The 142,386-nt window shown below is 47.7% G+C and overlaps 1 protein-coding gene across 2 annotated transcripts; it reads left to right on the forward strand.

Moving 5' to 3' along the window:
• The first annotated feature begins 1,259 nt into the window (after positions 1-1,259).
• On the forward strand, positions 1,260-45,966 carry SORL1 (sortilin-related receptor, L(DLR class) A repeats containing). 2 transcript variants are annotated; one of them, XM_014939976.1, is made up of 47 exons: positions 1,260-1,400; positions 1,709-1,834; positions 2,341-2,502; positions 3,874-3,941; positions 4,240-4,420; positions 7,188-7,289; positions 8,189-8,358; positions 9,048-9,240; positions 9,874-9,991; positions 10,519-10,592; positions 13,578-13,666; positions 13,772-13,950; positions 15,303-15,489; positions 16,518-16,646; positions 16,884-16,969; positions 18,563-18,735; positions 18,930-19,061; positions 19,979-20,070; positions 20,776-21,022; positions 21,640-21,778; positions 22,446-22,619; positions 22,803-22,916; positions 24,027-24,149; positions 24,793-24,912; positions 26,935-27,057; positions 27,642-27,749; positions 28,136-28,267; positions 28,526-28,657; positions 29,348-29,482; positions 30,395-30,550; positions 31,515-31,664; positions 32,075-32,203; positions 33,605-33,731; positions 34,278-34,447; positions 35,018-35,130; positions 35,476-35,580; positions 36,613-36,685; positions 37,878-37,960; positions 38,249-38,345; positions 38,916-39,100; positions 39,572-39,691; positions 39,794-39,958; positions 41,842-42,016; positions 43,264-43,370; positions 44,044-44,236; positions 44,353-44,565; positions 45,280-45,966. In XM_014939976.1, exons 1-47 carry the CDS (start codon positions 1,311-1,313, stop codon positions 45,345-45,347), a joined length of 6,327 nt encoding a protein of 2,108 aa, XP_014795462.1. In that variant the 5' UTR covers positions 1,260-1,310; the 3' UTR covers positions 45,348-45,966. The 2 variants fall into 2 exon arrangements, with proteins under 2 accessions (XP_014795462.1, XP_014795461.1); XM_014939975.1 differs by having other exon boundaries at positions 1,286-1,400; positions 26,932-27,057.
• Positions 45,967-142,386: the final 96,420 nt, after the last annotated feature.

Below are 142,386 nucleotides of genomic sequence, written 5' to 3' on the forward strand. Positions count from 1 at the left end.
GATCTAGTTTTTCAAAGTATTTGACTTGCCAGTCACTGGTGGAGGCTAAACTGTCTCCTTGCTGATCCCAGGGAGCCTCAGGGTATCAGGCTTAAGAAAAGCTTAGCCCTGTATTATTCCTATGCGACCTGCTGTGGGTGGAGTGGACCTGTGGGTTGGACTAGATGATCTCCAGAGGTCCCTTCCAGCCCCATAGCATTCTGTGATTATTACAGCTTCCCAGGGCCACGAGCTTTGGGGTTACCAGCCGTGGGCTGAGCACACGTCTTCTGCTTCTGCAGCCATCAGGGCACCCCATCCGTGTCCAAGCAGCTTCGCCAGACCTCCCTGGAGATGCTGGTTGTTCCCCTGGCAGGCAGTAGTTGCTTTGGGTACTGAGTTTGCCCAGAGGCTCCTGACCCTTCAGGTCCCACCACTGTGATGCTGTGTTTGCTTCCACATGGAATCCATCCTTTCTCATCTGGGGCTGTTACAATGCTCCCAGACACAACGCACACGTGGGGAATAATGGGATGGTGTACAGTGTGTGCGTGTTGGAAACCTGCACGTCCTTCAGGGCACAGAGGTTGCTGAAGGAAGGTGACTCTTTCCCATGGCTCTTCACCTGTTCAGCCTGGGTTTGAAATCACTTCTTGCTCCTTGGTTTTAGGTTTCTTGCTTCGCGTTCCTCGAACCCTGTTTCTCTGAGGATGAATAAAGGGAAAACTAACCCCTTTAGGCACATGCTTTTTGCAAATATGATCGTGGGAGATGCTGCTTTACCGTGCTTTTAACATCGCTCCCCCAGGGGAGCCTTCTCTATAACTCTTGGTGGCTTGCAGCAAGGGCTTGAATACATAGCTGAGGTGGCCTTGGTATAACTGATGGCAGTCCAGGCTTGGTGGCACTGTCTGTGTAACCCCTGTTGGGCTGAGTGGCAACCACTTCGCTTGGGCGTGCTTTAAATGAGACTGCAGAGGGAGGTGGAAGTGGGATGATGGCACAGCAAGCTCAGAAAACGGTGATGGAAAGGTAAAGGCCTTAGTGTCGTTGCCTTTTAGCACTCCAGGCGGGAGCTGAGCTGGCCCCAAGACATCCCTTGCATCTCGAAGGTCTGCAGAGCTGGACACCCGGTGCCCCTCTGCTATTGCCTCCTGGCCTGTTTTATTTCTGCCCCTGGTTTGAATGAGTTCCCCAAAAGTCTGCGTTTTTCCGAGGAGGAGTGGTACGAGCGGGTGCTTGCTCTCCGACAGTCCCTGTGGACGTCGCTGTGGCTCAGGGTGCCCCTCTCCTTGGCATTGCAGGTCAGCCTCAACGATTCCCACAATCAGATGGTCGTCCACTGGGCAGGAGAGAAGAGCAACGTGATCGTGGCCTTGGCCAGAGACAGCCTGTCCTTGCTGGGTCCCAAAAACAGCGACGTAAGTACTGCAACCTGGCTCTGCCCTGGGCTGCCATCCTGGTTTCTGTACTGACAGCTGCTGAGATACAGCCTTCCTTTCTTTCCTGGCCTGGGAGGATGAAAAAAAAGCCTGTGTTTGAGTTCAGAAGCACAACAAAACCCCATTTACTATGCTCTGTTTTGCCCCAAAGGCTTGAGCCCTGAAAGGCTGGCACGGGCAATCTCTAAGGCTTCCCCCGCTTTTAGTTTTCTCCATTTTTAACCACATCTGTCAGAAGGGGAACCAGAGCTTTGCCCTCCTCACCCTGGGGCTTCTCTCCTCGGCAGGTTTATGTCTCGTACGACTACGGCAAGAGTTTTAAGAAGATCTCGGAGAGGTTCAGCTTCAGCGGGGGGAATGGCAGTGAGGTGGCCATCGCCCAGTTCTACCACAGCCCGGCTGACAACAAGAGGGTGAGGATGTGGCAGTGGCCCCAGCGGGGCTCACACATGGTTTATCACAGCCTGGTGATACACCAGGGGACCTGGGTGTGTGGCCGCCCCAACCCATGTCTCTGGATCATACTGAGAACCTACTTTTGCACAAAGAAAGTGCTCACAGGGGCCTTTCTGTTGTGGCAGTGGGGAGGGATGGACCCCCATGCCTCAAGTGGGGACCAAAAGCAATTATTGTGTGGGCCTCTTGCTTCCCAAGAGAGCCCCTCTGATGATGCCAGGGGTCCCCGAGGCAGAGGTGGGACATGCCACCATGCTGCCATACTGCCTCTGCAGCTCTGCTCTGCTCAGGAGCATTGGAGTGTGGCACGAGAGGGGCTGGCAAAGTCCTCTCCTCCAGAGTTTGGCCTCCCAAAGGCTCCCCTGGGACATGAACCTTTCTTACTGCTCCCTGAGCTCAGCTTTGACCTCCCGGAGACTGACCACCTGCTTTCCTTCTTCCTTCTCACTTCCTCTCTTCCCAGTATATCTTCGTGGATGCCTTCGTCCCGTACCTCTGGATCACCACCGACTTCTGCAACAACATTCAGGGCTTCTCGATTCCCTTCAGAGCAGCAGACCTCCTCCTGCACGCCAGGAACCCAAATCTCCTCTTGGGCTTCGACAGGTCGCATCCTAAAAAACAGGTAAGTGCTTCTGTTCAGACGGGAAGGCCAGCATCCTACCTCTACCCTGCTGGGGCATTCCCCTGGTCAGTTATGTGCCCCACAGCCCTTACGGAGTGCCAAAAGCCCCCCTGCCTCGTGCCATCACCATGTGTTTTTGTGCTTCGACCCTCCAAGGTGTCTAATTTTGGGTCACTGTATGCGGAGCTGTCCCAAATTGGCCAGGACGCCTCTTCCCTAACGGCTAACCTAACCCTCAGGCTGGGTTCTGCCCTCTGGGGTGGTGAGGATGTGGTACCTGCGGGATGGCTGCCTTAAACGTTTGATTTCCCTCCTCCTTCATTTATGCTGGTGCTTCCTCCATGCCTCTCCTGACCGTATCGATCTCCCCGACTATTGCGGTCGTAACTCACCGCCGAGCGCTGGCAGCCGAGGCAGGACTGACCTCTGCAGTATTTCATGTGGGCACGTGCTTCGGCTTTGGCTTTTGCATAACAAATTGCTGCTTGAAAACAAACCCTGATGGGTTTTTTTTCCCCGCCCCCCACCCTGGAGCAACCAGCTACAGTTTGTAAATAATTACAGCACCCTCAGGTAGATACAGGCAGCGTAAGCCAAACCTGGAGGTGAAACAACCATCCCCCAACATGAGAATTGGGGATGGTTGAGCAGGGTATATGGACAGTCTGTGTTGTTTTGAGGCTGGATGAAGCAGGGTGTGTGCTGCATCCGATGCCGATGCCTTCCCAGAGCTGGCCCAGAGTGGTCCCTTCCCTGGGTGGACTGTGGAGGCTGGAGGCTGGCTGGCCATACCCACAAACCTGCAAAAAAAAAGAGGCAAAAAATTGTAGCTCAGATGCCACTGTAGCACTTGGGAAAAAAACAGACAGGATTCAGGGACCTTGCAAAGATGGGACCCGCAGAGGGGCTGATGTGCTGGTGTGTTTATTGCTGCTACTGTTGTTGGCAAAACAAGACACACTGTTTCTCCTCTAGACCTTTTCCTCCCCGATTCCTGCAGATCTGCCACACCAGCCTGTTGCTGTGCTCGGGGTCGTTACCGCCTCCGAGGGGGTGACAGCTCTGCCCAGATATTTACCCTGGCTAATGCACCCCATGAGTACATTATAATGACTTCCTTTTATTCCTGAGATAGTGTAAAACCAAGCGGATCAACAGACAGAGAAATCCTTCTGGTAGGAGACCAAAGTGCAATTTTTTCCTCTTTGGGTTATTCCCCTGCAGCTATAAAGAGAAGTCATCCAAGTAATTCATAGTTTTGCAATAGATACACATTCATCCTGACTTTGCTACCCGAGGTTGGGTCTCTTAAAGAACTGGGTCCATATGGTTGCCCGGTCCCACTGGCATCTTTCCCCTTTGTCGTTGCAGCTCTGGAAATCAGATGATTTTGGCCAGACCTGGATAATGATTCAGGAACACGTGAAGTCTTTTTCTTGGTACGTGTAGCCCCTGTGTGTTACAACCAGCTCCTGCCTTCTCTCGCTCCTTACCTCTCTCCTCCGTTCCTGCCCTGCACAAACCAAGGACCTGGGTACCCAAATGTCCTCTGGCCCTGCTCCCCTCGCCCAGAGGATGTGGCATGGTGGGGTGACAAGACACAGCCACCGACACGGGGTCCCTGAGATGCTCCACGTTCCCCTGGTTCTTGCATCTTGGTCCTTGGTACCCGCTGCCTTCTGCTTTGCTCTGCGGGCACAGAAATGACACCACTGTCACCTTTTTTGTTCTTCCCAGGGGAGTTGAGCCCTACGATAAGCCAAACACGGTGTACATCGAGCGGCACGAGCCTTCTGGGGCTTCGACTGTCCTTCGCAGCACCGATTTCTTCCAGAGCCGAGAAAATAAAGAAATAATCCTGGAAGACGTGGAGGACTTCCAGCTCAGGGATAAATACATGTTTGCAACCAAGTCCGTGGTGAGTATCACGTGAGCAAATCATGGCGGTGGGTGACGGTTGATGTTTTGGGACAGCACCGTGGTCACAGTGAGGAATCGCTCTGCTGGGGACGATGCTTCTCCTTGGTGTACCTCCCAGCCCTCGGACCTCATGTTTAGGTCAGAGGGATGGGATGTCATCCAAAAGGACCTGGACAGGCTGGAGAGGTGGGCCCAGGTGAACCTCATGAGGTTCAACAAGAGCAAATGCAAGGTTCTGCACCTGGGCTGGAACAATCCTCACCATCAGTACAGGCTGGGGGGTGAGGTATTGGAAAGCAGCCCTGAGGAAAGGGACTTGGGGGTGCTGGTGGGTGAGAAGCTGGACATGAGCAGGCAGTGGGCACTTGCAGCCCAGAAGGCCAATCGCGTCCTGGGCTGCATCAAAAGATGCGTTGCCAGCAGGTCCAGAGAGGTAATTCTTCAGCTTTACTCTGCTCTGGTGAGACCTCACCTGGAGTATTGTGTGCCCTCAATATAAGAAGGACATGGACCTGATGGAGAGGGTCCAGAGGAGGGCCACGAGGATGATCAGGGGGATGGAGCACCTCTGCTATGAGGACAGGCTGAGGGAGCTGGGGTTGTTCAGCCTGAAGAAGAGGAGGCTCCGGGGAGACCTAATAGCAGTCTTCCAGTACCTGAAGGGAGCCTACAGGAAGGCTGGGGAGAGCCTGTTTACAAAGGCCTGCAGTGACAGGACGAGGGGCAATGGCTTCAAGCTGGAGGGGAACAGATTTAGACTGGAGATGAGGAGAGGGTTCTTCACTGTGAGGGTGGTGGAGCACTGGAACAGGTTGCCCAGGGAGGTGGTTGAGGCCCCTTCCCTGGAGATATTCAAGGAGAGGCTCGACGAGGCCCTGGGCAACCTGGTCTAGTTGGGGGTGTCCCTGCTGACTGCGGGGAGGTCGGACTAGATGGCCTTTGGAGGTCCCTTCCGGCCTGGGCAATTCTATGATTCTATGATTTAGCTTGTTGGGGAGGTGTTGCTCTGACTGCCCGTGGCTGCCTTCCCTTCTTCACCTGGTGCCACCGTGGACACAGCAACACCTACCCCAGCAGCTCTCCTGGTGGGGCTGGGAGCAGCGGCGTGTCCCTGTGCCTGCCTTCACTGGGCTGGGCAGAAGTAGGTCAGGCTGGGAAATGCTGGGACCAGGGAAAAAGGGGAAGCGGGGATGTGGCTCAGCAGCTCGGTGGTTGCTTGTCAGAGAGGATTACCATCAAACGTGGAGAAGGTCCAAGCTGCCTACCGTGCTCCAGCCTGGTGAGAGAGCTGGACTTTCTCTTTGCTTTCCTATGGAAGGAGGAGGCGGGTGAGGGATGGTGGTCTTTGTGGTCCCTCCTGCAGCCCAGGCCCCCCTATACTTTTTGAAGTTGTTGGCTGGTTTCGGGCAAACCTGGAAGAAAGCACAGCTATTGCCTGTGCTTTGTCTGAGGGCAAGTCCTTTACAGATGATCAGAGGCACGACGGGGGAGAGGTGGAGTCCTGCTCCTTCTAGAAGGCACGGAGCATTTTTCTTTGTGGAGAAATGCGAGCGTTGCTTTCCTCCCCCGCTGCCCCCGCCGAGTCTGTCTTAACGAGCAACCTTTGCCATTTAGGGGTGACTCCTTGCTAAACCCCGTGGCATTTCCTAGGCGGCGAGCAGCCAGCGTGTCACCTCTGTCACCTCTGCCCGCCCGAGAGGCTGCGGAGTTGCCCGACGCTGGCGGGGGATGTGTTTTCGGCGCAGTTTCAGCTTCTCGGCAGCTTTTCTCGCAGGTGGTGGAGCCTGCAGCTCCTGGGGCCTGTCCCCTTGGCGCTCTGCCTGCTCTGCAGCCTGCTGTGGTTTGCAGGAGATTTTATCTGGGCTCGCTGGAGGCGTAGAGGGAAACGTGGGGGATGGTGTCCGCGTCTCTGCCGAGAAGTCACCGGGCGCGGGGAGCGGCTCTCTGAAAGCACGGGGCTGCTTGGAGGTGGCATCTTTCAAAGCGTGACCTCCGTTTGGGGGGGGTCCTTCGGAGCTGTTCCACCTTCTGGAGGGCTCAGGGGTCACAGGGGCTGCCCTCACGCTTTCTCCTGCAGCTCTAATGACTGGTGTTAGACTTCCCAACATTAACATCACCCATGTTCCATGCTGAGGCAAAGACTGGTGGGAAACGCAGAGGATGCTCGGCCTGGTTGCAGACCCCTGGTGTGGAAATGATATCCCCGGGTCTGGGATGTGGCACTCCACGTCAGACCTGCTGGGGAGGGGACAGGCTGGGTGGCAGAGGCGCCCAGGACTCCGGCTTCGGCTCCTCTCCGTGGGAGGCACGGTTGCTTAGCGATACGGAGCCTGGGAATAACGAGGCCGCTTATTTTTGGAGCCTAGATCTGGGTTTAGGTTCTTACCACTGGCATCCCGTATGAAATAGGTTGCCCCCAGCTTTTTTACCTTTTTGGCTTCGCCCCGGTGCCTTTCATTTAGTGCAAATCATTAAAAATAGGAAGGAGGGGACGCAGTGCTCTGCAGAAAGAGGAGGAATTAAAAGCAGCCTCCTTACCTCCGTTTGACCAGACAGAAAGGGCAGTTCCTCTCCTCGCTGAGCGCTGCCCGCATGGATTTAAACCAGGAGTTGGGTAGTGCTGCTTCCCATGGCCGTTCCCAGGGCAGGCAGCTGGGAAGGTGATGTCCCAGGCACACGTTTTTTGGGTTGGCCCCAGCCTGTGGGTGGGTGGGTGATTTCGGGTGCGAGAGCTAGCCCTAACGTGTCCCTCTGCTCTGCCGCAGCGTTTGCAGGGCAGCTCGCAGCCGCCTTCGGTCCAGCTCTGGGTTTCCTTCAACCGCAAGCCCATGCGCGCGGCGCAGTTCGACACCAAGCATCCAATTAAGGTAAGTGGCCATTTCCGAGATGACCTCCTCGCTGCCTCCTTGGCCGAGGATGCCCTCAGATGTCACCAGCAGTTTTTCCTGCGTTTCACCAGACACTGTGGGAGTTGGAGCTGGGAAGGGACCTCGTATGACCTCATTCGGGGGATTAGCTGAGCAAAAGTTCGGATGATCTTGTGGCTTCCAGGGTTGTTCTTTAATCTAATGATTGACGCCTCTGGAGAAAGAGTGGAGTGTCCAGAGCACTGTGCAGGGCTGGCACTGTCCTGGGTGCGAGGCCGTCTGGAAAGACACAGTCACTCCTCCAGCACTGCTGGTGGAGGCTGGCCACAAAGCCCAGATACCCAGAGAGGGGCTGAACTAGGTGCTTTGGCTCAGCTTTTGGGGACCTCACCTCTTCCCATGGTATGGGTTGGTAGGTCGCCGAGCACATGCTGGTTCCACCATCGTGGCCCAGAGCATCCATCTTCTCCGCAGGCAGAGGAAGCCCAAGGGGACAGCCAAGGTTTACAAAGAGTCTGCAATCCATGAACCAGACGTGCTGTGGTGTCCCCAGGCTGGTGGGGAGGAAGGAGAGCGTGAGGGGCTTGGCTGCAAGACACCCCCAGCTTCAGTGGGGTCCAGGCAGAGAGAGGTCTGGCACCGATGGGGCTTGGCACCCTACGCTGCTCCTGGGTGGGTTGTGCAGGTTGGAGGGGAGACAATAGCAATCGTGGGAGGAGAAAAGCCAAAGGAAAAGCAGAGTGGAAAATACCTGCTTGCCAAGTAGGAAAAATACAAACGGGTGGAGGAAAGATTTAACTTACAGCTAAATAAAAGGAAATGTGAAACCAGCCTCGTTGTTAATCCTGCTTGTATACCCACACGCATGAAGCCTGCTTGCCTGTCATTCCCATCCACAGGAATATTACGTTGCCGACGCCTCAGAGGACCAGGTGTTTGTCTGCGTCAGCCACGATAACAACCGTACCAACCTCTACATCTCGGAGGCAGAAGGCCTGAAGTTCTCCCTGTCTTTAGAAAATGTGCTCTACTACAGCCCGGGAGGAGCTGGCAGCGACACCTTGGTCAGGTAATGTGGGACATGCCTGATAGGATCCATTTCTCTCTGATGCAGTTCCCTCTAATGAGAACATTGGCCAAAGTCTGTGTAGTTTTTGGCTGCGTTTGACCAAAGCATCACCCTGATCCCCAGGCTTGGTTCACAGAATCCCATGAGGTTGGAAGGGACCTCTGGAGATCATCTAGTCCAACCCTCTGCCAAAGCAGGTCCACCCAGAGTAGGTTGCACAGGAACATGTCCAGGTGGAGTTTGAATGTCTCCAGAGAAGGAGACTCCACCACAGCCTCTTTCAGGGCTCTGCCACCCTCACAGGAAAGAAGTTCCTCCTCACGTTCAGATGGAACTTATGTTCAAGTTTGTACCCATTTCCTCTTGTCATGTTCCTGGGCACCACTGAAAAAAGATCGGTCCTGTCCTCTTGACACCCTCCCTTTAAGTATTTATAGGTGTTGATCAGATTCCCTCTCATCCTTCTCTTCTCCAGACTAAAAAGACCCAAGTCCCTCAGCCTCTCCTCATAAGGGAGATGGCTCCAGTCCCCTCATCATCTTTGTAGCCTCTGCTGTCCCCTCTCCAGCAGTTCCCTGTCTTTCTTGAACTGGGCAGCCCAGAACTGGACCCAATGCTCCAGATGGGGCCTCCCCAGGGCAGAGTAGCAGGCTGTGATTCCTAGATCTCACCTTTGTGCTTCCTCGCAGGTATTTCGCCAACGAGCCCTTTGCGGACTTCCATCGCGTCGAAGGCGTGCGGGGCGTCTACATCGCCACCCTGATCAACGGCTCCTTCAGCGAGGAGAACATGCGCTCCGTCATCACCTTCGACAAGGGGGGCACCTGGGAGCTGCTGCAGCCCCCGGCGCAGACGCGCTATGGGGAGCAGATAGACTGTGAGGTAGCGCGGGGCGAGAAGGGGCAGGGGGGCACGTGGGGGAGAAGCTCCCCCGTGAAATGATTCAAGGATTGGAGCATCTCCCTTATTGAAGAAAGACTGAGAGAGCTGGGACTCTTTAGTCTGGAGAAGAGAAGGCTGAGGGGAGACCTTATTAATGCTGACAAGGGTCTCAAGGGTGGGTTGAAGGAGGAGGGAGCCAGACTCTTTTCAGTGGTTCCCAGTAAGAGGACGAGGGGCAACGGGCACAAGTTGGAACAGAAGAGGTTCCACTCAAATATGAGGAAAAACTTCTTCACAGTGAGGGTGCCAGAGCCCTGGAACAGGCTGCCCAGGGAGGGTGTGGAGTCCCCTTCTTTGGAGATTTTCAAGACCCGCCTGGATGCTCCTGAGTAACATGCTCTGACAAGCTCTAGGCAATCCTGCTTCATCAGGGGAGTTGGACTAGATGATCTCTATGGTCCCTTCCAACTCTAAAAATTCAGTGAAATTCAGTGAAAGAGGCTGAGATTGCAATCCCGCCACGAGGGAGTCCCCTCCTTGTCTTTCCAAGCGGAGAGGGATGGAATAGGTGGGACGAGGACACAGGCGAGTGCAGGACTGGAGGGCAAACACAGCTGAATTTTGCTTTTCCAGTTCTCTCAGGGCTGCTCTCTCCACCTGGCCCAGCGCCTGAGCCAGCTGCTGAATTTCCAGCTGCGGAGGATGCCCATTCTCTCCAAGGAGTCGGCGCCGGGACTCATCATCGCCACTGGTACCTCTTTCCTTCCCGCAGCCGCGTTGGGGGCTTGGGGCACGTTGTTGTCGGGGTGCGAGGAACTTGGCAGCATCTAGTTCAGCTGCAGAGGTTACAAAAATGCAATTAAACTGTGCATTTTGCTGTCCTTTCTCTGCAGTCCCCGTACAGTAATTACAGCATGTGCTCTCACGGTGACGTGAGGAACCCTGCCCGCTTCATTCTGATCCTCTTTCCTGCCGCTACCCACGTGAAGGGTTTCTTGAACGCGCAGAAATTCCTGTTTGTCTCCCTCCTTTACTGAAAAAAAACCACTTAGATGTTTTGTTTCATCTCCTTTATAGCCGTAGGTTTTTTCCCCAGCTGCTTTTAAAGCTTGGATTAGTCTAAAATGTTGGCTTTTGAAGAGATTAGTTTATAGTGTGAAAAATCAGCTCCTCAATCATCATTTTGCTCACAGACAAAAATAGCGTGGAGGTGTCTGGCTTCCTTTTAAGCGCTCTCTTTGCTTTCCCCAAGAAGAATGATTTCTCCCGTTCTCCTAGGCTCCGTTGGCAAGAACATGGCAAGGAAAACCAACGTCTACGTCTCCAGCAGTGCCGGAGCGCGGTGGAGAGAGGTAAGGCTGCTCTGGTGCTTCCCCAGTTGGCTGATGTGGTGGGCAGGAGGTTGGCAGCGATACAGATCAGCGACGTGCAGCTCCTGGGCATTTTGGGTGACCTCCATATAAATCCAAGAGATGTAGCTGGAAGGTGCTGAATGCCAAATGGCAAATCAATGGCAACAAGGGCTTTAAATGAAGGACAAAGTGTGGGCTGCTGTAGAGATGAACCTCTCGGTCCTCTGGGCAAAGGCAGGGGGTTGAAACGCGGGAGATCTCCCTGCTCTAGTTCTTCTTGGACTTACCCTCAGCACAGGTCCTCTGGCCCCTTTTAGACAGGAGGGACGGCCAGAACTGGTTGTGTGACAGGACTCAGGGGGTTCTAATTAATGGAGCGGGGTCAAGTTGGAGGCCTGTGACCAGTGGTGTCCCTCAGGGGCCAATACTCAGCTCAGTCCTGTTCAACATATTCATCAGTGACCTGGATGAGGGGACAGAGTGTATTCTCAGCAAGTTTGCTGATGATACCAAATTAGGAGGACTGGCTGACACCCCAGAGGGCTGTGCCGCCATCCAGCGCGACCTGAACAGGCTGGAGAGCTGGGCACAGAAGAACCTAATGAGGTTCAACAAGGACAAACATAGGGTCCTTCACCTGGGGAGGAAGAACCCCAGGCACCAGTACATGTTAGGGATGGATCTTCTGGGAAGCTCTACTGAGGAGAAAGATCTGGGAGTCCTGGTAGATAGCATACTTTCCATGAGCCACCAATGTGCCCTTGTTGCCAAGATGGCATCTTGGGCTGCATAGGAAAGAGTGTGGCCAGTAGGTCGAGGGAGGTCATTCTCCCTCTTTACTCTGCACTGGTGAGGCCACAACTGGAATACTGCATCCAGTTCTGGGCTCCCCAGTTCAAGAGAGACAGGGAACTACTGGAGAGAGTCCAGCGAAGGGCTACAGAGATGATGGAGGGATTGGAGCATCTCCCTTATGAGGAAAGGCTCAAGGAGCTGGGACACTTTAGCCTGGACAAGCGAAGACTGAGGGGAGACCTTATTTATGTTTATAAATATCTAAAGGGTGAGTTGAAGGATGTTGGAGCCGGACTCTTTTCAGTGGTTTCCAGCGACAGGACAAGGGGCAACGGGCTCAAGCTGGAACATAGAAAGTTCCATTCAAATGTGAGAAAAAACTTTTTTACTGTGAGGGTGACAGAGCCCTGGAAGAGGGCTGCCCAGGGGGGTCATGGAGTCCCCTTCTCTGGAGATCTTCAAGACCTGCCTGGATGCAGTCCTGAGTAATGTGCTCTGGGCATTCCTGCTTTAGCAGGGGAGTTGGACCAGATGATCTCTAGAGGTCCCTTCCAACTCTGACAATTCCATGAACTCTGTACGTGAGAGTGTCTGGAGAGGCTTTGGCATCTTCCAGAAAACTGGGATGTCGCCCTGGGTTTACGAGGAGTTTGATGCTGTTCACTAAGTGGGTGTTCTGGTCTGCGGCAGCGTTTGTGGTCTGCCTGTGCATTCTGCTGCGAGCGCAGTATGGTATTTCAACATCTGCAAGCTATTTAATCCTGCGAATTAAACGGCCTCCTCCTTCCTCCCGTAAGTGCCGCGCGGTCTGGGTTAAGGTCTGGGCAGCCGCAGCCGTGGTGGGGACGTGCCACCGGTCTGGCCGCTGCCGAAGCCGATGGGCTGAGAGTGGGCACCTCCGAAATTCCACTGGGAAGAGCCACTTTCTCTCCTTTGTGGGAGCCTTGTGGCAAGATAGGAGCGCTCGCGGCCAGGGAAGGGTGTCCCAGAGCCGAGACTTTCAGGTGCCAACCCCCCCGCTGCGTGGCACATTGAAGTGCAATTAAAACATGCCGAGGAAGCCTTGACCCGCGGCAAACAATGCTGGGCTCCTGGCTTCTCTGGGCCCTTTGTGTGACGAGCCGGGGTGCGGAACGCCCCAGCTCCGCAGTTTTTCAGCTGCCGAGGAGCAGCAGCAACACAACTCCTCCTCTCGGCTTTGGCAAGCGGCAGGGCTGGAAGGCTCCTTGCTCTCCAGGTCAGCGGCGCGGTCTCACCGCGCAGGAGAAGAGAGGAACAATGCGCCGAGTGCCCTGCACAAGCACGTCCCCGAGCGCCTTAGCGTGTCCTGCGAGCACAGTCAGGCACGTACACCCGCTCTGTTCTCATCCAGAGCTGTGCTGGGCTCCCCCCCCAGCAAAGCAAAAGGGAGTTTGTGTTGGGGGTCACTAGGCAGAGGTGGAGATGAGCGTGAAACACAAGTTTCTTTTTTCCACGAGATGGATGTGTGGACTGTCTCTGGGGCTTTTTTTTTGCACACCACAGTCCCACTTCTCTGTGAGGACTGAGGAAACCTTACAGCCCCAAACCCGACACTTACCTGCAGTCCTAGGAAGGTGGGAAGCCCCCACAGAGTGTCAGGAAAGCCTCATGGACATGACAAAAGAGCTGCAGACTGAGACAGGGAGCGATGGTCTCCAGCTTTGTGTAGTGGCACTTGGTTAATTCTTTCTTGGAAGGAGCAGGGTCCAGGGATGCTCTTAAACACAGCTGTGCCTCAAGGGAATTTGGTCTGGCTGCTCCCGACAGCAGATACTGGCCCATAAACACTTGAATCTCTGATGCTTCCAGGCGACCTGAAGCATCAGCTCTGGTCAGACACAATTTCTGACAAAGCGCGCTTTCCAGACAAGCATTTCACAGAATGCTATGGGGTTGGAAGGGACCTCTGGAGAGCATCTAGTCTAATCCCCTGCCAAAGCAGGTCCACCCAGAGCAGGTTGTACAGGAACATGTCCAGGTGGGGTTTGAATTTCTCCAGAGAAGGAGACTCCACCACCTCTCTGGGCAGCCTCCTCCAAGGCTCTGCCACCCTCACAGGAAAGAAGTTCCTCCTCATGTTTAGATGGAACTCCTTATGTTTGAGTTTGTGCCCTTTTCCCTTTGTTCAGCACAGCTCTGATACACCCCTCGGCACCGTTTCTCTTCCAGGCGCTGTCTGGACCCCACTATTACACCTGGGGTGACCATGGTGGCATTCTTGTGGCCATTGCGCAGGGCACCGAGACTGACCAGCTCAAGTAAGTGGCAGGGCAGAGACATTGGGCTCAGGCTGGCACCGGGACAGAGTGCCCCATGGCAGGCAGAACCTGCCCCTGGCAGCTCTCCCAACCCTCTTTCTCCAGGTACAGCACAAACGAAGGGGAAACCTGGAAAACGTTCACTTTCTCCGAGAAGCCGGTGTTTGTGTACGGCCTGCTCACCGAGCCCGGGGAGAAAAGCACCATATTCACCATCTTTGGCTCGTACAAAGAGAATGGCCACAGCTGGCTGATACTGCAGATCAACACCACAGACGTGCTGGGTAAGGGGACGGGTGACAGAGCCGTTGCTCACCCTGGTTGTGCCGGTGGGAGAGAAGTCCTCTCTCTGCCGCACAGCCCACCCAATGGGTGCCACTGAGTTTGGACATACCCTCTCTGGGGGGCTGAGGGTGAGCAAGGGGCACGGGAGAGGTTTTCAGAAGCCCAAAGCAACCTTGAGACCCCAGCCTATGAACTAAACTATTTAGCCACCTAAATTTTTATCCTACGTTCCCCCACCAATGTGGGGGAATGAGCGTTGTGGAGGAATGAGTGGTTGGGCACCTAAATACAAATTGAGCACAGAGAAAACTTTTAGTGCTCTTGCCCTCCATCCTATTTCCCAAAAGAAACCCTGGAGAGATGCCCTCAAGTCCCGTTAGCATCAGACCCAGGTTCCCTGGCCACCCCGTGGGAGCCAGGGGGAGAGGACATCCCCTTGGGGGCTTTGGTACCACCATCCACGTTCGTGTGCCCCATCCCCTGTGTCCCATGTCCACATGGACCCGGCTGCTGAAGGCGCTCGTGTCCCCTGTGCTCTCCCCATCCCCCTCCCTCCTCGCCGAGGGATTTGTTGAAAAGGAAAAAGGGGAAAAAAAAAAGAAAAAAACCTTCTGAAGGCTTGTGCCTATGAATGTTTTATAACCCATTTCAGCTTTGATTGCGAGGCAGCATTTTAATCAAAGAGCAGTTAAACCCAGCAGAGGAATTTGCTTGACTAAAATTTATAACCGATTCCCTTGACGTTTTGTTAGAAACGGATCTGTTTGGTAACCAGAACGACTTCATTTAAATGAGGCATCGCAAATTCACTGTCACCACCACGGAGCTGCTTGTTGCCTCCTGTCACCGAGTGCCACCGCACGCTCCGAGCTGAAATACTTTCTGCTCTGCCCTTTCCTTGGGGCCAGGGCTTGAGCCTTGAAACGGGGCAGGGTAAAACTGCTCATTTGTGCCAGAGGAGGTTGGGCAGAGGGACGGGGCAGCGGGCATCTTTGTGGTGCATGAGTGGGTCCCAGCATGCTCGCCCTTGCTCCAAGCACCCTGGCTCTCAACGCCATGATGCCAGTAGCCATGGCAAGAAGCCGAGCTTAATGCAGTCCCCTCGGAGGCTGCTTGGAGCCCGTGGCTCCCTCAAAAGCCCTTTTGCACCCCCTTTGAGACCAAAGGTCTCTGTATCCCCCTGGAGCATGGTGTAGGACACAACACCGTGCTTTGCACAGACTCGATACGTGCTGCCTTGCTGGGCAGTTATCGTCAACAGTGACCATCTGTGACTCTCTCGCTTTTAAACCCTTGGTCTGGGTGGCCAGGACGGCACCTTTCTGTACCCCAACCTTGTCTCTTCTCCTAGGGGTGCCCTGCACGGAGAACGACTACAAGCTGTGGTCGCCCTCCGATGAGCGAGGCAACGAGTGCTTACTGGGGCATAAAACCGTTTTCAAAAGGAGGACTCCTCACGCCACCTGTTTCAACGGGGAAGATTTTGACAGGCCTGTCATGGTCTCCAACTGCTCTTGTACCAGGGAAGACTTTGAATGGTAAAGACCAATTAATTTCTTTTGTAAATCCGAGATATTTATCTGTGACTGATGGCTCAAAGTGAACAAACATCCAATTCCCTTAGCTCTTTGTGTCGCTGCTTGATTTTATGGCAAAGAGGAAACTAAACAGGCTGAAAACATCCTTTCATTAATAACGGGGCATGAGACTTAATTAATGTCTTTAGAGCCTTTTGGTAGCCTTTGAAAGGTTCTATAGAGGAGGAAAGTATTGTTAATGCATCACCTTTCAAATGATGGCAGACCATTTCCCATCGCATATAGAGATCCTCTGCCAAAAAGCAAAGTGACCCTTTAGCCACAGGGATGCAACTGGCCCAGCTATACCCTTTTATCTGCAATTTGCACGTTGCTGACACTGCCCAGCTCTCAGGATTAGGAAACACAATGCAAAGGTCTCGGGTTAGCAAGTGAACTGTTTTTCAGCGACGGGCCTGGCTCGGGTGGCCGGTGCACGTCGTGAAGGACCAGGGTCCAGACCTGCCTGTGCGATGCCCAGACAGAGACTGAGTCTGGCTCCTCATGAGCAGATCAGGAATAGGACTGGAGGGCTCAGATTCCTGCCTCAGAATCACTGCCCTGGCCTCCTTGCAAAATCAGATTGACGTAACCTCTTCCACAACATTTTCCGAAGAACAGACACACTGTCACTCCCATTTTACCAGCAGAAAAAGCCAAGAGACAGCCCGGTGACCTGAGCCAGCTAGAGCAGGAGAACCAGGGCTTGTGGCCAGATTTTCAGGGCACGCTGGCTCAGCTGTGCCTTCTTGCCTCACCTGCTTGATGCCGCTGGGCCACCAGCGAGCTTATTTGCAAAAATGTTCTTGAAATGTCCCGGAGACAGAAGATAATAATATGCAGCTAAATACTGATAATAAATTAACGGACTGCTGAGATACTTGGGGTTCTTAAAGCTTCTATGCAAAAATAGAGCAGAGTAATAGTACAGCATAGCTGCATTTTTTCCTTCTCCCCTGTCCTTCTTTACATCTTTTTCCTCCCTGCAGTGATTTTGGCTTTAAGCTGAGCGACGACTTATCCTTAGAAGTTTGTGTCCCTGACCCTGAATTTGCCGGGAAACCGTACGACCCACCAGTCCCTTGCCCCGTTGGCTCAACTTACAAGAAGACTCGAGGGTATGTGTTGTACTTGGGAGGGGAGCCTGGTCTTCCAAACGCTGGGATTTATTCTGTTGGCGATTAAAAACCCCGAACAACCACAAAACCCACAGACAAACACCCCACGAGCGGCAGTAAACACGTTGTGGGTGTTTGGACATCCATTACAAGTAGACATCGCTGCTGCTTCTAGCTGCACAGGGTGGCACGTTAACAGTTTCCATGAAATAAACTGCCTGGCTGTATCTGTTGCAGCTACCGAAAGATCTCTGGGGACACTTGTACGGGTGGAGACATCGAGTCGCGGCTGGAAGGGGAGCTGGTGCCGTGCCCGCTCGCTGGTGAGTACCTACAGGATTACTCTGGGCACAAGGGCTTCATTCAGAAAAAGCTGTGCCTGGTGCCTGAGGGACTGTGCCCCCAGAGGGCTCTCGGACAAAACCTATGACACAGGAGCTGAAATGCCTCAATCAGTTGTAAATCCATCATCTCCTGTCCAGGGCTTGGACAGCTTTTGAGGGATCTGCTGAGGCACATGCAGAGGCTGAAGCCCTCGGAGCAGGCTGTGGGCAGGAACCCTCTTATCCCCATCACATCCTCGCTGTAGCGGGCTTTAACCCAACCAGAAAGACAGGAGATAGGTCAAAGATACCTCGGTCCTGAGGAAACCCTTGGGAAGGTACCACCCTGAGCCAGGCCACCGCACGATGGCCAACATGGGGCACGCACTGCCCTTTAGTCCTCAGGCACGTCCCCCTCAGACTTTGCCTCCCTCCTTATTTTCTCCTCTCCAACGTACCAGGCACTGGAACGGTCTCATGCTTCTTGTGCTGCCAAAGTTATTTGCATTCTGCTCGTTACAGCTTTAATTTAATCTGCCGTCACGAGCTGCGTGATTAGCATGCTGCCGCGCGGCAGCTCCAGAGCCAGCCCCAGACAGGGAAGAGGCTCATGGAAGGGCTGGGGGCTGAGCTGAGCATTCCCTGCACCGACCCAAGACTTTTTCAGGGTGGAAAAGATATTCCAGGTGCAAAACAGCCCGGTGAGCACCTGGGGAAGCGTTCCCTCTGCTGGGATTCCAGCCAAGGCTGTGCTTAGTTTTCCTCCTCGCTCCGAGCCTGACACGTTGTTCACCCCTCCGAGCCCTCTCGAGCTATTTAGAGAGCGGTGTTAGTCACGCTGAGAAGGGCCCTGCCGCTCGAAAAATAAACCTGCAGTCCCCACCGGGCTGGGCTTTGAAGTGCCGTGTTCCCAGAGTATTTGCTGATCCTCTTCAGATACGTGTTGGCTCGCACCATGGTAACACTTTCATGTGCGGTATCTGTTTCGTATCTCCGCATAATCTCATTAGGGATGCGCAGCCAGAGTTACTTACTGACATCAGCTTTACTCATTAATAGCATTATTGGACCTTACCGGCAGCGTGCTAATGCTCGGGAGACTTGGTCCCGGGCCGGTATCTCATTACATTGGGTTCTGCACAAATTAGAAACAAAACCCACTCTGGGATATTCGCTGCGGTGCCGGCGTCCCCAGGGACTCGCAGATTTACATCACTCCCACCTCTTTTGACGAGATTTTGGAGGATGGGTGTTTGGTTTCTAATTGGCGGCACGCTGACGTGGGAAGGAAGGGGTCGCGACGGCTTTTGCCGCCTTCACCTCCTCCTTCGGCCCCTGGAAGGAACAAGGGCTGCAGTGTGTTCCACCTAAGGCTATTAGTGCCTTCTCATTAACCTAATCCCACTGAGACAAAGGACCTTTGCCTCCCTTATGCCGAGGTGCTAAAATGTGCAGCAGGGTGGGGGGGAAGGAAAAAAAGTATTAAAAAAATATTTAAAAAAATATAAAAAATACCTGGCATTTTCATCTTGCCCCTCGAGTGGCTTCAAATGGCCAAGAGGGGTCTAAACAAGGCGCTGCCTGTTCCTGCAGAGGAGAACGAGTTCATTCTCTACGCCACCCGCTACTCCATCCACCGCTACGACCTGGCCTCGGGCGTCAGCGAGGAGCTGCCCCTGGCCGGGCTGCGAGGGGCCGTCGCCCTGGACTTCGACTACGACCACAACTGCCTGTACTGGGCTGACATCACTCTGGACATCATACAGGTGAGAATGGGGAGGCCACCGCCGCCGGTTGCCGAGTGTCACCGCGTCCTTGCACCTAACACACCCTGAAATACAAATAAATTTACCTGTCTGTTAGGGCTTGCCTCGCACACCTGACCGCGCTCGCCTCCAGGCTGCGGAACTTCCTCATCTTTCATCCTCATTTATTTATCTGTATTTTTTTTTTTTCCCAGCGTCTTTGTCTCAACGGCAGCTCCGGGCAAGAGATAATCATAAGCACCGGGCTGGAAACGGTGGAGGCTTTGGCCTTTGAACCTCTCAGTCAGTTGCTGTACTGGGTCAATGCTGGGATTCCAAAAATTGAGGTACGGCTGTGCCCACCCCTGCTACCAAGAGGTTGTTGCATCATTCCATCTTTCACAGAATCCCATGGGGTTGGAAGGGACCTCTGGAGATCATCTACTCCAACCCCCCTGGCCAAAGCAGGTCCACCCAGAGCAGGTTGCACAGGAACGTGTCCAGGTGGGGTTTGAATGTCTCCAGAGAAGGAGACCCCACCAACTCCCTGGGAAGCCTCTTCCAGGGCTGAAAGTAAAGAAGTTCCTCCTCAAGTTTAGGTGGAAATTCTTATATTCAAGTTTGTTCCCATTTCCTCTTGTCCTGTCCCTGGGCACCACTGAAAAAAGACCGGCCCCATCCTCTTGACACCCACCCTTGAAGTATTTATAGGCGTTGATCAGATCCCCCCTCAGCCTTCTCTTCTCCAGACTAAAAAGACCCGAGTCTCTCAGTCTCAAAGGCTGAGGCCATATTTGAGATGGCCAGGCCCTAAGTTGGCTGCTCCCCAAAACCTCATTGCCAGAGGGGCATTGCTGAGCGCTGACCCTCCTCCCGCATCCCGCTGGATTGGATCTCAAAGCAAAGAGGGTATGATAACACCCAGCCCTGTGCACTCACAATCCAGGCCAGTTTGCAAGGCCGAATCCCGCAGTGGAAATTGGGAGGGGGGGACACAAAGCCACGTCCTTGCCCCGTAGGCACTGCCACACGGGGTGTGGACGGAGCCCTGCCGCAGCTGGCTGCTCGCTCAGTCACACAGAAACGTCCCTAAATACACCCATCTATCCTCTTTATCACCTGCCTCACAGAAACCACTCCCTGCGCCCAGGGCAGCTATTTTATTAGGGAAAAGGAATTACCTGCCCCAGGTTTCATGTAATTTTAACCAGCGCAGTTGCCCGCAGTAAATGCTCCCCCTTCCTGGCTTTGCTTACGACTCCAGGTTGCCAATCCGGACGGAGACCTGCGACTCACCGTCCTCAATTCCTCCATACTGGAACGGCCCCGAGCCCTCGCTCTGGTTCCCCAAGATGGGTAAGAAAGAAAGGAAAAAAGAAAGCATCACAAATAGTGGGCTGCCTCGCTGTTCCCTCCCGGCACCGCCACGCTCCTAAGAGGCAAACACCCTCCTGCACCCCCAGGCTCGGTGAGGCCTCAAAGGGCATGATGGGGACAGGAGCGGTGGCAAAAAGTGCAGCTCCCAGTCCTGCCATCATGTGCCCAACTGTGGTGCCAACCACCTCGGAGCACAGGTCACAAACTGGTTTTGTCTTTCGCTTCAACTGCTGTTTGTCTCCCCGTGTGCATCCACCAGTAAATAACTTTTCCTGCCAGTAAAACTGGTCTGGTCAGTCGGGAAAGCTGCAGGGACACGTGAGAGGCTGAGCCACCCTCAATTTCCAGTGCCAAATGCAAGTGATGTCTTTCAGAGTACGGCTTTGTAAAAATGCAGCACTGCCCATCCCGAGCTGCCTTTAGCCGTATATACTAAAGCAGAGTGGTTTGACGCCACGTAACCCCCAGCTGCACTCACACCACAGGACCTGCAGCTAATTAGGTCTCTCTGCTCCTAGTAGACATGCCAGTGGTGTTCCTCAGAACTGCAAAGAGCTCCCTTTCCAAAGGCACGTCTTGCAAGAGATGCCAGTGTAGAGTACTGGGACCTTGCCTTCATAACCTGTTTCCTCTCCATGACCTGTTTTGTTATTATTTCGCGTAACCCTCCCTGCCTGTTGTCAGGTTGATGTTCTGGACAGACTGGGGAGACTCCAGAGCAGGCATTTACAGAAGCGACATGGACGGGTCGTCGGCCGGCTGCATCGTTTCGGAGGGTGTGCGGTGGCCCAACGGCATCTCCGTGGATGACCACTGGATCTACTGGACCGAGGCTTATATGGACAGGATTGAGAGGGTGGACTTCAACGGGATGCAGAGATCCGTGATCCTGGACAGCCTCCCTCACCCCTATGCTATTGCTGTGTTTAAGGTGTGTATGTGGTGGCTCGTTTCCCACCTCCATCGCAAACGGGCTGGGAGGTCGTTGCACATACGGGACGGGTGGCAGAGGAGCGTTGAGCAGGCTGGGTTGGAAGGGAAGGAGCAGGCATGTTAGGAAACAATTCTTCACAGAGAGAGTGGAAGGGCATTGGAATAGGTTGCCCAGGGAGGTGGTTGAGTCACCATCCCTGGCTGTGTTTAAGAACCGTGTTGGGGGATATGGTGTAGGGGAGTACTTTAGAGTAGGGTGGATGGTTGGACTCGATGATCCCGAGGGTCTCTTCCAGCCTGGATAATTCTGTGATTCTGTGATGATGCTTGCTGCAAGCAGAAAGGTGCAGTAGAAACCTGGACCAACATCCAAAAGACATGTAGCTTTCCCAAGCAGTTGCATTGCAATGTCTTCTCCAGATGGTTTGCCCCTCAGCAGACATGCCTGCTGCTTCCATCCCTCCTCAGGTCTTCCCCTTCTTCTGCCCCCTGGGGTTGGGGATGCTTTGCCCTCTCCATCGCCCAGCGTGCCCAGGTGTTTTGGGTGGCTTAGTGCTGGTGAGCACGGCCCCAGCAGTGCTGCTCCTGGCCCTAAGAGCAAAGCCTGTGTTTCAGAACGAAATCTACTGGAATGACTGGTCACAGCTGAGTATTTTCAGAGCATCCAAAAACAGCGGCTCCCGAATGGAGATCTTAGTCGGCCGATTAAATGGCATCATGGACATGAAGATCTTCTACAGAGGAAAGACAACAGGTAATCGCGTGAGCATGAAGATGGTCTTTCCTGGGATTTAGAAATGCATTCAGCCCCCATTCCCGCAGGTCCCCAGGCCACCGGGCCATCCTGGCTCACATTTTGTGAGCCTGAATACCTTGTCCCCTTCCCTGCTGGATTTGAAGCACACTCAGGAGCTGGTGTGAGGAATGTGTTTCATTAGTGGTGTGCCCAACTTCTTGGCTGCCACAAGAGATACTCCCCATCAGGGAGGGAGCCCACAGGGCACTCGGATGCCGTGGTACCTCATAGTTTAGGTCACAGACCACGGCCTTTCTGTGCAAAGTGCTGTACGAGCCAAAAAAAATACAGCATCTCAGAGCTGCACCAACTTTGTCCTTCAGTTACTTGTCTGTCTGGGCTGCAATCTGGTAGCGGTGGCCCCTGCTCTGAAGGGTCTCAGACCATCAAGGGCTTCACTGGTCAGCAGCCTGCAAGAGACTGGGAGGACCTTTAAGGCCCTTGGTCTCCCCTGAGTAGATAGGTCTGTGCATTTCTAAGGTGAGCCTCAGTGCTCACTGCTGCAGACGGGGGTCTGACCCCAAAGCCTGGGGTGGCAGGTGAAATTGGGCTTCCTGTGGTGTCTCCAGCTCTCCATCCTGACTCTGTCCCCTTCCTCCTCCTCCTCCTCCTCCTCCTGGTGCAGGGGAGAACGCCTGCATCGCCAAGCCCTGCAGCCTGCTCTGCCTGCCCAAGTCCAACAAGGGCAGGAGCTGCAAGTGCCCCGAGGGGGTGTCCAGCACCGTGCTGCCCACGGGGGAGGTGAAGTGCGACTGTCCTCACGGCTACGTCATGAAGAACACCACCTGCATAAAGGAAGGTAAATATCATGCTCGTTTCTTGCTGCTGCTTTGCGTGGAGAGGTGGCTTCTGCCCTCGTGAGAGGGTGGCTCAACCTCTCTGCTGCCCTTTGGGCAAAGAGGAGTACGGCCTGACCTTCTGAAAGCACAGCTTCTGAAAGCCTCCTCACACCAGCTTGTTTTTGTTTTCCCTCTTGCACCAGAAAACACGTGCCTGCCCAACCAGTACAGATGCTCCAATGGGAACTGCATCAACAGCATTTGGCAGTGTGACAACGACAATGACTGCGGGGACATGAGCGATGAGAAGAACTGCCGTAAGTGTCCCTGCGGTGGCCTTGCCCCGTCCCAATTTAGGTGTCTGCTGCGTCGGCATCGCACCCCAGCCGAGGGGCTGCGTTCCCTCAGAGCCACGGAGAGCAAGAGATGCTCTGGGGGTGGGATTCATCTCCTCCTCGGGTAGACAGCCAAAGCTGCTCGGATGAGTTGTGTCCTGCAAGGGCCAATATTTCCCCTTTGACCAGCTCAGGTGTAAACGACTAAAATTTGGTGAGACTGGTGCCAGCTCTCCCCTGAGGGCACGTGTTTGTCTCTTGCAGTAATTGTCTTCTGAGGCTAACTGAGGGCACAGCCAACACTGAGGAAAAAAGTGCAGATAGTGGCTTTCTGTCTTCATCATGCAGATGTGGGGCTCTTGTTGAACTAATAAATCAAGTTCACACATTAAGGATGGAGGTCACCTTTATAAGCAAAGTTAGGGACTACCAGTGCCTGCAGGAGGGGCAGAAGTTACCAGGCTTTGCAGAACCTGAAGGGCACAGTGGAAAAAGGGATGGCTTTAAAGTTAGGAAATCAGGAGGACCAGGTGTTTCTGGAGAGATGCCATTTATGCCTGTTTTGTACTGATGAAGAGCTTATTTCTTGCCAACGTTGAGATACCAGCAAGCAGAGTCCAAGTCTGAGTTCGTTGCCTGGCTCTGGATGAGGGACAGCCTCTGTGGGTACCCGTTCCTCTGCCTGGGTTTGCGGGGGGTCACCAGTTTGGCACAGGGACTGGTTGGCAATGCTCATGCCCAGCTTTTCCCCAACTTTGGCTGCCCTGCCGCGACCCACCACTTGGGCTTTCAAGTCCCCTTTGTGGGGACCCTCAGCTTTCCTGCTCCCTGGCAGGGGAGGCACTGCACTGGCCTAGAGGAGACCTGGTGGGTGACAGTCCTGGTTCCCTGGGAGGCATCTAACCCCCTCTTTGCTCTGTTCCTAATAATGCCCTTAAAATCCCATCCCGGTCACTCGGGCTGCACTGAGCAAAGCTCGCAGGATGCTGTCCCTCTCCCCTCAGTTCCCTGCGCTGAGTCCACGTGCTCAGGCAGGAGGAACATTGTCTAACCATAACCTCCACCTCCTTCTCCTCCTCTCCATGGCATCAGCCACCACCGTGTGTGACGCCGACACCCAGTTCCGCTGCCAGGGTTCAGGGACCTGCATCCCACTGTCCTACAAATGCGACCTGGAGGACGACTGCGGAGACAACAGCGATGAGAGTCACTGCGGTGGGTGCCCTCGCTCAAAAACCTCCTTCCCCGTCCTTCCACAAGGGTGGAAAACCCAGCAGTTGCGGGGCAGGGAGGTGCTCGTAGATGCTGTAAGGCAAGACAGTGCTTCTCCAGAGCTCCCCGTTTGTCCTGGCTGCCAACCTCCACCTCCCATCGCTTAATAAATACTGGGAAATGAGGGACATGAGAGAGTGGGGCCAGGACGTGGTTCTCCCCCTCGCTGTGGTCCAGCAGGGAGGTTTTTGGGCCATTATCATCCAGCTCTCCCGACTCTGCTCCTTGGGTACCTCCTGTGACCCAAAGCCACACATTTGGAAGAGATTACAAGCTGACCCTGGGCAGCTGCCCAGCAAGGCGTTGTCATGTTTGTGGCCATCCACCTCCAGCTCGGCAATTCAGGGGGGTGGGATGCTGAACTGAAGGAGAGAGGAGGCTATTAGAGAGCAAGGCAGTGGCTCTTTGTTGTTCAGGGCTAGGGATGAGGCAGAAAAACATGCTTTCAAGAGGAGGCTGCTTTGCAGGGCTCGTGCAGGCTGTCACCTCTGAGATACCGCCCTCCTCTCCTCGGACAATAGCCCATGTGAAGTTTTCCTTCTCCTCTCCCCTGAGCAGCATCTGAACTGTGTGTGGTTGTTTGCAGAGGCTCACCAGTGCCGAAACGATGAATTCAGCTGCAGCTCAGGGATGTGCATCCGTCTTTCCTGGAAGTGCGATGGTGATAACGACTGCAGGGACTGGTCTGATGAAGTCAACTGCACTGGTAAGCACTTTGATGCCGATCCGTAACCTTCTGTGCCACACACTCATTACTTACAGCCTGAGGTGCTGTAAAAACATTCTGTGCCTCAGTTTCCCTGCTCATTAGCTGGGGTAGCCCACAGCTCAGCTGAGGGTGATATAATGCTCCAAAAGTGAAGGGTTTCACTCCTTTAGTGCCTTCAACAGGCCTTAGGGCTCACTTTGAATTTGCTGACCACTTTGTGATGCGCACACAGCGATCCAACTTTGCCTTTGTCTTGCAAGATTGCACCCACAGGTGTGCATTGCTGCGGTGGCCACAGGCCTTCTGCGGTGGCTCTGCCTTTGAAGCACCACCATTGAATGGGGCAGGGGGTCTGGGCTGCTGGCAAAGGATGCTTCTGTGCAAAAAGGGGCTCCCTTGTGTGGAAATCTAAAGATCCACACTTGGTTTTGCTTACACAGCTCATATGGATGTAACCCGGGTGCCAGAAATAGTATTGTTCCTAGTTTATGCCTCTCGTGCAGCACGTCCCACCCGCTATTTGCAGTTTCAAGTCACAACAGTCAACCGTCGTCAGCACCACGGTGTAAAACTGACATCCCTCAGCAGTCTCCTGACGTTCCCAGCCAGATAGAGCCTTTTCCTCATGAGAAAAGACAACAGATAATAACGTGTTGGTCTTTTCCGTTTAAAAACACACCAAAAACCCCCAAAACGAACCGAGCCCAAACCCTAAGTATCTGCAGAAGAGAGTTCTGAGGGTAGGCAGCGCTTCGGTCCCTCAGTGAAAGGCACAAGATCGTGTCTGTAAAGAGATGCAGGGGATATTTCAAGATAACAGCAGTGGTTTCCATACCACGTGGAAAGAGCAGATGGGCTGATGGGGCCAGGGGAGCCCTGGGGGGGGACCAGGAGACACCCCCCACCCCCAGGATACTGGCAGCAGCTGGGACAGACAGTGGGGCTACCTGCTCTCATGGGGCTCCGACAGGGAATCCAGGGATCCAGAGCTCCGAGCTCCTGCCTGCTCACCCCCTGCGGCATCCTGGTCGTTAGTATTCCGAGTGCATGGCTCTATAAGAAGGTTTAATTTATATTGGTATCACTTATCTCTCGTATGAGTTTCCCCGGAGAGAATTACTACAGGAAAGGAACCTACTTCAGAAAGCGTATCGGGTCTGTAAAGCCTAAAGTTGAAATTATCTAAGAGGATCACAATTATTTGAGAAACATTTCATCTGACTTCACCGGCTGCAATTATTGCTCTTATCTGAAATAATTACATTTCACACTGAATACCTAATAGAATATTACTGCCACAAGATTGTGGTATTTTGAAATATCTGCAAGTGCATGTCACTTGCCAACCTAAAATCCAGTAGCATGCAATTTAATTAAGTCGAACATTGCTTTTCTTCTCAATAACGACGAGTGCTCTCCTGGTTGAAGAGCGGTATTTGTCTCTAAAGTGACAGCATAGACCAGGCTTCAACCAAGATACCCCACAGGCAGATATTTTCGTGACAGGAGCCTAAGGAAAGCCAGGGCCCTACTCCCTTGGAAACCCAGGGAGAATTATAGCTCTAATTTGCTTTAGCAACAGAGAAAAGCCTTGCCTGCCTTAATTAAAGGCTGTCTCTGAGTCTGTCCTGCCCCGCTTGGGGGACCCTGCTGCTCCACCAAGGCTTGCATGCTCGCTGTGATGGTCCTTGCCATCTCCGGCAAGATGCCACCACCATCACTTTTGCCCGCACACACCAAGGACTGAGAAGGGAATGAGGCTCCTGGCTTGGGTAGAGCTTTGGGAGGGCTCACTAGCCTCCAAAAGCCATCCCCGAGGCACGGCATGGAGAAGAAAAAGACCATGGTGGGATCTAAGGAGAACCTGGGGTCCCTGCGGCCTCTTGCCTGGAGCCCACAGGGTGGTCGCTTGGGCTCAGGAGTGGGGCTTTGTGCCAGGACCTGCCAACTGGATGCATCCCACAGCTCAGCCCGGTGCCCCACACTCAGGGTGTCCCCCCCGTGTCTGTGTTCCAGCAGTATATCACACCTGCGAGGCCTCCAGCTTCCAGTGCCACAACGGCCACTGCATCCCCCAGCGCTGGGCCTGCGACGGCGACGCCGACTGCCAGGACGGCTCCGACGAGGACCCCGCCACCTGCGGTAACGCCCCGGGTGTGGGGAGGGGGCTCTGCCGTGGGGTGGGAGGGGGTTTCTACAAACACGCCGAGATCCACCCTGCAGCAGAAAAAAAGGAGACGATTCCCACCCCTCCAAAAGCAGGCAGGCACAGGGAGAGGGCAGCCGGGGCTGTTTGCAGCTAGCTCAAGGCAGCTTTAAAAAAACAGAATCACAGAATCTTCTAGGTTGGAAGGGACCTTAAAGATCATCTTGTCCAACCGTCAACCTAACTGACAAAAATAGTCACCCACACAACAAACAAGGAGCATCATCACTAAACCATACCTTCCCAGCACTTCATCAACCCGTCTTTTGAACACCTCCAGGGATGGTGCCTCAACCACCTCCCTGGGCAGCCCATTCCAATGCCTGAGAACCCTTTCAGTGAAAAATTTTTCCCAATATCCAGCCTGAACCTCCCCTGGCGTAACTTGAGGCCTTTTCCTCTTGTCCTGTCGCCTGTGACTTGAGAAAAGAGACCAACCCCCACCTCTCTACACCCTCAAAACAAAACAAAACAAAACAAAAACCCCGCTGTACAACATCTACCCGATTCTGCATTTCAGAAAAGAAGTGCAACGGCTTCCAGTGCCCCAACGGCACTTGCATCCCGACCAGCAAACACTGCGACGGCGTCAACGACTGCTCCGACGCCTCGGACGAGCAGCACTGCGGTGAGTACCGGGCTGACAGCCTTCCCCGCCTGCCAGAGCCTGTCTCCCTGGGAGAAAAACCCTGGTGAGATAATGGCAAAGCTTCTTTAGCATTCCCGAGCCCCCCTGAGGCCTGCAGCAGGCAGGGCTGTGATGGGCAGGGAGGGCGCGCTGTCAGGGCCTGTATTCAGGGAGGTGACCAAATCCTTCCTGACGCCTCTGCCAACCCCCTGCTACCCCAGTGTGTTCCCAGCCCGTGCGGGGACAGAGCTCGAGCAATTTGTCTCCGAAACTTCCTGTAACTCCCCGAACTCCAGGTCTGGGCAGCTCGCAGCGGGTTGGCATTGCGGCTGCCCAGCACTGCGGGGGTGCCATCCCTTCTCCTCCTCACTCCCCATCTTCTCCAGAACCCCTGTGCACCCGCTACATGGATTTTGTGTGCAAGAACCGGCAGCAGTGCTTGTTCCACTCCATGGTGTGCGACGGCATCATCCAGTGTCGAGACGGCTCAGATGAAGATGCCAACTACGCTGGCTGCTGTAAGTGGGGTATTGTGCCTCTTTGCAAAAGGGGGGGATGGGATAGAGAATGAAACCAGATGCATGGAGAGGAGAACGTGTTCCCCTGGGGACCAGAAAGCTGCCAGTTCTCCTAAGAGGTGGCTCTGGACTGTAATGCTCTGCTTATAAATCCACGATTTCCTGAGCGTGCTTCTTCCCTCCTCCTCAATGACGAGCTTCCCTCAAGCCTTGGGTCTTTACACTAAATCTCTGCTGTCTCTCCGTGCCACCCCGCAGCCCAGGACCCCGAGTTCCACCGGACCTGCGACCAGTTCAGCTTCCAGTGCCAGAACGGGGTGTGCATCAGCCTGGTGTGGAAGTGTGATGGGATGGACGACTGCGGCGATTACTCTGACGAAGCAAACTGCGGTGAGCAAGACCTCAGGGTCTCTTCTCCTCCTTTGAATTTTAGAAGCATGAAGTGCTGGCTTCTTCATGTTTGACATAGGCACTCGTGTGTGTACGTACACGTGTACGTGTGTAGCATTCCACTTGCACATCGCAGATGGTCTTACGTGGAGATCAGTATCACTTTCCTCATATGGCAGGAAGGTACAGTGAAGCACGCTGAAAATCCAACAGGGCTGGCACGTCTTGTGGTTGACTAAGTCATATGTGACCGTATTTACTCCACAGATTCCCAGCCCAAAGCAGACAGGCAGTTTTCAGCCAAACTCAATATTTACCACTGTTCCCCGGGTAGCTGTCGGAGCTGTACCCAGCCAGACGAAGCAGCTGCCTCTTCATCTCAGAGTTGCAGGGTTTGCTTCTCCATTTCTGCTGTGTTCTGTCTGAATTTCACTGTCAGCTCTGGTTCTGAGATCAGAGGTGGTGTCTGGCCATGACGTACTCAGCACACAAGACATAATAGTGGTGGCAATGGGCTAGTGAGGGCTGTGAGGAACGGGGATGCTGGAGGAGAAGAGAAAGGACCCCTGCTCATGCTGCTCAGGGGAATAGATAGGTGTAGCCTGACTTGAGATGCTTCAACACCTCAGCCATACTGCAGACTGGTGAGATATAACACTGGGACTCACAAGACTCTCCTCTCGTTGCCAGAAAACCCAACAGAGGCCCCGAACTGCTCCCGGTACTACCAGTTCCAGTGTGGGAACGGGCACTGCATCCCCAGGCGGTGGAAGTGCGACGAGGAGAACGACTGTGGGGACTGGTCTGACGAGAAGGACTGTGAGGGTAAGGGGACAAGGCTCTGCTCTGCTCGCAGGAGCCCTGACCGAGGCTGGGCTGTGCTGAAGGACCACTGTCACCATCAGCTGCCTTCCTGCAGGGCTGCTTGGGACTGCCCCTGTGCCTCCGAAAATCATAGAAATCATAGAATGGTTTGGGTTGGAAGGGACCTTAAAGATCACCTAGTTCCAATCCCCCTGCCATGGGCAGGGACACCTCCCACCAGACCAGGTTGCTCAAATAGCCATCCAGCCTGGCCTTGAACACCTCCAGTGATGGGGCATCCACGACCTCCCTGGGCAACCTGTTCCAGTGCATCACCACCCTCACTGTAAAGAATTTCTTCCTAGTATCTAACCTAAATCTCCCCTCCACCAGCTTAAAACCATTGCCCCTTGTCCTGTCGCTACTCTTCTTTGTAAAGAGTCCCTCTCGGGTTCTTCTGTAGGCTCCTTTCAGGTACTGAAAGGCCGTTATGAGGTCTTCCCGGAGCCTTCTCTTCTCCAGGCTGAACAACCCCAGCTCCCTCAGCCTGTCTTCATAGGAGAGGTGCTCCATCCCTCTGATCATCCTCGTGGCCCTCCGCTGGACCCGTTCCAACAGATCCATGTCCTTCCTGTGTTGAGGACTCCAAAGCTGGACACAGTACTCCAAGTGGGGTCTCACGAGTGCAGAGTAGAGAGGCAGAATCACCCAGGAGTGGGCTGTGTGTGCGCTCTTATGCATCTTTTTACTCTGTGCTTTTAAAAAATCATCATTAGGAGCCGTGCAGATAGAATGCAGGTGAAAACACTGATCTTGTAACGTCCTTGCTTCCCTCCACTGAGAGTGACTTTCAGTCTGGTGGGAACAGGCACAGCTTACAGCCCGGACGCAGGAGCGGGCCTCTTGGATCAGCTCTGCACGGTGTATTTTCAGGTTCTCCGGTCCATCCCGTGACCACCTCCATCCCACCGACCTGTTTGCCTAATCACTTCCGCTGCAACAGCGGCGCCTGCATCACCAACAGCTGGGTCTGCGATGGCTACAAGGACTGCACCGACGGCTCCGACGAGGAAGCCTGCCCCACTTCCCGTAAGCTCTTCTCTTCCTCACCCATTTTTCTGTAGGAACACGTCTGCCAGGACTGTCAGTCTCCGAGCCTTGCCAGATAACAGGGCTAAACTACACTGTGGTGGAAAAGCTCCCCAACTCCTCTGTCCCTGGGGTCAGAGCCCCTGCCACCAGCTGGGACACTGCTCCAGCCCCACGGGCGGCAGGAATTCCTGTTGCAGCCAGTCCCTGCTCAGATGAGGTTGTTCCAACCCGATGCTGTTGAGTCTCAGGTTGGCGTAGAGACATGGAGATCATAGAATCATAGAATCATAGAATTGCCCAGGCCGGAAGGGACCTCCAAAGGTCATCTAGTCCCACCCCCCCGCAGTCAGCAGGGACACCCCCAACTAGACCAGGTTGCCCAGGGCCTCGTCGAGCCTCTCCTTGAATATCTCCAGGGATGGGGCCTCAACCACCTCCCTGGGCAACTTGTTCCAGTGCTCCACTACCCTCACAGTAAAGAACCCCCTCCTAATCTCCAATCTAAATCTGTTCCCCTCCAGCTTGAAGCCATTTCCCCTCGTCCTGTCACTGCAGGCCTTTCTAAACAGGTTCTCCCCAGCCTTCCTGTAGGCCCCCTTCAGGTACTGGAAGGCTGCTATTAGGTCTCCCCGGACTGCAGGGTGGGTTCCCACCTCACACCTACACTGAAGGTAAAAGAGGGTTTTTCTTTCCTCGCTGTGGTCCTTGCTAAGGCTTGCTGAGCCCTGAGTCCATGCAGGACATCCCCTGCAAACCAGTTGCTTTCCCAGCCCTCTGCAGTCAGGAGAGAGGATGGCTTAGGCGTCATCCCAGCAGAAGCCATCTACCTGCTAGATGGGAAGAGATTGCCATCTAGTGGAGTCGGGACCTGGGGACAGGTTTTGGTGTCCCTCCTGGTGGCAGCAGCAGCCTGGCCGGTGGCTGTTGGGTGGTTTCCTCACTCCTTGGCCGCTGTGTGCAGGACCCAACGTGACGGCCACCTCCCCGGTGCTCCCGGGACGCTGCAGCAGGTTCGAGTTCGAGTGCCAGCAGCTCCACAAGTGCATCCCCAACTGGAAGAGGTGCGACGGGCTGCGGGACTGCCAGGACGGCACGGACGAGAGGAACTGCCGTAAGTGTGGGGCAAGGAGAACATCTCACCTGGCTCTTTCCCTTGGGCAACTCTTCGTGAGGATGGGGCAGCCACCAAGGAGTTTTCTTCCTGGTGACATCCTAGCAGTAAATGCGGTATTACAGTAAAAAAGGAGTAAAAACACCAAACAACCGGTGCCATTCCCATTAGAAGTCCAGTGGTTGTTTTCAGTGGGATAAGCTCCAGGTTCTTGTGATGCCACCATGCCAGGAGATGGAGCCAAAACGGGATAGCCCTGTTTCTGACACTGGCACTGCCCTGACATGCAGCCACCCCAGCATCACGCCTGCTTTTGAAGCAGCGTGTGCCAGCCCTGGCATTGCAAACAGCCCAGGGCTGGTGAGGGAACTTTTCTTCCCCGAGTTCTGAAACTTTTTTGCCTCTTTCAGCTACTCACAGCACCCTGTCGTGCCCTAATGGTTATAAATGCGAGGACGGAGAGGCCTGCATCATGGTGACGGAGCGGTGTGATGGATACCTGGACTGCTCCGACAGCAGCGACGAGAGGAACTGTACTGGTAAGGAGCAGCTCCCTCCCATTTCTCATTGCCTGCTCTGTATTAGCACACTGAGGTGCTGGTCTGGATACATTCACAGCATCCTAGACGTATCTGCCTCTGTTTGGTTGTCCAAGCTACCTCCTCACCCATTTATTACCATCTGGGACAAACTTTCCAGACAGTTTCTGCACTGACAATTTGACTTCCATCAGTCTCAGACACAGAAAAAAACCAACTTTAGGACGGCTAGAAGCAAAGCTGTCTATTTTACATGGCCCACAGGTGGAGCAGTAGGCTCTGGCTCTGTCCTCCTTTGCAAGGTGACCCGGGGAGCCATGGTGCATGCCTGGACACCATCACTGGTCCTCCCACCCTGGCCTTCGGTGGCCTCAGCCCGCCCTGGGCAGATAACGGCGATCGATCGCTGTTTCTGGCCAGCTGTGAGATTCAGCCGCTTTTCTGCTGAACTGCTTGGGGGGCTGAGCATCAATCAGGTTTTAGTTCTTTAATTAAATATTGATTGGGAGGAGGCTAGCAGGTTCAGGGGAGGGGGAAGGAGCTGCTGAGCTGCACGGCTTGCTACGCCAAGGGGAAGCCATCTCTTTTCCCTCGGATGGCTTGCCTTGCCGTGCCTGTCCACGGACCCGCAATGCCTGCTGGCTTTCATTTCCAGTTCGTTAGGGAAAGCGAAGCGGTTTGGCACTGGGAATGAAGCTGAGCACCCGAGCAGGGCCAGGCCATGGGGTTTGGATGTGGGCTCCAGCTCCCCAGAGGGATAGAATGGGGAAAGGATTTGGGCTGTTTCAGATGAGCCCCCCCAAATCCCCACTGCTGGGTCTCACAGTCCTGTTACCCCCTAAACGCCTCTCCCAAGGTCGGGCGACGATTCAGATACAGTTCACATTCAAGGCAACCCCCTTAATTATCACCCTTCACCTGGGTCCTTCTGCTGAAGGCGAGATGTGGTAAAGAAAACCACACAAAGAGAGGCCCTGGATGGCCACAGTGACGGCACAGATTTGTCACATGAGTAGAAGAGTGACTTAGCCTGTCCCCAGCAGTTTGCACTCATACACTTCTAAAATTAAAGAGTATTTCATCAACAGCCACGCTTTATCTTTCCTCGGGGGAAAGGGGACGTTTGTGTGATGCTGCATAAGGATAACCAAGATGTTTTGGGGAGAACTAAGAGCACCAGGGGTACGTTCCTGCTCTGAACAGCCTTCTGAAGAGCCCGCTCTTCTCCACTGAGAACACCCACCTGAACTACACGTAAAATTTGAAGGCTGCAAATACTCCCTCTCTCATACCACTGTTTCTACCTCCCCGTGGTTGTGCTATGAACATAACTCCTGCTTCTGTTCTGGGCAAAAGTCTTGTTTCCCTCCGACAGACTAACTTTTCCCCTTGCCTGCTCAGATGACACAATCGTGTACAAAGTCCAGAACCTCCAGTGGACGGCCGATTTCTCCGGTGATGTCACTCTGACGTGGGCTCGGCCAAAGAGAATGTCCTCGTCCTCCTGTGTCTACAACGTCTACTACAGGTACTCTGCGCGTTGCTACATGACCCGTTGCTATTGTATCAGGTAAAAGATAGGAGAAACACAGGCATGGGATCAGTGTGCACATGTTTACAGCCAAGAACTGATCAGAATTGGGCTTTAAAGGCTGAGGACTGTGCAATCTGCTTGGAAAGTCTCTGTACTTCCTTGCGAAGGAGACCCAAAATAGCTGTAACCAGCGGGCATCTGTAAAAAGCTGTATTTATTTCCTCCAGATTGTTTACACAGACAGTAAAGTGGCTATATTCAAGCTTTTCTTTCCTGCTCGGGTCTTGTCTTTGTGGAACGGGTAACAACGAGAGCAAAGTCAAGAAATGAGAGCACAGCAGTTATAGAAAACCTCAGAGGACGGCGCTTATAAGTCACTAAGCTATGTTTAGTTCAGGCTTTCAAAGAGCGTCCTTCCAAGCAGGTGGTTTGGCTTTACTTGAAAAGGAAACCCAGCAGCAAGTTCTTAACATACAGCTGGATGGTTTCACCCTTTGTAAAACGCTGTCCTGACTGGAGGGGTGTGACTCTGTCACGCAGGATGGTCGGTGAAAGCATTTGGAAGATTTTGGAAACCCACAGCAACAAAACCAACAGCGTTTTGAAGGTCCTCAAGCCTGACTGTACCTATCAGGTGAAAGTCCAAGTGCAGTGTCTCAGCCGAGTCTACAACACCAACGACTTCATCACCCTCCGGACACCCGAAGGATGTAAGTGGACCTGTGTGGCTCATGTCCGTGACCCAATTTGGCCAATTTGGCCTAGAAAGTAGATACCACAGAGGCCTCCCAGTTAGGAACAAAAGGAGTCTTTCCACAGGCCTGGTAATTGTGCTGGACTGGGAAAAAGGGCTGTGCATGGAGTCAGTCTTGCACTGAGTCACCGACCTACCCTCTTTCCTCCCTGTCACTTGGTGGTTTAGTATCACTGGGAAGTTTATATTTTCTTACACTGAGCCTGTGGGACTCTTCAGTACTGCAGGCAAGGAGCAAGATCTTTCTGGATGCAGAGTTGAGGCCAGGTTAAGAAAGGGATGCAAAATACAGTGAAGAGCTTAGCAAAATCCTAGCTTCACCCCAGGTACAAAAAAAAGCTTCATTGCTCCACAGCGGAATTGAAAGGGACCTGCAGGAAGAAGACATCTCCCATGAGGCAGGACCACTTGGCCATTCCCTCTCTGTCCCAACCTTTTAGGGAGACCCTGGCCAAATCCTGCTTTTCCCCGTGTGATCCAGCAACACAACTGTGACCATCACCAACACCTCTGTTTCTCTCCCCAGTACCAGATGCTCCCTTTAACCTGCAGCTGTCCCTGAAAAAAGAAGCTGAAGGAGTGGTGCTGGGCTGCTGGAGTCCCCCCGTCCTTGCCCATGGCCTCATCCGGGAATTCATCGTGAGTCCTGCTGCCAAGTCTGGGTTGACGGTGGGATGGAGAATGCTGCTGGGGGCTTGCAGCAGCACGGGCTGGCCTGTCTGAACACAGCTATCTCTGCAGAGCTGGGGTGGGACAGGAATAGGACAGTTTGTAGACAAAATCTGCTAAGAGCCTCAGGCAAGTTGGGAGGAGAAATGCTGCAGTGCTGTAGGTAGCGACACAGCCCTCAAGTTCATCATTTCATTTCTGGCTCCCTTTCTAAGCTTTCATACTTCATTCTCCTGACCTTTTGACACAAAGAGACCTGTCACCCCATGGTAATGTTGGCTGTGAAGCCCTCATCCCTTGTTTTGGTGCCCCTAGGTGGAATACAGCAGGAGTGGATCCAAGGAGTGGTCATCCCTTAGAACGACCAAGAACTACACTGAGATCCAGGACTTGCAGGTCAACACGTTATACACCGTTAGGGTGAGTGTTTTCTCAGCTCTGTCTATGCATGTTCTCCTTTTCACTAAATGGTCTAAGTCCTTGCCAAAAAAGTATGTTGTTAAAATCCTGCCCTTTAATGACAACCCTCAATGGGGGCTTGGCGTTTGCACTGCTAATGTATATAGCTTCAAGGCCTGAATTTAGGCCCTTGATTTGCACCTTCTCCCAGGAGGCCCGGCTGTATTATGAAATTGGCACCGCTAATTGCCCATCCCAATGTCACTGCAATTGCACTGGATCTGGGCCAGAGATAAATTTGGTCCTGACTGCATCACTGGGGAAAAGAAGCAGATCCGCCTGTGGGGAATGTATGCACATGGGAGAAGCTGGGTAATTATAGACACAAGTAATAATAATAGGGAGTGGAAAGTCTGCCCAGTGAGCCCTGGGAAATGTATCCATCCTCCCTGGGCTGAATCATAGAATCCTTCAGGTTGGTAAAGACCTTGGGGATCATCGAGTCCAACCATCAACCCTACTCTTCAAAGTTCCCCCCTACACCAATGAGCATGGGTTCTTGGGGAAGTTCACTGGGAGTTGGGATAAACGCCTCTCCCTGACCATGACTCAGTGTTATTCTTATACTCAGCTGGAGAAAGTCTTTCCTTCCTTGGTGTTCCTTCCTGTACGAATCTGTTCCCAATACCTCTTTGGAACTGGATTTGGCGCTTGCGTGGACTTCACCAGCGCGGTTCTTACCTACGCTATGGCTGACAGAGTCCAAAGCTCCTTATCTTGATGGACTCCTCAAAGATCTCATATGACAGTGGTTATCTGCAAAGAGGATGCACCTCCCTCCTCTTAGATTCCTTTAATTGACTTAAAGTAGTCTGCTTTATCTCTGTAATAAGCATTTTATTGCCAAGTAATTAAGCTATTGTTTGCCTCAAAGTCCTTTTCCCATGAGCTCTGCCACGTCCGTAACCTTGCTCTAACCTCGATCTCTGTTTGCATTATACAATGTTGGCAGGGTACATTTGTTCATATTAACTAACCCTCTTATTTGAAAAGGTTGCTGCGGTAACTAGTCGAGGAGTGGGAAATTGGAGTGATTCCAAATCCATAACCACCGTAAAAGGCAAAGGTAAATGTTGTTGTTTCAGTCAACTCGGACCACTTAGCAAAAAGGCAGAATATAAGCCCGAAGCGTTAGCATCACCATGCATAACCCCCTCCTCGTCCTTCATGCTTCACTATTGAGCATTTTATACTAATTTAACAACTTTGCTCTACTATTTCGCTTAACTTGAGCTGCCTCAAAGTTCAGTGGTGCCTACTCTTCCTCTCAACTCTGTGCCACATAGGATGGACATCCTGCCCTGGAAGCGGGCAAGAAGCCTGTCCAGAAGGTGTTTCTCTCTCCTGGCCTCCTGGCAGACAGATTCCCTCTGACTTGTGTAGGCTAAATCCTGCCTTCAGAGAGGAGAGACACGTTACCACTAAACTCTTCCACTTTCATTGCCTTAAAGGCTGCTTTCTACTCCCTCTTAGGTTATAATTATGATGGTTTCTGCATCTCACGTAGGTTAGACCACTGAGACGCCGCTAAGGCTCCCAGAAACTGTCACATCATTACTGTCTGATAGTTGATAAATTCAAACAACACAGTAAATCATTTCCTTCCAAACTGTGTTTAGAAAAGCCTTTTGAAATCATTTGTATTCATGCCAAGTTTTCCTTCCAAACCTATACTCTGATGTCAAAATTGTCTGCTAATTTGTTAGATAAAAGCGCATCCTCACTATGTTGACAAAGGAGGGAAAGAAAACACCACGCTACTAAAGTTGCAGGATTCAGATAATCTGAAGTACATGAGTACCTGATGGTTAGAAAAAAAAAAAAAAAAAAGAGGTAGAGAGAACCATAATAACTTTCCCTTCAGGTTTTGCATGAGCGTTTGGCAGCTGCCTCCACCGATAGCTCCCGACCTCCCCCAGCAGTTCTCGGGCAGCCAGAAGCCATTAACTGTGATATGAGCTTGTCCCATGGAGTTCAGAAGTAAATACCTGTCTCCAGAGCTCCCTGTGTCCCTCCTGCACCGAGCCAGGCACAGATAAGGCAGCTTTTAGGTGGTTGACTGAAAAAATGACAGAGGTACAGCATGTCGGTGCCTTCTCTTAGGGACCTGTGTCTTAGAGATGGATGAGGTTGGGTCTGGAAGATGGGGGGATGAAGTGATTGTGATAATGAAAGCCTATATTTCACCTGTCCCCTCTCAATAAGTATTTATATTTCTTTGAGCCACAGTTAACAGCTGTTTCTCTCTTTCCTTCCAGTCATTCCTCCGCCTGTCATACACATTGAGAGCTACAGCGAGGACTCCATCAGTTTCAGCCTAAAAATGACTACGAGTATCAAGGTAAAATTTTTACCTTTACTTCTGAAACCAGAATAAAGAAACAAAAGCCTGTGTTGGGTAAATGCTAAATACTGGATGGGATAAGCTGCCACCCATTTGAATATTGCAATTACTTTTCGAAGCTAGTTATTTCATGCCAAATCGTTTCTTTCTACTCATAAACCGCCCCAGCGCTCTTAAAAAAAAGATGGAAAACACAACACAAAGACTTTCAGCGGCGAGTTTTTCACTGCCTGGAAAAACCAGCTGAACTGATAGTCCCTATTGTGTGTCCTTGCTGCCTGACAGGTCAGTGGCTACGTCGTGAACATCTACTGGACATTCGATACGCACAGGCAGGAAAAAAGGACTCTGATCATAGAAGGAGAAAAGTCTGTCCAAAAAGGTAAATTCAGTGCAAAGAGTAAAATTCTGCTTTAGTCAACACCAAGTGGAAGGTTTTGCAGAAGGCTGTGGGATTCTCATTTTTTGCAGCTGAGCAGTTTCTCTTTAGGAAAGTGTAAATCATGGGAGGACAAACCAGCAAATCCTTGGCCTCTGGTTCTTAGGACTCGGAGATTTCAATCGGATTTGGGATTTATCCCCCAGAGCTGCACTAGCCTTTTCTCATCACATGGGATTTTGTTTGTGGTTCCTTATCTACTCTGTAAAAGGTCAACAATTTCTAGGGCTTGTGTATAGTACGTGTCTCTATTAATCAAATTTCTGGTTTAAAAAAATCTCTGGTGTGCACCGTCTAGATATGGGAAAGCATCGCGATAAAGAAAAGGTTAGATACCAGAGTCCCAGGTGCTTCTGTATGAAGGAAATGACTGAAAATTAATGAAAACACAAACCAAGAGAGGCAGGCTCCCCTCAACAACTTTGTGACGACACTGACCATTTCCTAGTGCCCTCCCCCTGCCATTGCAGTCCTTTGCCTCACCTAATAGTGCACGTTTCTCTTCTTGCTCAGTGGCAAATTTGACAGCACACACCCCCTATGAAATTTCTGCTTGGGCTAGGACGGAGCTGGGTGACAGCCCTCTGTCTTTTGTCCATGTGGTGACCAGTGGGACAAGACCTGCGTCGCCAAGTCTCAAAGCCAAGGCCGTCAACCAGACCGCGGTGGAGTGCAGCTGGACCGGACCGAGGAACGTCGTAAGGCACCGACTCCCTTTTCTCACCAGCTGGGAGGGGGGTCTAGCTCAGAGCCTCCAAACACAAGCAAAATCTTAAAACAGGGCTATTTGTTGGTGTTGGATTGTGAGACCCTGAAAATTTTGTGCTCAAAAAATGAGGGAAAGCACCTGCTGCCCCTTCAGCTGAAGCAAAGAAAGCCGCCTTCTTGTTGTCTGTTTGTTCAGCCACTGATCCAGTGGGGAAGTGGCTGAAATACAGATAACATGATGCTCCAGTGGTCTTTGTTCTCTGAGCTGAGCCCAGGATTTTGGGGTGGGGAGCGCAGAGGCAAGTGGACAGACTGAACCTCAACGTGGGCAGGAGAGAGTGCCCAGGGGAAAACTGATCATTGCATCACGTCCCCAAAAAGCCACAGCCAGTGACAGTTTGGGTGGGAGCCTTGGCCCTTGCCACGCTCTGTACCGTCCCTGTCGTGCTCTCCCTCTGCAGGTCTACGGCATCTTCTACGCCACATCCTTCCTGGAGCTGTACAGGAGCCCTCACAACACCACCACGACCTCCCACAACGTGACGGTGCTGGTGCAGCGGGACGAGCAGTACCTGTTTCTGGTAGGCTCCTTTTCTCATCCCCCCCTCCTACCCGCCCTGCGGGCTGTAGCTTGCTACCGAAGGGTGCAGGCACAGTCTTAACCGCTGCCTCATCCCTTCAAGGTCCGTGTGATGTCTCCCTACCAAGGGCCACCGTCCGACTACGTTGTGGTGAAGATGATCCCCGACAACCGGCTTCCCCCTCGGCACCTCCACTCGGTGCACACCGGAAAAACCTTCGCCGTCATTAAGTGGGAATCGCCCTACGATTCGCCCGATCAAGACATGGTAATGTCTCACAGCACCTTCTCCCTTCCCTTTGCACTCAAAACCCTCCCTCACAGATAGATCCCTGCCCTGCTGCCGATGGAGAACCGAGTCTGGGGTCAGGTCTTCACTCCATCTAAATAGTTGTCAAGATGCTGACACCTCTGGGACACGCATTTCCTCTCTTTGTGTTACTGGCTCAGGGGTATTAACATTCACGCTGCCTTTAAAAAGAGTCAGATCTGGGATATCTACTGCTGACTGTCTACGATCTGCTGGATCAAGCACTGGCTGACTGGAAGGTCCCAAAGAGTGGTGCTCAATGGATTCAAATCCAGCTGGCGGCCGGTCACTAGTGGTGTGCCTCGGGGCTCAGTGTTAGGACCATTTCTATTTAACGTCTTTATTGACGATCTCGATAAGGACATAGGGTGTATCATCAGCAAGTTCGCAGATGACACCAAGTTAAGCAGGGGTGTTCATTCCCAGGAGGATAGGGAAGCCCTACAGAGGGACCTGGATAGATTGGATCACTGAGCCAATATCATTGGCATGAGTTTCAACAAGGGCAAGTGCCAGGTTCTGCACTTGGGCCACAATAACCCCCTGCAGCGCTACAGGCTGGGGGAAGTGTGGCTGGAGCTGCCTGGAGGAAAGAGACCTGGGGGTTCCAGTTGACAAGCGGCTGAGTATGAGCCGGCCGTGTGCCCAGGGGGGCAAGAAAGCCAATGGCATCCTGGCTTGTATTAGAAATACTGTGACCAGCAGAAGTAGGGAGGTGATTGTGCCCCTGTACTCAGCACTGGTGAGGCCACACCTGGAGTATTGTGTCCAGTTCTGGGCACCTCAATACAAGAGAGATATCGAGGTGCTGGAGTGAGTGCAGAGGAGGGCAACGGAACTAGTGAAGGGCCTGGAAGACAAATCATATGAGGAATGGCTGAGGGAGCTGGGAATGTTTAGTATGAGGAAGAGGAGGCTGAGGGGAGACCTCATCACTCTCTACAACTACTTGAAAGGACAGTGTAGAGAAGTTGGTGCTGGTCTCTTCTCACAGGTAATTAACGACAGAACGAGAGGGAATGGCTTCAAGCTCCAACAGGATGGGTTTAGACTGAACATTAGGAAGGAATTTTTCACTGAAAGAGTGGTCGGACATTGGAATAGGTTGAGTCACCATCCCTGGATGTGTTTAAGGGGCATTCAGATGTGGTACTGAGGGATATGGTGTAGGGGAGGACTATGTAGAGTAGGGTAGATGGTTGGACTCGATGATCCCAAGGGTCTCTTCCAACCTGAACGATTCTATGACTCTATGAAAGCGAACTTGGGCATGTGCTCAAAGCTCAAAGCCCATGGGCTTCAGCTTTGCCCCGGAGCCTGAGCAGAGCCCGCAGGTCAGCAGGACCGGTGTGGGGCCGGCCAGGCTGTGGGCTCTGCCTCCCGCCCCAGCGCAGCCCCAACAAAGCCCAGTCCTGTTCTCTGGCACACTAGCATACCGTGGGGTCTCGCTCCGTTGAAGGCGAGTCATTTTCTCAGCAAGCTTTCCCCTCCTACCCTGGTCCAGAGAATTTAACGGCAAAGGCATAAATCTTCCTGGCAAAGGCTTTGACAGGGCAGGAGTTTGCATTGCATCCTCGTGATTCAGTAAGAAATACAACCTGAGGTTTTCCTCCTCTGTTCCAGTAACTGCATTGTCTCTCTCTGTGAATGGTGATCTCGGGCAGGGATCCAGCGAGTGCAGCAAGAGGCTTGAAATCTTGCTTTCTATAGAGCACGGGCATGGTTTAATTCAAATTTTGTCGACCCTCTTCCCATCTAATGTCCTATCATTGTACAAAATTGCTAGCAAGTCTGCAGGAAAGTAAGATCTTTCACCCTGTGTGCTTTTCCTCCCCCTCCAGTTATACGCCGTCGCAGTTAAAGACTTAGTAAGAAAAACAGATAAAATCTACAAAGTGAAAACGCGGAACAGCACGGTGGAGTACACCATTAAGAAACTTGAACCGGGAGGCAAATACCACGTGATTGTTCAACTGGGGAACATGAGCAAAGAATCCAGCGTGAAGATCAGCACAGGTAACGGCAAGAGCTCTGCTGGGTGGGTGCTGGGCTGAGTCCTTGCAGCAGTGTCCACTAGAGGGAATCCAGCACCGTCCCTCACGCCGTCCATCCCACCCCTGCCCTGGCTGGTTCTCCATCGCTTAGTCCTCTCCCCCAGCCAGAGCCCAGCTTCCAGAGGCCTCCCTGCAGCTCCCGGGGAGAGCTCCCAATTAAACCCCCCAAACATTGAGGAATTTCACTGAATTTCACTGAATTTCTAGAGTTGGAAGGGACCATAGAGATCATCTAGTCCAACTCCCCTGATGAAGCAGGATTGCCTAGAGCTTGTCAGAGCATGTTACTCAGGAGCATCCAGGCGGGGCTTGAAAATCTCCAAGGAAGGGGACTCCACACCCTCCCTGGGCAGCCTGTTCCAGGGCTCTGTCACCCTCACCGTGAAGAAGTTTCTCCTCATATTTGAGTGGAACCTCTTATGTTCCAACTTGTGCCCGTTGCCCCTCGTCCTCTCAGTGGGAACCACTGAAAAGAGTCTGGCTCCCTCCTCCTTCAACCCTCCCTTGAGATACTTGTAGGCATTGATAAGGTCTCCCCTCAGCCTTCTCTTCTCCAGACTAAAGAGTCCCAGCTCTCTCAGTCTCTCCTCATAAGGGAGATGCTCCAATCCTTGAATCATCTTTGTTGCCCTTCGCTGGACTCTTTCTAGTAGTTCCCTGTCCCTCTTGAACTGGGGAGCCCAGAACTGGACACAGTACTCCAGTTGTGGCCTCCCCAGTGCAGAGTAGAGGGGGAGAATGACTTCCCTTGACCTGCTGGCCACACTCTTCCCTACGCAACCCAAGATACCATTGGCCTTCCTGGCCGCAAGAGCACACTGTTTACTCATTGTCATTTTACTGTCCACCAGGACCCCTAGATCTTTCTCTTCAGTAGTTGACTGAGTAGTTGTAGGAAGCCTCTCAAAAGATAGCCAGGGAGCTTTTTTCCTGCCCAGATGGAGATGGGAAAGACACCCATTTGGCTCAGCAGGCACCATCTAGTACCGTTACGGTCCTACCATAAAAACCCACTGAAAACCTCCTACTGGATTATATACCACAGTATCCCATCCTCCAGTACAGCCCTTTTCTAAGCAGAGGAGAGGATTGTGCTGGTCCCTAAAAAATACCAAGTTTCACAAGTGGCCCCGTTGCTGTTTCTCAACCAAAAGAACATTGTCTCCAGAGTTAAAACCTGACCCACCTGCTATTTCTTCTCATTTGCAGTGCCGCTGTCTGCACCGGACGCCTTAAAAATCATAACAGAAAATGACCACATTCTGCTTTTTTGGAAGAGTTTGGCATTAAAGGAAAGTAATTTCAACGAAAGCCGGGTAAGTTGCGTTTCTCTCCTCTCCTACAAGCAGCGTTTCAGAAAAACCTCCTTTGACAGACTCTTTAAAAATACACCAGTACACTCTGCTCCTCTGAACGTCCTCAATGAGCCCTCTAGGTAGAGCTCACTTCAATTCCTATCACGACTAAGCCACTAAAGCTGATAGATCCAGCCGGTCACCTTTTAGGAACATAATTATCTTCTTGGAAAAGGTCAACTGTAACGTGCAAAAGGACTGGGAATAGGACACCACCCCGCTGTGCCGGGACGCACATCGGTAGTGTCTGGGAATTGTCATTATTTTGACTTTGATAGAAAATCTGTGACACGTTCTCTGTCAGGGCCTGGGCAGGTAGCAAAGTAACGCCAAAAAAAAAAGCCAACACGGGTCCTAGACTCTGTGTTTTGGGTGGTCTCGGGTGGATGCTAAGAACAGAGTGAACCAGACAGAGCAAAAGCATCTCTCCTCCCTGAACTGGCCAAGGTCAGTGCACGCTGACAGATGCCTGGAGGAGGCTCCACGTTGCTCTCTCCCAGCTGATAGCCCAGCACATGGCATCAGAGCTGGATGCAGGAGGAAAAACAAGTTTCCAAGCCCTATCAGAAGGAGCAAACCTGACCTCTGCAGCCGAGTGACTCGGGGTTTGTGTCTTTGTTTTCCCAACTCTCAGGGTTACGAGGTGCACATGTTTGACAGCTTGCTCAACATGACGGCTTATCTCGGGAACACCACGGAAAACTTCTTCAAAGTTTCCAACCTGAAGATAGGTCACAACTATTCGTTCACCGTTCAGGCCAGGTGCCTGTACAGCGGGCAGATGTGCGGCGAGCCGGCCACGCTCCTCTACGATGAACTAGGAACTGGTAAGCCCCTGGCATTTTCCCCATCCTCCTTCTCAAAGACTAACGAAAGCCTCACAAACTCCTAGAGAACTGTGCTAGCTGCTGCTAATGGCACTTCTTGCCCTCCCTCGTCTCAGGTGAAGACTCCTCTGCCTCAAAAACTGGTAGATCCACGGATGTTGCTGCCATCGTGGTACCGGTCCTGTTCCTGCTGCTGGTGACCCTCGGGATCGGGTTCGTGGTGCTCTACATGAGGCACCGACGGCTGCAGAACAGCTTCAGCGCCTTTGCCAACAGCCACTACAGCTCCCGCCTGGGCTCGGCCATCTTCTCCTCGGGAGATGATTTAGGTAGGTAGCCCTTGATTTCACCCACAGCCTTAAGGACATGAAATGAGTATAAGACCTAACTTTTCCATCATGCTTTGGGCCACTGTTGGCGTCAAAATCTCCATGGATTTGTTCCAAGAGTACAAAACTGGCCCAGGAGAAATGTTTAAGTAGCTTCACTTAAACCACTCCATCCCTGGAGGTGTTCAAGGCCAGGCTGGATGGGGCTTCGAGCAACCTGGTCTGGTGGGAGGTGTCCTTGTCCATGGCAGGGGGTTGGAACATAATGATCTTTAAGGTCCCTTCCAACCCAAACCATTCCATGAATGCAAATCAGTTAAAACCTGAATATAACATTTGAACATTAGGAAGGAATTTTTCACTGAAAGAGGGGTCGGGCATTGGAACAGGCTGCCCAGGGAGGGGGTGGAGTCACCATCCCTGGCTGTGTTTAAGGGACGTTTAGATGGGGTACTGAGGGATATGGTGTAGGGGAGGACTTTGTAGAGTAGGGTAAATGGTTGGACTCGATGATCCCAAGGGTCTCTTCCAATCTCAATGATTCTATGATTCTATGATTCTATGATAACAGATACGACAACCAGGTAAGAGCATGAGTGAGACCATAATATACTGATTTTAAGGGCAGTTTTGTGGCCAGCATTGGTAGCTGGTTGCCTCGTGCCCCATGAAACACCGAGGGCAGCGTAACAGAGCTCTGGGTTTATCTTTCAGGAGATGAGGATGACGAAGCCCCAATGATAACTGGATTTTCAGATGATGTTCCCATGGTCATCGCATGAAGCGCATTTCTTGACTGTACAAACCAAATGGTGTAAATATTTTATTTGATAAAAATAGTTGATTGTTTATTTTAAAAATGCACTTTGAGTTGCAATATGTTATTTTTATATGGGCCAAAAAAAAAAAAATTTAAAAAATACACTTTGTAGTAATCAACTGTGAATTGCAGACTAGGTTGGTTTAGTAACAAATTGCTTTGATTTAACATTAATTTAGTCTTACAAGGCTATGCTTGCTGGGCATGCTTTTAAGTCTGTGAGATATTTTCCGTTGACTAAATTGGCTACTCATTTTATTTTTCTAAGACGAGAATAAATTTATTTAAAAAAAAATTCAGGAGATTATATATGTAGAGAGAGATAAGTAATATAGTCCCTGAAGGTTTTGCTTTTACTTTAAAAAAGAAAAAAAAAAATTCCTTTGGACTTTGTTTTATATGAAAGTATTTTTGTTGTGTTAATTTATTGGGAAATCTGCTTGAGAACAGATTTCCAAAGTCGTCAGACATTGTACACATTATTGTGTAGAACATGTGCCACTTTATCTTGCAAGGCAGTAGTCTCTTGGCATCCCCATCATTGTTCTTGCCACGATAATAAAAATCCTTATTTTTACATATTTCTCCCCCCTTACTGAAAGACACAATCTTTTGGCAATCTCAGAGTCAAGGTACCGCAGCAGGTATTTTACGTGTGAGTTTAGCTTTCCTGCTGCTGTACCTAGAAGCCAAAAACATCCCCACTAAGCCAAGGGGCACGCAAACCCTTGCCCTAGGGGTGTTAGATGCCACGGGCAGGAGGGATTTGGGGGTCTGCTGGCAGGAGAATGGTTACCCTAAGGTTATCCTAAGGCAGTTTTGACCCTGACCTTCAGGTGTGTGGTGACACCACATCATTCCCTGCCCAAACCCCTTTGGAGGGCACCTGCAGCTACCAAGCTGCTGACCATGCCCGTCACACATGGCCTGATTAATCTCTAGTTTACATCAGTAAAGTCACTAAAAAAAACCTGCCCCAACACCTTAAAACACACTTCCCAGCTAATCAGGACACTTTTCCTCCCTGGAGCTTCTTCAAGATGCTACTGTGTCGGGGGGACAGGAGAGGGAGCCTCCACTGTGCACAACTAGGAGACGGCTTCGCATACAGATTTTCCACAGTCATACAGAGCTGTAATTACTAAAATTACTAAAAAATCTAAACTCATTAGGTTTACAGCAGGGATTCGATCCTCTTTCATTAGCATTTCCTAAAAGTAGCTGCAGTCGTACCTTCGGCTTTAGAAATAACATATATATCTACACATATATATATTATTTCCCCATCGCTAGTCATCTCACGTTCCCAGTAGACATAATACTGGCCACCGAGCTGAGCAGTAGAAATGTCTGTTACCACTGTCGAGCTTTATTTTTTTGTTGTGATAGCAAAAATGTGAATCTCACCACGAATCCAACTACTTGCCAACCCAAGAGAGCGACGACACGAGCGGCGGTTCCCGGGTCACGCCTGTCCGTGCTCTTATATATGCAAAGCTCCTCACCAGTAAAACACAGCACACTGTCTCGTCACACTGTTCTCTTTGTATAAACCAAAAGTATTTTTGCTGCGTAAATTCAGTTCTAATTGCAGTCTTCCTACAGATGAAACGAGAGAGAGAGGCCAACTATGTTTTGATACATGACCGATCCGTTTAATTTCACATACAGAAAATGTATAGAAAGTTGAAGTTGTCTACGGTTTGATACTCTATAGAAATACTAACTCTATTTTCAATTACTGGCGTTACCATTCCCGGTGACAGTTTTTTTTTCCCCCAGAGCTGGGACCAAACTATAACCAGATTTTATAAGTAGCAGCAAGCTTGCAGAGTTGCAATATTTTTACTTTCTTAGTGGCTCAGGTGCTGTTCAGGAGTAAAAGTTTTGAGTGCATCAACCCAGCACGTAGAGTTCAATTTGTCTAGAATTCCAGGAGTAAAAATTTTGAGTGCATCAACCCAGCACGTGGAGTTCAATTTGTCTAGAATTACAGCTAGACAGAGAGACCAGAATCTGACCTGGAAGCTAAACTATTCTGAAGACATAAATCAAAGGATTTGATATAGGGGGGAAAAAAAAAGCTTAAAAGCAGAGATAGAGAGTACTGAACCCCTTCATCATTAGGCAAATATTTCTGGCATGGGTAATGGAAAACTATGGTACAGTGTCCCAGAAGATGGTACCTCTCTGGTGAGAATTACCATTGGTTAAATACTGCAGCTTTACACCCCCCAGGCTAAATCCTGCTCTGGTATGGTGAGTCGAACTTAGCCCATCTTGTGTCTGTATCTGGGAGGGTGATGCCAAGGAGGACCCTGGTAACCACTTTGTATTCTGCAGAAATCCCGTGGTTGGGCCCTTTTCAAGCGTCAGCTGGGGGACAGGTCACTTCTGGCCACTCTGAAAGGCTCCTTTGTACCCGTGGCTCAGCCAGGCTCCTACCGGAGCTCAGCCTGGTGCCAGCCAAGCGTGTTGCTGTAATTCTGGACCCAAAAACAATGCTCCTGGTTACCTGTGCCTCAACACGGAGCCCTCTGCGCTCCGTCTGCAGGCTGATTTTACCTTCCGTGGACAGTACTGTCACACACAGCCACCCCCCAACCCTCTGAGACTTCCCCTTCATCCCAGCAATCACCACTGTGCTCTCAGCAAAGCGACTTCACAGGGCTAGTGTATTTTATATAGAGATAGAGCAGTCTAAGCCCCAGGCAGGGAGTGAGCAGGACAGATGCCATTCTGGGTAAATTGTATATTTTTTATGAACTTTTGAAGCACGGAATCTTGTTCACAGAGATGTATATGGGGTGGGAGGGTTCTGGTGTAAATATACGGTACCTGGATGTGGACGCAGATTTTGTTCTGGTTTCGTTTCCGTAGCCTTATGCAACCCCACATGAATCCCTACCCTAACTTTTGGGAGGTGAGTTGGGTTTACCTCAGGGGAACCCAGAGAAATGTTTGGATCCATAAGAAGAAGGAGGGGTATGGGATGTACCCTGGTTAGGAGGAACTTCTAACTAATTTGTCTTTACATCCATTTCAGACTTCACTGCAGATGCCCACTGGTACTCTCAAGTCCATTTGAACAAAAGACTTAAGTCAAACACTAAATTCTGGTGGGATTTTGGACCATGAGGCTTGTTTTGCTTTGACTTGGGGAGGGGGTGTTGAGGGTTTTTTGGGGGCGGGGGTTTTGCTTTTTACAAGGAGGTGGCATTTGCGCCAGGGGAGGTTTAGATTGGATATTAGGAAAAATTTCTTCACGGAAAGGGTTATCCAGCATTGGAATGGGCTGCCCAGGGAAGTGGTTGAGGCACCATCCCTGGAGGTGTTCAAAAGACAGGTTGTCATGGCCCTCAGGAATATGGTTTAGTGGTGTGTGTAAATTTTTATTTTATTTTTTTTTTGTCAGAGTTAGGTTGATGGTTGGACTAGATGATCTTTAAGGTCCCTTCCAACCTAGACGATTCTATTTCCCAGGCTTGGGATCTGAACACCCGTTCAAGGTCCAAAAATTGGTCCCTCCCAGCCTGAATAAATCACGTCGCTCCTCTGCGACCTGCAGAAGTGGCCACCTCCTCTCCGGGCACGCAGGAGTTTACAGCTCCTGTGCTGCTCGGCCGACGGCCCGTGGCTCCAGGTAAAGGCTCAGAGGAATTTCAGAGAGGGGGTGAAGCCCATGGTGTTGACCACAGGGGAAAACTCCTCATGCAGATATTTAATGCGGGGAATAGCACGCGCTGCCTAACCCTGCCGTGACTTGTTCCATCTGCTCCCACCTTGACGCAGCATTAGCAGGAGAGAGCAGCAGATTTAGGACTGGGGGGAAAGGCTATTTTCCTTGGATGGAGATCAAGTCACATATAGATGTATACGAGAGCGTTCCCAGCCAAAATGGGGAGGAGCGAGCGTAGGAGCGCGAGGGAGCACGTGGTGGGACAATGCTGGCTGCCAACATCCACACCGTCGCCTTTTGGCCCCGTGACCAAAGGACCATTGTGTCTGCAGGTCACCATGGTGGTCACAAAGCAGTGTGGCTTCCTGCAGGTTTCTAGAAACCCTAGGAGAAGTCACCTGCAAGCTCCTGTCGGGGTGGAGAGGGATCCGCCTCGCCCAGACAACCCATGGGCAGGATTATTTCTTAATCCTCTTTCCAGAGTCACCAAAAGCAGCCCCAAAACTCGTAGCCACCAGGGAAGCCTCCTCTGAGCCAGGGACTCTCACCGAGCAGGGCACGTTTCAGTCTTAGGATCTGCATATCCTTGAAATCCTTTTGCAGGGACAGATAAGTCTTTAATGACAAACCTCACTAATTTGCCGATGGAAATGTAAAACTGTGTTCAGGAAAAACCAAAATAACATTTTCCAAAACAACTTTCAAGTCTCCTTCAAATGGACTTCAGAAGGGAAACGGTGCAATTGAGTTAGTTACTCTTGGACCCAGAGAGCATCTTCGTTACTGGAACTAGTGAAAACATTTATAATTAATCCTGCAAAACGTGCAGCAGTCAACAAGCAGCCAGTCTCTAATGAGTTTAGAGCTAATGTCAACTTCTAATCTGATTCCTTAAGTGAAGTTTAAGACTATACCATTTGAATTGCTACTCTGTGTCTTTTTTTCCCCCCCTCATTCACTGATTTCTGCTATGTTACTATTGCACAATTTTGAAGGAATTTTTGTCTGTCAATTTTTTTTCCCCACTTAATGATAATAATAAAAACGGACTGGGTAAACAAAACAAATTCTGGCTTCCAAAATTATTATCTAGCCTCTGTGTGTCGAGCGCAATAAAAAGGAGACTTTTTTCTGACCCATATTTGATTTGTGTTTCACATTAGAAGGACGCATCCTGTAAGCTACCGGGATGCTCAGATACAGGAAAATTGAGCTTTCTGCAGAAGGAGCAGCTGAGTCCTACCAGAAAAGTGCCACTAACATTCATAACGCGGTCACGTATCTGGCTGGTTCTCGGTCCCTTCCTTCAAGGTCAGCACCAACCAGGGAGCAACACCCTCAAGACTCCAGATGACATCTCGAGCCTTCCCCAGCTTCACCCCCATGTTTACGGAGCCCCATCCCCGGCGCCGACCCCAGGGCTTGCCCCGATTTAATTTTCCCTGATTAAAACCCACTTCCACAGCAATCCCGTCCCCGCGTTGGGGCTGTTTGGCTGTCGCTGTTCCAAACCCTGTGTGTGCAGGTAACACCTGACGCCTGAGCTGCTGGAAGAAAGCAGAATTACTGCTGGCGGGGAGAGGTAATGAGCAGGCAGCAGGCTCTTCACACGTACCTCGTTTTGTAGCCTGCATAATTGGAACGGCAACATGTGAGCTTGGTGGACATAATTGAGGCGTGCAAGCATCTCGAGTGTTGCACTTCATTAATGTTTAGCTTAAGGCAACATTAACAAACAGTCATTCCTTCCTCCCCGTTTCCCCCTTCTTCATGAATGAAGCTGATTTTTCCCTATTGTTGCTGAAATAGGCAGCTCCCCCCAGGAGGCACAAGGAGTTTACACCTCATTCCCATGCACCTACTTTCTGCTAAAGTAGTCAGCGTGACTGAGAAAATCTCAACAGAGTAAAGGCTTGACAGAAAAAAAGATCTGTTTATGCCTCCCCTCCTACCAAAACTTGCAGATCTTTAAATGGATGGGGAAGATTTTCCCCCTAATCCTTTCCTGCCTTCATCAGAACTGTGTTTATCGAGTTACCTTGTGATTAACCAAAGAAATACTGCTCTGAGAGACCTGGACTCTCCTGCCCACCATCCCACTCACAAACCTTTCCATGGCCTGCCCCTGGACTTTTTATATCAAGACCCCATGGCCCTCTCTTGACAGACAAGAGATTTTTTCATAGAGTCTCTGTAGTACCCGTGCAATCCGTATACCCTGCTCTCAAACACTTTAGTTAATGCGATTAGGCAATGACTCCTAATGAAGAAAGATCTTAAATATTGCTGATCATGTTGGCAGTTCCCAAATAAACGTGCCAGCTTTGCTCACTACCCGACTTCATTTTCTCTTTGAGACCCCCCACTGTCTCTTGTTTTACATCTGAACCTGAAACGTGCCACAGGAAGCATCCAGCTCTCTTTCCCCGCTGTTTTTGGGATGAAAAGTCAGAGTTTCATGAAGAAACACGGCTAGGCATCATCATGTTGGTCATGTCTGTTTCTCTGAGCACCCCCCTTCCCCATAGCACCCTCCAGATCCAGCCCATCTGACAAAGGGGGAGAGGTATCAAAAGATGCCACTATCCTATGTGTTCTTCTCACAGGTAATTAGTGACAGAACGAGAGGGAATGGCTTCAAGCTCCAACAGGGTAGGTTTAGACTGAACATTAGGAAAGAATTTTTCACTGAAAAGTGATAGGGCATTGGAACAGGCTGCCCAGAGAGGTGGTGGAGTCACCATCCCTGGCTGTGTTTAAGGGCCATTTAGATGCAGTGCTGAGGGACATGGTGTAGGGGAGGACTTTGTAGAGTAGGGGAGATGGTTGGACTCGATGATCCCAAGGGTCTCTTCCAACCTAGACCATTCTATGATTCTATGATTCCTTGAAAACAGGGGGCTATGCAGGAGAAGGAGATCCAAGTGAGCATTCCCACTGCAAAACATTTTCCCCTGCTACAATACGCATGAGAACAGGTTAAGGAGGAAGATTCCAACCACCAGAGGAGCTTCGGTTGGAGCACACGGTGCAAAGCCAGCCAGGAGGCCTGGATCCAGGCTCCCTTTGCTCTGCTGCTCCTGAAACTACATCCCTCCTTCCCACAATTAACGTCAGGGGGTGCTTCCAGCAGACAGCCCCCAGCCACAGGGGAGGGGAGGATGAGGATCCACCGATTTCGGACTCAATGAGCTGCCTGCCAGGTGGAAACACTGGAACATCAACGCCAAGACTGCCAAAGCCCTCCCCAGCATGGGTTAAGTATTTCACAAAGTAGGTGCGCTCTGATCTCGAGAGCAGCTGAAGTTCTGGCTCGCTGCTCCTCTTTTGAGTAAGCAATCCCGAGTTCCTTCTGCCAGACTCCTGAACGTTTGTGTTTAACCTTTCTCGGCAGGAACGACGAAATAACTGAGGATATTTCGCAGCAGAACTCAAGCTGGAATTTGGGATGGAGGAGCCAAGAGCTCCCAGATAGACGAGCCGCTGCTCTAAGGAGGGAAGAGGGGCTCTGTGGGAAGGAAAGATTCATGCTAACCACCAACATCTTGGCTCCTGCCACGAACCTCTCAACCTGCCAAATGTGGGACGCAAGAAAAATGGCAGTTCAGGGCTCTTCCAGGATGTGTGGTTTAGTTCTTCCCTGTAAATTATAGGCATCCAGAAGCCCACATCCCCCAGATTCTCAGAGCTGGGCTCACACGATGCCCTGGCAGATCTGCTCTCCCAGGGCCCTGCAGAGCCAAGCAGGCAACGAAGCTGACCAAGGGCACCTGCGTGGGGTTGAGCTGGAAAAAAGCCCACTGCTTTGGAGGGCGATGAAAAAGGAACCAGACAGTGATTTGGGAAGGAAAGCCAGGAAGACAGACAGTGAACAGGGCACTGGGGGTGTGAACTGAGCAGGAGTTATTTAGATACGTCCTGAGGCTTGCTAGGACCTCACACTGGCTGTACAGGAGGGGAACGTATTTTAGAGACTGAGGATCTGGGGCAGAGCTGGACAAAGTGTGACATTCGCATCACCAAGGGTGATCATCACACCAGGGTGGCTCAGCCAAACGAGAAGACTGGTTTTCCCTGGATCTTTCTGCAGCCAGCGGAGGAAGCAGATGTCTTCTCCAAGGAGGATTTCAGAACCTGAATGAGCCATTCTCAAACATTTTCCTGCACTTTTTCATTTCCCTCCCACTGTGAGAATAGTTGCCTGGGCATTTTCTATTTCCCCAAGCCCGAGATCCCAAAGGGTAATGGCAGGGAGATACAGAAGAGGTTGGAGGTTCCTCCTGGCCTGGCTTCTGTGTAAAGTCAGGCAGGATTCATCCTTGTCTCCCTGAAAGAAGGTCACTCCAGTCCCCCTCCGTAGCCAAGGAGGAGGGCTCAGCAGTTCAGAGAGTGCTTCCCCTTGTCTTAAAGTAGGTCAGATCCTCTTTGCTATAAAGGGAATTCAAGGTGACTAGCTCACACTGAGGCGTGTGACTGCAAGACTGTACAGCCTACGTGAAATGAATCCCCAAACCCATGATTTGGGTGAGAATGTTCCCGTGCCCAGGGGCTGCCCTTGCTGCTCCCGAAGCACGTGCGCTGCCTTCGGTGCCCCCCATGCCACAGCCTGGAGAAGACACCTCGCCAAATACCTCCAGCTTTTTAGCACCCCGTTCCCGAGAGGCTTCCCGAGCCTCCCGAGACCCTGGTGGGTCCTCTCCTGACACCCATCCCTGCTCCTCCTTTGAGGGCAGCCAGCCTGGCAGTGGGGTTAGGATGGCTTTCTGAAAATCACACCGCTTTCCTTTCCCCTTGCTGTGGCTTGCTTGAGATCCCTCTAGCAGGCCAGAAACAGAAGCCCAGAGGCCAATTCCCACTTGGGTGTTTAGTCACAAGACCAGCTTTCATTTTTCAATCTGGTTCCACTCCTCTATACGTAGCTATATGTAACTTGCAGCCAACACATCTACGTACCCAGGAAATTACCATGGCGGACTCGGACAAGACAATAGGGCCTTTGGCTCATTCATTTGGATCGGCACCATTTCGAACACCCTTCTCCTCCCAAACTTATTTAACCTCACAACCCAGCGCCACGAGGATGGCGGGCTATTTGTTTCGAGACCAGCTCTCCGGGGAGAGCAGGCAGAAAGAACGGGGAGGGCAGGCGGGAGAGGTGGAAGAGAGAAAAACCGAGAAAGGGATTGGAAGGCATCGCCCTTGGAGACCATGCCAATGACCTGCTCGAGTCCCAGCCATCATAAATAAATAGACTCCGTTTATTGTCTCGCCAGGCCGGCAAGCACGGTAATGCTTAAGCCCCTTCCAGCGGGGTGGGGCCACTGGCCAGCATCCCTCCTTCTGAGACAAAACACATGTCGCCCACCGAGCCCCCCGGTTCGGTCGTGGGCTTTGCGAGGCGGCCGGGTTGGATGTAATCGAGGAGGGCTTTGTTAACGGCACACCACCCCTCCCCTTCCTCCCCCCCATCCTCCACACCCCCAAAAACAGAGCCAAAAACTTCCTCCGTGGTGGTGAATCCTAAAGGAAGGGGCAACAATGCAAAGGGAGCGGCGGCTCGAAACCTGCCGCAATCAAAGCCCCGCGTTCCTCTCCCTTTTGTAGCAGGACCCACCGGATGCTCCACAGAGGGTCGAGAGAAGCCCCAGCCAGACCCCAGCTACACCCCATGCCAAGGGCCGAGCTGGGAACCCGCTCCTTCCACCCCACAACCCGTGATTCACACACTCTTTAACCTGTTTTGTGGCCGATTGGGTCCGAAGCGAGCTGTTCCAGCTGGCCCCACTGCCAGCCATGTGCAGTAGATGGCAGCAGCAGCTTTAGTCACTGGCCACCAAACTCACCAGGATTCCTTCCCCCCTCCCTTCTCTTTTTTCTTTTTTTTTTTTTTTTTACTTTTTACTTTTGGTGGCCTCAAAAATTATTAGTTCCAGATGAGCTCCTGCCATTGTAATAGTCCATTTAACCCGATCCACTCTGAGCAGAGTCAGTGCAAGTTCAACTGCAGCATTTTCACATGTAAACTATACATCAGAGACATATTTCTGCCCGGCTTTGGGCATTCCTTGTGCAGCCGAAAAGGGGAAATGCAGAAGGTTAAACCTCACACACACACACAGACACACACACACGCACAGGCCCGGCCGTGGGCAACAATGGCACTTTGTCAAGCCCGCGCTGCCAGAGCGGAGCTGAACTTCTGAATTGAACCAGGAACCTCAGGACTGCTTCTCCCTTTGAAGATTAGCGCTAATAAGCCAAACCAGTGGGTATTTTGTTTTATAAGGAAAGAGCATTTCAAGTCACGTACGCTGCTATTGTTGGACACAAAACATGTACTGTCTCTGCCTGCGGTGACTCTAGTAACCGCTCCACGCCTGTCTTTTGCTGGGATTACCTTTATTTTTATACTATATTAAATTTACCTCCCACCATCTTTCAAGGCCTATTAGAACGGATGACGTTTCCCATGGCTAATTACACACACGTATATAGTTAAAAAACCCATTTGTGCGATTTTACCGCTGTATTCAGATGTTTTATGCCTTATGTGGATTACGTATTCAGAAACGATCACCAAAACTACCAGATTTCCCTCCTACTGGAATAATAAGCACATCTTATATAAACAAGTTACATATAAGAGGTACGTTAAATGATTTGTTTCTGGTACATGAAGACAGCTATAGCACAACACACGGAAATTTTCATGTTGTTTGCTTTTGTAATTCATGGTACACACAGCCTTTAATCTGAGGATCTCCGAGCACTCTGCACAGTTTAATTAAGCCCCACAACTGCCATGTTGGGAAGTATATTAAGTGTTGTTATGCTGATTCTTTGCAGATGGGTAGGCTCAGGGACCAAGCTGTGTGCGCCGAACTCCCCTCTCCCCATTCAGGATGGGTCCTTAAAGCTCTTCCATGTGGCCTTCCCAATGACAACCAGAGGAGATAAATGAGCTTTAAGTCCCAACCAGACAAGAAAACCCTACTTTCGTGGAAGGCTGAGCTTTCCGACAGCATCCCTGGAAGTGTTTAAGGCCAGGCTGGATGGGCCTTTGAGCAATCTGCTCTAGTGGGAGGTGTGCCCGTGGCAGGGGGGTTGGAACTTGATGATCTTTAAGGTCCCTTCCAACTCTAACCATTCTATGATCCCATGGTTGTGCCTGCGAAGCATCTGATTGCCTTCCCACTTCACCAGTGCTGGTGGAAACCTGTGCTTCTGTCAGGCAGACCAGCATGGTGCCCTGAGCTGGGCTATCCTAAATAACCCTTTCACCAACCTGTATGCAATGGTTAAACCCCAAACCCATGCATCAACATGACCTCAATGCGGGGTCAGGAGCCAAACCTCATCCTAGACTGAAACCTGCCGGGCTCTTCCCCTGCAGTGCTGGGAAGAAGGAAGTCCCAGCATCTTGGCTCCCAAAAACCCATTTTTCCACACTCTTCTCTCCTGCGGGATCCGCATGGAAACCGCTCGCACTGCTGAAGCCACAGGACAAATGAATGGGAATTCACCCTGCCAGTGATATCCATCACCAGAGACAACTCTTTACAGGGGAGGGGCAGGCTCAGCCCTAACCAGCTGCACATGTACAGCGTCTGCCTCATCCAGCCCCTCGGCTCGGCGTTAAACAGTCACCAAACCTTGGGAGAGAATCGTGCTCCCAGCCAGTGGCCCCGGGGCTACCAGGCACAGAAGCCACCGAGCCACCCCAGCAACTCCTGGCTCTCGCCCTCACACCTCATCCCCCCGAGGCCACGACTTCCTCGACGGCCTTGGGAATGGGCGAGGGACCAGCTTTGGCCCCGGGTATGAATAGGTGCTGGAGTAATTCAGCTTTTCCCAACATTGTTCTAGCGCAGCAGCAGAGCTCCTTCTCTCCCTTTTCCTCTGTTCCTTCCCCCTCTCTCCTCCGGCGAGCTCCTTTGTTCTCGTGTTTACAGCAGCATCGATTTGCTGTCAGAAAGCAACATGGCCTTGGAGTTTCTGTACACACGGTCGAAATCCAGCCGCCGGCAACCTGCCCCTCTCCCGTCCCGACTCCCCATGACTTTGGGTGCCAGTGCCCTTTCCTGCTCCCCTCAAACTCCCACAGCACTGTGGGGGACATGCTGCTCCTCTTTTTGGTTCCTGGGGAAGCCAGGGGGGACACAAGCCACAGCCCCGAGCCATGCTGGCCCTTACCAGGGGAGCAACTCCCTGGTAGGGGCTGAGGGAAAGGGCCAACAGCTCATGGTCCCTCCGCGCCCTTTGAGAAAGCACATCTCCTCCTCCCCAGGGCTTGAGTCCATTCCTCACACCCCAAAACACTTGTCAGGGTAGGAGTGAGCTCTGCTCCCGCTCTTCCCAATGTGGCCCCAGCTTTCCAAACCATCAAACCATCAACGACATGAAATCTGTGCAACTGCAGAGCAACCTTCCCTCTCTGGACCTCGTAGGGTTTTGCTAAACCCCAGGCATCCCAGATGTCCAAAGAGGTAGGACTCTGCTCACCAGCAGAGAAACCGAGGCAGAGAGAGGTTACACAACCTGGCCGAGGTCACAAGGAATCCCGAAAAAGGAAGCAGCCTCAAGGAAATCTGGTTCTCAAGACTCTTACAGTCACACCACGGTCCTCCTGCTCCTCTGGCTCCTCTTTGCACGAGCTGAGAGACCTCCAGGGCTTTGGTCATGTTTCCCCATTATGACCTCATAAAGTTTCCTCCCTGCTGCCTGGGTGACATTTGCAGAGCCATCTGATTTGTCCCCAGTTGCTTCAGATACCCAAGGAGCTGCTTTCAGACACATCATCCTTAGGTAAAGGGAATCCAGGCACAACCCTGCAAACCCATGTCGCATTTGAAAGCCCCAGGTTTGCACCCCTCCATGTATTTGCAAAATATAATACATGTGAGGTCAGGCCAAAGCTCCCCCTTCTGAACCCATCTCCCTCCAGGTCTACCAGGACGTGATCCAGCTTCTGGGTCTCCTCAGTGCGTCTGTCCAAGAGAAGGGGTGATCACCCTCAGTCCTGCTGATGCTTTAAACGGGGCCGTGGGCTCCATTTCATCTCCCAGCCCTCCCAATAAGGGCAACAGGGGGGAAAAAATGCCAGTGGTGCCCATGCGGGATGCTGTGGCCATTTCCATGAACAAGTCCCAGCCCCACTTGGCTTGCGGCAAGCATTGAACCCAGCCTACACCTCCCAGGTTTGAGAGTCCCAGGCCCCTGCTCAACTCTATTAATTGCCAGCACACACCCCTCCAGCCCACAGCAAACCCCCTGATGTGTGTGGTAACTCAAGTCCCCTTAATGGCTTCTTGGGGGGCTGAAGCCCTCCTTTTCATTTGGTTCCAGTTTCCAGATCCCCCTTTTCCCAGTTCCATTGCTTTCGCCGGCTTTTGTTCAGCTCTCCTCTGAAAGGAGGGGTTTGAAGGGGTGACAGGTCCGTAAATATATCGTATTGTCTACTGAAAAAAAAAGGTAGAGCAGAAAGAGTGATGGATATACTCTTCCCCTCCCTGCACTTGGGACAGATGAAGGAAGATGGCAGATAATTGCTCTTTATTGTGCCCCGGGTTCACCTTAAGATGAAGGAAGTGATAAGATTTCAATTAATGTCATTTAAGATTCCCTGCAAGCTGTCCTGTTCCTTTCTTGGCTTCTTTCCTTCTCTGAAATCGTGGTCCTCAATGCTGCTTTTGTAACCCCACGGGAACTCCCTAAATGGGCCACATCCTCACCTGGTGAGCACTGTCAAGGCGCCATCAACATCAGTGGAGCAATGCTAATTTAGACCAGATGACAATCCCCCTCCAACCCCGCTCTCGATTTATTATAGGGCAGGATAGATAACATACTTCATTATACAAAGCAGGGATCGTTTTCCAGCTTGCCCAAGAATGAACCGAGAAGCTTTTCTAATCAGCTTAAACCGATCAAGATATCCAGGCAGGGAAACCACGATATCCAGGTTTCTGTGCAGGACACCTTACGCTGAGCTTTCTTACTTTCCTGAGTAATTGCATCAAATTCCTTGGGATTGCTTTCTTAAAAAGAGGGAGTACAGCGAGATGCAGACCACAGAGCTGGCTCCTGGCTGAATAATACACACCCACTGGGGCAGAGTGAAATCTTCACTGGATATTTTTCTTTAAAAAAAAAAAAGAAAAAAAATACTAAAAGAAAGAAATGGTCGAACAAAGCCGCCTGTGAGATTTTACATGCTAGAAACATTTTCATTTTGATCTCATTTTATCTAAAACCAGAAGAAAGCACTGAATCACCAAGGTATTCCAGAACAAGCCCCAACATCTTGAAAACGTTCACACCGATCACTTCAGATTTTCAAAATGTCTCCTTACAAATATCTGCTGGCATGCAGTCATAACATCTTTCTTTCTGACGGTGCTGTTTTGGAAAAAAAGCAGAAGTTTCACATAAAGAATGACTCCTGGCTTTCACAGACCCACTAATTCAAATTTTACATGTATATACGTGTTTATTTTTACAAACAGCGGTGAGAAACCACTGACAAAAATCCATAAAATCAACGCGAATAGCTGAAATTCTTTCCCCCCCACTGCAGATACACTGATGTTTATTGTCCCCAAGAGCATCCATTTTCGCTCCTCTTCTATATATACACGCATGACGTTTCCATATGTTCTTTAGCTTAGCTCCCTGGTAACACACCACCCTTCAGGGGAGGGAGGGAGGGAGGGAGGGATGGAAGGATGGGAGCGGGGGGTCCAGCGAGCGGCCCCGGGTTGCACGGGATGAGGGAGCAGGGTGGGGAAGGAAAGTATGAGCCAAGGCGTTGGTGCCTCCTCCTCCTCCTCCTCCTCGTGCACCTGAACCCGCGTCCTCCTGGTAATGACAGACTCCGTGGCGAGGACCTGACATAGATGCCACGGAAAACAGTCATTTTCCTGCCGGCATGTGTGCGTCCCACTCCCCCCAGCCCCTCTCCCCTGCAGCAAACCTGCGCCCGGCTGCGATCGGCAGCTCCTTTTTTTTACAATAGCCATTACCAAGGTGTGAAATCTGCGGGAAGGAAGGGGGTTGCCTTTATTGAAGTTCATCAGATTTGTCTCTGCCCAGCTCTTCCCCCTGTCCAGGTCTCCCTCTCTGGTAGCACAACCCTCCGTTATGTGGGGAGGGAAGGTTGGGGAGGGGGGTCTGCATCTGTGAATATGATTACAGGCTTAAAACGTGTGAAGTCTTTTCAGATTTAATGAACCAGAATGTGGCTTTCATTTTGGCTGTGCATATTTTGAACCCTAATATATGTTTATTTAGTCTAATTAATTGCCTTTTTTTCCCCTTTAAAAGATACCTGCTCGGCTCTCCCAAGTATTTTGCAGTATCCACACACTGTGTCTAACAAAGGCTGCTCCTCTGCTATACACGGACTGAGACCTCATCTTTCCTGGCTCCTGCACTGCATGATGGTAGGAGGAGGGGACGGGCTGACTGGAGAAGAAAACACCATCTTCAACAGATTAGAAAGTCATTTTTCTCCTCCTAGGTCAATACCGAGGCGTTACGTTTACCTGGTCTGGTTAGAGCAGATACTGTGGTGTGAGATGGAGAAGTCAGATGGGGGGGTGTGTGGAGTTATGCAGAAACATGAGATTACTGAGAGGCAGTGATTGTGTGAAGGCTGCCTGCGTGACCTCGACAGCGAAAGGCGGGCAGCTATACGGTATTTACATTTGTCCGCTGTGATTTCAGTCCTCCAGCTAAAACACCGGACAATAATATGGCAAAACAAAAACAGGAGGAAGTCCTTGAATAGCAGCAACAGATATCCCAGCGCACAACCACCGGGTGAGTCGCCAGTCTTTGAGGAGCAGGTGGCACAGACTGGCAATTGGGAGATGGAAAAGCTGGTACAGTCGTAAGGGCAATCCTTCCCGGGGGCTCAGCTTGTGAGTGAAGACTCAGCAATGCCAGCCAGAGCCTGGGCAGGAGGTGGGAACATTCAACCGAGCCACTTTCCTATGCAGAAAGTGATTAAATAGGTGATACAGTACACATATAGCATATATAGAGTAGACATACAGCATACAGCCTTTCACCTTGAGAAAAAACATCTTTTAAATGCCTTTGTCCCAGCGGGGCGTGATCTGCCCAAAACTTTTTAAATCTTTTCCACCATGCTCTGGACATGATGCAGTAGACAAAACCCCAGGTAGTGAGGATGGATCGATCCTGCTCAAGTGATCATCATTGATCACGGAGAGCAGAAATCCCTGGCTGCACTGGTGGCCGGGAGGACCCATAAGCTCCCCCCAACCAGGGGAAAGCTGCTGAGCAAGGAGGGATTTGCAAGGGCACATCCTTCCAATCTGGAACTCGCACCGGGCAGTTACTGACCGTGTTTTCCTGCCCTCGAAACTCTTCACTCAAAAGTCAAACAGGATTTACTATTTTTTTTTCTTTTTTTTTTTTTTTTCTTTTTCTTACTATGAAAAGTTTTTCAGGACAGGAAAACCGTTTCCTGTCCAGACCAGACACTGACTTCCTGCACGCTCTCCGGCAGATCGTGTAATCCTACCGCCCCTATTTGTAAAATGAAGATGATCGACTGCCTTTGTCTCCTCTACTTACCCGTACAGGCTGGAGTCCTTAATACACGCATGTGACCAGGCATAACTCTGCCCTGATCTCACACAGCACTGCGGTAATACTCATAAATAATGACCGAGTTACGAAAGTAGGATTTACAGTAATGCGTCAGAGCGGAGAATGACAAAATTGCCTGGGTTTACTCTTGATTTACATGAGAATAAACAAGGCCAGACTTTTGCCCTAATTCTGCAGCAGGGCTCTGGTTTGTGTGTCTGCGTTCCCTCTTCTCGCCCCCCTCCTCCGGTCTCTTACATGGGAATTCTTTTATTTTAACATGATGAACTTGAGAATGGAAGTTTCCTCGAGTGATGCAGCCCTGTGGGCTCTGTTGCATGTGCAGGGGGCATGAGCTGGCTGGTGTGGGGAAGCCTGTGGCTACCAGTGGCCATCCACCTGCATCCTCCTTTGACCCTCCTTGTTTGTTGTGTGGGTGTCTATTTTTGTCAGTCAGGTTGACGGTTGGACAAGATGATCTTTAAGGTCCCTTCCAACCTAGAAGATTCTGAGATTCTGTGATTCTGTGATCCCAGGGACTGGACACTTAGCACACCTCACCCTCTGGGCAAACTGGTAGAAACCTATTTAAACTAGCTTCTCCTCTGGGAAGAGAGAGGCACTGAAATGGTTAACTGGCTGCTATAAGGATGAGCTCTGGTTACACAGGGAGACATTTTTATCTTTTTTTTTTTTTTTTTCCCCCTTCCATTTACTTCTGTCCCCCCTGTCTCTCTCACAGGGCCATGGGTGCTTGTGTGGCTGCTGCTTGTGTGCTCTCCTTCCCCTCCTGCTCCTGTGCAAGTGTCTGTGATAAGCTGGTCACCGCAGAGCTGTTAATGCTTATCCCAGCACAGCCATACCCAGGGCTGTCCCCTGCCCTGGCTGCGTGCTGGGCAGCACTCAGCAGGGAAAGCCCGGGCCCTATCAGGGGCCAGACTCTAATCTTGGACTCCACCTTTTGGACACAGGCCACAAATGCAAACGCTCTGAAACAGGAATGGGTGCAGGTTAGACCCGGTGATTCTGGGCTGGTATAAATAAAATGGGTGGTTTCCTACGCGGTCCCAGGACCGGTGGGGTTTCTGTCAGAGCTGCTGAGCAAGCATCCTCCCGGAGATGTGGGAAAGGGACAGGTTGTGGTACTTGCTCCTTCCATCCTACAGCCCTCAGGCCTTCTCAGCAACCAGAGATGTGTAATGGGAACCAGTGCCCGTCTGCATGGCACCCACTGGCCATTTTGGTGGGTGAGACCAGATTGTGGAGCCCTCAAGGAGCTCTGCTCCCCTCCTCACAGCACCAGCAGGGCCAGGAGTTGCCCCTCTGACCCTGTTCCTCACGGGGATTCACGAAAGCAACCATCAACTTTCAGCCCCTGACAGCACTGCAGCCCCCTGCCCCATACCTGACACTCATAATTTCGTTCACGGGACCTGTTGACCTCCCCGTGGGCCACCATGGGGGCATGCATGGCTCTGCAAAAGCATCTCGGTGGTGCCCACGGAGGTGGACCACCTGCCACTGCAGAGCTGTGGGAGGTAGTCGGTATGTCCAGGCATGGGATGGAGAGGGGACAGGCTGGGAGGACTCTGCAGGAAAAGGAATGAGAGGGAAGAGAAGGAAAGAAAGAGGAAAACACCAGAGAGGTTGGAGAGAGAGCTCCATCCCTCTCCAAGACGGAGCTCCATCCCTCTCCAAGACAGAGCTCCATCCCTCTCCAAGACGGAGCTCCATCCCTCTCCAAGACAGTGGCTGCCAGCAAGTGAGGGACTGGATTCGATGGCCCAGGAGGTGCCTCTCTCCTGTGGGAAGGGGGTGATGGCTGCGGAAAAGCCGGGCATTTATGTAAGAAACCCGCCTCTGCTCCGGCAGCGTGGCAGGAGCCCGGCGAGAGCAAGCGGTTCAGGATGACAGGCAGGCAAATCTGCTTACTTGGCTATTCCTCTGTCAGGCAGGCACTACAACTACCAGCTTAAATAGGAAGGCTTTTTATAGCCGGGGTCTGAAATAACAGAATCATACTCAATTACACTTTATAAAGCGATAGTTTCTGCTCAAAGAGAGCAGGCTCCTGCCGGCTTTTCGCTGTTGCTGCTGCCGTGTTTATTCCAGGGTAGGAAACCAGCCTTTCCCACCAGCTGCTTTTCCCTCTCTCCTTCCTCCTACATGGAGTCCCTGCAGCAGACTGGTACTTTTTTTTTTTTCTTTCTTTCTCTTTCTTTCTTTCTCTTCGCGTGATGGACTCAAATGACAAAACTGCAAAAAAAAATTAGAGGAAATGAATTCTACCTGTTCTATTTCTGCAGGTAATAAAAACGCTATCTGAAATCTTCCGCGCCGTGCAAGGGAAAAACCTCCCCTTCCCTCGCTAGCCGCTCCGAGCTGCCAACTCAAACAGAAGGCAGCATGGCTGCTAATTGCCTCAGACCCAAGGCTGGTCCATTAGGGCAGCATCACCAGCCTACACAGGGGAAGATTTTTTCGGTTTAATTGTACCCGCACAGTACTTTGCGCCACAATTTGCTCTGACACTGCAAACACATTAATTGTCCCAGCCAGCAGCTCCTCTGCTTCTCATTTCTATGCCGACTGCTCCCCTCCGGTTGGCTGGCCGGCAAATCCCCGCCAGCCAATCGGCGGCCTCTTTTCCCCTCATGTCCTAGCAACAAGGCCCGTTCCAATCCCGCTCCAGCAAAAACGACACCTGAAAAATGACATCATGAAGAAGCGGGGCCGGCGAGCGGGGCCGGGGGAGCGCTTTTTCCAGCCGTCTGCTGCAGAGTTCATTTGAGGTGTTCCAGTCTCGATTCTTAAAGCCACACCACGCCGTGCCTCCCCTGCCCCCGGCTCCCCAGCCCCAGACGTGGAACCCTCAGGAAAAGGCATTGAAAACCCTCTCTCCCATCCCAAATTCCCCCACGCCACCCCATCGCCTGTCCCCGCTGCCAGCGACCCGGGGACAAATCCCAGCCAAAATCCAACCCCCCCATCTCCTCCACAAATGCACGAGCACTCAAGGACCACCTTCTCCCTCTGTGCTCCAAGTAAAATAACCCAGTGGGAATGATGGTATTCCCACTATGGGTTTACCCCTGTCCCACCTTGCTCTGGGGAAGGGAGGCAATATTTTCAGAAACCCACAGCCCGCTGAGGTTGGAAGCACGTGAAGGGAGTGCTTAAACCTGTCGCTGAAAGGTTTTTAGCAGAGGCTGCAAGCTGGTTTTTTTTCTCCCCGACGCAAAGATCAAAACCTTTTTGCCTGCCTTCCTTGCTATCATTTTTAATTAATGAAGGCAGAAATGCCTGCAGATACGGAATCGGAGAGAACGCCCTCCCCATCTTTGTACTGCATTTCCTTTAGAGGGGAAAATAATGGCAGGGGAAAAATCGTGATCAGCAAAGACAGCAATCGTACAACGGGATCCAGGTGATTAACCACAACATTTCATGGGTTTTTTTTCAAGGCAACATTTTGTGGGTTTTTTTTCGAGGCATTTTGGACCACGGGGATGAGGGGGTTACATCTCGGGACTGGTCTACAATTTATGTAAAACATTTTAGAGCACCGGAAAATATACAGCAGAGAAAATCCAATTCCAGATGATTCAAAAGGCACAAAGACAATGGAAGAAAAGGACCAAGTTCAGCTCATTTAAATGTTGTTAATTGTTCATTCCCACAGTGAGACGGTTTCTTCTGCAAATGAGAGAACAAACCCTTTAACATTTTTTTTTATTAGCACCATGCCAGGACTGAAGTGAACCCAAATAATCTTAATCACTGAATAGTACTTGCTGTTTTATGGCTTTTTAAAGAAAGCAGGAGAAGAAAAAAAAGAAGAAAAGCCGCAGATAATGCCATCCTGGCACAAAGAGCCGGAGCCGAGGTTGGAAGTCACTGCAATCCGCGCCCAGACCTCTTGGAGGTCTCGAGCACCGCTAGAGACCAGCAAACGAGGAGGGGAGGGGGTTGGAAAACCCACACACGCCTTTCGGGGGAACAAAGTTTCATTTATCGCTCACCGGTGAGGGCTGCACCTCCGGCTACAGATTGCCTTTATGCTCTAGGTGTCCAGCACTTTATTTATTTATTTTCCCCGGGCGTTTAACACAAACGCCGTCTCATGATGCAGCAAATAGTTCCATGAAGGGCGGCCGCGGCTCTGACTAAAATTTCAGCTCTTGAGAGGGATCGGCGTCGGCAGGGGAGGTCGGAGGCTCTGGCAAGCCGCCCCTTTGCTCCTCGAAGCCATGCCTCGCGTGGCTATATAAGGCGAGAGGAGGAAGAAGAAGGGGCAGAAGAAGGAGAAGTGGCGCGTGTATAAATACCAACCTTTAGCAGAGGCAGGAACCCCTCGAAATCCAGTTGGTCACAGGTGATGGGGATGGCCAGCTGGGTGGCAGACCCAGTTGCCAGCCCGAGGTGGCCAGTCGCAGGCTCTGCATCTCTCCCCTCCCTCCCCCACAGGCAAAACGAGATGGTCAAGGTGGTGATGACTCTCCTCCTAGCTCGGCAACGGTGGCCCTACATCTATCCCATCCACGTGCATGAGTTCCCCACAAAACACGGATAATTCCCCTTCCCTCCAGGTTGCCTGTGCCTTTTCTGTCATGGTTTCGCCTCTGCAGAGCAGCACCAGCAGCAGCCTGGTCCAGGCGACACTGTATTCCCCATCACCGACAACAGCAACAAATAAACACAAGCAAAGTACAACACTTTTTCTAAGGAAAACAAAAAAACCCTCAGATACACCTCGTTGGAAAACACAGAGCAAAACCCCACTCAGCTTTCCAATCCCCTCGCCCTCACACCTCCTCCCTGGGCTCCGGGAGGTCCCAGCCCCATCCTGGGGGGCTCTGGTGGGCCCAGTTCTGCTGGGACATGGGCAGGGGATGAGACTTCTGTCAGGGACTGGCCACAAGGGATTGTCTCTGCCATGGCACATTGGCTACTGAAGAGAGCCAGGAAATGCCAGCACTTAATTTTTCCTGCTCCTGTCCCGGAGCACGCTGCTGTTTGGTGGGGCCTGACATTTTCACTGAATTTCACTGAATTTTTTAGGGTTGGGAGGGACCACAGAGATCATCTAGTCCAACTCCCCATGGCTTTTGCTGGCCTAACAGCAACCTGGCTGGACCCAGGCGCTGGACATGTGAATCACAGAATCCCATGGGGTTGGAAGGGATCTCTGGAGATCATCTAGTCCAAACCCCCACCAAAGCAGGTCCACCCAGAGCACAAGAATGTGTCCAGGCGGGGTTTGAATGTCTCCAGAGAAGGAGACTCTACCTGGGCAGCATCTTCCAGTGCTCTGCCATCCTTTTCCTGGGAACATCCTTTTCCCTGGGAGGAATGATGCTAGAAGCAAGCAACATGATTATAGCCGTGTTCTCCCATCAAAGCTGCCAGGATGAGTACCCCTGCATAGTCAGGCTACAGCAGAGGTCAAGGCTTTAGCTCTTCTCTAAGGACCTGGCCGTCTCGTTTAATTTTCCATACTTCAGTTTCTCCCACTCCCCCTGTAAAATGGAAATGTATTCAATATTTGCGAGTCGGGCTCTCAAAGGGCAAATTGGGCAAACTGGGCTCTCCGAGGAATTACTGTCATTAATAGCTCCATACATCATGGACAAAACATTTGTTTTTGTCATTAGAAGAGTCTCCGCGAGCCGAAACACATCATCTCTGTCGTCTGCCTCGCAGTGTTTTCGCCCTGCTCCAAGGCACGCCGGGGAAACGGGAGTCTTTCAGTTCATTTCAATGGACTTTGGAACAGGCCCCTCATGCAATATGCATTCAGTCATATCGTGCTCGCAGAAAAAGGATCCTGAATGAGACAAAATATCTAATCAACTGCATTTACCCCATGCTTCAGTCACCCACCTGCACCAGGATTATATTTGATAGCATGCAAACTGTACCAGAGTTTTCTCTATAGCATCAATCATGATATTATGCTGCCGTATTTTGCATTGGTTAGAGAAGCAATTTATAATTTGAGATGACTTCAAGTTAGGAAGCAACTGATTACAGAACAAGAACTTTGTAACTCCACAGAATTATGAACCCACGACTTGAGTGAATCATGTGCAAATTTAAATTGTACATCATTAAAATGGCTGCCATACCCCCCTCTGGAGGTAATAAAATATGCTAGTGAGAGTTGTGGTGGATCCTGCAATCTTTATGAATGAAAATGTCATCTTAAGTACATACGCGGTCCCATTAGTTGTAAGTGGAAAGGTGCTATTTAAAAATCTCAAAATATTTCAGTCATATGGGGGAGGTCTTTTTTTTTTTTTTTTTAAAGGTGAAACACAGATCTGACAACAAAGCAGAACTGGAAGTATTTAGGAGAGCTGCTAGCTTGTGATTTTCCAGGCAGAAGTTACATTCCCTTGATGCTAAAACCAGCACGATTTGGGGAAATTTTTGCATGGTGGGTGTCAAACTTAAGTGGTTGTCGTGCTCCTGTTTCTATTTAACATTTTCCATAATGACCTTGACAGAAAGTCTGTTTATTAAATTTGCGGACAACACAGGAGCTGGGAGAGACCGCCAGTATGTTAAGGGCAGAATTAGCCTTCAAAAGGATCTGGATAAATTGAGAAATCGTCTGAAATAACTGGACGAAATCCAATAGGGATAAAAGTACAAGATATTGGACATAGGCAGGAATATTCCAAAGCATAAATAAACCCCAGGCTGATTAGGAGCTCTGCAGAAAAGGACCCAGCAGGCAGAGGGGATAACAAGCTGAATGTGAGTCAAGGGTATGATGCCAGGGTGGACAAGCCTGGTGGGTACGTGGAGGAATATTTCTGCCCTCTTTATAACTGGTGAGGATTCAGCTACAGCACTAGATCGGAGCTTGCAGGAAGGTGGAGACCCTCCAGAGGACCTCAGAAAGGAGGGAAAATGGTGTACAAGGAAAGCTAGAAGTCATTGGAGTTGTTTAGCCTGCTACAGATAAGAAGGTACGTGCGAGGGATACACAATCACCTTTTCCAGATAAACACAAGATTTCTGGAAAACGAATGCAAAGAAATAAACTCAGATTTTAGTGAAGACCTGGTGCCACCATTCAGGTTGGGGAAATTCATTCCTCCCTGAACCAAAGGTTGGCTGTCTTTGCTTGTTGGGATCTTTTTTTTTTTTTTTTTTCTCCAGAAATGAGATACTGAGATCCAAAATTGTGACAAACTCTAGAGCAAAACCACTTCTGTGTCAAGACAGAGGAGTCTAGTGCCTGCGTCCTCACTGTGACTTCAGATCTTTACAATTCCCATGTCTGGCCTCATCAAGCCACCCTAGTTACCACCACAAGTACTGGAGACTCCTGACTTCTGGAAGCTGTGGCTAGGTGTGGTGATCTCCTGCCTACGTGATCCATTTTGCCTCATATAAATCAGAGGTAATTCCTATTTTATAGGTGTTGCACGCACTGCTCGTAAAGTGTTCAAAGAGCACGGCAAAACCAGCCAGAGAGCCATCTTCCAACCGAAAAGCTGTGTTTCCTGTCAGTTAAAGCATGTTCTGGCACTTGGGAATTGATGATTTTCTTTCCGGCTATGCCACTAGCTCTACAGATGATTTTGAGCATCTTCCCTACCCATTTCCCTCAGCCATAGAAGAGACATAATGCCACCAGTCCACAGTGCTAGAAGAGCCCAGTATGAAACCTATGCTGCAAGCACAGAGTGTTATCCTTCTTCCATCAGTAATTATCCTCATTTACTGGCAGATCACCTCCACATTTCTGCTTCCTCCTCTGGAGGGTAAAACCCTACTTGCAAACATATGCAAAGCACTGAAGGTTTTATTTTCTCTGGCGTGTTCGGACAGTGTCTGAGATTTTTATGCAATGGACAAATCCTTCAGGGAAGCTACTTCCAGGAGGGTAGGGAGTGCTTGACTCTCCCTTTATTTCTAAAGAAAACATGTGCTACCCCAATATTAGACCTTTGCCTATATTGGTGCTGCAGATAAAAAGCACAAAATGGGAAATTCCTGATAAGTACAGCCAAGTATCCAAGTATCCAAGACCTGTACTCACGTTTCCCTCTTCCCCAAGCACTCCAATGGCTTTAGGGGCCAAATTAATGTGAGATCTGTTTTTTCTCAAGGCACCACCCTCACCTCAGAAGTGAAATACTATGAGGAGATCATAAATGTGTCCTTGAGGTGTAAAAGAAAGGCAGTGAAAAATATGAGCACAAATAAAAACACTGGCTTAGGCAGCACACCCTGAATATTAATATTTTTCAAAAATAGCACCTTCCTTTTAAGCTTAAGGATATATTGCTTTATAGATAACCTGACACCGACTGATAAAAGTAATCATGACTTGGGGGCTATTCTCTTCCAGAGAATGTTTAAATAATAACAAGAATAATAAACAGACTTCATTGGGAGTTTTCCCAGGGGAAATCCTACCACTTTGGCAGGTAGTTGGCTTCATGTCCAGGTTCTGCACCCAAATTTTGCAGGGACGCTGCCTCCCAACAGCTCTGCCGGAGGGAGCCAGTGGCCATGTCCACCCTCCAGTAGCTCAGTAGAGTTGGAGCTCAGGTTCTCCTAGCCCAAAGACTCAAAGTCCATTATGTTGGCATTTCCCAGCTCAGAGAGCCTTTGCTCCCTCCCAGACCAAAGCCTGAGCAAGAGGCAGTTTATCGGCGGCGTGAGAGACCGGCCGTCGGGGCTGGAGCCCTGAGCAAACATGGCACGGGACTGCTGGGTGTCTGTCACCTCCGCGCTGGCCTGCAGGTCAAGAGGGCTTAAATCACTTGATCCAAAGGCTCTGAGAGTCAGAAAATAAACTGGACTATTTCCCCTCTTTTGCTGAGCTGTTGTGTTAGAACAGTTAGAAGTGGAAGCTTCAGAAAATGACAGACAGAGATTTTCCCCTTTTACAATACACCCTGCTCAGAGTTTTCTTAATTTTATTTTTTTTTTCCACACATGACACAGAACTTCGTTAAGAGTGCATCATTTGGCTGCAAAGTCAAGCCTTTGAAAGCCCAGCATGCCAAAATTCAAACTGCCCATGCAACTCAACCCACCTCCCTTTGTGCCTATACATTACCGGGCAAGCTTTTACGGTCGCCATAGGGTTGTAGAAGGGGAAGTATCAGACAGGCTTAATGGCAAATTAATCATCATTATCATAATAGGCCCCATCCATAACACACACATTCCAAATTATACCGAGGACTTTGCTCCTCCTGCAGCCACCGTTCCTCACTTGTTTTATGCATGAGCCCTGGCGCCCAGAGAGCAAGGAGCAAAAAAGCACAAAATCCTGAGCCAAATCCTAAAAGACCAACTCCGTGTTGACGGGACCATCGGGTTTCTACAGGCAGTAGCTCCCTGAGGGAGGTTAAAAAAAAACGAAAAAAAAAAAGCACATTGAATTCTACGGCCAAATTTACATCTGTGTTGGTATAAATGGAGCCGATAACTCGCTAGCCAGGCAGAGGCTGGGAGAGCTCTCCCCAGTCAAGTCTGCAAAGGGAGTGGAGGAAAAGCACTGTACTACTTTTTTTTTAATTTTTTTTTTATTTTTTTTCCTCCCTTTCTCACAGAAAAAAAAAAAAAAAGCCTGGCCTAGCTCCCTGTGCCAGAGCCTGCCTCGAGTTTCTATGTCTCCCTACTATTCATTAGTGATTACATGCCCCCCGAACACCTGCGAGAGCAGCTCATAAAGCACGCATTCATGGGTCCTGGCAGCACCAGCATGGGAACTGCAGGCTACGGGGCGACAGTCATTGTATCTCCAGATAAAAACATTCTCTTACCGAGGCCTCTGAAAATAGAAGCTGGCTGCAATTTCAGTTCGGCACCACAGGGTATTTAAAAAAAAAAAAAAAAAAATTTAAAATAAAGAAAGAAGGGTTACTTCACCTCGGTCGCTTTTAAAGTCAGTTAAGTGCGTGGCTGCGGTGCTGTCGGGAGCCCTCTGTACAGCAGCAGCCCTGCTATACAGCGGGGGGAAGGAATGGCAGGGCTCCGAGGCTGTTTGCTCGCCGCAGCATCTGGCAGCGGGGCCGCTCCTGCCCTCACACAGCCGTCCCCCTGAAAGCTTGTCCCTGCTCACTGCCGTTTGCACAGGGGGGCTACTGTGTCAGGGTGGCCGGCAGGGCAAGGAGGGGGGGAAAGAAAGGCACTGGCTTCTATAGTCCCACTGGAAATATCTGAAAACAGAGAGGGAAAAAAAAAAAAAAAGTGGTTTTAAAACAACAACAACAAAAAAAGGCACCTACCACGCTTAAATAAATGCACACCCAAGAGGCAGAAATACTGGCAATGGGATGTGAGATCACGATGGTGCCTTGCACAGCCCCCTGTTTCTGGGGAGGGATGGGTGGCAGCGGCTGTGGGGTGAGAGCAGCTCTAAGCCTGCAGCTGGACACGCTGCCACCAAGACCTACAGGTGCCCACCCCTGTCTTCAGCAGGTCCCTGTCCCACCTGCCCCGGGCAGACACCTCGGCTGGCCACGCAGGGGAAGTTATCACCACAGGGAAAATTATCACCCCAGAGAATATTGCCCTGGGGAGAGGGAGCCCGGTACATCAATGTAAGTCTTATGAGGAAAGGCTGAGGGAGCTGGGGGTGTTCAGTTCGGGGAAGAGGAGACTGAGGGGAGACCTTATCGCTCTCTACAACTCCCCGAAAGGAGGGTGTAAAGAGGTGGGGGTCGGTCTCTTCTCCCAAGTTACAGATGATAGGACAAGGGGTAATGGGTTCAAGTTGCGCCAGGGTAGGTTTAGACTGGACATTAGGAAACAATTCTTCACAGAGAGTGGTCGGGCATTGGAATAGGCTGCCCAGGGAGGGGGTTGAGTCACCATCCCTGGCTGTGTTTAAGAACCGTTTAGGTGTGGTGTTGGGGGATATGGTGTAGGGGAGAACTTTAGAGTAGGGTGGATGGCTGGACTCGATGATCCCGAGGGTCTCTTCCAGCCTAGATAATTCTGTGATTCTGTGATCAATAGCTGAGATGCCATAAAGGAGCCTAATTTTGAGGAACTGCCAAGTCTAAAAAAGCAGCTCTGGCCCCTCTTTGGGAGCGCAGAAAGCAAGGCAGCCAAATGAACTACCAAGGCCTGAGGTTTTTTCAAAGGTAAGTGACACAGAGCAAGATCCGCGATGAATGCACTGACCGCTGGGACCTGCTCCTCTTCGACACCATCGTCTCCCAGGAGAGGTTTGGGGTGGTGGCTCCGGTGCCTCAAGCACTGTAAGCTCAGGTGAAGGCCCTTTGGTCTGCCACGCAGGGATGTGGAATGCACTGTGCTACCGAGCGTGTACACACCATCCAGCCCCCGAGCTCAAACTCCGCGTGGAAAGTCCCTGCTCAGCCTCCTACCTTGGGCCCCTGAAGAGCAATGAAGATGAGAAATGCTTCACTGCGGTCTTTGCCGTGAGCGATACCGAGCTGCTCGCCGCTCCCGTTCAGAGAGGGCAAAGCACTCCAGAAACTGAGAGGTGAACTCTTCAGAAATACCTCTATTTTGCTGCTGATGACCAGCAGGCTCGGGGCTGAGGAGGAGGCTGCTGGAAGGGTTTGTGACATTGCTCAGAGCTACAGAAGCAGCAAGAGCCTCCAGGAGACACCTGGACCCAGGCTCTTGTGCAATGGGAATGTCATTCATTTCTTACACCAGAGCATCACAGTGCATATATATTTTGCAGCACAATACACAGGGGAGATGACGAAATAAAGCCAAGGTCTTTTGGGTGGGAAGATGCCTCTACTGGCTTATCCTGCCCTCTGCATGATGGGAGGGCTTACTAGAGCATCCCCTGCCCAGGGTACACCCCAAAGCTGCCGTAGTTCCACAGCTGACTCATACATCATCAGAGCCCCCCTGTTTATTAATGTATATCCTTCCCTCCTACCACAAAGATGCCACCTGTATGAAATGCCGTGTCAAAACGACAGTACGACGAGTCCCAAGCTGAAGGCAGGTATTTTAACAATTCTGATTCCTGAGAACACATGGAAAACAACTGCGTTTTTTTAAGAAATCTCTTCAAAGACTTGTGCTTGGCGCTCATTTCCCAAGCAGCCAACCTGGGGCTCACCTCATCTAATTTTTATTCACCTGAAGGATTCAATGTCTAGTCTGAAGTAGCAGTTTAAACTCCCTCTCCAGTCAGTGCAGAGGCATTGCTACCTCCGGAGGGTTATTCCTCCCATCCTCAGCCCTCCTAACCATAGGATTGTAGCGGGGAGCAGCAAACAGTTCCGCAGTGGAAACATGTCAGAACCATAACAGTTAAACGACCCTTCGAGAGCAGCACCAGAGGGACCTTTAAGAGTTGCATAAGGGCAGAAAGCTAATTTTGCACCTCAAAAGGGAGAGGGAGGGGGGAAGAAAAGAAAAAAAAAAGCCCTGGCAACCTCTTGCTGGAGCAGTGACTAGTGGAAAGAAAGCCATCCAAATGAAGTCACCCGTACCTTTCCAGAAGCAGCTGAGGAGCTGCTGTTGGAGTCAGGGTGATGTTGCCGGGCCAGACGCCTGCCCTCTGCCCACGCCGCTGCCTCCTGGGCCACCCAGGGACCCAACTGGGGCCAATCCCTCCACACAAGGCTACCACACACCGCCGGGTTGGCACCCTCCACATTTAGGAGCCCACGGGCTCTGGTGGGCATGCTCCTGCTTGGTGCCACCATCCAGGCTGGCTGCGTGGCTAGAAACACCAGACTTTGGGGTGACCTTAGGTTCAACACCGTCCTGTGGCTCCCCAAGGGCTACTTTGGACCATTTTGGATTGTCCCTGCGTGCACCATGACTTTTAGGTCTCCAGGAAGAGGCGCCGCATGAATAGGAAGCTGTAGGAGGATGCCAGGCACTGACCTGCCTTTCAGGGCAGGATCCTGGGGTCCTTCTGCAGAGGAGGGGAAGGAATCCAGGAGCTACAGCCACAGAGCAGGAGAGAGATATCTCCAAGATCAGTAGATTATACCCTACCTCCCGAGCTGTCACAGAACTCTGCCATTTCGATGCGCTCGCCATTCACGAAAAGTGAAGAAAATAACATCTTCTTTCAAAGAAGGGAGAAAAGGAAAGGAAAATATGCAGCAAACCCTCCTGTGTGTGTTTTTGACTTAGTAATATCTGTAGCCAATTTTCCCAAGAGACACAAACAAACACATGCCGAACCAGAATATCAATGAGGTCTTTTTTAGAGCAGGCACATTAAAATGCAAAACAGGAGATAATGAGATAAAGCGGCAAGTTACAGGTTTCTTAATTCCAGATTTTCAAAGCCCGTGAAGTAGCTTTAGGAAGAGAACTGGGTTAAGCCTAGTGGAGGGCTTGGCTGGGGGCAGCCTCCTCGAGCTCAGAAGGCTGAAAGAATGAATGACTAAAGGTAGAAAAGAGGGGCAGAGAGAGGGGAGGGGATGGCAGGGACCCCCAAGAGATGCAGGTAAGGGCATTTCTTAGCTCTGAGGGTGAATCCTCCTCTAAGGGATGCCATCCTGCACCTGCATGCCCTGGATTTGAAGAGGCAGATCCTGACACACGTACACCAGCAGCACAGGGACCAGGAGAGCTTTTTCTGGAGTCAGCGTGGCCACGCCGAGAGGCAGAAAGGTGGTTTTGTTCATCCTTTCAGAGCTCCATCCCCGCTGAATAACAACTACATTTTTTCCCATACGTCTGCTTGCCTGTGCTCCCGCAGCCCTGTAGGTGACACTGTAAAATTCAGGGTCACTTTGAGGAGGTGACATTTCGGATACTGGTGCCAAAAAGATCATGAAAGGAAAATTGAAAGAAGAATGAATGAGAGGAAATGGAGAGAGGGGGAAAGTATAAGAAAGAGCCATTATTTAGCCAGACCTGGCCAAGGGTAAAGGTTTTAATTCTTTCCAAGTGCCATATGTGGTTGCCTGTGGGGGAAAGGCAAAGCCATATTTATCTGACTGAACCAATAATTCATATCTGTTTCAGAAGCCGACTTTGGTGGATTGTAGATCTACAGCTGTTCCTAGTCTAGGTCCAGACTTTCCCGGTGGGAATCACTGTAGCAACACGTCTGACTTATAGGATTCATATGGAGGGGGATAGGAGACCCAGAACTGTAAATTCAAACCGTGTGTACATTACTTCTATGTATTCAATTCAAAAGCATTTAGGGCTTTTCAAAACAGTCCTTTCACTACAGGAAAACTCCCCCACACTCACAATTTAAAGGAAACAGATCTTTCATGTTTACCCTTCCTGTTTCTTGTAGGAGGTCTTGAAATAAAGGTAAGAATGCAAAGCCGTTTTATATTTTTCCAATAAAATTCAGAGCAGTTGCCCTGGTGCGGAGTGTGTGTGTGTGTGTGTGTGTGTAGGGGGGTGGTGGATGTGTTACATGCTGCTGGGGAGAAATCACAACGTAGTGATTAAACAAAGAAGGCTCAAGAAATACTTTGACTTCCCTCGTTTTGCTAAACACCCTCTCAAGATTGCATTTCTTCCCAAATTTGTTTTTCCAACAGACACGTCCCTTGCAGTTTACACACAATCCAAGAGTGACAAGAGTATTTGTTAGGGACTCAATTCATTACAGTCAATAGAGATCTAATATCTTTTTCCAGCTAAAGGTCTGGCACATTTTTTAACCTGGGTTGTTTAAGGAAGACGCACCTTTCTCTCTGGGGATGCTGAGACCATCAGAGTCCACCTAACAAGGGCTCTGCCCCTCATCTCTTAGTAAACTGACCCAGGATGAGGGGAGGCACCAACCCAAACACAGAGACAGGGGAGAAACAGATCCTCATCCAAACCCATCAGGCCGACTGTCCGTGGGCCAGCTCAGAAAATCTTCAGAAGGACGTTGCACTAGAGAAGAGATTATTTCCCTCCCCACATCTGCAGCTGAATCCATGGCAGAGCCATACAGTCACTTAACTATAGATGCCATCGCCCAGAGAGAGAAAACAGTCCTGCCAAAGGGCCAAAGTAAAAGTCTGGCTTAAAATTGGCTTCTGGAGCAGTTCTCCTCTCCTTATTGATTATAGCAGCCAACCAGGTGCCTCATAGCTACTGCAGGAGCCTGAATCAGGCCAGCATGGATAGAGTCTTCCCACCCTGGCTTAAACACCCATCCAGCCGTGCTGTGCGTGGTTACACAGCAGCTCTGTTTGCCCCTGGGGATGGTGGCTTTTCTCCTTGCTGAGGTGAGCAAACATTCCCTCCTCTCCTTCCTTCAATCAGGCTCTGGGAGGCTAATTGATTTAGCTTGGTTTTCTGCAACATCTACTCGGGGATCCTGCTTTGAAAGGTGCAGGAGGAGAGCCGCCGTCATTGCTGTTAGCAGCAGCAGCACACAAGTGGTGGGTTGCCCTGTACTGCTGTGTACCCTGTGCATTTGATCTCATTTTTGTTTGCTTTGTGTCTTTTTGCTTGTTTCATGTATTATGTATGATTGCCACGTTAGGTCTCATTTCTCGCCATGCAAAGGAAAATACAGAATTGTGAACTCTGAGTTCACTCTGAGTGAACTCTTCAGCCTGGAGAAGAGGAGGCTGAAGGGAGACCTTATTGGTTGTAGAGGTTGTAGAGAGGTGGGGGTCGGTCTCTTCTCCCAGGTCACAGGCGACAGGACTAGAGGAAATGGCCTCAAGTTTCGCCAGGGGAGGTTCAGGCTGGATATTAGGAAGAATTTTTTCACCGAAAGCGTCATCAGCCATTGGAATGGGCTGCCCAGGGAGGTGGTTGAGGCACCATCCCTGGAGGTGTTCAAGAGACGGGTTGATGTAGTCCTGGGATATGGTTTAGTGATGGTGTTGCTTTCTGTTTGTTGTGTGGGTGTTTATTTTTGTCAAAATTAGGTTGACAGTTGGACAAGATGATCTTTAAGTTCCCTTCCAACCTAGAAGATTCTGTGATTCCGTGATCTGTGAGTTAATATGTGCTCTGTGTGTTAGAAAAGAATCACTGCTGTGCTCTTCACCAGGCCAGATCTTCAACGTGACAGAAATCTCCCCAAACCTTGCTCCTTTCACACCAATGGAGGCTTCAACCTGTCTTGTCATCCATCCATCCATCCCTGCCCTTCCCCTTGCTAGATCATCCTGCTTGTGGGCTGTCCCTTACTTCACCATACCCCAAACAAACACAAGATGCAGACAACTCCACAGATTTCACAATGCCAATCTAAAGTGAGACACCTTGCGCCACTGCAGAACAACAGAGAGAAATGATTTTTCTCCTAACACGTGAGCTGCTAGGACTTTTTTTTTTCCCCACTACGCTCTGGAGCACAGAGCCTGGCCAGAGGCAGGACAAGTCCATACCTGGGAGCACCCTGCAGCGTTGAGGGCAGACACCCAACTACTGTTGCAGAGGGTGTTGCTCATGCCTTTAGCAAAGCAGCATTTGGAGTTAGGAGTCATTTTCCCCCTAGATGATGAGACACGCATTTCCAGCAAAGGAAGAAGTAAGGACTGAGGTGTTCACAGCACAAGAGAGAGAGAGATCCTGGATGGGCCAGGGCTGCTGCACGCCTAGTGATAAGGATTCCCAGGCTGAGCTCACTACGGAGGTTAAAAAATAAATAAATGGGGAGGAAACTGAGACAACCAGCCAGAAAGTTATATTTACAGCACTGTTCAGGCAGGCAGGAGAGAGGCAAGATGGTAACTGCCAAGGGTGAGGTTAACGTTAGGGGAGTTTTTAAACCTGAAGGTAACTGCATTGGGGTTTTGATCCAGATGTCAAATCTCTGCTTCCTGTAATATTGGCTGCCTGCAGTCTTTGGCCTGGGGAAGCACGGGGCTTACTCAAAACCAGATGACAGCACTGCTGTACTCCTGGAACCAAATGCTCAAAAATGTAACATATTGGGGGTTAATATAGAGGCATGGAACTTATATAGCTGCAACATACTCGTTATCAGCCCAAACCTCATTTCAGCAATTCAAAAGCGCGCAGAACTTGGAAGGATATATAGGATTTTTAGCTCCAACAGTCCTAGCTATGGATGAACATGTTCTTTTACTGCTCCCAGCCCCTTCCCCTGCAAATATCAATGAAGAGCTGCTGCTAAATACTACTGTGAGTTAATATGTGCTCTGTGTGTTAGAAAAGAATCACTGCTGTGCTCTTCACCAGGCCAGATCTTCAACGTGACAGAAATCTCCCCAAACCTTGCTCCTTTCACACCAATGGAGGCTTCAACCTGTCTTGTCATCCATCCATCCATCCCTGCCCTTCCCCTTGCTAGATCATCCTGCTTGTGGGCTGTCCCTTACTTCACCATACCCCAAACAAACACAAGATGCAGACAACTCCACAGATTTCACAATGCCAATCTAAAGTGAGACACCTTGCGCCACTGCAGAACAACAGAGAGAAATGATTTTTCTCCTAACACGTGAGCTGCTAGGACTTTTTTTTTTCCCCACTACGCTCTGGAGCACAGAGCCTGGCCAGAGGCAGGACAAGTCCATACCTGGGAGCACCCTGCAGCGTTGAGGGCAGACACCCAACTACTGTTGCAGAGGGTGTTGCTCATGCCTTTAGCAAAGCAGCATTTGGAGTTAGGAGTCATTTTCCCCCTAGATGATGAGACACGCATTTCCAGCAAAGGAAGAAGTAAGGACTGAGGTGTTCACAGCACAAGAGAGAGAGAGATCCTGGATGGGCCAGGGCTGCTGCACGCCTAGTGATAAGGATTCCCAGGCTGAGCTCACTACGGAGGTTAAAAAATAAATAAATGGGGAGGAAACTGAGACAACCAGCCAGAAAGTTATATTTACAGCACTGTTCAGGCAGGCAGGAGAGAGGCAAGATGGTAACTGCCAAGGGTGAGGTTAACGTTAGGGGAGTTTTTAAACCTGAAGGTAACTGCATTGGGGTTTTGATCCAGATGTCAAATCTCTGCTTCCTGTAATATTGGCTGCCTGCAGTCTTTGGCCTGGGGAAGCACGGGGCTTACTCAAAACCAGATGACAGCACTGCTGTACTCCTGGAACCAAATGCTCAAAAATGTAACATATTGGGGGTTAATATAGAGGCATGGAACTTATATAGCTGCAACATACTCGTTATCAGCCCAAACCTCATTTCAGCAATTCAAAAGCGCGCAGAACTTGGAAGGATATATAGGATTTTTAGCTCCAACAGTCCTAGCTATGGATGAACATGTTCTTTTACTGCTCCCAGCCCCTTCCCCTGCAAATATCAATGAAGAGCTGCTGCTAAATACTACTAACTTTTCCTTTGCATGTCATGAAGGGCAGGGGGGGTGTCAGCAAGGCTGCTCAGATGCTTGGACTTATATGAAAGCTGGGCCACATCCCGAGGCAAGGAGCAGTGCAGGACTCTCCCTTGACACTCAGCAGAGCCAAAAACCTGATGGTGCTGTTGGCCTGGGAGGGGAAGGGTGGATGATGGTAAAGAGAGAGGGAAAATACTTTTAACTATGTTTTTGGTCCAGCACTCCTCCAAGAGAAATGTCCCATCACATTTTATAAAAGAGGTTTTCATTGAGGATGCAGTCATTTAGAGCCCTGTTTTCAAAGCCTTTCTTGCTCTTTATTGGTAAATTGAAGCTGACAGAAAACTGCTTCTTTTTGAACGTCCCTGGCTGAGGTGTCACCTTGTGCTCTGTGAGAGATGGGACGGGGAATGATAGATCGTGGCAATTACTCGATCTGTGCTGGCTGATTCCAAAGGAGGTAGCTCTCTGCAAGAGTAGGGTTTTGCTACATGCTGTGGAAGACTGGATTAAGAAAAAACTAAGTTTTTCTTAGTTTTTTGGAAACTTGGAAGACCAAGTCGGAGTTGTTAATAGTAGTCCTTAGCTGCAGGTCTTGGCGGGCCTCGTGGCACCAAAAGGTACCTTTGTCCCCACGCAAGGTCACTGCAGTTGGTTCTGATCATAGAGTGATACCCAGACATTAAAGGAGAGAGATTTTCCCGTCTGCTCTGGCTCCTATATCTTGGCTGACCACAAGACAATTTCCTAAGATCAAATCATTTATCTCTTGCATGATGCAGCAAAGAAGGGTGCCAGAGGGATGAGCTACAGAAGGATCTAATGCCACCAGCCTGGAGGCATATTTGAGAATATGTTCCAGTCTCAAGGATTACAAGCAACGCTACATGCACAGCAGCCTCTTTCCCATCCATCTGCCTTTCAGCTTGGACTCTGGTAGGGCTGGGATTCAGTACAAGCGCTGGCACCGGTGGATTACACATGGTTTACACATTACCTGAGCTGTGAACGGGGAACCACCCATCAAAACATTTAGACAGTGCCCTGCTCTCTGGATAGAAACCCTCAATAGTTTTTGCTAGATATAACTTTCCATCACTCACTCTCTATTTTTCTATGTTCAACAATATCTTTGCTAAATATATTCCGGCAACATTTTATTTATTTTGGGTCTAGAGCTTGGAGACCTCCGAGGGTCTCCTCCTTCTCTAACAATTTTACAAATAAAGCCCTGGCAGAGAGCTAGGAAAATATGTTTATGTTCTTCATATGGGAGGTGATTTCCTTCAGATCCTGGGCTGTGCATATGCTCTCCATCATACGGATCACAGGGGGATTTGCTCCGAGTACCTCGACAATTGCAGCTGGTGTCAGCCCTCCCTGTGGGAGCTCCAAGTGGCTTGTGAAAACAGGGCGTAAGGTGATGAGACGACAGTTGTACCACCTCCAATAGGAAAGGTGTCCAGATGTGTGCTCTCCATTAAAGATGCCTCCCTGAGCTCCTCGAAGTGTGAATGTCACCAGAGTGGATTTGCTCTCAGCAGTGCTGCGCCTGCAGAGACTTGCAAGCACCATGGCCACGTACTCAGCAGCCATCCTGGACAGCCCACCTCAGTACTACGCCAGTACCACCCATGCCTTGCTACGCAAAACCCCTGGAGATCAGTGGCTGAGAAGTGCTAAATAATATTTCTGCGGAGTAGGGAATCAAATCACATCATGGGGCATCTCACATTGAACCCAACGAAGGCCCCCTGAGGTCCTCACATGGAGTTTCAGACCAGTCCCTCTGGACACTGGGCATGCTGGACTTGTCAAGAACCAGCCCAGACTGCACTCCCGGGTGCTGACCTCCCTTCGCAGCAGCTGGGATGGTGCAATATTAATATAATCCACCTTCTGATTTGTAGGGACCCCCTTCCTCCCTTCTCCTAGGTCTGCTGGAAGGAAGGAAAGGAAAGCTGCAGAGCACAGTGCAGGATCTGGCCCTCAATGACTACAGTGCCGCAAATTTAAAAAAAAATTAAAAAATGGGGGGGATTAAATGGTTTCCTTTCCCTGGCCCGGCTCAGCTATTCCCCACCCCCCGCCAGGACTGGCCCTGGAAGTGCTTTTTGCCTTTGCCATTTCTCAGGTGATGGGGGAGGGATCCGGCGGTGGACCCGGAGGCCCCAAACCCTTCGCTGACTTTGCCGCCTGAAGCACAGACCTCTTAGAAAACACAGATGAAAGGGAAGCTGGGGGAGGGCTTCAGACTGGGAGAAACAACCCTCGTGGCAGGTCCTTTGGCAGGGGTCAGGCTGCAGGACACAGAGGAGATATATTAAAAGGGGAAACTGGAGGAATCTAAATAATCAGGCTCCCCGCCGGATAATGCCTTGACAAGAGGAGATGCTGCGAGAGCCAACGAAAACTGACTCGCACAGAGGGGCAGAAAAGTAAAACGCCTTCTCCGAGGGGATGGGGCTGGCGATGGAGCGGGAGACCTGGGAGGCAAGGGGGAAGGGCTGAAATCTGGAAGGAAATTAAATAATAGCCTGAAATTCCCAGGTGAGGAACAATGGAATTAAAAACAGAGAGGCCCCCAAGAGATAAACAAATCAGGACTGGCGGGCGAAGCGCAGAGGGGGAGACCTGGGGGCTGTGGGGCAGCCCACAGCGTTGGCCAAATTCCACACCCCCCCCCTCCCCATACTGCAGTCACCCCCGGGATACACCATGAAGAGCTGGGGCACCGTCCTGCCTGGCATCCTATGTGGAGAGGAGATGCTGGGAGCCTACCCTGAAAGTCCTTATAACCTGAACCAGCAAAGCCACCTGAAAAATACCAGTTTGTGCCCATTTTACAGTCACAGAGAGATTAAAGCTAATTCTCATACACTCTAAGGCCCTTCTACCCTATGGCATTTACTTTTTAGACGGTGTAAAATGTCCCTTCATGTTGCTTTCACAGGGGATTCAGACACTCAATCAAGCCCCCGGGTTATCACACCAGCCCGAGTGCCTGTACAGTTATTTTTTGTGCCTCAACAGAGTCACAGCAACAGTCAAGCCATAAATATGGAAATGGCACACGTGAGTCCCGAGTAAAAGCACAAATGCTGGTTTTGTGCACGAACCTATGGGGAGTTTTCAGCAAGATAAGGAATTAAATCTATGCTTGGGAATCCCTGGAAAGAACCCTGAACGTGCAGGCCATTCAGGAGGCATATTTCATGGAATATCCATTAGGAAACAAGTTGGGAAACAGAGACCGGTAGAAGAGCTTAGATAAACTTCTGACATAGGTGTTATAAACTGATGGAGCTACGTTGACTGCAACAGATGTGTTTTGATTGAGGACCTGGTCCTTAGGGGGTGGGAAATTATTGACTTGGAACCAAACCACAGATATTTTTTTTTTGGCAATTCTGTTGTGTTTTAAAAATTCATGGACAAGCCCTGAAAGCACTTTACCAATAAGCATTAATATTCCCCGAGGAGAAAACTGAGGCTTAGGGAGTGGGAGTTACTGCACCACAAAGTGACACGAGGCAAGAAGGAGGCAAAGAACCCAAAGAGCTTCCAGCATTTCCTTGTTCTCGCTACTGGCCATGTCCACATGGTGCTGGACTCTACCTGAGGAACTTTACCTCGTTAATACAGAGCCTGCCTTGGTAAACTCATGCCCTACAAGTGGAATAAATCACTCCTGCCCCACTTTCTTCAGAGCGCAGAGATGCAGATGTGAATTTTTTACTTCAACTGCTCCCCAATATTTAGCCATCTTTCTTCCTGAAAGGGACCAGGGCTGTTCACAAACCCCTGCATTTTTTCGAACGCTAGTCCAGTTTGTGTTCAAAAGCCTTTTCTATTTCCTTTTCCAGTGCCACATGCTGCTGTGTCAACATAATACAGGGTCTTCCTAAACAAAGGAATGTGTGTCTAGAAACCATCCACAGAGAATGAGAGCCAGAACCCCGCCAGCAGAAGAAAAAAGGAGGTCCCACACTCCTTTATACAGCACAGCTTAAAAAGGGAGAGTAGCACAGAGAGACAGAGGGATTCACGTGTTCCCTATTCAGTAGGTAGCACCAGTACATAGCACTAGGTAACTGTAGCCAAACCCATACCACAGTAAGTTAGAGGATCTCAAGAGCATTCACTGCTTTAAACCAGTCCTTCCTCTCTGCATCGAGGTGAAACAACACAGTTTACAGCTGCTGATATGTCTCAGATACGTGACTGATGCCTGACTGCACTGGGAACACCCAACACCCTGGAGAAGCTTCCATGGGGGAGCCTCAGGATTACCTCTGTGATGTGCAATATTCACAGGGCAGTTCGTTTTCTTCCCTCTCTCTACTCGCCAGAAACAAATGAGGAGATGAAGGTGTGCACAGCGTTAATAGGACAGGTTGGTGCTCAACAGCCACAGCAATAAAGAACCACCCTTGAGTGAAGAGACCCCATTCCAGTCCTGGCTCCGCTACCAACTTGCCATTTCATCTTGGCCAAGTCATTTCCTCTGTCTTGTTGACTTAACTCAAGCTGGTTAGGAGGCTGCAGCCAAAAAGGTTTTCATCAGAAAATATGGTTCAGAGGGGAACATATGACCTGCAGCTGAGCTCTGTTGGGGTGTGAGACCATTGGATTGCACAGTGGCATGCCAGACCTCATCATTACCAGGCAGGAGATATTCAAAGGACTGCCAATGAACTGCAGGAAGCATATGCATTTGTTTAACATGGTGGTAGCACTAGAAGGAAGCTCAGGAAACATCAAGCCTTGCTGCAAGACGTGCTGCCCTTGAAAGCTCAGGTGGAAGCATGAAAATGACCCAATATCTGAGCCAGGAGGGAGCTTTCCCCAGGTGCAGAGTAGATGCCCTGTGGCACGTTGTAAAGGAAACGTGAAGTCAAAGTCAGCATCCCTGATAACTGGAGAACCTCTATCTCTTATGCCTCTTATGCTTATCACTATGAGATGTGCCTTTCACCAAGGAGCACAGTCAACACACTTTTTGGGTTTTTTTAGATTTTTTTAGAGTTTCTAAAGTATTTTTTATTTTTAATTTAGGTCCAGTGTGATTTTTTTTAATGAGCTCTGTACTCTTTGAACCTTAGTGCTATTTGCATCTGTCATGAGAGCAAGGGAAGCCTCTTTATCCTGTTCAGATCTGCCAGACTTTCCTTCTGAGGACTTGGCCACTTCATTTAGAAGAAATCCTAAATATTTGTTTTAATTGCGAAAATGGATTCTCATAAACCAGCAGGCCTGTGTGCTATCAGGCTTTGGATTGCATCAACCCTGGCATGTGGGCTCATAAGGCAGATGGTCAGGGAAAAGCACCTTGGCACCGTCTTCGCTGGCATCTTTTAGACAAAGGGCTGCACCGGGGACTTTGCTGCCATCGCGGCGCAGAGAGTTCTATCTTTCATCGCCGGTTTTGAAATGCTGGATCCAGCAGGGTGCTAAGCTTCTGTCAGTCTCTGTCAGCCCTTCGTTCCCAATGTCTTTCTCCCCACAGTCTGGCTGGTGGGGGAGTGAGGTCTCTTGGCAAAAGCCAGAGCCGTGGTTCTGTTTTCCGAGCTGCCCGCGTGGCCGTCGGCAAAGCACCAGCTCTGTCTGCGTCCCCCACCCTTCTTCCGTCTCCCTTTCCTAGAGGTTTTGACTGGCTCCATCCAGAGAATGGCCAAGCCCACCCTTAAAAGCTTAAGATTTTAACAAATACTCAGCTCTGGCTGAATCTGATCCCAAATTCAGTACCTCTAAAGATCCCCCTCCCAGTCTGCAGAGGATTTTTGTCGGGGACAGTGACACTCTTCACCAGTCGGGCAGCTCTGTTCCTTGGGGGAAAGGGAATGTGCACCCAGTAATTACAGATGTTTTCCTCTTCCCTAAACTAGCAGAAAGTGAGCTTCTGACATTTTGTGTGTGAAGCAGTGGCCTCCCATGGAAACAGCGGAAGGCAGAGGAAGATTTTAGTTGCAAACTCGATGAGAAACACTGATGAAGACTGACTTTCTGTTTAGCCCAGACTGGACAGCCCATGCATAGTCGTGCAGATGAGATCTTTGTCTCTATTTAAAGTCTTTGAGGGATAAGGGCCACACAGTTCTGTTGAGAAGAAAGTAGCTCCCAATGGGTGCAAGCGATATTCCTCCCTGTCGTTCCTAATAGCTGTGCAGATGAACCTCAATCTGAAATGACATGAGCAACCTTTTTATGCCTCCTTATGTCCAGCATGGCCAATTTAGCCCATTTTAGAAGATCCAGCACAGGCAATGTCACAAAGACAGGCTGTTAAAATGCTAGCATTTGAAGTATTAATTTAGCCCAGCACATTAAGTCCACAGATCTTTCTGCCAATTATTTTAGATAATTGTAACTATCACCACAAACAGTTTGAGATGTAGAGGATCTGCAATTATCTGCATTTCCCCCCCCCACATTGTAAATGAAAGGGATAAGAAGTAAAACCATCAGGGAACAACTTAAAGCTTGTATTTGCTGGTGGAAACATCCGAACAATTTCTCCGACAGCTTCAAAAAAATTGATTGTCTAAGGAAAAAGGGGATGGAGGGTGGCAAATTTATTTGCAAACAGGCTGAAAAGGGGGCCTTAGAAACTGGAGAAAATGCTGATGGAGAAAATCTGAAGAATGAAAAAAAAAAGGAAATCAAGGGAACACAAAAAACTGTAGAAATAATTAAGTGAAAAACAGAGCCTACCCAGGGAAGCCCAGGTGTTTATTGTATTATAGACAGCAGAGATGTTTCCTCTGCTTACGTGGGTTCCCACCAGCAAGCTTGGACAAGAAAAGTCTAATTAGAACCTACAAGGAAAAGCTGGATAGAAAAGACCCACCTCTCTATCCCCAAAACCCCTTTCCAGTCCCTTCAAGCCAGGAAAACGGTCAATGCGACATCCCAGTCACTAAGTATGCATGGAAGGTGGATGGCTCCCCTGGCCTGTGAAGACCTGGGGAGGTTGTGGCTATCACAGCACCTTGTGGAGAAGGAAAGTTGTCACCAACTCACAACCTGCCCCATAGAAACATAGAATCATCAAGGTTGGAAGGGACCTTTCAGATCATCCGGGCATGGCTCCTTGCTGGGGCTCCCTCCTGCACCCCAGAGCTGAAACCCCACTGAGCTGCAGTCCTGGGGAAGACCACATCTACTTCCTCCCGAGAGACCACGTCCACCTCCTCCTACGAGAAGATAATACTGCAATCAGAAATACTCTTGCAGGATGAAGCATAAGGCAGGGATATGAACGGTTTGGCTACATCAGCCACAGAGAGGGAAATACCTCTGGGAAAGCAGGGCTGGCATGGGGGGGTGCAAGGAGGGGTGTGGGGCAGGCAGGGAGGGTGCTGCTGTACCCCCAAAAGCCAGCAACGCACCGAGCAGGCTCTGAGAAGCCTGCTGTGATTTCAGCCTTATTCACATCCCACCTGGGCTTTTGCTGCCGGGTCGGGACCCAGGATGGAGGGGTCACGGAGCATCCCGCTCGCGGTGGCCGGTCACCGTTCCACCCAGGAAGGGTGACAGGGGACCTCGCCCCAGACTGCGGCACCCAGGGAAGGAGAAGAGCTGAGCAGATCCTGCCAGGAAAGCCACTAGAGGGCCCCTGGGCCGGCAGAATGCGGCTCACCGGGGTGCAGGACACGGCCAAGGCAGCCCTGAATATTTTCTGCAGAGACAGACAGGTGACCTTTGAGCATAAAGACACAGATTTCAGCCCCGGCACAGCCATTGGTGCGTGACCCTGCCACGCTCCCATCGCGTCCGGGTCCTTACTGCAACGGTGCTGATAGAGATTCAGCAGCAAAAGCGCTCCTTACAGAGGCTCCAGTGCTGCTCTGGAGGTCTTCCATCTAGCCCCACATCGAAATTGAGCCTATTTAACATCTAATAAGTCAAGCACAGCCTGGAGAAGTCTGATTTTCAAGCCAGAGTAGCATCTTGCACCCATTTGAAATGTCCATTTGGAAATTCAGTGTGAATAACACAAACATAAGACAGATGCTGCCACTTACCCAAATGTCTTGGAGGAACAAATGGGAACCGAATCTGAAAGCAAATGAAGCAACCAGATTGTAGCTCTTAAGTGGACTATGTACTATAGCGAGTGAAAAACTTGGCAGGAAGGAACTAAATGTTCACCGCTTTGCTTGATCTACATAAACCATAAATGCACGTGTATTTGTTAGCTCTAAATCTGGAGACATAATCAAAAGCAGGTGAGAGAGGCAGGAGCAAACCCCTTTCTTGGGGCCACAGTTGGTCCCTCGGTGAGATCAGCTTGCCCCAGGAGAGCCATGGACCGTCCCGAGGGACGGTGCTGGACCACGGCGGCTCTGGGGGAAAGCAGGTGCACGGGGACTGTGCTGGGCACCACGGCCGTGTGTTCACCACCACTGCCCTCCCACATCACGGAGATACTCCAGGCAGGAGCAGAGCCTGGCTGGAGCACTGCCAGGAGCGAGGAAGGTTGGGCTGGGCGGGAAGCAAATGAGCTAGAAATGGGGACCGACTGAAAGCGCTGGTTTTGTGTGAGAGCTATCAGCCACCCAGACACTGAGCATTCACTCCCAGAGCACATTTAGTGCAGCTGGCATTGTGTCAGACTAGACTTGCTTCGTGCAGGAAATACTGAGCACTTGGACGCGCTGAGCGAGGGCTGGGAAAGCGTCCAAGATTATGCTTCACATCTGCTCCCGCGAAGCCAGTGCAAGCCCTGTTTTAGCATGTAGTGTAAACAACAGCATCACTAGTGAAACACAAGCACAAGCAAACGTGCGTAATGCTACGGGGGCCATCTTGAGCCCAGCACCTTCGGAAAGGGAGAGGCGCCTTGTCTGGAGGGGAGGAAAAAACTCCTCCTGTGCCGGGGAAGCTTTATCGAGGGGGACAAAAACCAACTGAGCCCCGACAAGGCACCGGTCACCAGGCTTGTGCTTGCACACAACCCCTGGCCCTCAACACCAGTGTTGGATCCAAGTCCCTTCTCTGCTAAAGCAGCCTGCCCACCTCCACCAAGGAGGGTGACAGCCCTGTCCCCTGTCCCTTCCCTTCTCCCCGAGGGAGGGGACACAGCATTCCGGCTCCCCAGCAGCAGAGCTCTGGTTATTCCCCAGGTGGAAAGAAAAAGGTGGTACACACTGCCCGGGCTCTTGAGGAAAAGTCAAATCTGGGCTTTATAGAAACATCAGGGTTTGAACCGCCCCGGCTCAGGCCGACGGGCCACAGCAAACTGCTGCAGTGTGGGTCAGATGGGGTAAAGGTGGGACCTCGAAGTTCAAGTGTAATGTTTGGCCAGGAATTTAAAGCCGTGGCACCAATTCCCTGATGAAATGCTGGAATTCTGACCACTTCTGCCCATAGCATCTCCAGCATCTTACATACTCCTAAAATTCACCTTTTCTTTCAGCAAGCAGAATTTATTCCTTTAATGCACATTAATGCACATCATCGATGCACAATTCCAGCCACCCCTGCAGCCACCTCTTGACTTTCCTTTGCTTTTCCTTATCACCTCCATAGAGCACAAGCCCATTAAATGCTTCCATTCCTATTTCTGGCACCAATAAATCTAAATTTTCAAGCTTGGCAAACCCAGCTAAACAACTGGCATAGAGATAAATGATTCCTCTGAAATAATGTACAACTCTCATTACCCAAGGACTTTTTTTTTTTTTCCAATCCCCCAAAATACTGGTTTTAAAGTCCCGGAAAACCACGGCTTTTTCTCCCAGAAATAAAGGTACCAGCTTAATATAACGGAGCGTTCCCTGCAGTGCAGTGATGGATTCTTAGTCCTTGCCATAGAAAATGACTTGTGATACGGCAGTTCTCATCCAAACCCAGGAGAAAATTGTGAGTTTGAAAAATGCAGCCTCCCCAGACCAGCCCTACGGAAGAAAATCTTTGAAACGAGACTTAGCAGCCAGCACACCCTCTAACAGTCTAATAAATAGCATTCAGCTCAAACTCTCCAACACTGCAAGGGAACAGGAGAACAAAGGGATTTGAAGCATGGATTAGATCATTCCAAATGGTCTCAACATTGGTGGTTCAGGGGTTTTCTTTTTTTTTTTTTTTTTTATCCCCGGTCTTGTGGCAAAGGCTGGATTTGAACCTTTCAGGACAATGTTTTGACACAAATATTTAAGCTATTTAAAATAAGTAATAACCTTCAGTTCCCTTCAAGAGTATTATATTAAAAACAGAGAATGGGATTAAAACAGATTAGCTTCCGACGTCTCTTAATGTGGCAAACAGCATCAATCAGATCATATCAATGAAAGCTGACAGCTCAGGGAAATCCAGAGGAACAGATTCTCTTAGAAAAATGAGATATTTGATCAATTTTTTTAAATTCTTTTTTCTAAGCTGTTAGAAACTGCATTGACTTCATAAAAATGTAATGACAGCTCAGCCTTTGCTTAGCATAACATCCTGAAAGTGCAGGAGAACATTAAATTAACGCAACCTGGTAACGCTATATGGAATATAGAAGTAAATACTACTGTCAATTTACTGTCCAAATACTATTGCCCATTGATTTTCTGCACGGTGATATAAGCGAAATGCCTGGCTTGCAATCCAAACTCTGATCTTGCAGTTTAATATGCCTGGAGACAAACGGGTGGAATCCATCAAGCCACAAGGTATGAACTGAAAGACGAGTCCCAAGGCAACGACACCGAAGTTTAAGGATGGAGAAATTCCCTTTTGCCTGTCTCCCCCACTAGCCCCTGCCTATCCCACTGCTTTTTTCAGCCATCCTGCCACCCGTCCCCCACTGGATGTGTCTGTCAGTGCTTAACTGGGCACCCCAGGAAGGGCTGGGTACGCACAGTGGTGGCCTTTTCCTAGGGGTTGGTTGGACTTCAATAAATTAATTCGTTTCAGGCAGATTTCCAGCCATTTCAGTTGCTCTTCCTCACGTGTTGGAGTCATCCACACACACTGATATAGTTACTAATAAAGGAAAAGTTTCAGACTTGTGTGTTCTGTGTGAATTAGCCACCACGATTTTGCACACAGGCAGCATACATGTTTAACCTGTGAGGACTGAGGCAAAAAAGTATCTGGCCACTAGTGAGGATGGGTGGAAATGGAGCAGAGTGGCAGTGCCACTGTCACACAAGGGACCTCTGTCATATTTGTGCTGGGGATAAAGCCAAGCTACAACTCGCTGGTGCAATCAAATCAAGCATGAATGTGGTAGAGCCCAGTGCTTAAAATGGCATTATCAGTGCGCTCTGTGGGAACCAGAGATCCAAATCCCTTTGCATTCACTTGGCGTAATCTTTGAGAAATCTCTTTCCAACTGTTTTTAAACAAATCCTGTTAAACTCTGCAGTGAGTTGTCCTTATCTCTCCACACCTTTGTGCCAACCCTGTTTTCTTCTACCTTTTTCCCCCACGCCTGGACAAAAAAGAGTGTGTCTGTGTGTGTCAGTGTGTATGTACGTCTGAGACGAACTAAAGAGACAATTATCTTCAGCTGAAAATAAACATCATGAAACTATAGATGCCTAATTTTTGCACCTGGAAGATCCTCTTACAGCTATTCACTACTAATCACTCTTAGCTAATAGATGAATAGAATAACTAATGTGATTAGAGTAATTTGCCTATTCATCAGGAATATTAAATGAATTGAATATTTTGTATTTGACTTGTCTCTCAGCATTTCCCCGATACTGTAATTAGCCCTATGCCTGTTCCTGTGGCAAAAAAGCCACGTGGCCTTCAGAACACAAGGGAGCTTGGGTTCATTCTGCATCACAGGACAGATGGACACCACGGTCTCTGGACACACCTTTCACACTAGACTTACGTAGGACAAACTGTCTCCCGTCCCACCAGAAAAGACACTGAGCTCATGATGGAAGAACATGAGGGCAGAAATGAAGGATAAAACTTGTACGAGCAAGTAAGCATCAGAAGAGGCAAACTTTATAGTCCAGTCATTCCTCTTTACTTTGAAGGTTACCCCAAGGGCTGGGAAGGCACCAGGGAGGTGGTGGTGACAGAGAAGCTGGTTCTCAGTTGTCATGAGCATGGGTTAGGAAGGTGTCCAGGAAATACCTGCCCACAGCAACTCTCTTCCTTATTTTCTAGTTGCGAACATAGCTGCTTTCAAAAGACATCTAAGTGAAATCTTAGCCAGGTAATAGTCCTGTTAATGTGTCCCAAGAGGGTGGCTTTTGTACTTTAATCTTGCGGAGGAGTCAGGCTGAAGTTGAACCATGCAAATGATAATATAAAATAACCAGTGGGCAGATATTCATATAAGGATTTCAAATATATACACGTAAAGGAAAAAGGTCCTTTGAATCTGGGATACAATTTTCCAAACCCATACAAGATTCTTTGAGAGGAGACAAGAAAGATTTAGGAAAATAATGCTGGTCCTTGCCTGTTTCTAGAAAATAATGGTGATATATAGAACAATGCAGAAAAGATGCATTAATAAAATTGCCAAAGATGATCTGTCACTTCCTCTTGGTAAGAAGCCAAAGTGTTTTATAAAATGCATTTGCACTTAACCAGAATGATATCATAATCTTCCTTAGTCATATCTTTTCATGCCTTCCTGATACTCCACAAAGCAGACATCAAGGTTTTCAGGAGACATCCTCAAAACGCTGCATTAAAATTAAAAAGGGAAGAGGCTGCATCTAAAAGCTGCACAAACAGAATCACCTTCAGCAAAACCTTGAGCAAGAAATACGCGGCACGGTGCATGTTCGTAGCAGGAGAGGAAATTAAGAGGAGAAAACAATGAATTATTGAAGGCTTCAGGGTTCTCTTGTCTGTCTGGGTAGATCTAAAATCAAGATGTCATCACGGTCTGTTACAGGGTCTCTTGCTGGCTCTGATCGGAGCGATGCAGATATGGGAGTTTTACTCTTTGAGAAGGGACTGGGGCACAATTAGGGTTTCATTTGGGTTTCAGCTCACCCCTTTAACAGCCGTTTACACTGACCTTATGCAGTTCCAAGTCCCTTCCTTTTGTTCATTTGTCTCTGTTTCGGGGTTGGGAGTTTTTATATTTTGGTTTGGGGGTTCTTTTGAAATAGCTGCAGAGAAAAGCACGGACCTGGAGAACTTCAGATGTTAGTAGCACTGGGGTTCTGCGAAGACATCAGCCTTGATCCTTATTAATTATGTCTAGCCACATCTATACCTTAGCACCTAGAAGTGCTGAACCAAGATCTGGATTCCTGTTTTAGAGATGAGAGATATGGTGTATCGCCAAGCTACCTGGAGAACACCCTTCAAGGTAGAGAAGAGTCAAAGTCTCTCCTAAACTCTCTTTCATCTAACCTTGCACAACAATAGCTTCCTGCTCAGCTACCAACAGCTCCTCACCATTATTTAGCTTTCTACTTAGACCTGGAGTTTTCACTGTGAACCTCAAATCAGTTTCACAGATTTACTTAGATATTTTTACCACCATGCCACCCCACCCTGATTTCTTCTTTCAGATTGCTTTCAGACTGCAAAGCGTAAAGCACTTTGATTCCTAGGTTGTTGTGGGAAAATGCTATATGAATGAATAAGTTATAATAATAATAATAATACATTACAGTGATAATGATGGATGTGTTTTAAACAAAGCCTCTGGCTGCCAGTGTGGAGGAGCTATGGAAAAATCAAAGATAATCTCGCATGAGGAGAATTGTAATGAGAAAGACCTGGAATATGTTATCTCTCTGAATTGCTGCTATCTGCTCACCCAGAAACAGGACTGTCCCAGTTTGACTTGAAGAGTGTGTCAGGTCTTCAGCTAAATTTAGGACCAGGTGCTCGGCTGGTGTCAGCTGGAGCAGCTCTGCTGACAGAAAGGAGCTGTGTGAATTCATTCTGGGTTCATTTCTATCACAGGGGAGCTTGGTGGTCCTGGTGTGGAGCAGGACCCCGTGTGCTGTATGTGCACACACAGTCTGTTTCATCCTCAAAGCCCTTGCCATCTAAATAGATGAAGGTGAGGAGAAACTGATTAAAATGCTCGCCCCAGCCCCCAAACAGGTCAATGGCAGAGTCAGGAAGAGCTCCTGCACCTTCTGACTGTCACATTGGTGTCCCATCCGCTGCACCGTGCTGTCTCCAGTAGGTATCTGCTCTGCAAATCATGTTTTACTGTTGAGTAAAGGCAGGCTGAGCTGCAGTTTAATACAGCTCATTATCTATAGGCAAAATGTGGATATTTGCCAAAAAATCTCATCTTTAATATAAATACAAATTTGGATGGAATTATACCCACAATTTCTTTAGGTACATGCGCCTGTATGGTGGTGAAGTACTAGTTCCTCAGTCACGGGGAATTTGGAAGTATAACGGACCCACGGAGTCCGACGCAAGAACAGAACAACAATCTTTTCTACTCCAGCTTCAGCCCCAAGGGCTGCCAGGCCCATTGATACCATGAAGTTGAGGAATATCTTTTGCCAAATATAAAGCAGAAGGCTGCACGGGGTGCCTGCGTTCAAGTTTCAGCAGCATGGCAGGATCTGGGTGGCTGCAAAGCAAAACCTCCTCAGCAGCAGAGGATGGAAGCGAAAAAGACAGAAAGCAGCAGAGCCCTGCGAGCTCCCTAAATGCTTCGGAGGCTTTGTAAGCCCTGCCTTCCCACCAAAACCCCCCCTGCCTGCCCAAATCCCTCGTGTGCCAGCTACACCACTCAGGGTTTGGGTGGTGGGTTCTCAGGGGGGGTGATGGTGTTTCTTTTGCCCTTTGTTTTGAACGTCTGCTGAGCCAACATCCCGATTTCATCTGCTATCTCAATCTCCCCGCCCGCAGGATAGCTTCTAGGACCCTGAGAAAGTAATCTCATGATTTATTAGGTTTTATAACAATGGCAATAAGCAAGGCAGCTTTTTAAGCAGCTAACTGAATTGTGATGTGGGGTGGTGGGGTTTTTTTCACAGCACAATGTGGATCTATTTAGCCTTCTAGCTTGCATTTCAGCCTTTCTTTGCCCATGTGAGAAAGCCTGGTAAATGGGATTTGTGCTAGAAGCTATAGGGGAGAATATCTTTTAATTAACCAGGAGGGCGGCTCAGGGAAGATCTAGCACTGTCTCTTAGCTGGGTTTCCAGCCTCATTTTGAGAAAAACGTATACAAATTAAGGTAGAGCAGTAATTGCAAATCAAATTCCCGATGCCTCGGATTCCTCCCCCCGGTTTAACTGGGCTGGTAGAGTAGGTGGGATGGCTCAACCCCAGCACAGGCACTGGCAGTGCCCCTCTCCCTGTCCCCTGTCCCCCGGGGTGCCCTGGGATGGGGGACACCCTGCTCTTTGCTCCCCAGCACCCGGTGCTCGGGCGACGCGGATCCGTGTGGCCTCACCGAGGTCAGGGAGGCAGGGCTGCATAGAGGCAGAGGAGGACAGCCTCTCTCTATTTTCCAAGGCAAAGCAATCCAAACCTCCCATTACGCTGCTGATAGGGAAATATTTTCCCTAAGAACACACCGAGTTCCTCTGTCCAGAGAGCACAAACTCGGCACAGATCCTGCCCTATCTGCATCATCAGCCTGGCTGGGTTTGGCGCGGGTTCCTGCAGAGCGGAGGCTCGGGGAGGTCACGCTGACCAGGGCTCCCTCCATAACTCCTCTGTCACCTGCTAGACAGTGTCACCAAAGGCAGAGCTGTCTCAACAGGAGTTACACCCCCCCTCCATAGGGTCAGAATAGAGGCAAACCTCTGGTTTGGGGAAAAAGCTGAGAACCTCCAGCAGATCACGCTTCACAAATCGCTCTGCCCCTGCAAAAGCCTGCGAAAGGTGGGAACTCTCAGCTTCTTCAGGAGTGAAGCGAAAAATGAGGCACAACTCCAACAGAAACCCAACTCCATCAGCGCCAGGGCTCAGGGAATGGACACGCACGCTTCCAGCATGGACATTAGGGATGGAGCCAAGCCCGAAGCCTGTAGACCGATACCCCCACTACTTCGGTTCGTTTAGCTCTGGACCACAACCAGGTCCATCCCTCCTGTGGCCCCGTCTAGCTCTCCATATTGCCCTGTGTTGTTCCTCGCCAAGTCTCACAGTGTTTTACTGGACAAGGCATGCAAGTTAAATTTACATTTTATTTGAACAATGTTTCATCTTGTTCCTGTGTGTCTCTGCTGGTGATGAGGCAGTAAGAAGCTGATGAAATTTATTTCTGCTCTTTCTGCCACGCTGTATAAATAAAGGAAAAGAAATAAAATACTTCTCCAACAGGAAGTGTGAATGCTTTAATGCTTTGTTTAAATATGCAGTTGAGAGACTGTATTTATCACACAGCATCTGTATGCGTCTACAGCTGAAATTTGCTCTCTAAAATTAAAAGATCTCATTTACATGCATTTTATACCTGCGTCACGCCACTGAACTCGGTGGATTTACTCTGAAATCTATGCTGGGTAAGAATCACGCCCAAAGCTTCGCAGAAATAGCAGAGCCCACACGAATGCATGTTTCTCAGGTACTGCGAATTCTAGCTGGCAGGCTGCATTTCCCCAGAATAATTGGTGTATACATCCACCATGTGAGATTTATATTCCCTGCATCTTTGGCTATATACAATGTGATTTAAATGGCACAGGCACTAGAGAAAGTGGACAGTAAAGCGTACAGTATTTGAAAATAAACATAAAGCAAAATGGTTTGACATCCTATTTCACTTAAAATGTAAATGGTGAGCATTCAGGGCATGATTTACAACCTTTTTAAAAGCACAAATGTTTTTCTTTTCAGGCCCCTAACTCAGATGCCACAAATCAGGAGAAATCTTTGCAGCATCAGGAAATCCCCCTTGCTGGTTGTCTTTTTGTTGCTATCCAAAGAACTGGACATGGATCCCCCCCCAGATCAGTTTTCTTGACGTTTTTTCCCCCCTGGTGCTTCGAATAGAAATTTGGCTGTATTGTGAACTTTACGCTGTCGGCTCACAGGTGGAGAGGGAGAGAAAAGGGAGAGGAAAGGAGCGTAACGTGTGAGCCCGCTGCTCATCAGGTCGCTATTGCAGCCTCTTGCCCAGGATTAACACCTTCTTGCACCCGTAAACCTGGCCGTGTGGTTGTGCATCGCACGCGAGGGCAGCAGGGGCTGGCGCCGTCAGACACCTCTCACTTCACTGACTCCTGCTGCTGCCTGGAGCCACTCACCGGGGGCACCATCTCCAAATATACTCGCTAGCTCCAGGCCCACCACATTTGGGTGTCCAGCTTGACCTACCTCTGCCTTATTTTCCAAGGAAGCCTGCCAGGGAAGCAGCATCACCCTGCTCTGGTGCCATTCCTACAACACCTTTCCAAGCCACCTTCCTCCTCCTCGCCCACCACTAGCACAGTGTAAGTGATCGCAGTAGAGAAACCCCCTGCAGATGCCCACCAGGGCTGTGCTGGTTCTTCTCCCAGCAAGGCACAGGGCAGATACCCAAGGGGGTTTTCAAGACACAGCTGCTTAACTTCACCAGTGCAAGAACCGACCAGGGTTCAAACTCCAACACACAGAAACCAAAGCGTCAAACATGGTTTTTGCCCCAAACCACAGCACACATGTCACTTGTTATCTACCAACTCCCCATCCCTACCACGGCAAGAGTCTGCGAAACTAAATCCCAGCGTGATGCTCCTACACGGAGAGGAGGAGAAGACAGCCCCACCAAAGTGGTCCTTGCATGACAGCCCTTGCAGCTCCATGGAGCCGACATGTTTGGGTCTGAAAGGACGGCACTGGGGCTACATCAAAGGGATGACCCAAACACCCATCTCGGCACCGACTCTCCCCTTCCCACAGCAAATGGGGCAGCACAAACACTGGTTTGAACATCTCCAGGGCTGTTCTGGCTTCAGGTGGGGGGTCATGGAGGGCTTTGCACGGCCCGAGCGTAGGAAGGCAAAGCCCGGAGACGCCGACCTCCTCCCTCCCCTACAGCAGCGCGGCGGCGGGGAAAGCAAGCCCCGAGTTTTCAGCTGCAACATCCAGCCCTTAAATCTTTAATAACCTTTTCTTTTCTTTACTCGGAGCGCAGAAGTGCGAGCGCGCATCTTAAGAGATCAAACCGAATCCTTAATTTAACCGGCTATTAATAAGGGTTAAATCTGCCGAGGCTGCTGTGGCCCCTTTTTTTTTGCCCGTCTCTCCCCCGGCCGCACACACACAATCGATGGAGCGGGGAGCCTGAAGGGCGTCCATTTTGAGACGCCGTAATGAATCATTTTTCCTTCGCAAATCTGGCAAACTTCAATCCCGGTTCCTGCAGCCTCCCTTTCACATGTCCAAGCCCTCTGTGACACATCAAATTTAATGAGACTGCACAGACCTCAAATAAGGCACTGTAGCACTGCTGGGATACTTTATTAAGGAGGATCAGACAGAATGTGTTTGCTGTTTAAGAGCCTTTAAAGGCAAATTACACTTCTTTTTGGGGGACGAGAGGGGGGACCGGGGGAAGCCTCCCATTTTTCTTCGGTCTCTCGCCCTTCTCAAATAGTTATTCTGGAGGCCAATTCAAACAGAGCATTAAGGTTTCTGCAAACAGGGAAAGCAGAAAAATTGGCAGAGAGGGGCTGAGAGACCAGCGACGCTCTATTGAAGGTTGCGGGGCAGGACGCGGACAAAGAAACCTGTTATTTTACAAAATACTACTACTAATAATCTGCCTCTGACAAGCTGTGCGAGGGAACACCCCACCCTGCTAGCAGGTGCTGCCCTTGCTAGGTCGGGGGAAAGGCCAAGTTAACCCTCTCCAGCTGGACCAGAGGTGGGAACAACTTTCCAGAAAGGTGGATGATGCAAGAGATGTGCCGAGCCATCCTTGGGGAAACCCTGGGGCAGCCATTCCAAGGAAGAAAGGGGAGAAACAAATACTGGTTTTATTGCAGTATCTACATAAATAAGTGTAAGCACCAGAACAAGGCAGAGTTTAATTCTGCACTCTCAAAGGTTTTGGGGAAGGCAGGTTGGTTTTGCTTGGTTTGCCTGTGGGAAAGTAAATGCAGATACTACAGGAGGTATGAGGTGAAATGCTAAATGGCTTCAAGGATTTATTTTTTTTTTTACAATCATAGTGAGCAAAATGTCTGTCTGTGTAGACCCTTTTGCTTTGAAAACCCCATTCTGCATCAGGACACAATGCCGCAAACTTTTCTTGGAGAGCACAGCCCTCTCATGGCATAGAAACCTCCTCCTTAATTCAGAGCATCTCTTTGGAGACCATCGTGTTCTGCTGCTCTGTGTCCACCCCTGGCTAAGTCTAGCTCTAAAAAGAGACAGCACACCATCAGCACAAGAGCAGGAGCACACATTGACTGCCTCAGCACATACTAATCGATGGAGATGTTCGAAATCCAAATGAAACACACAGAAAAATGGAGAAAAACAAATCTTAAAGAAAACAATTTCTCTAAGCAAGTGTCCAGGCCGCTGGACAAGGCAGCACCTGATGAAGCTCCAGAAAGGCAAAAGGTCTACCTTAGCCTATGGATTCCAACCTAATTGGGTTTTATAGAGAGATTTAAAAATTGGACTAGCTTTCAGGGAGCTCTCAAGGGTAATTTATTAAAAGCAAAGCTAGGAAATTCCATGCACCAAACCTGGCTCCCTGGTTTCACGCTCTACTATCTTAGAAACCAGAGTCCCTGGAGTTAGAGGGAGTTATAGGTTAACACGTCCAGGCAACTGGGGGCTCAGAAAGGCTGGGACACTGGGTTGGAAGCATAACACAGCAGGACTGCCGGGTCCTGCCAGGCTCAGCTTGCCTGTTTTCTTCTAAGCAGTGTGCCAGAGCATGCACAGCGACTGACCCTTACTCAGAGACAGCTGGAGATGTGGGAAGAATACACAGCTCAGGGGATGATGTGTATTCACTCTGAGTACGTCTGTGCTAAAAGAAGAAACTCCGTGTCTCAGAAGACTTTTACGCGAATAGAGGAAAATGATAACATTTCTATTTTGCCGAAGTAAGGAGCCAGCCTTCCAAAAAGTGCAATAAGAAGAAATGAAATCGTTTATACGCGAGAAATGCTTTGGTTGCAGAATAAAACCAGAGATGTTTCCTGTGTCAGGACCACTTAGGCAGAATCTGTGAAAGGTCCATGGGGGTGACTGGCTTCATTTAACTTTTATTCTTCATCTTTGGCAATGTAAGGAGGTCTGGGGCTTTGCACAATGAATTCAGTGGTGATTTGGATCCAGGTTGCATTTTATCTGAACAACCCGCATTTGGAGTCACAGGAAGAGTGTGGTTAATGGATCAGTTTAATGGCATCAGTTCTGATCCATCTCTAATTAAGGGCTCTGCCAGGAATACAGTCAAGCAATTCTAATGGCCCAGAGGAAAAATTGTGAAGTCAGGTAATGAAATTTGCTTATTAGACAAAATGGGAAGAAAGAGTGCAGGGGCACAGAAATCAATATGGTAAGCAGGACAGTAACATTTAGAAAGCACTGCACATGGAAAAAAAGCATAGCTAATGAAGTTCACTGCTGAGAAGTGTAATAACGCTGATAACAAATCCTGAGCTGATAACATCCTTGAAGATGTTCACCTGGAAAGGGTCCAGTTTACGTGAACTTCTAAACAATTTATTCCATGCTCCGGCTTACTCGGCTGGAGGATTTGATGTGTCTTGTGGTGCTTTTGTAGACAACTCCTGCCATGTCTCCTTCTAGAGTGACTTTCCTTCTAGTGGCTTCTATAGTGGGATATACCTAGTGTTTTATAAACACTTTAGTGACATGACTCCTGAGGATGCTGGTGACAATGGGGAAAGGCAGGTTCACACCTGAAGTCTGGAAACCTAGTTGGACAGATGCCTTAACCCTTCTATTTAAGGACTCCCACCTTACCCATTAGTACAGAGAAATCACGCATAAGAAAAACCAGAGTCATAAATATTACCAAAAAATGAAAAAGTATTTATTCTGTTGTGATCTACAGAGTGTTGGGCAGGGGAGTATTTGTAGGTGGGACAGTTACAGCTCAAAAACCATCACTCGTAGGCTTGTAGGTAAGGAGGGGAGCAAACCAGACCCTTGTTGGCAACCTTCATTTTTTATTTCCCCCTCTTCCCCCCCTTCCTTTTTTTTTTTTTTTTTTTTTTTTTAAGGGAAAAAGTTAAGTCAAGTTTATAAGCTTTAGCTGTGGAGCGGAGCCCTTTGTGTCTCGCTAGCCCACATAATTGCACTCCCCCCTCCTCTCACCCGGTGGCAAAGGAATGTAGGTGGAATGTCTTTACATAGAGACCAGCTCACGCAGGGACTGCACAATAAGGGGAAGAAACAGGAGCCAATCTAAGTAAAGGATCAGGCAAGCACTGGAAGGAAAATAATATTGGGCTGTCTGCTACCACATCTAACCCTGTGAAATGCCTCCATGAATCCCTTGCTTCCTTCTGTCTTAAAATGTCCTCCTCCTTCCCAGAGGTTCAAGGGACATATCTTGTTACAGCCTCCTTTTTAACACTTAACTTTTTCCCCTCTCTAATGCTACTTCTTTCATTCTGCTGCTGCATATATATTTACTGGCAACGGAAAAAATCAATAAAGGAGAAGGAAATGACTTGGCAGCCTTCCGAAGTGTTAAAATAATTCTCATCTAATTGGGCCCCATTGTTTTTAAACAATATTGCCAGCAGTGCAGCTAAGTAGCTTGGCATCAGTTTTCAAAAGCAACCAGTGATTTGGGGTGGTTCTGATTTTCTGGGTCCCGCTCGAAGTCTCCTTAAAGGGACTGGTTTGGTGCAGGCATTTGTACGCTCGGCATCGCACGGCTCCCTTCGTATTGGGAGCCTCCTAAATTCAGCTGTGTCTGCGATTTAGCCCCAGGAGCCCAAAGCACGAGTCTAATCTGAGGGCATATTTAAGTACAGCAGCCCTATGTATGGCTCTATGTACCTCTAAAGTATCCTAGCTGGCTTCTACCAGGGAAAACTTGGAATGATATTAGTAACAAACAGCTTGAACCAGGTGCATTCCAATCTGTCAATTCTTTGTGTGAATTATTGCTACTTAAATACAGACTTTCAGTCCCAACTGTAAAATATTCTGGTACGTGCTGTGCAAGAGCGTATACAGCTAATCTTTACACTGAACTGCTTATTGGGGCTGGTTGTAATCTGGAAACTCTTCTGCGGGTAATTCTGATTTTTCCACATTTTGTTGGTGTTAGTGCTTTTTAAAAATCAGAAGGACTCAAACATTAAGAATGTTCCCAGCACAAAACATTTCCTCCGCAGCTCAAAACAGTTTCATTTTAATAAAATCCAAAGCGCTTCATTTCAATTTAGACTTAAAAAAAAAAAAAAAGTACTTTTATTATACAAAAATGGAAATGAAAAGTCATTTCCAAACAAAAAGCTGAAACATTTAATTTTGAAGAGGATGGGAAGCATGTCTCAGCTTCAGTGGAATGCTCCATCTTGATTTAAAACAGAGTAAATAGTAAATAGCTACTTTTTTTCAAAACAGAGTCTTTTCTCAGGAAGGTAACATCTTCAATGAAAAATGTCCTATCATAGAAATCTCAGCGGCTTAATGTCTAGAGTCTAAACATGCTCTTTTCTGCTTCCATGGCAGTCTTGCAGAAGAACACGATCCCATTTTCACACCTGCGTTGCTGTCTGAGCAGAGCACAAGCTTCCACCCAAGCAGAGCACGTGCTAGGCTTTGCCTTTTGTCCAAGATGTCTCCCTCAAGCACCTAAAGAAACAATTATTAGCATTGCCACTGCAATGCTTCTCTGGTTTAAACACCCATTATCACCCTGGCACCCCGAGGTGGTACCTCATTTATATAGCAAGCGACTGACACGTGTAGTGCTTGGGATGTTTTTTTTATAGTTTTTTATTTTCCTGACATGTGTCTTCAACCAGACTGTGCCTGGGTGACTCGAGATTTGTGTTGGTAAGAGCTACACGCATGACAAACCGCATGACCCAAACGTTTCACAGCAGCACTTGCTGGTTTGGAGTCAAATCTTTCCTGATCCTTGAGCTTCACTTCTGAGGAGCTCAGCTGGAGGCACTAAGTTTGGTTTTTGGATCCTCTGTCCACTGCCTTCCCTGCCACCTTCAGCCCATTCTGGGTACCAGTCTAAAGCTAGACATCCCTTTTCAAAAACCTGGACATATGATCTCATCTCCTCCAAAAGCATTTTTTATCAAAGATGCATCAACACAAGCGCAAACAATCAGTAAATTATTCTGACGTGCTGCAAAAAAACCACCAAAAAAACCCTCCTGAAGTACAGGTGTGTTGATGCTGCAGAACCCTCGCCACCCTCCACAGTCCAGCTGAGAGCAGCCGTTCTCCTACAGACATCCCTCAGCCCACAAGCCTCATTTCTGCTGGGAACGTGAGCAAACTGCCCAAGAAGGGAGTTTTCTGCTGCTACCGGAGGGACAAATGTGAAGGAACACCCAGAAACATGGACCTCCGTGCCTTCTGCTGCAGAGGTCCTGGGGAGCAGCCTCTCCCTCTCTCACCCTTAGAGGAATGAGGGCTGGGGTGGGAAACATCTGCCCTTCAGCTCACTCACGGGGGGTTTCTGGGTTTATTGGCAGGAGCACAGATCCACATGGCACTCATAATGTAGCCCATTGTGCGTGTACAACCACAAATAGGTTAAATCAATAAAACAGAAAAACCTCAGTTCTTGTATCAAATACCATCCATATCTAATGCCTCCAGGATGCCTTCTGATCCCAGAAGGTCCTGCTCATTTGATGCCTTCGCTTCCTGGGTATCCCACACCACTTCCCAAAGGAAAGAGCCAAGATATTAGCTTTCCTTCACAAAAACGGCTTGTGAGAACGTAGGGCCAGTGAGAAGTTTCAGCTTGACCAACCTCAGCGTCTCCGTTCGCCGTATGGCAGAGAGGAGAGTCCAGCGTGCCTCAGCCCTGACCTCATGGGAGCACTGGAGGGGTGGGAACCCCGTGTCCCCCCTCCCCATGGCATCGCCAACAGCCCCATAAGGGGGGATGCTGCTGCTCTACATCACACCAGTGACCCCGTTGCCCTCAGATGGAAACTAAATTCATCTAGATTCTCCGCTGTGGAAACTACATCCATCATCTCTACAGCTAGTACAAAATGGGTGTATTTCCAGTTAATTGAAAAGCAGCCCGATTCAGAGGGAGGAGTGGATTTAAACCATCTAGGGACCGGTGAAAGCCCTGTCATTGTCCCACCAGCTCTGGCCACCCTTACCCAGTACCCAGGTCAGCCTTTATTTCATGCAAGCTGGCACCAAGAGAGTTAGCTGTATTTCAAATCAATACCAAACGCCAGCGTTTGGCAAGGGCCTTAGAACAGAATAATGATGATGGGATTAGGAAAAAAGAATTCATAAAAACTAAATTAAAAATCACACCTCGCTTCACATTGGAAATTGGACTCGGCCACCGCACTCTGTTTGGAGCAAGCCTCTTTAAATGCAACTCATTGTGTAGGGAAATTCTCCCTGGAATCTGGGTTTCCAACACAGCATTAGTCTAAACTCCCCACGTTCATGAAATCCCCAGAAAAATTGCAGCTCGACAGAAAAGGCAACCTCCTGGCAGGTATCGCCGCGGTATGCGCACGTTTCGGAACAAGTCTCTGCAAGACCTGCTGAACTGGAGCGAGAAAACTACTGGCAGAGGGTGGCAGAGGCAATTCCTTCTCAAGTGATGGCTGGTAAGGGATAATCGACAGCCTAGAGATAATTTTTAATTTTCTCTCTCCCCCAAAACACACGTACACGTTTGGAGTGACAGACAAAGGGAAACAAGTGCTGCTTTTTTTGTTTGTTTCCCTCCTATCTCTTCATTTCCTCATCCCAGTCCAAAGAAAAGGGAAACCGAGGGGAGAGACACAACCTAGATTTCACTGAAGGGAAAGCAATAACAGCCTTCCTATGTGCCATAACAACCCCCCCTCCCCAGATAACCCCAAACTACCAGAAATAAAGACATTGGAAAACGTCTTTTTTCACCCGCCCATCACAAAATGCAGTTTTTCTCCTTGCAGAGTAAATGTAGGAGGGCAGATGACAAACTTCTGCACCTTCTGCTCTTACTGCAAAGGCTCCCTGAGCACGAGACTCTCCTTTAACCCTAGTCGGTGCTGCACAGAACAAACTTCAGGTGTTCTCTAAAATAAGACACCACCACATCATTATTATTCAATTATTATTATTATTGCTCACTTCCCCCAGGTTTAGGGCACGTGTTGTGAAGCGTCTACGTCAGAGGTGAAAAGGGAGGGTTTATTTTGTGCTTAGAGCTCGTATCTCAGGTCCAGGGACTCTGCTATGGTATATTTGCCATTTGTATACTTGGCTTTTCAGGGCAATCATTCAAAAATAAAGGACAGTGTGATAAGTTTTCTTTTTTTTTTTTTTTCTTAGGAAGAACCAAAGCTCGGATGAGGCATTTCTAAGGGGGAAGGGGGCAGTGGGGGAGGCAGAGGACCTCCTTGTGAAGCACTCAGGTGAAAAAAAAAAACCACACACAAAAAAAAAACCCCAACCAACCCACCAAACCCCACTGCTGATTTATTTGGCAATAGCTCTTCTCATCTGGGGGTATAAAAGACTCCAAAAAAAGACCACACAATAAAAAGGAAAGCCTGTCTGAAGTACCATGTTTTACACATTGTTAGACTGAAGCAATCTGTTGGAGTGAACCCTTTTAAAAGGGGCCATTTCTGTGTGAAAAGCCAGTTGTGTGGAGCTGGGAGGCATACAGCTGTAGACAGCTGTGGGGCTGGTACTGTAACTGAATCATTTTAAGAGTGAACTCTGGCATGTCGACGGGAGGCCCGGGAAGGGTAGCGCAGCCGGAAAGTACAGTTTGCTTCTGTATGAGCTGGGACACATTCACCTTCTCTCACAGCTCAAGTTAACGAATGTGGAACCGCTTGGAACTAAATTCACACAGGCCGCTTCCCTCTTTATTTATTTTTTTTTTAAAAAAAACTCTTTCCTCTCTCTTTTTTTTTTTATTATTATTCTTTATTAAAAAATTTCATTCTAGACAGACAAGAAAATCCTCCCTTTTGACCCTTGCCTTCTGGCAAGTTTCCAAACACTCCAAAGAATCTAACTGGACCGTCGGTATCATCCTGATATCCATCCTGGGATGGATATCCCTCCGGAGCGCTCAGGGGGAGCACACTGCTGCTCTCCAGCACATCTAAATCTTTCCACGCTTCCCCGTAAGGGCAAACCAATACCAGAAGGGTACATCTGTTCTATCTTCCTAATCTTCCCGACATTACACAACGTACACGGACACGCAGATATTTGGAATTAATAACTATTCGGAGGATTCTGTATTTATACACAAAACGGGGTCCCAGCAGAGCAGTGAAATAAGGGTAAAGTCAGATTGGGATCTGGCCCATCACATCAAAATAGGCATACTTGTGCAAAGGTATTAGTTTCTTGTCCCCAAGAAAGCAACTAATCATCAGGAAGAAGCATCTTGTGTGCGTTTACTCACATGAATAAGAGAGATGCAAGATGACCCATGGTTGTTAGAGCAGGGGACAGTAATTTTGACAAACAAACACTCATCAACACTAATCAGCTGTCCCTCACTATGCCCAGCCAACTGTCAGACACCGTGAAGTACCAACATACCTGGTGTCCAGGAGGAGATCACTAACAGTGAGGGGTCACACCAAGACCCCAGCTTGCTCTAAAAATGGGTTTGCTCGCCAACGAAATGAGTCTTACTCAGCCATTCGCCAGCGGGGTATGCAGTGCCACAGCAAATGGTAAAAAAAAAAAAAAATAAAATTTATTTTAGTTCTGGCTTCTATCCAGATCTCCAAGTTAGTAAAATGGGAAACCAGTGTGGGATGGATAACCGTCTGTTTGAACTCTGCCCACTTACAAGGTGGTGCTTCCGTAGAGATGCCGGTGGGGGAGACAAGTGAAGCACTGACTGCGCTCCGAGGAGGAGGAGGAGGAAAAGGATCAGATGTAGGCAAAGACTTTAGTTCATGTTAAAGGGAGTATTAGAAGCCCAGAGGTAAAGAAATGAATTCACTCGCCTGACATTTGAAGGGTTAATGGGATTTAAGCTTTGATCTTCCAAGAAAACACGCTGAAAACGTAGCCCAAGGCATGTTCACCATTTTGTTTGCTAGTAAAACAATGCAATTTGATTTTTGTTGGCTTGTTGTTTTTAAGTGGAACCTCATGGGTGTTCTGTTAAATTCAGCCCACAAAAGCAATTTGTGTCATTTTACTGTAGCTCCTGTGTTAGAAATGTTTGTTTTTAAATGCAAGTTTTATTGTTTTCATTGTTTGCACATTAAAAGCTAGATCAATAAGAAAAGCAATTCATGATGTTGTTCTTCAAAATTCAGTCCTTATCTACCCCATAAATTGGGGCAAATATGGAAGTGTGAGAAATAACAAAGCCTCATTCTTTCGGAATATGAAAAGAATAATTCCCATTCTTGTCCGCTTTGACCTATCACTATCTACCACGTGTCTTAATATTTACAGGAGAGTCAAGCACAGATACAGCCCTGAGACTGATAGGGTGGAGTAGAGCATTCTCTCATTTGTTATATTCTGGTAGTTATATTTTAGCTTGCAGAAACATAGGCATCACTTGAGCTTATCTAAAATGGAACATAGGGCTTCTTTCTGCAATAAAGACATGTCAGAAATTTTACTAGACATTAAGTCTTTGTACATGTACTTTTATTTTAAAAAATATCCCAATACAAAAGGCAAGATAGGGACAACTCCTGCAGCAAGGGTCACACCTGAGGGCCAGATATGGGTTCTATCTCCAGATCTGCTTCTGGCTTTATGTTTAGCCTTGTGCAATTCCTTCTACCTCTTCGGGCCTTTATTTCCCATCTACACCCAGGGGACAGTACTACAATGGGTTTCTTGCTCTTTGATATTTGAAACATGCTTAGAGATTCCTTAGTTGAGGGTGCTAGGAAGAAATCATTATTGTTATATTTTTGTAGCCCATTTCTTCCTGCAGGATCCTGAAGGTATTTTGAAGTGTCTATTGTCTTGGGTAGGAGGGGTCAAAGAGTGCCCAAGGATATCATACTCCTCCCAGGTGCAAGGTGGCAACCCTGTAAAAGTTCACTGTCCCTAGATACACATCTAAATAACAATTTTGTAGGGCAAAGAAAAAAGATGTAATTGGAAAAGTGAAATTTGAGCAAACAAGTCTTCCTAACTGTTAGTTGACAAGTACACTGAATTCTCCTTACTCTGACTGGTGTTAGTAGATATGTGCTTGTTCTTACGTTTCAGTAGAAGAATGTCTGTTCCATTGGTTGTGCCAGTGACAGTTAGACCACCTTACACAACCTACCAAGTCATGACTCTTCATTCTGTAGTAAAGTGAATTTAATAACATGCCCTTTAAAATTCCTCCAAGCAGACTGACAGATTGCACTTCAGTAATCAGTAGATTGATGCAAAACAATCAATGTAACAATGCAGAGCATGAGCAGAAGTCACTGCATCACTGGATGTGGACCTGCATGAGTACCACCATATTCCTTCTGTTTCTGGCTCCACCTTCCCAAAAAATAGTGTTTTGTCATTTCAATGCATTTTCCCTTAAAGGTTGTGTTACAAGCAGGATCAGGTATAGTATTAGGTATGACTCTGCATCCCTTTGCACCTCATGAAACCCCATCTACAAAGGTAAAATTAATGAGGAAAATAGCTTACTGCAACAATTTCTGAAATAGCTGTAAATGTTTTATTGCTTAAGTGTATGCAAGAGCAGCTTCGGCAAACAAACTCTGTCGAGTGTGGCAGAGAAAGGACATACACAGGATCTTTGGGAAAAGCAGACTGCCATGGCTAGACTATATATCTAAATAAATTGGCATTTATTAGCTGATGACTACACAGCATACTGTAGCAAACCACACTCAAAGACACATTCCTGCAGGAGGCCAGTGAGGCCTATCTCCTAGGTTTCCTAATAACGCCACCCAACTTCTCAGGAAGGAGACTAGAATAAGCTGAGAATAAGCCACAGGGGCTGCTCATCATCCCAAAGTCAAAGATGTGGCTAAATTTGGTGTGGTTTGGTGCCCCAAAAGGTACCATAAAGTCTACAGTGAAACAAGCACCTACTTGGAGTAACCACCACGCACAACAAAATGATTGCACTTGGGTCGAAGAGCATATCTGCTTGAAAAATAAGAGAAATGACTGCATCCTAAAACTGGTGGGTGACACTGCCACCATCCCACAGCAAGGAGATGCTCCATCGCAGTCTACGATGGCTGCAAAGGTAGAACCATTCCCTCAAGGTCACTATCAGTGACCAACTGATGTCATGTATGAGGGCAACACAGAGAATCTGCATTGCGGACTCACAGAAAGGACTTCTTGTGGTTCAGAGAGAGGAGAGAGAGACCAGAGGTTGTGACCTTCTGCTGGACCTTCTTGTCCATCATCTCCCACTGCCACACCACGTGCTGCTGGCCCACGAGGCCACACAGCAGGGCTTGCAGACGGGGGAGAGCACCGGGGCTACTCTATTTGCCTGAGCACTTGTGGCTGGGAGCTTTCACGTGAATGATTTGAAAGGCCCTTGAGAGTCACTCAGTTAGGTAGCAGAAAGAAAACCACATGATTTAAGTGGCCATTCCACACCATGCAAATAGGATTTGAACCCGAGAGGTGCAGCACACCATGAACTCCCATTTACTCAGCCCATAGCCCGGGGCGTTCAAAAAGCTTTTGGCATCTTGCAAGTTCAGCTCAGAACAGCAAAACTTATTCAAGAACAGCAAATAGCCGGTAATAACTAATCTATATGCTGGAAGTTGCTCTCATAAAACATTTGCTAAATAATTTAGGAACAAAACCCGGTAATAATAAAAACCCCCAAACCCCTGAGTCTACTCCCAGGTGATCTGCAAATACAAAACAGCAGTAAGTCTATCAAATAAACTCACCTAGTGCTACTCTCGTATTCCCTACCATCCTCCCAATCCCAATTTTCTTTTGATTCAGCAGCTTTCCTCCTTTTGGCATTTCAGGCTGGCAGGGCTAGATGTACTTGGTTAGAATTCAACACCACGAGGGGGTTTAGTAACTGAAAGCTGCTTTTTTTTTCCCCCCCTCCTCTCTTCAGCAGCTCAACAGGAGGTAAACAAAAGTTCTAGAAGGGCGACCTGCAGGATTAAGGTCGGTCAAGTTTAAACTGCTTCAGCCCTCATCAGGATCTAATAGTAAAAATCAGAAGCATCCTTTACTTTCTTCAATTAAATTAAAAGATAAAAACCTAAATCTCTGGATCTGCTGAAAGTTACCTTGCGATGTGATAGCAAAGCACTAGCCAGGGTTCACTAGCATTCAGCAGGTGCTTGTCCCAGCTGACTGCTCCGTGGTTCTAGGTGCTGTATAAATGTAGATCATCCAAGACAAGTCTATACCGTCATTAACTGACTTGAACTGAAGTAATGCAAAGAAGAAGAGAAGGAGAAATAGGAGTGTCAGGAAAAATGCCTTGCATGAGGCTTACACCAAGACCCAGGAAGTGCGATAAATTAGAATTTGCTTGTTTCCCAGATCCAAGCAAAGACTCAGTTGCATGTGTTACTTTAAAGACCAATGTCATCCAGTTAACTTCAACGGAATACTTGCTTTCTGCTGTAGCAGATGGACAACTATTATCACGGCTTAGGTCTCCCTTCTGAAACCATCCTTCCATAGCAGCAGCAAGTTCTGAACTACAACACCCATCCTTTAATCCAAGTTTAAAAATCATTGCAAAAAGTTGAGAAAAATATTAATGGCAAGGAGACAGATGGTGCCATAATAAAATCCCCTCTCGATTCTTATTTCCACTGCTTTTACTTATCAAGACAGCTCCCCCCCAAAGCATATCATGTTTGCACTCCACATTAGTTCCCTGCTTGCTAGATGATCCAAAGAAAGGACCAAAAACCTTCTAGAGTTCGTGGAACTAATCTGATGACCTGACAAAGCTCAAACCAAGAACCAGTTACTAGGAAATAAAGACAAACCATGGCTGCTATCCAAAAGAACTCATAAGTCTAAACATCTCCTGCTTGCTCTCTTGTAACAGCTCTAATATTTCTTCTGCTTTTACTTTGTGAAGGTTGTTCATTATTACTTTCACCTCTTAGCCTCTCTCAGGATGTCAGCTCCATCTGCCACAACATATCAGAGTGAATCTTAGCAAGTACAGTTAAGGTGCTCAATTTTATCCTCCTTCTGAATTCTTATACTTGACATAAGGCTTAAGAATACATATAATATTTTTTTTTCAATCAACCTTCTGCAGTCTCCTCACCTCTTGACTTTCTTTTTGTCTGCCTCTCAATTCCCAATCACTCTCTTCTCGTCCTTCATTTCACTCTTACCTTGGAATTACTGAAAGCAATAAAGAAGGTGGTACATCATCTTGCTTACTAACGTTTTGCTGAACATCTCAGCCACCACTTTAGCTTGCACATTAGCAACCAGAGAATAAACTCTAATTGTTTTGACATATTTGGCAACCCTAAACACAGCTAGGACCGTAGGCTTCAGCATTCAGCTCTGCTTCTAGGAGCAAAGAATTTCAGTCTTTATTGACTTGTACTTGGCTTCTCCCATACAAATGTTTTCTGAACTTCTTTCAGCTTTACCTTACTGCTGCTAAGCATGTCATTTTCCATCCCCAGTTATTCAACAGCCTTTATATTCATATGCAGCCCAATTTTCTGCCAGTGTCATCTTTTCATTTATGTCAACTGGATTACACGTTGCTCCTGCCTGCCTCCAAGTTACTGCTCATTTTCTGTGTCAGATAAAGTTATCGTGCAGTAGACTGAACAGGTTTTATTCAGCAATTGCATTCCTTTATGGAATTCCTTTATGTTTTCAAATTGCTCGCCAGAGTAGGCTGTAATTCTCCTACAGTATAAAGCGTTCATCAAGACAAAATAGAAATATGAGAGCTGGCACTAAGAGTTACGGTCAGACGTTCCTCCAGAGCAACAGTCTCTTTCCAAGAATTACAGGAACCAACATATTGTGCCGAAGAGAAAGCTGACATTTGTGGGATGACTAACCTGACAGTAGGTGAGGCTTTCTCTTTTGTTAGATTAATTAGCAGTCATCTTCTTCCTTTAAACATAAGACTACAATCCTTCCAAGAGTCCCAGCCCTATTTATTTATTTTATTACTGTAATTGGCTATTCTTTGTATATTGTTGTGACTGGCGTCAGTAGATGGCACTGTGACATACACTCTTCCAGTTTCTTTTTTGTTAGCCTGCAAGCAAAGGTTTCATTTTATGAATTATTTTTTTTGTGTGTTATAATTAGTTTTGTTTATGCAAGGTTCTGTAGTCCTGCGGGAGCAAACTGGGGAAGCAGTGAGATAATTTGCTTTCTGCATTTGCCCTGCTCTCTGATTGAGGTCAGTTCTTGAGCCAGAATCAGTCTCTGGGTACCAGTCACTGAGGTTGGGTTGAGATTCCTATAAGAAGGGATTATCCTGCATATTATTTGACCATTCTTGCTCCAAGACTGGCAGACCAGTCTAAATAGGGCAATTAAACTGAGAATGTACCAGTATTCCCCTCTAGCAGAAAAGCAATCTGCAGTGCCCAAGCTATCTTATTGCCCTATGACAACAGATACATGTTGCTATATTTAGAAAAGTCCTCTGTTCTCCAAAGAATGGTACGTGCAAATGGAAATACATTTGTCAATTCCTTTGGTTTCTGAAGTAGAATATCTTATGTTGGGGACCCAAAATGCAAGTTCAGGACCCTACATGTTCAAGTACTATCAGTAGCAAACGTGACCATTCAAAGAGAAATCAAAATCTGATTAATTTTCAGACATGTAGACTATGGCTAGTCTAAGTCATCAAAAACCTGTGGAATGTCAAGACAAAATATAATCAAATTCAGTGCCAAAATATGAACAGAAATGCCTTCAAATTGGCTTGATGACCGGTACCTTCAGTGTCAGATGCCTTAACCTACGTGCCTTCTTTTTTGAGGAAGAGAATAACAAATAGTGTTCTCTTTTATCCATGCTCAAGTTCAAATACTTGATATAATGATACCTAGAAATCTCTGCGAAGGTACAGAACCCTATTGAGCTAAGTGCTTTTCAAATACAAGGTAATAAATGAATTTTAGATGAAAATGTCATCAACTGATTTCACGAAAAGCTTTCTCTTTTTCAGAAAAAAAAGATGATACGTGATTTAACATTTATGAATGGTTTTTCACAAAAGCACTTTTAAAATTTCCTTGTTTTTCCCCCTTCAGTTTTAAGCAGCAAAATCACCTCTACATCTTTGTTAATGATTTAACAATGAGCAGCATTTGATGAATGAAAAAGGTAGCAACAAATGAGAAGAGAAATATAAAGAGTATACCAAAGAAGTAGTGTTAGCATAAATGTCTTTTGTAAATACAAAAATATGCACAGAGATACATGCGCACAGTGCACTTAAGTGTATAAAATGTCTTTATGACCTCATAGGTTGAAGCGTCCTTCACAAGAATGACAATCATCATCAATGGCTGATTAGCAAGTGTCAAATTAATAAAGCTAATATAAATATACGTCCTACAAAGTATAGAAAACCTTTATGAAAAGGTACCACTAAACTAATAACTTCTTACAGCAATGATGCTTCATATTCTACTCCTACATGACTTTTTTTAATCAAAGAATGCCAGAGAGAGAACAATAGTTCAATTGACTTTCATATCTGACCACGAAGAACAAAACATACTCTTCAAATTGTGATTGACCAGTCGTAACACCCATGAGACACAGACACCTTCAAAAAAGTGGTGAGTTACTTACAGGGATGATTTTTGACATCACAGACCCTAGAAACGTAGTGGAGAATTATTTTCCTTTTGCATGCTTATAGCTAAAGTATTGGCTTCCATTCAACTAATAGAAATGTTAGTGCTTAGAGCTTGCATGCCTTGCATTCTTGCAGTAATACAATTCTGTATTAAAATCTATTCCAGTTGCTTGATTTATGAAAATTGTTAAAATGTGCTGTGTTCGTACCAAGCTTATTGTATCAAAAGAAAGAAAGAAGGTAAAAAAAAAAAAAAAAAGAGAATCAATTTTTAAGCAGAAAGAAAGAGAAAGTGAGAGAGAGCACATGCTGTTGTCCCTATCTAACACGGGAAGCTTTAGTCCTTATAAAAGTTGCCTGTATCCAAAATGTGACAATTTTATTTCAGAAGGTGACGACGTTTTAAGAATTTGTTGCAACTTGTGGACAAAGTCGTGGTTGATTTGCTCTCCAACATTCCTTAGATTTTGTAATATGTCAATACATCATGTTAATGCAAGTTTTTAAAAAAGGAGAAGAGAAAGCAAAAGCTCCCTTCCTTTTTAAGTATGAGTAATCTATCCAAATCCTACTGAGACACACAAAGGAACGCCGGCAATTTTCCCTTTCATAAAATGCGGACTTTCTTTAAATACTTCCTCCCTACATTTTCAAAGCACAGTTGTATGAAATGAAGGGGAAATGACACCCTTACCCATTGAAAAGGAGATTATGTAAAACTGGTTGGAGAAGCCAGCCGTGTTAATGCAAATACAAGTATGATCTTATTCATAAGTTGCTATTGTGCACGCGTTTCCTAGATGCGTCTCCCTAAAACTCTGTGTGAGGAGAAAAACATTTTTTCAGGATACGTTACCCTGTTTTGCAAATAAATATGAAACCCAAAAGATCACTTTAAAGAAGTAAAGGGCTTGGTTTTCCATTGTGCTGAGCACTCAATTCCACTTGAAGTTAATGAGAGCAGTCAGCAGCCCTGACAATAAGACACTACAAGGATTTTGCGTGCCCAAAGGTGGTGGAGACACTCCACAAGGAGTCAGGGCTCAGCTCCTTTTCCACTCATGGCCTAAGTTTTCTTCGTGCCAAGAGCAACCGCCTGTTGTTTCTAAAGTAGCAACTTAGGACAGACTGTACCTACTAGGTATTTTATGAAGTCAAAATCTCTACTCTGCCTTTACAATGGCCTACGTTAGTGATCGCATTATACATAGTCCCTCATTCCACCAAGTACTTAAACACATCCTTCAGGTGGAAAAATACAAGCAAGTTCGTCCCATCCCCTTCCAATACCCAAATTTTTCAAAATTATCCCCTTCAACACCTGAATTTTTCAAAATCGGCGTCTTACTCCCTACTGGTGCCATTTGAAAGATTACTTTAAATCCTAGGCCTGAAGCTGTAGGATCAAAGAGCAAGATCGCTCTGGACTGCATTTGAACTGTAGGACCAAGAGACATCTCGGAGGAAAACAGATCAGAAAGAAAAGCTACCTACTTAAAAAAATCTCTCAAGGCCAATCAAAACCTAGCTCACAGTGTTGACTCAAGTTGAAAAAATTAAGAGGTAGGTACATGAATTTCTTCTATTGCTAGGAAAGGGAAAAATATTGCATTTGTCTGATATAGAGTACACAAAACAAATGAGAACTGATGCCCTCAGCCACTGAAAAAAAAATTACGCATAATGTGGTTGGAGAAGCCAGCTGCATTAGTGCAAACAGAGGTATAATCTTATTCCTGCATTCCTTTGGGCTGGAAGTGCATGTTACAGCACTTTATACTTGTATGTGAATAAGCAAAGTCAATCTTGGTGCGTTTTAAAAGTAACTTTACAGGGGAGTTGATCACCTTTCTTCTGTCTACCCCTTTTTATTTCTTCTTGGCTTTCCATGGAAACTCTTGAATAGTGTCAGGAAGCCTGAGGCCTTGGATATGTGTATTTAACTTCTGATCGGCAAAGAAGGTCTAATTAATCTTCATTATGTGGAGTCTTTTGAAATAGATGCCTATATTGAGTGCCCTTCCTGTTCAGCTCTGGTCCAGATGAGTTTCTGGCTCGCTCTGTAGGAGCCTGGGGTCTTATTGGACGAAAGGCTGCTCAGTATTTGATGAGGAAACGATTATACAGTCTTCCTACCCTTTTCTACTTACACATGACAGCTGTTACCAGTCAAAACTGTCTTTTGTTTGTTTGTTAGCTATAGGTAGCCTAATGGCTAACCTAAACCAAAAATCTGTTAGTTTACAGGAAGAAGTACTTCTTCCTAAGGAAAGAGGTGTGATCCCCTCAAAATATCTTCTTCTGCAACAGATAATTTCCTTCTTTTAAAAGGAGTAGTAACAGGTCCTTTAATAGAAAGATCTCCCCATTTTAAATCCTTGGGGTTTGCATTCTGTTGTTTAGATATTTTTTTTTTAAGCAATACCTCAGAAAATTTTAACAGGAATTTACTTTCTGCAGCACAACATCATGAATCTGATTTAAGATTGGACCCTAAGAATAGGGTCCAAGACACAAAGTTTTACAAGCTAAAAGAAATTAAAAACTATCCCTAACATCTAGTTCATTTGTGTCTGTGCAAAGACCTTCAGAGCTTGACTTTGTCAGTTGGAGGCCATTTGAAGATATTTTCCAGGGAAATTGCTGCATTGCTCATATACTTAAAGACCTCAGAAAGTGATAGAATATATGGGTAAAGCAGGGAAAAAAATAATAATGAGGAAAGCCCAAATTAGCTGTGATTGAAAGTTTGGCTTTTTGAAGATGTATACAACTTCATCAATAGCTTCATAGTGGAAATACTGATTTCCAAGCATTCAGTTACTTCGCTTTTTAGATCAATTTCCATTGGATATAAGCACATTAGATCATTGTCCACAATCTTTCTCTAAAGGGTCATATTTCCAAGCGTTTGTCTAATGTTTCGACTATAGGGTGACATGTATCCAACACCCAGAAAGAAGTGCTGTGGCAAGAAGCTTACTAAATTTAGGAATTTGCTCTTTTTATTTACTATTTTGACAGAATTGGGGAAAGAAAGTTAACTTCCTCTCCTCCTCCCACCCAGTTTATTCTTTAATCTATCAAAAGAATTATTAAATCTTTTAAAAGATCAAACACTCAGATTCTTCACAAAGGTTGTCACAATGAATTCATTTGCAGAGCTTTCATCCCTTCTTCCCCACTGTGCTGAAATAATGTTGACTATTTTTCGCTGTCTCTCTCGCTTGCTGTAAAGATCCAGTTGCAAAGGTTGTTGCAAGGACTCGATCTCCCACTCTTTTCCCACCTGGCACAAATATATCCCAGAAACTGAAAATGCAGGTGTAGGAACCTTACTGTTGCTACGCTGTCCAAAAATGATCTCATAAAAGATGTCTTTCAAAAGGTTGTTTATAATACTGCAGAGCAGAGAAAAAAAGAATAGCAGCGGCTAGGGTGATGCCCAAAAATTCCATTCTCTAATAGTGCTACTTCTGTTTTAAAAGAGCACATTATATTTTTTTATTGTCTAGTAGTGCAACTAGTACCAATTAATGTTATACAGAACACTAAAAGGCTATAATTCCTCTGTCTTAAGTAGGAAATCTTGAAACTAAGAAAAACACACACCATAGAAGTAACACATGCAGAAATTCAATCAACAAAATACATCATTCTACTCAGTTTCTTATTGAGCTAGAGAGTCTTTCCCCCCAGAACTTGTAAAGGAAAGAAGGACTGTTTAAGATGCAGGATACTCATTATCTTAAAGAATGGTCATCTTCAAACAAGAGGGATTTTTTTTCTAATAAACTATTTCTTTTCTATGAAGACAAAAAGAAACCCAACTTGGTTTTCAAAATTCTTCCTGAGTTTTGCCACATGTCAAATGAGTCCTATCAGAGCAGCAAATTATTTTTTTAATTAATCGTTCTGCCATTTAATGGGCTGTGGAGTTGCATTGGGAATAAAGCCAGAACAGTTGTGTTTCCAGTTTGCCAGGACTACTGCCTAATGGGTCACACTGCCCCCATGATACCGCACATGTTCTACCATTAAGAGTGGCCAGGAAGATCCCAGTGAGAAGGGCAGAAGAGAAACGCAGTGATAAAGGAAAGGTACAGATTGTTTCATCTCTCATGTCATAAATCCACCTCTTAATGATTACAAAACACAGTTTTTAAAGTACTCAAAGAAGGAATAATTCTGTTTTGAAAACTCTGCTTTTTATTCTAAAAGCATCAAATCTCTTTTCAAGCTTAGTCCTAAATTTCTTGTATGACATAGACAACTATCTTGAGACCACATCTGGGACCACGCTGTTATCCAGAATAACTGAAGATGCAGAGAAAACCGCATGACGAAATGGGGAACACAGAATAATGCCATCAGAAAATAAGATTTTCTAATTGTCATAAACATCTAACTCCCATTAATTCCTCTCTATCAGCTCCTAGGATGAAAAAAGACAGAAGTAACCAACATACATGACTTCAGTTCTTAGGTTTTCACAGATTCAAAGTCATCCATGTTCTGGGCACCTTGAGGTAAGACATTTTCACAATCCTATCACAGAGGATGCTCTAGACTCTCAATATAATAAGACAATAAATGCACACCTCCAAAACCTAATTGAGATAAACAGGACCCCTCCAGGCTAAATGAGAAAACAGGACCCTTGTAAATTTGGAATGGAGACGTTTCACAATTGCCGGAACTAACGATACTTGTACAAGACCATTGATTTCCCAAAAGCACTCAAAGCTTTTGAGGAAAAGCAAATAACTTCTTTCCCAGATACAGCAAGACAAGGAGATTCTATCACTCTCTTTATAGGCAAGAAGGGGACCCAGTCCCCAGAAGAAATTTTGAAGAAACTGAATTTCACAAAGCTTTGGCCCATACTTGCAGTTCATCGCACAACCCTCCCCCCTGCAAGACCAACCCGATATATTTTGAGTTTGCAAAAGAGACATCGCTTCCTTAGAAAGACATCATTTATGGGGTTTTATTACCAGTGAACAAATTTAACTATGCTTGCTCAGTAGACCAAAGTATTACGAATTCCAGAACCACCAAGTCAGGGTTCAAAGCAACACTATAATGAAAAATGTACTGTATCTGACCTGTACATTTGTTAGGTGAGTTTTCCCACACGATGAGCTTTCATCTTTATAAATACAAATAAGAAACCTTTTGAACAGCTTCTACACTGTAACAGGAATTCTGTAGATCTTCTTTTCCTCCAGATTACAGAAAAATTCCAATCTTCATTGGAATGATCACTTATCTACCCATTTTATGTAATTTAATACAAAGTCCTGCTATAGATTTCTAGAAGATAGTTTAAAAAAAATCCAAGAAAATAATAATCTTCTTGTCTAGTAAGCACTCTAGGTTCACCAATAAATTCTTCCATTACTGGCTTTATTACTGTTAGGTTTTGTAGAACCTTTTCATAGGGGTCTTGATTTCATGTGTGTCTGCACCCAGAAAACGGTGGTTATATCATAGTTACAAGCTTGGTTTTCTAAAAGGTTGATTTGCTCAAGGACTCCACAATAGGTGGGTACTGGAGAAATGTGACCAAATATGTTTTCTACTGTACCTACTGTAGATTAAGGTTCAAGCTCATTTGTTCCTAAATCTTTCTTGACAACAGCTCTGTTGATAGTGAAGTACAGAGTTGTTCCACTCTGGATGAGTGTCAACAGCTCATGCTAAATCCTGGAGTCACAGAAGCACTTCATAGGAATCAATCCTGTTTAGCTGGTTAGAGAAATAAGGTCTAAATCAACTTATTCCATCAAAATTTAGAACGTAACAGTTCATAGTTGCTAATTCTTTACTGATTTTGTGAGACGCAGCGCAGAGGGATCATAAAAATCAACAAGATGATATTTCAGCTCACAGACAGACCCATCATTGACCAAATGTTCAAAATTGAACTTGTTCCCACCTCTCACACTTTTGCCCAAACTCCAGGACTCCGCTTTCCCTGTCCCATAGTTGGATGTGCCTATGTTTTGGCTGCTATTGCTTTGTTATTTGCTGCTCCCAGCAGCTGTAGGCAACTATTTCCTCCATACCATCTGCCCATCCTGGATCGCTTTACTCTCTCATGCTGTGCTTCAAAAAAGATCTCACACAAAGCTAGGGTAAATTAGCATATGCCGTACATTTACCTTTGGAGGACAGAGCAGTTCCTAGTTCTGTCCATGCAGGCCAATTCTCTATGCCTATACCCATAAGTTTCTGGAGCCTCCCTACTGTGTACAACTCTCCTTCCCCTGACCATAACCAGGTTTTTGCAGTTTAGTGCACTCAAGACTATCTCATATCTAATCGCCAAGGTGAACTTCATAGGCTGCCATGGACACAGAAGCTCAGTATGCTTACCAAGGTCCTGGATAGCTGGCGTTGTGCTGCAAAGCAGATGATGGACTGTTGTGTTCCTTCCAGTCCTGCCTTGTCATCAACCAGCTTTAGCTCCAACATCTGTCTGCTTCAGCAGCATTCCAATTCGCATTCATCTTTCATACCCAAATAACCTTTTATTGCCTTTTAACTTAAGCATACAGAGAAAAGTCACCAATAGAGGACAACTGCTGAATTATAACATTGTGATGTCATACCAAGGCATCATATTTCTTTGACTTAACAGGACTGAATATTGAAAGAGATAACACAAAGAAAATGAAACAACCAAATATGACAAGAGGGGGGGAAAAAAAATAATGGAGAAAAGGTAACGTCAGCGTTTCGAGGAAACAAAAAAACAAGCCCACAACTAAACACCCTGTTTAAGACAAAGCAACCATCACCCTGGTTAAACATATGGAATTGCACTACGTAGCAAAACTTTTTTTAATAAAATCTCATACGTTAGCATCAAGTGAAATTCCTTCTTGACATCTAAGTTAAATAATGCCTTAGAAGTTTAACTTAATGTACTGCATTTTTGCAAAGGGAAGAATTTCCAGCACCGTGGTTGCCAGTCCAAGATCTCAAGATTCGATCCTGTAGCCACGTACCTGAGCCATGAAATAACTTGTCCTTTTAAAGAACAATGAGAAGTTTTTCCATCCTCTGAAGCTCAGCAGAGAGTTATCTCCCCACAGTACCAGAAAGGATCTTTATAATTTTACATGTGCACCAAATACTAATTTTAGGAGCTGGAATGCATTGGAAAGCAGCAGAAGTCTAGGGAATTCTGAGTTCAGCTACAAATTCACCTTAACTGAGTCACAGGCCAGAAAGAGTTGCCATGGGAATGACTTGCCTTACTTAAAGTTAAGCACATGCTAAAACATTTCCAGGATTTGGGACCCTAATATAAAGCAACTGCAGGCACCCAGCAAATTGGATGTGATGCTAGAAGAACTGTAACGTCAGGTTACAATTCCTATCCATTTAAGGGCTGGTTCCAATTTTGTTGCATTAATTCTAGCTCTTTTTTTCCTCTCCCCCCATTTTTTTTTTTAATCCTGGTGCTGTAATGAGGCTGGAATAGCATGTTTATGTATTATATGGTGTATGTTGATATTTGAGGTCTCATATATCATCTAGACAGCATTACGGTTAATAAAGTGACAGCAGAAGAGGAAAGAAAGGAGAGCAGTGGGACTTTAAATGACTAAAATAAACACGGATCTTGTGACAAACAGAGGGAATCACGTTGTCATGACAAGGTTCAATCCTCAGTTCCCTTAAAACAGTGATTTCACTATTGACTCAATGAACGGTGGACTTAAGGCTCGGAGCTCGCTCCATTCTCCTTGCTGGTGAGAACAGTTGTGTGTCCTATATCCCGTTGCCCTTCCCACATGCAGACAGCAGCTGTAAACCTGATGCCATGAAATCCAGGCCAGTGTCCCCGCCTCCCCCACAACTCACTTCAATGGAGCCAAAATCTCACTCAACATATGGTCTAGAATTCACTCCCATAAATCATTTTGACTGTCAACTCCTTCAGCAGATTGGGTCAGACCCAAAAAAGACTTAGGGGGTCTTCAGGCACCAAAGTCTCTAACAGGGATCCCAAATTGCCTTGATTAGTAGCCAATATTCCCAGGGAGGAGCCTCACTCCCCTTTTTCTACCTGAAAGATCCTGCATCTCAGTTCCACAGTGAGCCAGCGTCCACCACTGATTCAACTGGGTCCAGTAAGCTCAAGATCTGTTGTAGGATCCAGAATCCAGACACATCAATTTCCCTGGATTTGCTTGGACTGTAACAATCCTACAGTAATTAGATAGGCTGCTTGCAAAATTTAAAAAAATCAGATTAAGTTTCTCTTTTTTGGGAAAAATCAGCTGTCAAAGAGGTGGGTAAAAGGTAGGTGTTGCTACCCAGTGACACAGCGGATAGAGCATTCACCCAGAAGTTAATTCTCATCTGTCCTCAGCCTTAGAAAAAAAATAAAAATATTTTAAACTCCAGAGCCTTCCAGGTACAACAGCAGTTTTAAGACCCAAGGAACCCAAGAGCAAGTTCAGGGGAGGCACAACAAGTGGTTAGTGCGTGCAATGGGGAAAGAGAAGCAATGCTGGGCACTGGTCCCTGTTTTCTGGGTGTTTATTCAGGGGCTGCTTAATGTAAAATGCATAAGCTGTCCTGAATCCATGCATTTATTGTTAATGACACTTGAAGTCAAAAGCATACTGATTCATTTACTGGGGAATAATCATTTACCGTATTAGCTAATCTATTTATCAATATAAAGTCAATTATTATGAAGCATCAAAAGTGGCTAGTAATTATGCAATGTAAACATAAAGGATGGGATCAGTAAGTAATTATATTTATCCATAATTTGAAATATTGAAAAACATTCGTAATAGCTGCATAACGCAAAGCCCAACTTAAAGACACAGGAACATATTAATGTCCAAATTAAGATTTTTTGATAGAGACATTTTATTTGGTCAACACTTTTAAACCATTAAGATATTAATACTTGGGGAAAATTTCTTTAATGTTACTGTATGTATGAGCCATGCAAACTTATGAAGTACTCGTACCTAGGATAAATTGCAGCCAAGACTCTCAGTATTCCACAGTCTATAGTTTGGATCCTCTTGATATGTACTTTAGTGGGTCCATTGAATTCTAAAGGGCTATTCATGTGTATCAAGATTTTCATATGCATATTTACAAGGATGACCAAGCAAAAAGCAACTTTCTAAAGAGTCAGAGGTCCAAACACTAAAATAATGTATCAATAGACTAGGAATTTGTGATGAGCCTGGCAAGAACATCAGTTACAGCTTCCATTGTCCAATTAAAAAAAAAAATAATATAATCTGGCTTAAGGATTCTTTTGGATTTAATGATTTCACATATTAATAACCTGGGAAAGGAAGTTCTGCTGTGAAAATATTTTTGACTGTATTGCAAAAATTATAGCCACCAATTGCTGCAGTCTCTGACGACCCCGTCTTTAATGTCTGGCTAACGCAATATATAGAAAAAAGCCTTAAGTACATATGGTAATCTCATCTCCCACTTCTACATTTGTTTATAAGCACCCAATCAACCCAACTGAGCAGTGTTGTGGTTTTGGTTTTTTTTAAACAGCTGAGTCTGATCAGTTCACTTATTAATTCAGTTCGATGTATACCTTTCAAATCAGATTGCCATTTAACAGGTGATTTACTTAAGCAATCAATATTAAAGGTTCCAAGAATTGCAATTGTCTTATTTCCAATAATTTGTAGCATCGTATTGAGGTCACCTACCCCATTCCATGCTAGAATTAGGAGCTCTGCAAGAGCGAGCAAATTTATTGGTCTTAACCTTTTAAAAAGTTATCTGTATTAAGAATAGCACAACATTACTGTGCACTCAATTTTTAATGGAGTTATAACAGAAGAACCTAATCTATTCATAGTCTACATTGCTTCAGCACTCACATCCCTCTTTCCTTGCCCTCTCTGCCATACATAATACATTATTACATGATATTGTTTATCTATGGTATACAAGAAATTATTGGCATGCGTGGTCCTGATTTAGGGACTCGGGTTGGAAGGGTTACCTAAGCTCATTTTCCCACTAATCAATGCCCAACACCCAGAATGCCAGAAGTTTTTTATTGACCAGGGAAAAGAAAAAAAAAAAATCTTTGCAGACAGCAGCAAAACTCCATTTTCTTTCTTCAAGGCCTCCTAACCCCTGGCAGGAATTCTCATGTATAGGTCAGGGAATTGTGCATCTCCATCAAGACTATCGTCAAATTATCAGGGAAGGGGTAGCAAAATAAAAGCTGTTCACTGTCTTACAGATAGATACCAGAGGCAACAGAGAAAGAAAGGCAAGTGACATGCCTTACAGGTCTTGAAACAGAGGGGGTAACAGAAGTGTACCCAGGGCAAGCAAGGTGGTTTGAAGCCAACCTCAAACTTTAATTGTCAAGTCTTTTCCCTTGTCCGATATTCTCAATAGGTGCAGATTGATACTATTTATTTAATAAGCACATATAAACTCAAAACCTACCAGGTTGAGAGAATTCCTTTTCCTCCTGCTTATTCTAGGCATGAAGCTGTACAGGCTGGCCCATCAGTTACTAGTGCAGTTACGAAATCATCAACTTGGAAACCTCCTAGATCAAGTTCACGTCCTGTAGCGTGAAGGTATGGATCAGTCTCCAAATGTGCACTTACATGCTCATTTACTATTCCATCTCTGGATACTCCTCCAGATGCCACATTTTCCCTTCAAACCATTTAAGCCTATGGCTTTGGTGATGCCACACGACAATAAATTTCACTCATTTGGCTTGGTGGGAATACTATTTCCTTCGGTCAGTTTGGGGCAAATCATATCCTGCTAGTCCTGGAATAACATGATGATCTTACAATGTTGCATTGTTAACATTCTTCTTCCCTCCTGGATTTTTTTTTTCCCCCATGGAAATGAACCAAGTTACCACACACACTTGCAAATATTCCTCAGTTGTGCACTGTATTTCTGCACAACACTAGCACAGACCAGCATTTCACGCACGATGAAACCCCAGCATGGGGAAGCTTTGGCACGTAGTCCTTCTAGCCCACCGTCCTTCTTTTTTAAAAAAAAAGGCATCAAACCTGGTAAAACCTTCAAACAAAATATTTGCTCTTAAGTTTTATGTTCATGTATAACATCGTTGCACTCCAGCAATGACAGCTCCACATCATCCAGAGATAGAAAGGGGCGAATTCCACAGGAGGCAGAGAAGTCACCTCAATGCAGCTTTCAAATTGCTGGAGGAATTAACGAGCGGCTCCTGTTAACCCTCAAACCAAAATGTCACCACAGTAAATTTCTAGCAATATCAGAATGCACCAGAGGGCACAAAGGGATGAGTCTCTTTTGCCTACAAGCTTTAATTTCATTATTTTTAACTCTGTCATTTCCAATAGTCTCTCAACAGAAAAATGAAAAAGGAATCAGGAGCCGAGATGCTTTACAAACTGTGAAATAAAATAGACTTTCTGCCCCACTTCTCCCTACCCTAATCCTTGCACCCTCCTGGCTGGGCTTATCCAAAATGGTACCACACGGTCGTCTCACAAGACGACGAAGCAGCAGAAGATGCTGAAAATCACAACTCGCTCCCTCCTCCACCCCCCACACTCACTGAAAGAAGGGGAAATGGTGGGGTTAAGAAAATAAAGTTCTCTCCCAGTAACACTGCCACATAATGAATACGGCATTATTATGCAGAAGGCCTCTTGAGACATCGGCCTAAAAAATTCCACTGAAAAAGGAAACACCTGTTGGAATATTAACTAGGACAAAGTCAAGCAAGGAGAAAGAGGATAGGTGGCCAAGAGGTTGGAAAATCTAAGAGGAAATGTTGAAGGGATTTTGTTTTATTTTTTTTTAAATGTGTGACATTCCTGATATTTGAGTTCCTAGAGCAGCAAACTACATTTTCTTCATGCAAGTATCTGGAGCTAACGGAAAAGACAAAAGAAAGCCAACATTAGGTAAGTGATCTATGTTTCTAAGAGCAGAGCTGCTTTGGATATGGATACACTGCATAGCCTACAGTCAGACACATACAGGAGCATATGGATTCTGGGTATTGGAAACTATTTATAGCTCCTATTTCATAGGAAATATTATAAATTTATTTATTAAGGAAAATCTCAAAAACATCAGTAATTTTATTTTGACCATGGGAAGTTTTCTATTAAGCTGAACTCCCCACCCTGTTTTACAGGTTTGCAAAGATCTAATATGCTGTGGTAATAGACTCCGCTCTGCATTTGCACGGCCTCCAAATCCCTTGGAGAATACCAGCAAACATCTTTCCTCAATACTCTGCCTGGGAGACTGCAGCACAGGACAAAGTCTCCTCACGGATGAGTGAGACCAGAGAGTTCTCATGGCTCTGGTCAGCTAGAACTCAAGTATGTAAGATCTTAATGTAGAAAAGGGAGTTTAGCAAGACATTTTTATGGCCTCAAGTTGCACCAGGGAGGTTCAGATTGGATATCAGGAAGAATTTTTTCACACGGGAAGGGTTATTGCACATTGGAATGGGCTTCCCAGGGAAGCACCATCCCTGGAGGTATTCAAAAGACGGGTTGAAGTAGTGCTTAGAGACATGGGTTAGTGATGTGGCTTTTTGTTATCAGAGTGAGGTTGATGGTTGGACTAGATGGTCTTAAAGGTCCCTTCCAACTTAGGGAATTCTATAATTCTATGATCTAAGGACCACTACAGTTGTGAACCCACAGCTGCACCCAGTACACCAGAAAAAAGTATATTGTGACCTCTGGTGTACTTCCCAGTGCCAGCTATTCCCCGTTTCATTTTTCACAAGATGAGTGTAACAAGGAGACTAAAGTTCACCCATTTTGCAGCGTTTGCTGCCTAACTGGAAGACGCATCATCAGCTGGACCATATCTTCAACTGAATATCCAATTCAGATGGAATTCAGCAGGACTTAGCACAGGCTCGAGAGCACTATAAAAGAACAGGAGCCTGCCTGCAAGAGCACTTACACTGTGCTAGGAAACATGATACTTAGTTGTAGTGCACTTGTAGGCATTTTTTTTTTCCTCCAATACTTTTATTTTAAAGGGAATAACGTTTCTTTCCCTATAATACACTAGAGAAGTATCTTAATCCTCTTGTAAAAGTCCCTGCAGAGCATGAAAATAATGTATTTCAAAGGTTTAAGCTTGACATATCGAGGTGGGGGGGGGGAAGCTGAGGAGCCCTGTGCTTTGCAGGGCGGATATGCTTAGGTATACAGCAGAGGTCTGTAGCCTTCCTACATACAGAGAGAGAAATGCTCAGCCTCTCTGCATCGCAGAGATGATGCTCGTTTCTAGAACCTCACCCTTTTGAACAGGCTGGATGGGGGAAATAATCACCATCGATGTAAAGCACAAAGCTTCCCCGAGACTCTTTCAGCAAGGCAGCCATTTCCCACTGCCTGCCTTGGGAAGAAGAAAGAGGAGAGGAAAAATAAATAAATAAATAAATAAATGAATAAAAACCTCAGCCACTTATAGTGGATCTGTCTTGGCAGCTTAGCAAAAAAACCACCGCAGCTTCGGAGCAGCGCTTTCAGATTAGCCCATATACCACACCCAGGATGTAGGAACACTATCAAAACCTCCTCTGCAGCATATTGATTATCCAGTATAGCCTCGCTACAGAAATAATAAATGAGCAAGCAGCCATCCTCAGACCTATTGACTGGGAGGAATAAAACCTCCCGCTTCCCTTCCTGCCTCTGCTCTCTAAGAAAGCCGCCCCACCCTCCTCTAAGGTACTTGCATTTTACAGAGGGCTCAGGCTCATCCCTTTCATAATGAGCTTCAGTTTATCCTGATTACCTGGAAAGCACATTAGCCTGTCATATCCAGCCCCGTTGATCTTTAACCCCTTGCACGCTGACTCCATCCCACAACGGTGCTATGAACAAGACCGGACACCAAATTCCCTTCAGGGTTTTTTTTAGGGGAAAATATCAGTAGCTACTCACAACATCAGGCTGAAGCCTGAACTACTGGGAACGCTTGCTTAATAACATGCAAGGTTGTTTCTTTACAAGAGCAGCTGCTTTCACACTCCCAGTGAATATTTTAGCAGAAGCGCGTGTGCGAAGGAGAGAGCAGGAGCCAGTGTGACTATGGGTGGCTGAAGGGGAGGAAGCACCTATAGGGTACCTGTAGGGAGGGCAGCCTCCACCAGAGGATGCAGCACCACCTTAGGCATCATGAGATTCATATTGTTCTTCGAGCCCAGCACTAATTGTGTGTGTGTGTTACCTTGCTTTGCCAACACCTCTTTCCCCTTCTGTGCTTTGTTTATTCAGACTGTAAGTACTCCAGCAGGGACTACCTCCCCCTATGCATTTATCAAGAATATAGAGAGAGGAGATGATCTCAGCTGTTGCCTATGGGCCAGCAGTCCTTACTCAAAAAACCCACAAACACAGACAAAATACAATTTCATCCTATATTTATGCAAGTGATTGGAGTTATACCTTGATTTCATTGAGGGATTGTATGGGGAAAAAAACAAACCAACTCTGTAGGGAACCAACAAGTTTGGGAGCTGCTTTTACATACACAACTGCAATAAATATATTATTGGTACCAACAATAACAACAATAAAATTGACGTGTCCAAGACATAGTGTACATTCGGTTTATTTATCAATTCACATTCCTTTTGTTAACAAATATTGAAAATAAAAGCAAAACACTCTTTACAAATACCAGCACTAAAGTAACCGAAGCACAAATAATAAAAAAGGCACTTTTTTTTTTCAGCCCGGCTTCTCAACACAATGATATCTATGGGTTTCTTGCAGTCTGTTTTCTCCTACCACTTCCCAAATTTTAAAATTTCTGGCTAATTTCAAACAAACCAAGAACACACAGTAGAGGCCTAAAACAATCCTTAATTCGACAAAAATGTCAATAAAATAGGAACCAGATAAAGGCAAGCAACCCTACGAATGCCACCACTAAGTTCACTCCTAATTCAACATTAGCAAATCCACACAAAAACGGTACTAGAAACCAGGTTCCTGTGGTCCTGCTGGCCCAGAAACACAACTATTTCCAACAAGTATGAAAAGCACAAGAGTGGGACAGACTAGGTCCATAATCTGGAGACAAAGCAGGGGTCCAGAACATACACTTTGTCCGAGAAAAGGAAGAAACAAGAAGACTTTCACTTCCCATCCCCATGGGAAACCCGTTCCAAGCAGCTTCCTACAGGCTACTGTAATAAAATTTCTCCACCAAAGTTTGTTTCATCGCTGGTTCAATTCAAACTTTAAAAAATTGAAATAAAGAACAATTTGTTTCATTTACACAGTTCCCAAGCACCCCTATCTCTCCCTGAAGCTGTTTGGAGATAAAAAGGTCTGTCCTCTGAAAATTGAGACCAAGCAGCCTTAATTAAACCTCTGAAATCACAGAAACACGCAAGTCCACAAAACCACTTGTATGAATCAACTTCCAGGACATTCCCTTTAAACGCATTTTACAGTCAACACCATGAAAAACAGTCTTAGAAGAAGCCAGAAGGGCTTACCTTGGTGCAGCAAGGAGGAACTCTGAGCTGAGATGTTGAAACTGGAGATCTGCAGGAGCCAAACTGGCCTGGCTTGGTCGGCTCCTCTCCTTGGGCACCCACACCCAACTTCACAAGCCCCACCTGGTCCCAAGCAGCTCCTCAAGGAGAGCAGCTGTTGCCTATCATCCAATAAATACCATTAACAACAAATGTGTTCTCCATTAGAGAGATAATTCCAATCAAAAGGGTTTCTCAGCACCTACATACCGGTTGAAAGAGAAAGACAACAGGAATTTCAGCAGGTGTTCAGTACTTGCTTTTGTTTAATGACATTTCCTTTATTTCATCCTTAGAACATCACCACAGCCAAACATACGCATCACCCGTGGACTGTAGAAGCTGAAGTATCTTGCTTACTTTAAACATCACTTTAAATCCACAGCATCTCTAAAAAATGGGGCTGGGACATCACAAATTGCAAATAGACGCAGCATTACAGAGAGAACTTCTGGAGACATGTCCACGTGTATGTGACATTTCAGCCACAAAATGTCCAATGGTTGTACTGCTGAATAATACACAGGATCAAAAATACAAAAGGAACATGAATTAGACTCATGTTAAAATACTGTTAACTGGTGCATAAGTGTTCTTCTATTTAAAAAACAACAGTTAAATAATCCATTTTTATAGGATCACTATACTGCATCCTTTATGCATCTTTCTCTGAAAGTAAATTACACGTGGCATTGATCACACTCCCTCCCACTGCACGAGTCAATTGAATCCCTGTCCATTTTCTATCACAACGGTGCCAATTTCTTTGTGCCAATATTCCGGGGCTGGCAGCCGTGTACAGTGACCTCACCAGGTTCTGACTCTTCAGGTGTGCTTGAGCAGTGTCCAAATGTCCTCAAAGGAACCGCAAGAAATCCTCTCAGTTCATTAGTACCAATAACTTGACGGCATCCGTGCCCTCTGGAGGATCTCAAAACAGGAAGGAATACCTAGTCCACGACAAGAGCATAATTTTAGGAAATCAAAAATAACTTGGAAAATTGAAATTTAGGCAGGGTTCAAACACAACTCGATGAGAGCAAACTGTGCGTGGGACCCTGGGCTCTCAAAAGAGGTCCAGATCTCTACCTTACACTTTCTCAAAATACAGGGATCTAAACCTTTAGATTCCCTGGACCATGTTGAGTATGGAGGAGGGGAATAAGAAACACACGTGGCTTGCATGAGGAACACTGTGTTCTTCTCCTCTGTGACTATGAGCAAATTATTTAGTCACTTGGTGACTGTTTTCTCCATCTGTGGAAGAGAGTAATATTGAATGCTCACTTTGCCCACACAGCATTACGTAAAAACTGTTTTAAAAGGTACATTTTCAAGCATGGTAGCATCATCAGAAGCCTCATACTGGGAGTCATTCTGCCCAGATACTCATGCAAAGCAATACCTTTTGAGAGCCAGGGGTTCTTTTTCCAGCTTTGACAGATTTGCATTATGGGCTAATTAATTTTTATCGAGGGCTTTCAGAATGTCACAGAAAAAGGCACTGCATAAATGGAAAGCCATTTTTAATAGTGCTGAGATGAGGCCAAGGAAAACAGATTTGGATCAGAACCTGTGGAGCTCTAAGCCTTGGGGTGCTCGATTCTCTCATAATAGTAATTAATGAATGAGACTGCAAACATTTGTTTTTCAGACAGAAACATTACCTTGATATGAAATGCCTGAAATCACTTCAAAGCAAAATATTTAAGTTGTAAATATGTCAGAGCACACCGAAACACATTTGAATTTAATCTCCCAAGTTGTGCTCCGCACTTAGCTCTTCTTGTACTGCTTTTATTATTATAATCTTGATAAAGGCACTCTGAGGTGAGAAACAGAGCTTAATAATTCACACCCGGTTGCAGAAGGCAGTACTCGGGCAAAGCTCTAGTTGTGAATTATTACACCCAAAGTCACGTCCTGGAGTGTGTTGGCCACAAAACCTCAGCTCAGTGGCGGGAGAGGAGGCAATGAGGAAGGAAAAGGATGCTGCACGGATGTAAATAAATTTAAAAAAAAAAACAACTGTGCCTGTTTCAGGTGCCCTTCTGGCAAAAAACAGCCCAGAGGGTGGGAGAGAGGGGAGAGTGCAGGTGTAAGTCATAGAGGGAGAATTCAGTATCAAACTGCTGTTGGTTACATCAGCCTAGCAACTGTTTATGCAAACAATCTGGCTGACTCATTAAAGTACTGCTCTGATCAGCTATTAACTGTAACTGACAGATTAAGAGGAGAACAGCATGAGACAGATACTTCAGAAGTGAGAGCAAAACATACTGGGAGCTTAATCTATGTTTTAATTCCAGCACCCTGCTCCCCGCCCCCACCCCTCTCCTTTGTCGCAGCGGCTTCGCGTGGCATGTTTCATATTGTTTAGTGCATATCTTGGCGCCCACCTAGACAGCTTTGCATTCTCGGCAGCACCCGGTGGCACCCACATGTTCATTTGACATTCCAGGGAACCCATTGCAACAGCCACACATTCTTCCTCGCCTTTCTGAGGGCTTCTTAGATCACAGATGCTCCTGGTATCACCCACTGTGCTTCAATACTTCTCATGTCCCATGCACATTCTTCAGGGTCTAATCCTTTCAAATAATAGTGCTTTCCTTCAGATGCTGCCTGATACCGATGAAAACAGGGCTGAGATAGATGCTTGCTCTTTTTCATTTCCCTAAGCTGATAGACAGGACTTGTCAAATGCAATCAAGAAAAAATAGCTCAAAACCTGCTACTATTCTATTACATATTTCATGTTCTCCGTGTAGCAGGGAAGCCCCAGTCCTAAAGAATTCCCACTTTGAGTTAGAAAAACTGTGTAAAAGCCACACCTGGTTCTCACACAGCACACAATGAATTTGGGGAACTTTTTGCCAGAGGAGGTTACAAGGTCCATTGATAAAAAGGAATTTTAAGTGCATGTAGACGAATACCCACAAAAAGAGCCCACCTGAGCTAGCAAACACAAAAACTCTAGGCTGCCAGAAGTTAACACCACATTCTGGGAATCTGTGAAGGCATTACTGGCGGTGTTCTTGAACTCAGAACATCAGCTACTGGCTCCTGCTAGAGGGTGGAAGCTGGCTGAGAAGGACCTTGAAGTGAGCCCAGCACAGCTGACCTGATGGACAAACATCACACAAGAATTATACTGTTCTAAAACCTGGACCGCTCTTCATACAGCGCTCATCAAGGGTAGGAGGACATCAGGACCGGGGCAAGCCCAGGACTACCTTAACTACTGACTGAAGCTTTGCCCTTCCCCTTTTCCTCCCCTTTTTCAACCCCAGCGGGCTCAATTTCAAAAATGGAAACATCTAAATCCTCTCTTTATGTTGGGGCAGGGTGGGTCCCGACTGAGAAGCAAGCCTTAAGTAAACGCACCTTGGCACTACACAGGCCACGCTCAACGTATGAATTCTGTTTCCTTTTCACAAGGGTTGTATCTTTTACACCCTCCACGTGGAGCCCAGGCACATGGCACAGCATCTTCCGTGGATGCCTTATACCCCGAAGACCATCAAACCCTGACTGCAGAAATCCTCACCATCCCCTGCCACGGTGTCGGGCTGGCGTGAGCCCTGATCCCCTTTAAACCCCTTCCCCTCTCCTGTGACACAGAGGGGGCATCGTTAATAGGGCTACGCACCAATTAGCCCTTAAGCCTGATATCCCATTAATAGTTGCCAACAGCAGATGCCTAGCAAAGGGCGGGAGAGGAAGGTAAGTGTAGGCTGGTATTTCCCCAACATCATACTCTGGTTTCAAGTGGCCTGCAGTGATTTTGGGAGAGGGGTGGGATCTCAGTACCTGGACTGCAATTTCCTTTCCTACTAGGAAACAGCCCCCCGTGTATCCCCCCCGACTTAAATAAGAGGCTCTGTGAATGATGGGGTGTATAGGCTGGTCACCATCTTACCCATAAATATTACCCCAAACACTTTATTTCCTGCAGAGATAAGAATATCTCCCATCTTTATAAGTTCCACATTGCAATCAATATGGTCTGCATTTAAAATGCACACACAAACATGCATCTATCTATCTATCTATATACTGTGTGCGTTTCAATACTCACCATATATAGAGTGTGTATTTCCACTTTGTGCAGGATTAAGTGCATATTTCGACTGAGAAATAAGTAAATAAACAACCAGCAATTTCTCAATTTCTTCCTGCTGCGTGTCAGTGGTGAAAATTGCTTAGAAATAGGACTATTATAAATATTCTATATATAACCACACATTGTGGAGGAGAGGGGAGAAAAGGGGAGAGGGTTTGTATGTTTGAAAAATGTGAATACAAAGGAGGGCATAGAAACACATCCAGCCATTTCCACCTCGGTGCTATTTATAGCTATAGTGTTACGAGGTGTTTGTTTAAAGGGGCACCGGCGGAGTGTGGAAGGACCTAGCCCTCCTTCAAGGAGGCATGCAAACAATATTAACTTGGCAAAAGAAAGGCGTCCTAATCCGGCCTGAAAAATTGTGGCTGTTCTTGCTTTTTTTCCGTGTCTGTAAGAATTGAAGTTTTAAACTCTATTTGCTTCCTCATTAACACTTTTATTCCTCTAGCCCGAGGAGGTGCCTCACTGGTTTTGGGGTCGGGCCTCAAACTGAAAAGAGAAGAAACAGGGAAATTAGCGTACATTTCTGCCACCACCCTTCCCAAATTTCCCTTCTTTACAGCAGGCATTGGCAAGGGAGTCAAATTTCAAAATGTTCTGGTTAGCTCCACAGTTGGTCGAAAGTAAAAATGAAAAATATTCACTCCAAGACTGCCAATTCTTCTGTGAATGTATTTAGTTTTGAAATTCAGTAGAAATATTGAAATAATTGGGATGAAAAATTCAACCAGCTCCTTAGAGAATACTTTGCTTCTGAAGAGTTATAGTACAAACCCCTGAAGAGCTCTCTATTGTTCCCTTGTGAGATGCCATATGGAGTAGGAGGGGTGGGAACTCAAGGGAAGAGTTATGACAATGAAAACAAAAACATAAATAAAATAAAGGAAGTTCTGTGTTCTCTGCGGGGACATGACTAAGGACTCACCAGTCCAGCCACAAGAAATTTCTGCTCCTTGAGCAGCGCGGGGATAAGATGGCAACAGCACGGGAGGGTTCTTTCAGTCCTGAGCCTTTACAGAAAATGTGGAGGCCAGCAAGTGAATGAGCCTCCCCGTGGGCCCTCCGGCTGGCTTTGCCGTGCTCCAGTCAGCACTTTGCCAGCTCAGCCCCACTGGCCAGACAAGTTCTGTATGTTTTTAGTCATAATGGGAAATTGCGGCGGCCCCGTGACAAGAAGATGATGTTCTCCCACACTCCTGCTTCGGGAAGACGTTGAATCAGGGATCCTGATTCATGGACACAGCCATCATAGAATCATAGAATTGCCCAGGCCGGAAGGGACCTCCAAAGGCCATCTAGTCCGACCTCCCCGCAGTCAGCAGGGACACCCCCAACTAGACCAGGTTGCCCAGGGCCTCATCGAGCCTCTCCTTGAATATCTCCAGGGATGGGGCCTCAACCACCTCCCTGGGCAACCTGTTCCAGTGCTCCACCACCCTCACAGTGAAGAACCCTCTCCTCATCTCCAGTCTAAATCTGCTCCCCTCCAGCTTGAAGCCATTGCCCCTCGTCCTGTCACTGCAGGCCTTTCTAAACAGGTTCTCCCCAGCCTTCCTGTAGGCTCCCTTCAGGTACTGGAAGACTGCTATTAGGTCTCCCCGGAGCCTCCTCTTCTTCAGGCTGAACAACCCCAGCTCCCTCAGCCTGTCCTCGTAGCAGAGGTGCTCCATCCCCCTGATCATCCTCGTGGCCCTCCTCTGGACCTTCTCCATCAGGTCCATGTCCTTCTTATATTGAGGGCTCCAGACCTGCACACAATACTCCAGGTGAGGTCTCACCAGAGCAGAGCAAAGTGGAAGAATTACCTCTCTGGACCTGCTGGCAACGCAGCTTTTGATGCAGCCCAGGAAGCGATTGGCCTTCTGGCCGGAGTGAAGAGCTGTTGCCGAGTGTCTTGTGCTGCTCAGTGTAAAGGGCAGACCCATTTCGTGCTCTCCTGGAAGCCTGCAGAGGCAGCGAGGGCCAAGGAGCCCCCTCATAAGGCATCTCTCTTGGAGCCCCTCAAGTATTTCCAGTGGCAATGTGCTCTTCCCATGGTAGCTGAAGCGCGGGGCCTTACGAAGCGCTCCAGCCCATTAACTGCCACCTCACAGGCATGAAATTTGCTGACAGGCCTATTGACGCCAGCAGAAAACACGCTGGCAATAAAAACACCCGTTCCTCCGGCAAGAGCTGCAGTATGGTAATGAGCACCTCGGTTCACTCTGAGGAGGCTATCTGTTTTCTAATTGCAACTGATAGCTTTTTAAATGCGCTTACAAAACCTAATTATAAAGAAAACGTAGGGCCTCACTCTCCTCTTGCTTACCCCAGTGTGAACTGGGAGGGAATAGAGTGAGGGGTGTGGGGGGAATCTCCTCGGTCAAAGTCAGGGTAGCATCAATGGGAGATGAAAACACCAAAACCACCACCGTGCCTGGCAGAACACGATCTCTGCAGGGCTCTGGTCCCTTCCTGGACGGAGAGGGGCTCCTCCATCCCCTCCTTCTTCCCAAAGCTTTGGCTACACATGATTTTATTAATGCTACTGGGCCGCTAATTCTAACAGCCTTGTTTTCTGTCTCCCAACAGGCTTGTTGACACACAAAAGCTGTCCCGCTTTGGCTGCGCAATACGGGCTGGAAATGGAGTAAAGGCATGTCTATGGGCAGGGGGAAGAGTCACAGTGGTATAAATTACTTTTACACTCTGTACTGTGCTGTTTGTTACTGTTTTGGTAAAAACCATGCTCACGTCTATATAAAAACTGTATAGAAGTCCAGTCATAAAACAAAAGCTATCAGATTCTGTGCTTAATTATATGTTTTAATTGTTTAACTGCGGGGGCATTTGGCAGTCACAAATACACACTCAAAAAAAAAAAAAAAAAAAAAAAAGGACTTGAAAGAAAATGAGCAACTTTATCTCCTTTCAGGGCATTTGCAAGTCAAAAAAAAACACAAAAAAAAAAAAAAAAAAAAAGAAAAGGACTTGAAAGAAGTTGAATCAACCTGAGAAAATAAAATATCATCCTACGAAATGCTTGATATATTGTTACTTTGATAAGTTCAAACAAGTGTGACTCACTATACAACCATTCTATCAATTCTGAACAAAAAACTGCATGGGATTATTATGCTTTTAATCCAAAGAGCTGGGTATTTGGAATTCCTCAAGCCCTTTGTGGTGTCATATTAGCTAGGCCAGTCTCTCATGAAAAGAATGTATTGTTGAATAGAGTTGAGTCCGGATCTCTGCTCCATTGGGTTGATAAAATGGCAGTTGATTTAAAAAGAACCAGCTTGTCTGGAGAAAGGATTAGCAGATTAAGAGACTGCATGTAATTTTTTTTTATGTAATGTAAAGTTACATTTCATAACTAAAAGGGATTAATTAAAACGTTAATAGAAGGAGAGATGTTATTTTTCCAGGGACAAATGCCTCACCACACATATGAACATTCACTTTAGTTGCTGCTGCCTCAACACTAGGAAACAAAATGCTGTTCTCTGCCAGTAAGAGTTGACACAGAAAAGACAGACAAGAGGTTTGTGTGGTGGCTCAGCATTTTATTTTCCTGCTGCACTGATCTAGATTTCAAAATAGAAAAAAATTTCCCTGGGCAGCTCTATTTATCTATACACACACGCACGCACGTATTTTATCCCAATCCTTTTTACTTGCATTGAAGAATAGAGCAAAAGCTATTTTGCCTGATACATTTTTTTGTTCTAACACGATGCTTTTCTTTCTTTCTTTCTGTGCTTCATTTCTGCTTTTTATTTAGAGATCTGATTCTGCTTCCCTGCATGTACATTTTTCAGTGAGTTTATAGCAGTTTTGCAGTAGGGAAAGGTCCAGTTCTGTGGCAGTGGTTTGCAGGAAAGTTGCAAACCTTGTCCGTAAATGCCCTACCTGAGTACAGTTTTAGCACTGTTTATATTCAAAATTTCAAAGCAAATCACGCCAGGAGGAGGTGGCAAGAAGCTGTCAAATTTACTGCCTGTGTCACCAAGTTTCAGCTCATCTTAAAACCCTGGGTTGGGGCTTTGCTGTTTTGTTCTGGTTTCTTTTCTTTCCTAGGAATGAATTTTTGGCTCTTGAGTTTTGGACTCCCCAGGTTTCTTTGACGCTTTTGTGAGGCGATCCGGGGGCGCTGAGCAAATCTGGGCTGGGGCCCTGCCCTGGGAGGAGGCACCCAGCAGGGTCGAGGGGCTACCAGGGAGGTGGCCAGGGCTAGCACTGCAGGTAGCCCCCAGCCCCTGTGCCCCACAGGCATCCCCTGCACCCCCAGGACAACTCCTCTCTCACCCTGCCCTCCACCTCAGCTGAGGATGGGCTTCTTCTCAGTCTGGACAGATGCTTTTTTCATTAAAAAAGAAAAAAAAAAATCATAAATCAAAATTCATCATTATTTTAGCCCTTTCCCAAGTGGGCAAATAATCTGAAAATTGTGCAGGAGTCGCATCCCCCCTATTAAGAATAACCACAAATAATCTCCCTCAGTCTGTCATTTATTGCTAGCACTTAAATATACCTGCGCAATAAATTTTAATTGAGTGTTATAAACTTGTTCGATTACTGCCTTTAGCATTTGTATACAGATGTGCTTTGATGGTCCCATATTGCAACTAGGAAAAATTTCAATTCACTCTTAAACTACCCATCCTTTCACAAAAATGTAGATGATGTGACAATATGCATAATAAAATCTATGTGTTGCCACATTTATTTAGACCAATGGCTGACCTGTTACAGCGATAATCAAATTTTTCAGAAGAAAGCACATATCTCCTCTTGGACCACAATGGAAAACCTTAATGAGGAAGTTTCTCCGCGTTCCTTCCCTCAGTCGCTATTTAAACTATGCCCCAAAGTAGGAGGGTTGGTGCTGGTTCTTTTCTAAGAATAGCATCCCACCCATTTTACTGCAGATGTTTCCATTCACTGTACAAATGTTCAATGAATTTTTCAATCCCACCAGATTCCTGGCCTCAGCCATGTCAAGAGACAAAGAACTCCACAGGTTTTTGTAAACTGTACAAAACCCACTTCTTTTTAACCGTTTTCAATGTACTGCAATTCACCTTCTCCGCTCCTTTATTATTTACTTCTATGTTCTCTCATCTGAACAATCTCTTTCAAGAAATTATTCTTTTGAGAACTTTTGCAGGCGTCTAATTATGCCTGTTGTCCGTCTCCCAGCTGTTTCTATTTATTCTGTATCCTACTTGCGTAGGAGTGACCAATAGTCATGGGACACTGATATAATATCTTTATATTTTCAATATCATGTTCCATACTAGTTGTTTTTTTTCCTACCACTTCACTGGTGTTTTTCTTAGCCACTGCTGTAGACTGAACAGTGATACCATTGAACTGTTCAGTTACAGACCTCTTTTTTTTTCCCCCTTCAGTGATAACTTAGATAGATATGGGTTGTCCAAATACTCTTTTGAAGAGTCCCTTGGAGTTGTCAGCCAGGAATTTCCACCCTGCCCCTTAGGTTTCCCTTTTACTGTGTAAGGTTCCATTAAAACCATTCAGCCACCTCCAGCTTAGCCCAGATCAGCTTTTCCTGCCTTGCTTTTCACTTTTCCAACTTAACGCTAAATATATTTAAGCGACTACAAAACCCTAGGCACAGCACTGATTTTTTTGCCGTGTTAAAAACGGACCATTTACTCCCCATCTTGGGGTCTGGGTACAGGGTGGGGGCCTTTTTACTCCTGTCTAATCCACAGCAGTGCTTTACCAGTCAGCCCTTGGGTTCTTGGCTTCCTTAGTAACCCCTTGTTCAGGACTTTGTCCGAAGACTTTCTGCATGTCTATATAAATTATGTCAACCAGTCCTCCTTTATTCACTGGTTTGTTGACCTGTTCCCAAGTGTCTGTTATAGAGACGTGAGTTTCCTTTGCTTTGGTCCATCTGTATCATATCAAGTAGTTGTTACCGAATTCTATTTTAAATAATCTCTTCATTCAGCCTGCCCAGCGCTTAATTAAGCCTTGCTGATTTGCAATATGCAGGATGAACATTTCCAAAGAGGCAGCCTTTGCAGGCTTCCTATCGAGCAGCTGATTTGAGCAGGATTATCACTTTTTTCTTTTTTTTTCTTCAATAGCTCAGTCACGTCTTTCACAACTCACAGGTATGCGCTTTTTTGGGTCCTTGTATCTTCTTGCTCTTTTACTGTTTGTACCGTGGCAGCAGACAGGAGCCATAACTCAGGCCTCCAAAGTGTTGAACGCTGCACAAAAGCAAACCAAAAGATGCCGACCATCTCAACCCTTCATCCTTGTGTCTCAGGGCTTCCTTCCCTGTCGCTGCATTGCGCCTTCCCCTCCTATCCACTGTCATAAGACTTAATGGTTAGCTATGGCTTTTATTTGTCTGCAATATTGTTATTTTCCTTAAGTGTTCTTCTAACCTTCCTCAAGTGTAACAAGTATTTCCTTCGCAGTCCCACTGTTTCCAGCAAATCGATAAATTCTCTGCAAGTTGTCTGCATCTTTATGTGTTCTTCAAATTCCCCATTAGCCTGCCTAATTTTCATCTTGCATTTTAGCCAGTATTGTTTATATCCTATTCTGCTAACGTCACTAGGGCTGTTTTTCCTTTTTCTGGTGATATTTGTACCGTGAAAAGCACAGTCTGACGGGATTATTACCCCTCTTTAAAGTGCTGCTGGAGTATAAGGGATGAATGGCTGACAGTATTAACACTACATTCAAATTGTCTGGCACAATCCAGTGCAGAGAGATGTTGGAGAAGTGCAAAGTAACAGTAAAAATTTGTGGATTACTCATTAGATCAGTCCCCCCTTTATCACATAACCTGTAGGAGTCAGATTTCTGCCATCTTGGAGCCAGAGTAACGGCAGTAACCTTAGGGTTAAAGCTTTCTTCAGCTCCACACAGCACCAAGATAAGCCTTCAACATATCCTTGTATCATTTTATGCAAGCCAGACAAGGTGATTTATAAGTTATTCTCCCTGAGCTTCAATTAATTTCACTTAGGACATTTTCACAGTTGTACAATAAATGTTTAAATTAAGACATTTCCCTGCTCCCCACCCTGCCATGGAATGGAACTGAATATTAACTGGTTATTGGGTGCCATTCATGGCCTGTGCAATTACAGATAAGAACAGTGATCTGGCAGGAAAACAAATTGGCTCTTAAAAGAGGGTGGTTTGGATCTGACAGGTTAAGATGATTAGGCATCTCTCTAATGGATTCTGTATATTACTCCTGGATACAGGCAGGAAGCAGACCATCCACCCCACTCCCGAGTACCAGACAATTACCTGCCCTCGTGCAGGAAACCCAACTTGCAAATTATCTCCCGGGTTTCAGGCCAGTTGTTTGCTACCTAAATTAACCCTCTTGGTTATCCTGTCGCAATAGAAGTTTGTAGTACTTCATAGATAAAGCAAAATTTTAAGGGAAATCTAACACAAGCAACACTACCTAATGACTGATGTAAAGTCACGGACACTGCCATCTGGTTGGATTCTCAAGAAAAGAGAGGATTTTGCAACAATTTTCATTCACATGGACAAACAGGCAGGTCTGACAGGGGTCTGGAGGATCTGTCACTACCTTAGAATTCACAGCAGGACGACCCTGCAGTTGTGAGAGAAAGGAATCAGAAGTATTACTCTTCCTCTATCTCTTCCTTGGCCTGCAGCAAATCATGTAGCCTTTCTTTGTCCCATTTCTCTTCAGGGAGTGATAAGTCACAGCAGAGGCAGGTATTTACTAGGAAAGATAGACGTTGTCAAGAAAATCAGAGTTTCGTGAAAACTGCTAGCTTGCAAAAATCCAAGTGTTTTCCAGGGAGGGTTGTTTTTTTTTCTGCAAACGTGACATAACCCAGGGAACCCTCTCTGATTTCCAAGTATAACCCTGGAGAGCTGCTAAAATCTCCGACTCTCAGGCTGAAGAAACCAGCAGAATGCCTTAGATGTGGGACCTCTGGCTTTTCAAATCACTAAACCAGGGAGCTGCCCTTGGCATTAATTCCAAATAAGGGAGGGCACTAGACTCTGGGATTTTTATTCCCAAATAAAGTATGAAATCACTAAAATACTAAAAAATTCTGGGGATCTAAATTACTATCCTCCTCTCAGATCATAATGAAAAACCAATTGTGTCTGCGTATATCGTCTAGAAAAGTGAGACTTTGCAACTTTAAAAAACCCCAGAGACTTTTATCTTGTCTTTAGGAGAAACTCTATAATACACAAGCTCAAGCATGGCCACCAGCAGCTGTACCTTTGGCAGCCATACCAAGGCATTGTTCTAGTTACTCAGCTGTATTTGGATCTAACCAGACTAAACTGTACCCACGTTGAGTTTCCACTGGCCAAAGATGTGACCACAACAAAGATTGGTCTGAAAATAACCAATTTATAGTTCTGCACAACTCCTGGGTAGGACAATCGATTCAATGCATTTCTTGCCTTCAGAAAGGTCACTAGTCATATTATTAATGTGCTACAAATAGAGGCTGCAGATTTCCTTGGCAATTGCTGCCTGGTCTAGTTTTTCATTTTCCCCACAAAGCAGAGGTGTCTTCTCACTGGTAAATACTCTGTCATGGAGGTATAACCCTTTTACTGGAAAGCCTTGAGAAATTAAATGAAAATCACCCTAGACATCTTAGTAACATTATTCCCAAGACCCAAGAATGGTGTTTACATACAGATATCTTAGTGGCAGTTTTCCCGATAGTACCAAGGGTCCCACTTCAACCTGGCCAGAATTATACACACAGATGGCTTTCTATCAAGGATAAATTTGGCCCAGACTGGCAATTATATCATACGGAGAATTGAGTTTCTTGATCATGGCACTAGGCTTTAATTTGATAACTTAATCTTATACAGGAAGATATCCTGTTCCCTACTAAGTGACATTATCACTGCTATGCTTTCTCTCTGCCC

The sequence above is a fragment of the Calidris pugnax genome, unplaced genomic scaffold (assembly GCF_001431845.1).
Source record: "Calidris pugnax isolate Ruff unplaced genomic scaffold, ASM143184v1 scaffold92, whole genome shotgun sequence".
Classification (NCBI taxonomy): Eukaryota; Metazoa; Chordata; class Aves; order Charadriiformes; family Scolopacidae; genus Calidris; species Calidris pugnax.

Excerpts from the sequence above, each read along its gene's own strand:
- SORL1 (XM_014939975.1), top strand. The coding sequence starts at position 1,311 with ATGGTCGTCCACTGGGCAGGAGAGAAGAGCAACGTGATCGTGGCCTTG. Across the intron at positions 28,268-28,525 it reads TGCCAACTACGCTGGCTGCT|CCCAGGACCCCGAGTTCCAC; the intron begins GTAAGTGGGGTA and ends GCCACCCCGCAG. Across the intron at positions 35,581-36,612 it reads ACACGTTATACACCGTTAGG|GTTGCTGCGGTAACTAGTCG; the intron begins GTGAGTGTTTTC and ends TTATTTGAAAAG.